The 144179-nt window shown below is 43.6% G+C and overlaps 1 long non-coding RNA gene across 1 annotated transcript; it reads right to left on the bottom strand.

Annotated features, from left to right (window-relative positions):
- Positions 1-26406: 26406 nt before the first annotated feature.
- On the bottom strand, positions 26407-122362 carry LOC133232957 (uncharacterized). The gene is made up of 4 exons (XR_009731538.1): positions 120850-122362; positions 91416-91548; positions 89450-89584; positions 26407-26703 (listed from the first exon to the last, which is right to left on the bottom strand). It is a non-coding gene; the product is annotated as an uncharacterized LOC133232957 (long non-coding RNA).
- Positions 122363-144179: the final 21817 nt, after the last annotated feature.

The following is a 144179-nucleotide window of genomic DNA, read 5'->3' as shown; positions in this document are numbered from 1 at the left end:
CGACTCACCCTTTCTCTTTTCTGTTTTTCTCAACACCTCTACCAAAGAGACCACAGAAATCAAATGGTGCCACCGACCTTCCATTCACAGTAGTAGGAACAAAATTAGTAGGAATTTTGTGTCAAATTAGACGTGCTAAATCCATTATCTGTAATACAGGGAAGTAATACAAGTACAATTAGAAAGTGGATTGGTGGATCAGGATAATGCAAACTAGTAAAAGATGCACTGAATACCCAGAATCAAACAGCATTTTGGGACTCATGATTGACAGCACAGAAGGGATACATTTAAATGACTTAAATGACTAAACATTTTATTCTGGTCTTCTAAGAAATCTGTTACCTGAGGAAATACAGATCTCATGCTGCCTAAACAAAAGTATCTGTGAGATACACACAAGTCACCTTTCACCTCTGCCTTCTGTTTTTTTCCAGAGATTGGCTTACTGAAGAAAAGACTGTCCCATCAAAAGCACTGAAAAAAATCATTTAAGGTGAAAAATAGGAAAACAACATTTTTCCGAGGTTCTTTCTCAGCTCACTGTTTTGAGCAATGATTCTCAAACTTGCCTGCAAATTGAGTCATTAGAAATTAATATATAGATAAATAGATATCTGTGAAATTAATATTTATGTAGATGGATACCCATACCATAACACAAGAAAAACTACAATCTTGGATGGGCCCAGCTATCAGTATAAATATTTCCTGGGTGAAAAAAAAATTACAAAAATCACTGCATTAAATTATGCTATTAATATGAATAGAATCATTATATCTGACTCTACATAACTCCACAATCTGCAGGTAAACCTTGACATAAGCACAGCTGTTCACTGGATTGTCGTGCCATGCTTGCTACTGTGTGCCAATCAATAAGGTAACTCACACAGGTAGATTACCTGCCATTTTGTACACTGTAAGAATTAAAATAATTTCTAGTAATTCAGATTAGCTGAAGAGAAGAATTTGATAAGTCAGTATTCTAAAGCACATTTCAAAGCACATAGGAGGCTCCCAAAGAGTCAACTACAACAGTTCTTATAGACCCATAAGCTTGAAACTAAATTTGAGCCCACATGTCAGTCAGTATTTAGTAACCACCTACTATGTGTCAGGCATATGTGGAATTTGTCAGTCTATATCCTCATGCAACAGAATGTTCTTAGAATTGCTCACTCATTCCAAGACCCATGGTGCCTATAATGCAGATTGCACTTAAAGTTCTGCAAATCTCTATGTTACAGTCCCAAGCACAGTATACGGCAAAACATTCTCAAACACCGTCATCCCTTATTCCTACTTAATCTACCAAACCATAAACATTATGTAATTCTGAATGTCACAGCTGTGCTCAGTGCCAGTTGAACACTACTATTGCGATAACCTGGTGATGGCACACCCCACTCCAGCACTCTTGCCTGGAAAATCCCATGGACGGAGGAGCCTGGTGGGCTGCACTCCATGGGGTCGCAAATAGTCGTACATGACTGAGCGACTTCACTTTCACTTTCACTTTCATGCATTGGAGAAGGAAATGGCAACCCACTCCAGTGTTCTTGCCTGGAGAATCCCAGGGATGGGGGAGCCTGGTGGGCTGCTGTCTATGGGGTTGCACAGAGTCGGACATGACTGAGGCAACTTAGCAGCAGCAGCAGCATTGCGATAACCTAGTTTTCTTTCAATATTTTCTACTTTAACATTCCTGAAGTTGAGATGTAGCAAACTATGCCTCGGGTTTGGGCTCGTTCGCTCTCTTGTGAGTGTCCCCAATCCTACAAAGTGATCATTAGATCAAATTTACATCTTAAAACGGAAGCTTGCAGACTTCCCTCGTGGTCCACTAGTTGAGAATCCACTTGGTGACACAGAGAACATGGGTTCAATCCCTGGGTGGGGAGGATGCCACACGCCACAGGGCAACTAAGCCTGTGTGCCAGAACAGCTGAACCTGTGCTCCAAGAGCCTGTGCTCTGCAACCACAGAGGCCCTGCTCCCCACAACCAGAAAAAGCCGCGTGCAACAACAAAGATCCATCACAACCACAAATAATAATAATAACTCATTTTATTAATAATAGTAATACTAAGAATAATAACACTAAATTAAATTATTTAAAATAATAAACAATAAATTATTTACTACTACTAATAATGGAAGCTTGTTTAGAACAGAGTGAAGCAGAGGTTTTCCTAACTAATGCATCAGATCAGTGCATATACCAGTCACATAGAGCAGAAAAGGAAGGATGAAGGGCAAAGAACATCAATTTAATAATTCAGTGGCTGGACACGGGTCAAGCCTTGTTGCAGGATAGTCCATATTATCAGTTTCCAGCAGGTGGCATCTCACACTTCTAAGTTAGTCCTTGAAGAACTTAGAGGAAAAGAGTACCCCCCAGCCTGGGGAGCACGTGGAACCTGCAACGATGCTCGTGTCTCATGAATGGGCTTTTGCCAGCACAGTCACCAGAATGGGAATTTCTGCAACTGGCCTCAGCATGTGGTCACCGGGACTGCCCACAAGCATTTGGTGTTTTCAGCAGGACCAAAGCACAGCGCGTATTTTAATGACAGTACTGCCTGTCTTAGAACTGTCTGCACGACATAATTGTAGAGTAAGGCGGGGATTAGGAGTCTTCAACAAGCTCTGTAGGTGGGGGTGACATGTGGATTAAAATAACCAAAACCACTGGCTCTGCTTTTCTGCAGATAAGCCTCCCAGCTGTGACTCACAGTACTGAAAAGCTTTCTGGAGAGACTCCTGCAGTACCTACCTGCGCCTTCTGCCGGGGTATTCCTTGTGTTTACCTTGGTGAAAATGTGATAACAACAATGTTTCTACTTGGCACTTTAAGGAATAAAAAGATACACTTTAACATATAATCTTTCTATCCTAGGTGTCTGTTCTTGTCTAACAGCTGCTTGAAGAAGAAAGAGAATAACTTAGCATCTTTTTTTAATGGTATTTTATTAGACTTTGTAGAATCCTCCTCCCCTCCATATTTCTTGAATTATCCAATATGACTTTTTGCTCAGCAATCTATTTGCTCTTAGTATTCAGTTAGTGATGTTAGTGAGCAGGAGGATTACAGAGAGTAAACAAACACCTCATTTGGTTCAACCATCAAGCCTGAAAGTCAGAAACAGAGATCAGCATGCAAGGACTGCATTTTGAGCTACACTGGGTCATCGGTTTGATGGAAGGGGACATAAAACCACGCTTTACGATCATACAATTATGCTTCTTTTTTTTTTAAGTTTAGGAGACATCATGAAAGACAGTGTGTAACAAACTGCCAAGTGACCCCCAAAGTAGAAACAACAATGGGTAATATGAGAAAGTGTTTTTGGCAAAAGAACTAATAAAAGGTAAACATGGCTTTGATGCTATGATGGGGATAGGTAACGAGTCCACCAGCTAATACAGGAGATGCAGGAAGACATGGGTTTGATCCCTGGGTCGGGAAGATCCTCTGAAGTAGGAAATGGCAACCCACTCCAGTATTCTTGCCTGGAGAATCCCATGGACAGAGGAGCCTGGTGGGCTACAGTCCATGGGGTCGCAAAGAGTCAGACACGACTGAGCGACTTCCTTTTTCATAAAAAAATATGCCAACTGAATAAATGTGGGGGTTCAACTGAATGTAGTAGATGCGTCCATGCTGGCAGAATGCTGACTTAAAAAATCCACAATGGAGTACCACTTGTAGAGAATAGATTAAAAATGCTGTTTGAGGGTTTGCTTGAGTTGAAAGGACTTTTGAATAGAAATGTCTAGAGATTATTTGCAAATAGAATTCAAGAGAAATTGAGGCTGGAGCTTGCAGTTTAAGAATCTTCCCTGCAGAGATAATAGCTGAAAACTCAATGATGGGCAAAATCTCTGACATAGAGACTCCAACATGACAAAGGAAGCGCCATGGGGATCTCAGAGCTAAGGAAATTTTGGACAGACTGTTCTTCTATGTGTAAGACTTGAAATTCTATACTGTGAGGTCAATTTTACTACAGTAGTATTTAATAATGCTCTAAGAAGAACGTTTTCCATCACTGTGTCCATGTCATGTGAGTCTATATGACTTAGAACCACACTTACTTCCAGAAGTACTTACTTATGTAAGTACGTAAGTTCACACTTACTTCCATCAGATCAGATCAGATCAATACTGGAGTGGGTTGTCATGCCCTCCTCCAGGGGATCTTCCTGACCCAGGGATAGAACCTGCATCTCCTGTGTCTCCAGCATGGCAGGCGGATCTTTATCCTCCCAGCTGTTGGGGAAGCCATTCCAAAAGCTAATGTGACCAAAACCAAAACAAAACAAAAAAGCTAATGTGACATAGACTATCCTTTCAGTTCGGTTCAGTTCAGTTGCTCAGTCGTGTCCGACTCTGCAACCCCATGAACCGCAGCACGCCAGGCCTCCCTGTCCATCACCAACTCCCGGAGTCCACCCAAACCCATGTCCATTGAGTCGGTGATGCCATCCAGCCATCTCATCCTCTGTCATCCCCTTCTCCTCCAGCCCCCAATCCTTCCCAGCATCAGGGTCTTTTCCAATGAGTCAGCTCAGCTCTTCGCTTCAGGTGGCCAGAGTTTTGGAGTTTCAACTTCAACATCAGTCCTTCCAATGAACAACCAGGACTGATCTCCTTCAGAATGGACTGGTTGGATCTCCTTGCAGTCCAAGGGACTCTCAAGAGTCTTCTCCAACACCACAGTTCAAAAGCATCAATTCTTCGGCTCCTTAAAAAAAAAATCAGAAAGAGAACCTAATTAAAATATATTTATTTGGATCAACTGTTAAACATTTCCCCCCAAATGCATGATTTCTACTCTTCCTTCTCAACCAAAGACCAACTCCTTTAAAAGAGAAAAGAAAGATCATTTAAAGAGGAAAGAAAGGCTACTTTACTTTTTTACATTAAAGGATGGCTTGGGTGATTCTGCCTAATTAAATGGCCACTGTCTCATCATTTCTAGATAGTTTCAGCAAAAACAAAGATTCAGAGTAGTGATCAACTGAGCTTTCCTCATATGTTAACATTAGTCCTGTCTCAGTTGCTAGTTCGGAGAAGGCAATGGCACCCCACTCCAGTACTCTTGCCTGGAGAATCCCATGGACAGAGGAGCCTCATAGGCTGCAGTCCATGGGTCGCTGAGAGTCAGACACGACTGAGCGACTTCACTTTCACTTTTCACTTTCATGCACTGGAGAAGGAAATGGCAACCCACTCCAGTGTGCTTGCCTGGAGAATCCCAGGGACGGGGGAGCCTGGTGGGCTGCCATCTATGGGGTCGCTCAGAGTCAGACACGACTGAAACGACTTAGCAGCAGCAGCAGCAGTTGCTAGTTGGTGAAAAATGTATGCTCTGGATGATTTAAAGGGATTGTGTCTTTTACAGAAATATTTTTTTAGGATCATCTGGGGACAAAAGAAGGACATTACTCTCAGGCAGAAAGAAAAGCCTCAGTTCTTTTTTTTTTTTTTTTAATCCCCAGATGGAGTCCAGAATGACCACTTGAACAAACACAGGATTTGGGTCACTGTTCACCATCCAGGGTTTCCTCATCCTGCCATAGGCTCTCTCCTCGACTCCACACCATCAAAAACCTGCTCCTGTGTGTGAGATTCATGCTGCAGGATAAATGAAACAACCTCACACAGAATTTACCTGGGGGGCTGGAGGGCCTGGGGAGAGGTAGAATTGAATTTTTCCTTGGAGTAACTCAAAAGACCGAACCTTGTAAAACGCTGGTGGGTGAATTTCCAGCAATGACCCAATGTTTGGAAATTGTGGGGTGGAGAACAAGTTCAAGAAAACCTTTCACAGCAATGTCTTAGCGGATGTCTACTACACACACGGCGGTGTGTGCCTGTCAACACCACTCTCTCCATCCACCCCACCCTCTCCCCCGACACTGTGCCCACAAGCCCTCCTCTCCATCTGCGTCTCCACTCCTCCCCTGCAAACCGGTTCATCTGTAGCGCCTTTCCAGATTCCATACATATGTGTTAATATACGATACCTTCTCTTTCTGACTTACTTCACTCTAAGCTGCTCTGTCACACAGGGAGCCCAGTCTGGGGCCCTGTGATGACCTAGAGGGGTGGGATGGAAGGAGGAGAGGGAGGCTCAAGAGGGAGGGGATATGTGTACAATTAGGGCTGATTTGCATTGCTGTAAGGCAGAAATCAACACAACACTCTAAACCATAATTTTCCTCCAATTAAAAAAAAAAAACTAGAAAAAATTAGTTATCTTTAAAATACTAGCAAATTCTCAGATACAATGGTAATATTAATAAAACAATGTTTATGGTAAAAAAAAAAAAAAAGAAAACTTTTTAGAGTTTCACTGACTTAAACTGGGCAAAAGGAGGAAGACGGTGGTGTTGTGGCAGAGAGTTAGGAAGAGGAAGGAACTGGGAGTCTCAGAATTATAATTTCACAAATCGTTTTGGGAAGAGCTCACCCTGAACCAAAGTTAAAGTGACGGGAGTCTGCGCCTCCCATGGCATTTCTTCCCTCATTTTATAATCTGCCCAGATCAGGATTGTGTAAACGGCTGTCCTGCATCAGACACATTTTAAAGGTTTACCCTTTACAGATTGTGGTGCTGTCCTTAATCTACAGTTTCAGTGATTCTATCATAATTTCTGCAAAGCTGACCAAAGCTAAGGAGGTTTTTCAGAAAGCCACTGGAAACCGTGAAGAGCGTAAACTCTCGAGGTGCCAGGGGCGAACTCTATGATCTCACTGCCAGTATGCTACATTGACTCTGTTTGGACGATCTTATGGGAGGAGACACACTTTATTTTTCCATAGAAGAAAGTAAACACGGGCGCTTGGAGAGGCTGCATGCAGGAGCTCAATGCCTGTACTGTACTTCCACCACATATTAACGCGCCATTCCATTCTCTGAGCAGACGGGACTGCCGGCCGAGGTTTCTTCCTCTACGGTCAAGCATCCCCTACCTGGGGCACCAGGATCTTGTTCAGCTCTCGAGTCCAGAAACAGCAAATTCAATCTAGCCGCGGCAGGCCGGGGGCGAACTGGAACAGCAGCTCCAGACTGGGACTCCAAACCACGAGTCCCTGGAAATGAAGCCTGAACTTGGACAAACAACGCTAGTCTCAGGCCAAGAAATCTCACCCAGTTTCTAAAACTCTCCAGTGCACAGAGAATACAGATAGCCATTAACAATCACTACTCTTTTTGTTGAAAGCAGATCAGACTAAGTATTTAATGGTGGTGGTGGTGGTGTTCAGTCGCTCAGCCCTGTCGGACTCTCTGCAACCCCATGAACTGCATGCAGCACACCAGACCTCCCTGTCCTCCACTCGCTCCCGGAATTTGCTCAAGTTCATGTCCATTGGGTGGTCATGCTATCCAACCATCTCATCCCCTGCCACCCCTTTCTCCTTTTGCCTTCAATCTTTTCCCAGCATCAGGGTCTTCTCCAGGGAGGAAGCTCATTTGAATCCTGTGGTCATACTTCAGCCACCTGATGAGAAGACCTGATGACAAGTATTTAATGGCGGGTCCCACAATGAAGAAGGCGGCGTGCTCTTCTCTGGACCCTCAGTCTGTGAGCTGTTGTGATAGTCAACTAGACGGCAAAATGTAGCAGCAGCTTTCTGGGGTCTGGGGTGCTAGCAGTTTGCATCTCCTTGGCCCACGTGTCTTGTCCATTACTAGTGGGCAGGGGAGTGGTTTTTCTCTTTGCCTGGGTGCCATGTGAGCAGCATGCAGACATAGCTTGAGATGTCTTGTTGGGACAAAAGTCCTGTTTAAGCTAGGAGGAATGCATTTGAATAAAGATGGTAGTAAGGATGGTATTGATGGCGAAGATGATGAAACCTATTTGTTGAGTGTTTAAACTGTGCCAAGAACCACGCTGAGCTTTGGGATATATTATTCTAATTAATTGAACATTTTGAAAGTTGATCTTACATGCTTTTTTCTTCCCTCTATTAACGCAACACTCAACTTTCGAAGCCAAAGAGGGTATCATATCAAGTCCTCATCTATTCTCTCACACACGCCTTAAATGAATGATTTGCCTTCACTCAACTGGTGGATGAAAGTTACAACCAGTGCCAGCGCTAATTAATTTGCAGAATCCCCAGGCCAATAAAAGAATTAGCAAAGTTACAATGGTAAATATTTCCCACTCAACAAGCGAGGTCATGAATTACCCACTCATGTCCTTGTTAGCTACTGGGGAAGCTTGCCAGGGAGTGATAAGCTTCATAAATCATCTTTTATTTTGACATTTAATATTCTTGACTGCTTGTTTAAGTGAATAATATTGCCTGAAGTTAAGAGATAGAGTATGCCATCACTGAATAAATTCTTGCTTAATCTTTTAGAGTTGTTGCTATATTTTCAGTTCATGATTATTGTTTATTTCTATTCCATTCACATTCTTGGTTAATAATATTTACATTTATTGAATGCTTAATTTATGCTTGCCACTGGGTGCTTCATACGTGCTGTCTCTTTGGGCCCCACAGAATCCCTGTCCTGTGGGTATTAACACATATTCCTCTCCTCTTGACAGATGACAAAGAAGGAGATTTAATCACTTGCTAGGATTCGTCCAGCAACCAAGAGGGCTGGGATGCGAACTCAGGCTCTGCCTGCCCTGCTGGCCCTGGTCCGGATCTGGAGGCCCCTTGCCTGCCTCACTCAGCTACTCCATCAGCCTAAGGTGTTTCTATGCACATATTAGGTCCACATGTCTGAGATTTCATGTTTCCCTTTTCCTAAGCACAAGAACTCAGAGTTGTGAAAAGGAAGGAAAGGAAGAGCCCAGGCATCACACAGCCAAGGAAGCGCAAGCTTCACGAGTCCATGAACAGTGTCCCTGGCATCAGCTCTGTAGCATCAACATGTAACTGCCATCCTTCCCTCCCTGGTTCCAGCAGTGGATGGGGGGTTCGCCTGCTCCAGGCTGTCCTACACGCCACCCCCTCATTCTTACCTCAGCCTGAGAGACTCACTGTTTATCTTTAAGTATTACAGGTCCAAGCAAGACATCATTTTGTAGGGGATGGGTGGAGGAGAGACAGTGGGGAAATGAGCCCTTTATTTATAAGAAACAAAAGCAGTTTTAAAACTCCTGGTGTTGAGAATGATACAGCAGCTCATCTGAGCACCTCCTCATTCCGAAGAGATGTTCTTGTGGTGGTGGTAAAGCTCTCTCACATTTTCCAATCACCCAAAAGTCTTCACAGAAGGAAGCTCAAGCCAGCCATTCTTCCTAACTGCATTTATTTTGATAAGCTCACCTTGTTCACCTTACAAGGTGAACATTTCTGGAATGCCATAGGGAAGCTACTATAAAATGATCCTCCTTCCTGGATCACAGCCTTGTCATGGCCAAGGGGCTCGCATAACTCAATGAAGCTATAAGCTAAGCTATGCAGAGCCACCCCAGATGGACTGGTCACAGTGGAGAGTTCCAACAAAACGTGATCCCCTGGAGGAGAGGATGGCAATCCACTACAGGATTCTTGCCTCGAGAATCCCATGAACAGTATGAGAATACTACAAAGTGCAATCTGCTCCATAAACACCAGGTCATCTCCCTGCACTGGTGAATCTCTCTGCCGTGTTAACTAAGCGCATATGCTCACCATTCAGGAATATTTTACATCCATGAACCAGTGTAATTACAACTTTATGCCGCAAGTGGAAGACACTGCTTTGGAAGTGCTCTTTCCCAGGCTTACAATGAAATGTTAATGAATTCCGAAATTACACACACCATATATTTAAATTCTGACACCTGTCTGACAACATGCCGTATTTTGTATGTACCAAAGTGATGTTTTGAACTCATCATCATTAGGTTAGATACTTGGAATTATTCTTTTTATTCTGCAGAGTGAGGAATGGTTGGCAGTATTTACCTAAACTTCCTTACTCACTTGTGATGAACAGCAGGCATTAACGAGATGGGCTTTCAAGGTAACGCTCATTTACTGGGTCAATATAATAGATTCAATTAATTGCTTCACGGGAAGGTTGACCCAAGGACTTGTTCCCACTGGTATATGGCTCTAACTCCCTAAGCTAACCTGGGCACTGGGGTATCAGTGGCACTAGAGGTAAAGAACCTGCCTGCCAGTGCTGGAGATGTAAGAGACACAGGTTTGATCCCTGGGTTGGGAAGATCCCCTGAAGAAGAAAATAACAGCCCACTCCAGTATCCTTGCCTGGAGAATCCCACGGACACAGGACACTGGCAGGCTATGGTCCATGGGGTTTCAAAGAGTTGGACACGACTGAAGCGACTTAGCATGCACACTTTTGCTTTTTCTCGTCTGGACTTTTAAAAATGAGTGGTCAACTTATTCTATCACACGCTTTTTTTTATTTATTTATTTTAATTGGAGGCTAATTACTTTACAATATTGTAGTGGTTTTTGCCATACATTGACATGAATCAGCCATGGGTGTACATGTGTTCCCCATCCTGAGCCCGCCTCCCACCTCCCTCCCCATCCCATCCCTCAGGGTCTGTCTCATGCATCGAACCTGGACTGGCAATCTGTTTCACATATGATAATATACATGTTTCAGTGCTATTCTCTCAGATGATCCCACCCTTGCCCTCTCCCACAGAGTCCAAAACACTGTTCTATACATCTGTGTCTCCTTTGCTGTCTCACATACAGGGTTATCGTTACCATCTTTCTAAATTCCATATATATGTGTTAGTATACTGTATTGGTGGTTTTTTTTTTTTTCTGACTTACTTCATTCTTTATAATAGGCTCCAGTTTCATCCACCTTATTAGAACTGATTCAAATGTATTCTTTTTAATGGCTGAGTAATACTCCATTGTGTATCTGTACCACAGCTTTCTTTTCCATTCATCTGCCGATGGACATCTAGGTTGCTTCCATGCCCTGACTATTGTAAACAGTGCTGTGATGAACACTGGGATACACATATCATAGGCTTTAAAATAAGACATTTTGTACCTATGTTCTTAAACACAGACCAGTTTTGCTAAAGGTGGAAACTAATCAGCCATCTATAGCAGAATACCATTCTCTCGGCTACCACAACGGTAGGAAAAAGCTACTTATGGATCACCTATGAGAAACACCCACGACAGTGCTCCAGGAACTCCTTTTCTCTCTGTCTCCTCTCTGTGGGACTGGAAAGTGTCATGCAAGGCCGAGGTCCGTCACAGTTGATCCTCTGTATTGCTGGCCACTCACAATGTTGGCATGGTCCTCAAGATGGGAAGACACCAAAAAAAGGCAAATAGTTTCTCCGAAGGATGCAAACAGCTGTGAGTATTTCTATAGCCACATGCATTAATTCTCATTTATATGTTTCATGAAAAAGGCAGTCCCAGTAAGACAGAGCCTCCCTCCCACTGAACCCATTCGTGGGGTAACTAGATGGGTTTGACTCGAAGTCGCTACCGTTAGTGCACAATGGTGAGGCGGGAGAGGGAGGTGGATGAAATTGGAGATTAGGAAGTAACAAAAGAGGAGGAATGGAAACCAGGCTTCTGTGACTTTTGATCACTCTTAAATGCAGCAGAATCCACAATGGTGAAGGAAGCAAATCCGGTGGAAATGTGAAGGTGACGCGCCTGGACTCCACACTGAGTAATTTCCCGTGGAACAAAAAGAAGGGAAGGTTTATTTTACTGTGAAATAATGTACTCCACTTGGCTGGATTGCCAGCACAGCAATAGAAAAACTGCAGAAATCCCACTTGCTTTGGGAATCAGATACGCGGGGCGTTTCCGAAGCAGCAGAGGCATCTGGGTCTAGTGGCCCTTCAGAAACCACCTCCGAGGGGTACAGAGGGGTCAGACCCAGTGAGCTTAGAGCCAAGTTATTAATAATTTTCCCTCAAAGCCTCCCCCTCGAGTACTTTGCTGAAGCCACATTAAGAAGGCAAACACACTTGTGAGTAGAATCTGCTTCATGAATAGTGGTGAGAGACGAGACGTCAATGCTCCATAGTGAGATTTAAGGGCTCCAAGAAGAAGACTGTGCTTCACCAGGGGCTCAGCTGTAAAGAGCCCACCTGCCAGTGGAGGAGATGTGGGTTCGATCCCTGGGTCAGGGAGATCCCCTGGAGAAGGAAATGGCACCCCACTCCAGTACTCTTGCCTGGGAAATCCCAGGAACAGCGGAGCCTGGCGGGCTACAGTCCACGGGGTCGCAAAGAGTCAGACACAACTGAGCGACCAAGCAGGAGAAAGATTCCCCACCTTCAATGTATTTCCTCTAAGTCAGCAGTTTCAGGGTCTAAATTCCCATCCCCTGGTGACTTGCTGCTCTGAGAGAAATCCTTCATTCTCTCTAGAAGCTTCAGTTTGAACAGCAACACGCAGGAGAGAAGCGCTGTGACTAGGCCTTCAGTTCCATTACTTGACAAGACTGTCTTCCAACATGACAGCTGGCTGAATGCGGCCCCGGGAGAAACTGTGATCGTAGAAGTGCTGCCAAGATGGACAGCAGGATACATCAAAGCAGAAGCGAAGGTTCTAACTGGGGAAGCCCGCCCTGGAGCCCAGGTCCGGAGCTGCTGGAAGAGGGAGCGGATGGAGAAAGGGCCGCCTTTCGGCTCGTGGTGGGACTCCGCGCATCTCGCTCTGCTCCCTTCAGGTCTCACGGCCTCGGCAGTCATCTTTCTATCAGATGCTTGCACGGCTTCCTCTCCTGACCCTTCATCACAGGCTGGCTGTGAATGTGTGATTTGACCACCCCACCCTCTCCCAGTTGCATTTCTTGACCACAGCACAGGACATGCCTGGAAGGACCGGGCATCTGAAAAACGTCTGGAATTCTCTGCGGGCCACAAGCAGTGTGAAGACTCTGTGCCTTTGGAAAAGAGGAGACTTATAGGATGCGAACTAAATATGAGGCTCATAAGAGAGTACGGGGCACGTGGGACCCAGAGACCTATGTGGTGCTTTTTTTTTTCTTGAAGCTTCAGTGCTCAGTCTTAACAGGGCTCAGTCTTGACAGTGAGGACTGCTGGGGCTGGGTCTAAAAACAGTGTGTGTGTGTGTGTGTTTGTATTAGTCACTCAGTCATGTCTGACTCTGCAATCCTATGGACTGTAGCCTGCCAGGCTCCTCTGCCCATGGGATTTTCCAGGCAAGAATACTGGAGTGGGTCACCATTCCCTGCTCCAGGGGATCTTCCTAACCCAGAGATTGAACCCAGATCTCCCTGATTGCAGGAAGATTCTTTACCATCTGAGCCACCAGGAGTAGCCCCGAACAACTCCTGAATAGACTTGTGTTTACAGCTACTTCTTTTCTGAGCAGTGAGGAACAGCCTTCTCCCTATACTAGGGTAAGAGACACAGGAAGATGTACTGAGTGGACGAAGAAAAGGGATCAAGTTTTATTAACCAAAGATGGAAGTTGACTAATTTTCACTGGTTGTTGTAGTGACATTGTTATTTCGGAGACGTGGATTTTACAACAAAGGCTTTGAATTACTTTCTTAGTGGTCAGAGTGGGTTTTCTATGAATCATCCATACTCTGATTATAAAGGGAACTGAGCAAAAGTTTATTCTTTGCAAGTCCATTGTCTGGGGCTGGAAACAAAGAATGAGACTTTGTAAATGCGATGCTAAAGATACCTTTGAGGGGTCAAGCCAGTGACCTTGGCCTCATTAGCACGGTGGTGCTTTAACCAACTGAGTTGACTGGCTTCCTGCAAAGAAGAAGGAAATTAAATTCACGGGTACATTCCTTTCTTCAGCGTTAATAAAAGTCTGTGCACGCTGGAATGAGGGATTCCAGCATTTCCTCTACCGACTGTGTGACACCGGGCCCACGTCCCAACACCTCTGGTTCTGCTTCAGCACCAGCAATACACTGATGGAACTTTTTAGTGTCTCCTGAGATGTAGAGAGGCAGAGAAGAGTGGAGGGAGAAAAAGGAACAGATCTTAAAACAGACACCTTACATTTTTAGAAGAATATATTAGGTAAATTCCATTTCTAACACCATCATTTTAACTGTTATCACCTGCGATTCACCCAACTGGTAAACGTTCTGAAATCTTTCTGTAAAACTGAAAATATCCCCAAATCCCTGAAACTCACAGGAATGAAAACAAATTGGTTAGCAAATTTCCCACTTAAAAATATTGAAGGGAAAATTGCAAAAAAAAGGATGGTTTGAGTTTGTTTTCCTCTTCAGTTGTGTAGCAAATAGTTCCCCCAGTGAAACCCTGGAATTTCCTCCAGTCTGTTCCCCATTACCTCTGTGGGAAAATTGTGAAAAATCAATCTGTTTTCTGCATAACCGTATTACATCCCATTATTTGAGGAATGCCAAATGCAAACCCCAGCGACCGACAATATCAATCTTTTCCCTCTCTTTTCCAACTTTAATTTCGGCAGTAGTTATGAAAAAGAAAGGAAAGACATGCAGAATATCATTACAGCCCAGGCAACTGCAGATTTTAATAAGAGTTTATATAAAGCAGGAGGGTGTGTCCTCTCCCCAGTTTATTATGCCCTTGACCTTGGGAATCATATGAGCTTCCTGCAACCCTGATATGTTTCAGAAGTCAGTGAAGAATGGAGACTGTGGTGAGCAGAATCAAGAGCCTTCCTTCTAATTGACAATACAAATTTAGATGGTGCCAAGCCAAGGCTGGAATTTTTGGAAAGAAAATAAAAAAAGATTCCAGAGAATGTTTTGTGTCCAATTTTGATGATATTTGGCATGATTCCATAAAATAGGGTTAAGAATTAATCATGCCTTATTTTTTTTAACATCTCTGTATGCTTATTTCATATATCAATGCATTTCAAATAGATCACCTTTGAGCAAAACAAAAATCGAGATTTCTTTTTAATTGAAACAGAGGTGATTAAATGCTTTCTAACACAGCCTACCGGCATGGAAAGTGACTTCTCTTTGAAAGAAACTTTTATTGCAACAGTGGAGTTCTTTTTTCTTTTTTTTTTTTTTAAGATAAAGATTTAGAAGAAAATCTAATTTTTACAAATTTTATGTAACTGATTCAATATCGCTTACTTAAACATATTTCATTAGTTGTATCTTACATTTTTCTAAGAAAATAGGAAAGCTGAAAATACAAGCATGTTTAGGAAGCACAGGACAAGAAGAAAAGCAGAAGGATCTCCCTTTCCCTCAATCATACTACATCCATCTCATCCCTTTTCCCCTGAAGTCTTGCCCAGTTATTTTCTCTATCAGCATCCCTCATCCCATTCTTAACTGTTTCTACGAAAAAAGAGCCAAAGCTTGTGGGGACTGCTGTCCTGTTCCACACCAGTCTGGAATCGTTTCATTCGTTCTTCGACAGTGTGCGTGAGGGAAGACGGCTGTAACTTCCAGAAGAGTGACAAGGGCTTGGTGGTTGACTTTCAGAGGCAAGAAGTCTATATTCAGACGCAGTGCTGCTTCCTTCTATACTGAGACAATGACCGTGAGATTCTAGTGAGATGAGGCACATGAAAATCTTCCTCAAAATACAGGTCTTCACACAACTGGCAGGGCTAGTGGTAAAGAGCCTTCTGGGCGATGCGCAAGGTAAAAGAGATGCGGGTTTGACTACCGGGCCGGGATGACCCCCGGGAGGAGGGCATGGCAACTCACTCCAGTATTCATGCCTGGGGAATCCCATGGGCGGAGGAGCCTGGTGGGCTACAGTCCATAGGCTCGCAAAGAGCTGGACACCACTAAAGCAACTGAGCACAGAGCAGACACAACTCCTAGTCATGGGAAACTGTATAGTGCTGAACTAGGTGTCAGAGTGTCTAGGTCTGCATCCGAGATCACTCAGGCTCTTCACACCCTCGGACGAGTCACTGTCACTCTCTGATAACTTTCACCTATTTCTATAAAATCGAGGTGACAATCAGACTTCCCAAAGAGCATCATCATGAGCATCAGAAGGGATCGTGCGTTTGTAAGAACTTAGCGTTTGGCCACATGGTAAGAGTTCAATAAATATTTGATGAAAAATAATTACACGCTTGCACCAAGAGTGGTTTAGGAGAGTTATAAGGCTGAGTCTTGACTTCCTTCCACTAATGCTCTGAATTCCAGTGTCAGGAGAGGAATGCATTAGAGGAAATCATTCAGAATAGAACACAAAATCCACTATTGACCATCAGCCATTTACCAAATTTGGTTGTGATAGTAATCCTGGGAAGAAAGACCTTGACTCAATGACTACGCAAGACCCTGAGATTCTGTGCAAAGTAAGACCGTCTGCACTCTACTGTCATTAGAGAAAAAATGCCTTCCTCAATCCATGGTATTTTTTTTCATTAAAGAGAACTCCTTCAGATAACACCAGAAAGGTCTCCAGCAAGATGGATGTCAATAACTAGATTGGGAAAAAAAATGCCTTTGCTTTGCCCCTTCAGGCCTTCCCACCCCACAAGCTGAAGAAGAACAGAGACCTTTCCAGCTGCGGCGCGGATGGTGGTTTTGGTGGTTGACGGGTGGAATCTAAGACCTGTCGTAAGACTCCCTCGTCAGGCGGCCGTGGGAGGCATCACCCCACTCCCAAGAAGAGCACGGGCTTTCTAAATAATCTTTCCACCAGCCTGAGGCCTGAGCACAAAGGGAGCTTTTCTTCACCTCGTCTAAGGGAGTCACTGTTCTTGGGTTGGAGTGTTGGATCAGATTAACCAGCAGGATCCCCAGGTGCCAAACTATGCAGAGGCATAATGAATGGGCAACAGGAAAAAGCTTGATTCTCTACTTCTATAAACAGCCTTTCTTTCTGGCATCCACGCCTATAAATCACACTGAGTATGAGCCTCTCTGCTGAGACCTAATTGTGGAGTGTGTCCACCGGACGGTCCACGCGTGGCTCGCGAAGTGTCCTCTGCGTCCGTGCTTCACCACGAGGTTAAGCCTTTGACTCCTTCGCTTTCCTCGTGTTTCATTTTTCTTTCCTGTGCAGCGCTGCCCCGTCACGTTTTTCCCTCCCTCTCTCCCTCTCCTTCCCTTTTCTTCCCCCTAGATCATGTAAAACTGTAAAAATAAAACAAAAGAAAAACACGCTTGCCTCTGTTTTCAAGTAGGAAGGAGACTAGCCTCAAGACAGGGAGACTCCCTCACGGCCAGGACGACTGACAAATTCTTGCGGCTTTCTCCAAAAGTCAAACCTAAATCGAACCAGCAGCCAGGCTGAGCCCTGGCAACCCTGCTTTGCCTGGAAATGAGCGCAATCATATCCTAATAGCTATTTGGATAATTGTTCATGTGAGCGATCTGCCAACTAATGCTGGAAACAAGTCCTTATTACAAATATAGCATGGAGTCTAATCTGGAATATATTAAAATGTTATTCCTGTAGCTGCCTACTTCCAAACTGAAATAATAATGAAACCATTTATCACATTTGTTTTTAAGGAGGAGAACTTTTATAGCACAATAGCAATATATAAATATGGGAATATACAGTTACATTTGAAATTACATTTAAAATTAAAAATATTTTGTCTAAACTTGATATTTTACTCAAGAGTCCTGTCTTCTGAATATCAGTCTAAAGGAGAATTCTATTTAATTGTTTTTAATGCATGACTGTAATTTAAATGATTACATATGATCAATGATTCATTCTGACCTCTCGTGCTGGAAATAAAGTAAAGGATTGCGTGGGTTCCAGATACTTGTGGATACAGATGCCTGATCCAGTCAATGAGAAGGAGATAAATAAGCTACTTCTCAAGAATCTAAAACTGGAAGGCAAATGGGAAGTGAAATCCCCCCAAATTAAAACGAGTCCCCCACTGGGAGGCTGCAGGCTGTGAGCTTAGCTGCTGCCGTGGGTCTCTGTAGTTGTTCCCGTAAGTTCGAGTAGAAAGCTTCATGCTTCCATAACAAGACATTTGGCACAGAGAAAGAACAGAGGCTTTGGATCTGAAGGCCTGGGTTTGAATTCTAACTTGCTTCTTAGAAACTGGAGAATCGTGGGTGACGCACACCCTTTTTCTGAGCCTCTATGTCCTCATCACTGAAACAGTCATTGCAAAACCACCTCATGAGACAGTTACGATGATTAAATAAAAAGGCATAGGTACAGTGAGACGGACAACCTGGGCATCTGATGACCGACAGGTTTGCTTCGTAGAGGGGGCACCATAGGTGGTGCTGAGCATGGGCTGTGGGCCCATGATGCCTGGCTTCATTCACCGCAGCCTGAGAACCTCCTAGCGATGTTGTCGTGGACAAGCCACTGACTCCTCTCGCTCAGTTCCTTTACCTGTCGAATGGGGATAGTCATAACACTGACCTCAAAGGCCTGCTGTTAGACCAAGTGAGTGAACCGTGTATGCTCTTGGCACAATACACACTCCATAAAGCTATTACCATTAGCTTTGCCATTACTCCACTTGGGACAGGAGAAGCTAGCTCCTGGATGCCTTCCCCACTTCCCTCTCCAGCCCATCATCTTTTCTTGCTGCTATTTGTCCTTTACTTTCATCTCCCCCTGCCCCATTTCTTACTAGGAATACACAGCATAAACCCATTTGTAGGGGTTAAACAAACTTCCAATTTCTGTGGATCTACCCTGTATGAAGCAGAAAGAAGGAAAACAGGAAGTGCGTGTAAGTAGAGTGGCGGCCAGGAGAAGTTGATTTGTTTCCAGAATATATTTAAACCTGTCTCCATTTGCCAATGTTAGTTCCATAAGCAGATTCATTTTACCCTTAATAACAGCTATCGGGACGATGCCCCTGGTAAGGCACTGCTCTAGGTGCGATAATAATAAAATGGTGACGGCAATCATAAGAAAGATTTCAGAAGCGCAGTTATTACAAGGAGGCGACGCGTAGATGTTAAGAGGAAGAAGTGGTTATTTTCCCTGCTTTTTGGAATAATCAGGGAGATAGGGTACTCCTGATTCCTGTCATTTTAGGAGGACAAATGATAAATAAGCAGCACCTAATAAAATGATGACGAAAGACACAACTTTGGTAAACAGAGCCAGGAAGAAAACAAACCCTGTGGCTCGATGCTAGTGAAGAGATGGCATCTGTTCTACAGCCTGTAAGTACCAGAAATGACTTTTGTGATTTCCCCTGTCTAAGCCACAGCTCCTCTTGACAGGATAAAAGTAAATGGGATCCATCGCCATCTGTGAATGCAGCTACCATTCCAGAATAACGGCAGAACCACAGAGTCAGATGTTCTACAGAGAGCTGTGGGAAAGGACCAACGGTTGGTCCTTGGGGCCCGTGTTGTGAATCTTAGAGAAGGAAAATCTGGAGTCCATGGTTCTTGGTCTCCAGTGACCCCTGCATCCATGAATGACGTCATCAGAACTCTCAACACCCCCAAGACGCTTCAGAGAAGGTGCGAGGCATCTACATCCCTGTCCCCTGCAGTCGGCTGTCCTGCCCTTCCGCCTCCCGGGGTGCACTTCTCAGGTACAGACACAGCCAGCCACAGCCTCATGCTGGCTCTCCCAGTCACACACTCACACGAAAGTGAGGTGAAAGTCGCTCAGTCATGTCCAACTCTTTGTGACCCCATGTATTATACAGTCCATGGGATTCTCCAGGCAGAATACAGGAGTGGGAGCCTTTCCCTCCTCCCAGGGATCTTCCCAATCCAGGGATCAAACCCAGGTCTCCTGCATTGCAGGAGGATTCTTTACCAGCTGAGCCACCAGGGAAGCCCAAGAATACTGGAGTGGGTAGCCTATCCCTTCACCAGCAGATCTTCCCGAACTCAGGAATCGAACCAGGATCTCTAGCATTGCAGGCGGATTCTTTACCAACTGAGCTATCAGGGAAGCCCATAACTCACCCTGGTCCAGCTCATTTATCCCAGACACTAAATAAAATCCTAGCCTGAAGATGTGCTCCAGGTACCTATTCACTTTTCTTAAAACACACACACACACAAAATTGTTAAAAATCCCCTTGAGTGAGTCAGGCTACTCAAGCAGGAATATAAAGCTAAGCATCTGGATCCATAAGGGAGGAGAAAGAAAAAACACTGCCGTTTCTATTCATCCAAATCTACTACAGCAAAAAAGAAAGAAATGTAATTTCATATTTCAAAAGCAAATCTGGTCACACTTTGGAAAATCTACCAAAACGTATCTGACAACCCGCATAAACTTCCGATCCGATCCTAGGGCCTAGTTTCTTTTCTGGAAACTGAGCATAGTTTCTGCCCATTGACCTCAGGAGGGGGAAGCCGTGTCCAGATACCGAACCACTAGGCAGTCACCCCATGCATTGTCCGGGTTCCACTCAAGGACATTTGATGTGTAAAAGTTTACATCAACCCCACAGTACACAGTGGCATAGACCAGTTTAGTAAATATATTTCTCTTAGGGCTTTTCTTTTTAGTATGAAGAGAAATAATAGCTATTTCCAGTCAGTGAGAACAGGAGCCCTTTACTATTACTAGTTTTCTGCTCTCAGAGTTTGCTGCTGCTGTTGTTGCTGTTGACTCGCTAAGTCACGTCCAAGCCTTTGTGACTCCATTCAATTCAAGGCAGCATGCCAGGCTCCTCTGTCCTCCACTGTCTCCCAGAGTCGGCTTAAATCCATGCCCATTAAGTTGGTGATGCCATCCAACCATCTCATCCTCTGTCGTCCCCTTCTCCTCCTGCCTTCAATCTTTCCCAGCATCAGGGTCTTTCCCAATGAGTCAGCTCTTTGCATCCAGTGGCCAAAGTATTGGAGTTTCAGCTTCAGCATAATGAATGAGGTAAAATTTATTCAAATAATATGCATTCATAACTACAGTCTATGAGAACAAACTCAAACACTTGCCCAATTTCTGAGAGTGTTGATTTAACTCAACTGAATGAATGTGTTTTAAACATTTTCTGTGCATAAGTCACTGGGCAAGGATCATGTTCAGTTCAGTTCAGTTCAGTCGCTCAGTCGTGTCTGACTCTTTGCGACCCCATGAGTCGCAGCACGCCAGACCTCTCTGTCCATCACCAACTCCCAGAGCTTACTCAAACTCATGTCCATCGAGTCGGTGATGCCATCCAGCCACCTCATCCTCTGTCGTCCCCTTCTCCTCCTGTCCTTGATCCCTCCCAGCATCAGGGTCTTTTCCAATGAGTCAACTCTTCGCATGAGGTGGCCAAAGTACTGGAGTTTCAGCTTCAGCATCAGTCCTTCCAATGAACACCCAGGACTGATCTCCTTCAGAATGGACTGGCTGGATCTCCTTGCAGTCCAAGGGACTCTCAAGAGTCTTCTCCAACACCACAGTTCAAAAGCATCAATTCTTCAGCGCTCAGCTTTCTTCACAGTCCAACTCTCGCATCCATATATGACCACTGGAAAAACCATAACTATGATGAACCAGGCTTGGTCCCTGTCCTTGGTTCCTTCGTTGTACAGATGGCAGTAGATACAGATTTTGAACTACTACTTAGGCTCAGCCTCATGGCTGGTCAGCCCAGCCTTTCAACTCAGTTGTTTGCAGTTGTTCTGATTCCTACTTCAGGAGGCCTCAACTTCTCCCCCAGGACCTCTCTGTGCACTGATGGACGCCTGTGAACTTTATCTGTCAGTGTAACTCACATGCAAACCAAAGTGTGCAAAGCAAACAGCGACTGTTAACAATGGGAGATAACGACAGTCCATGGGGTCACAAAGAGTCAGACACGACTGAAGCGACTTAGCATCACACACACATGCATAATAAAGATAAGCAAAGAGATATGAATGAAAGGATTATGCTCTAGTTGGAAGGTCTTTCCAGAGGCTCCCTAAGCAGCTCTAAAGACCTGGTGGTCCCCACCTGCAGCGTCAGTGGCCTGTACACTCTCCTGTACTAACCCTGAGCAGTACACCTGCTTCAGTCAGAGAGCATAAGCGACGGTGTAGGCAGCATTCGTCTCGTCTCGTCTCAAGAATTCTAGACGTCACGTTCACGGAAGTTTAGAGCGTTTGATGAGATACTCAGGGACATAATGAGACTTTCTCCCCACTCGCAGATCAATTTGTGTCCCTCCTTTCTTTAAACTCTCCAAGTCCCCAAATTAGCAATAGTCTCAAAAGGAGAGAATGAAAGGAAGAAAGAAAAAGAGGAAGCCATGAATGAACAAAGCAAGGGGAGAGGAAGGAGAAAGAGAGGAAAGAAAAGGAAAAGAAGGGAAAGAACATTGCTTTTATATTTCTTCTTCATGTGCTTAGTCACTCAGCCATGCCCGACTCTTTGCGACCCCATGGACTGAAGCCCAACAGGCTCCTCTGTCCATGGGATTCTCCAGGCAAGAATACTGGAGTGGGTTGCCATTTCCTACTCCATTCTTCTTCATAGATTTTAGTATATTTTTGTGTGAAATCTGAGCCTAGATCTTAACCAGAAGACTAAAGGAAGTTCTTTATTAAATGAGGTGATCATTTAAAATGTAGTTGCTGATTATTCAAATCCTAAATAATTCAAAAAATAACATATCCTATCTATCTTGAATATATATGTATCTTTACCTATAACACCAGGAAGATTTTCCACTTCCCTTCCTTTGAGTTGGTGCAGTCTGCTTGTGTTCATTCTAAGCAGGTGTGTGACAGCCTGTTCGTGCATTAATACAGCAGAAATCAGAACACGAAGCTACAGCCGGGGTTCCAGACTCTGTGAGTCAGGCAGGGTGAGTGTCCTCACTGCCAGCTAATTGGCCTGGTGCCCCTTTTCGGCATCTGGAGTCTCACTCCTGGAGGCTCTACTTCCGACGCCCATTAATTTCACAGCCTAATCACTCCTTTCGGGAGGAATACACACAGCACACGTGTCCCCACCATTGCAAAATATGAACCCACACCTGTTTTCAGAACCCTTCATTGGGAGGCTCCTGGCTTTCATTAGCATCTGCTCACATCCTGATTGTCTTCAGGCACGTGCCATCCTGCCTCTCTCTTTCATGGTAGAATTTATGTCTAAAAGGGATGCTGCCTGCCCCTCACCTCCCTACCCCAACTCCATGATCTGAAATGATGCCTTGCACTTAGCAATAGTAATAGTTACAGAATGGATGAATAAAGCAACCAATGAAGGAATTCCCTGGTGGTCCAGAGGTTGAGAATTTGCCTTCCAATGCAGGGAAAGTGGGTTCAGTCTCTTATTCGGGAACTAAGATGCCTCAGGGCAACTAAGCCTACAGCGGCAACCACTGAGCCGGTGCGCTGGAGCCATTTGCTGCAACTAGAAAAAGCCCGTGCGATGCAGTGAACATCCAGCATGTCCAAGACGAAAGCAGCCACTGAGGAAGCAAGTCAATAATGTCTTGAATAGGAAAACTGGGGCTCAGGAGTTTTCTATGAAAGCCCAGTGTGACTGGGCTATGACCACTTAGCAGCCTCGTCCCCACTGATATCCTTACTGTCCACACACTCCCGGTGAGGTGTGTCTCCCAAAAGCACACTCTGTGTTCCACAGACGTGCAGAGGCGGCCTTATTTCAACTCTCTGCCTTTGCAGCTCCTGCCGGCGTCAACCTCTTCTCCCCATGATTTATGCCTTTTTTTTATTGTTCTGCCTGGAGCCCTGCCAGACCCTCGGTTCAAACTCCCCAATCTCACCAAACCCTTGGGTGACGGGACGGAAATCAGAGTTGGTGGAAAGGCCTGCGCTCATAATGCGGGAAAGGAAATGGCTTACCTGTCTCTATGGAAACGAGCACACTTTCCAGTTGCTGCCACCTAAATGAACGTTGTGTTCTTAATTCAGGGATCTCAAATTCAAGCAAGTCTAGCAGAGTTCTCAGGGGCGGTACATTGAGAGAGAAACTCCTAAAATCATGAGTCTGTGGTGCGTGATTGTCATAGGAGAGAGAATAGGAGGGAGTGGAATTTGATATTTTATTTCTCGTCTATTTCTCCTTCCCACCCTCCAATCACGTCACTCAGCAATAATGCCCTCTGGATGGTATCTGCAAATAACCAGGAAGCACCGTCTTCCTACAAGTATGAAATTATTGATTATGACTGCTTTCAGGTTTAGTTAATCCCTTTACAAATTATTAGAAAACTTCATCAAACACAACATTGAGAACCAAGACATTCAGGGTGTAATATATACTTCACCAAAGATACAGCCAGATACAAAGGATTTTTGTCTCAATGACCATGCTTAAATCCTCATGAAAGGTTCTGGAAGGATGGCTTCTTTAAAATAAATCAATATTTATTCCCTACTGGTGTGTTTTGAAGGAAGTTGACGATGGTGTCATGTAGACTGGTAGCTTCCAGCTCCCCATATTGCTAGGGGAGGCTCATTCTTCCCTTTGGCATTTAAAGGATATATTGTGCAGCCGCCTGTGTGAGCTCTGTTTTCAGACCTTGATGCAACCTTCTTGCAATTCCCATGACCACTGGTGATTCGGAACAAAGCTGATCCTCGCTTTCATCTAGTAAACCTTGGACAGAGCTGGGAGTTAAGTCTGCTCTGAGTTTTCTTCCCCTCAGCTATCAAGGCATTAGTGACAACAGGAAAGTGACATGAAGCCAGTCTGGGGGCGTCTGCCTTCTTTTCAGTGTAGGTGGTGCTAGGGGAGTATTACCCATGGGCCAGAGTGAAACAAAACTCGTGAAGCTGAGGATCTCCCAAACCATTTCCTGAATCACCTTCTCCTTGGGGGTTGGTCTCTTGAAACTCTTTTCTAAACCATGGCTAATAAGACAAAGGGTTTATAGAAGCAACTGCCTTGACTCAAGCACAAGTCAGGCCAGACCCCGGCCACCTCCGCGCCCCCAGCCCGGCTCAGACGTTACGTGGCCGGGTGACCCCAGCCCGGCTGTGTCCTTCACCCTGGCACTGTGGCCAGTCCCACCTGACCAGTCACGGGTTGGTACCAAGAGACGTCAGCCCATTTTAGTATGCGGACAAATGCCCACTGACATTAGCTCAAGACCTTGTAAAGCCATTTTTGCTTAAGACTCAAAGTGTTTTTAACTTGAGTTTTCTGAGATAAACTGTCCTGACTGAAACTCATTTAATGTCCACACTCATCAGCAGCTAGATTTGAACCTAGGAAAAAGTGGTAAATGGTATGGAAAATGGTAAAGCACCGATATTCTGTGGCTCTTAAACCAGGTGGGCCAATTATGCCCTCTCCCCAAATCCAGTATGCCCCCCATTTTTATAAGGCCTGTAATGCTAAGAAAAGCCTCTACATTTTTAAAAGGGTTACATTGTAAATGGTTATAGAAGCACCAACATAACACCCTTGAGTTTTCCTGTTACAGAAAAAGTTGTTGATCCTGGCCTTAAACTATAAAGAGTTTGCTTTTTTGCTGTTCTAAGTCAACTGGTTTGCATTTTGTCCTAGACTTTATTTTTAAGATTAGAATTAGTGGTATTACATGTAATAAATTTTATTCTTCAAAAGTTTCAGGTGACAAAAATTGCAGTTAATTTGAAGGAACTGAATTATACATAATCTAAAAAATCTATACCATGAGAACCATTGACTTATGAAAAAAAACAAACAAAAAGCTCTGAGTATGAACCTTTAAACATACGGGAGAAATAACGTATCTTATATTATTTTTCTGTATAAAGCAATCTGGTTACTAGTACAGCACTGGCTTTTAATGTTAAAGTTTTCTTATTAATTTCTCTGCATTCTCTATATTCTGCGTCCACACGTCTGTTTTGCATTTCAGGATGTAGCATACTTGATGAGTTTTACTCTTTTAGTATTTTTGGCCATGGAAACAATTGCTTTAAAATGGTTTCTACAGAGGTGAATTGTCCCTGGCTTCAGGATATAGGTGTTTGAAAATTTCTAATGCAACAATGAAGCAAGACCAAAGGCCCAATAACAAACAGCTGAGTGGATAAATAACCCCTGTGTTTTCAGTCCATGCTTATTTAAACTGGTGGATGGAAAAAAAAGCCTCTCTATTTATATCTGGAACTTAATGAAGTGAAATTATCACAGCCGACAGGCCCTGGTGTTGTAATTCAGAGACAGGTCTTGGCTTACAGGGATTTGCAAGCTGTTTTTATTCCAATTTTTAATTTTTTTTTTTTAGTGAAACTTAATCCCCTAATCAGTTCCAATTTACATATTTGCTAGTCTTTTTTTTTTTTTTTTCCATCTCAGTTCTTAAAGGAGTGGTGTTGGAGGCATGGAGCAATTATTTGATTAAATAATTATTCATCCCAACATGCCCTGTGCCCTGGTCTATTCTGAGCAAGTAGATCAGGGGCCAAAAAACCAGACAAACTTCTAAGCATAGACCTGGGCACTTCTGTAGCCATTCAAAGCCATTTCCTTTCACGTGTGCATGCGCAGGCGTGTGTACGTATATGGGTGTGTGTGTGCTTTTCACTTGATCGGCCCTGTGAAACTTTGTTCACACTGGCTCTCCTTTCCAAGCTCAGGGGATTAATATTCTTCTAAATGAAGTGTTGCAAAATTTGAATTTTATTTTGGGGCTGAATGGAATACCAAATGTTGATGCTTACAATCATGGTAGAATTGGGTTCCACCATGGAATATCTTCATTCTCTGAATGATTAAGCATATGAGTGAAATTATCTTCCTGGTGAGAAATTACCAAGCCCTTAGTTTATATATATATTTCCTTTTGATTTTCATTTAAAATTGGGAATTTCCAAAAGATCAATATCCTTCTTTTTCAGGGTTCTTTTCTTTTCCTTATTTAGAGGTCACAGCCATTACTGGGAAAATCAGAAGTAGAGGCTGAAAGAAAGTGAAGACAAGTATGCAATAAATAAGTATTAAGCAGTCATTTTCAACAGGTTTTCAGAAGAATTATCAGTTATCTTGAATCCCTGAGGATATTCATGAATCTCAACTAGGTTCATTTAAAACAATAGGGAATGTATAAATAATTTTGATGAAAACATTCTTTTCTAATAGGACCACCGGCTTATATTACTAGCAATCTGAAGAGCTGCAGTTTAGTAATGAGGAAGTAGCAATATTGTAATCACAAAATTCGTCATAGATTTTCGCTCTTGTTCCGGTCAGCTCTTATTGAGTTCTGAGTTGTTCTGGAGAAGGCAATGGCACCCCACTCCAGTAGTCTTGCCTGGAAAATCCCATGGACGGAGGGAGCCTGGTGGGCTGCAGTCCATGGGGTCGCTAAGAGTCGGACACAACTGAGCAGCTTCACTTTCAATTTTCACTTTCATGCACTGGAGAAGGAAATGGCAACCCACTCCAGTGTTCTTGCCTGGAGAATCCCAGGGACGGGGGAGCCTGGTGGGCTGTCATCTATGGGGTCGCACAGAGTTGGACACGACTGAAACGACTTAGCAGCAGCAGTATTTATGAGAATTTACTAACTGCAGGCAGTGTACTAAATTCTCTGGGAAATGAAACATGAAAAGTTATCAGATATGAACACCACCCCCCCAAAAAACATGTCCTATTAGAAGATCCCACATACAGAAATCTAAAGAAATCTGATACCATTATATCTGCTTTTCACTACTTTTCATTGGAAGTCACTGAAGTTTTCTCCCTTTTAACAATAATACATCAAGTTAATAATTATTTTATATATGATAATTCTTTAGATAATATATTGGTATACTTAAAGAAGAGATTGAAGATGGTCAGACCAGTTAGTGGGCTGCTATAATAGTTTAAGCAAGAGAAAGAAATCTGAAAAAAAAAAAGAAGTGGAAACAAGAAGAAAACAAAATAAAAACAGCAAGAGATAAATAAAACATGTCCGGGCTTGATTGATAGAAAATAATCAGTGAGAAATCTCCTGCGGAAGAACTCTAGAGCTCAGGCAGTCTCGGTTTCCCCTACTGGCCTTTGACAAAAGAGCAGACAGGAGTCGGAGGTGACTCTACTTTCCCTTGCTCATCCACGTTTAAGCCTGACCATTCAACCTCAGTTTAAACCCAGCGCAGGGCTTCCCTGGAGCTCAATGGTAAAGAATCTGCCTGCTGAGGCAGGAGACGCGGTCCGATTCCCGGTCCAGGAACATCCCACGTGCTGCAGCGCAACTGAAGCCCATGAGATGCAACTCCCGACACCCGCGAGCCTAGACAGCGTGCCCCACGGCAAGAGCGGAGCCCCACCCGCCCCAGCTAGAGGAAGCCCGCAGCAGCAAAGACCCAGCACAGCCAGAAGAAAATCAGTAAGTCTTAAAAAAAAAAACCTAGACAGTTGTTTCTCGATTATGTTTTATTTTACCTTTCTCATCCTCAATCTTCCTATTTAAAAGAAAAAGGGGGAAATCATTGTATATAGCACATATGTGGATTAAATGAGATGATAAATTTAAAACTGCTTGACATAATGTCCAGAATATAGTTGATACCCAAGACAATGATTGGTTATGATTATCATTTTAGTTGCTTAGACTGAGAGTAATCCAACAATGACCCTTACATACCATATCCCATAAAGATATTCAGAGATATTTTTTTTTTTAGCCTTTTGAGTTGTAAGAAAACTCCAAGTCAGAAGGGTTAACCTTCAAAACAGGTTTCTTACAAATTTCCGTAAGAAAGTTTCAAACATTTGATATGAATTATATACTATTTTCTAAATTGTTTTCCCTGGATGCTAATTCAATTAAAACCAAAAAGTATTTCTTGATCATTTGCTGTATGCCCAGGAGCATGGCAGGCATCATGGGAGATAGAAAAATATTTTTATAAGCTCTCTCTGTGGTTAAGAATATTATAGTTTAGTTAGAAAGATAAAAATTATGCCCATGAAACAAGGAAGAAATGTTAAGAGAGAATATAAGCAAACAGTTGGAATACTGCTTCAAACTAGGGTTTCTAAGAGAATTCAAAACAGAGCTGGAGTAGTTCTGGCTGATCAACAGTCTTTGGTTTGTGAAGGTGAAACTGATTTCTTAAGAAAGGAGGAACTGATTCTTGAATTAAGGATGGATCTGGGCTTCCTGGGGAGAGATAGAAAGCAACTCCTGACCTGGAGAAAACGCGGAGGAAAGGAGTCAGGGCCGTGGGCAGAGAGCATAAACACATATTTGCTTCCCTTGTCGTTGCTGTGGTTTTCCAATCAGGGATCGAAGGATCCGCCAGACTGCCAGGTAATTCCCAGGACGTGCCTGATCACGGAAGAAGAGAGGTGTCCGAACGCAGTAAGAACACACAACGGGTAAGCCAAGCGCAACTGACCAACGTCTTCAGAGGAGGCTGGGATGTCTAGGTTGTATCCGCAGGTTAGGAAGGGCGACAAACTTCAAAGCAGGTAAAAATTCACTTTTTTTTTTTTTTTAAAGTTTCTTAGGGCAGGGAATTCGAAAGTGGACAGAGCAGTAACAGCAATGATGGAGCTAATCATCACAATAGGCAAGTTGGCAGATAGTGAACAGCTGCCAAAATATTACCAGTATTACATACAGATGCAGATGCGGGCCTAGGAGGGTATGGGGAAGCTGTTCATACAAGAAAAAAACCCAAGGGAGACAGCAGGTAGTAGGAACAGGAGAGGAGGAAAGGTGCTTTTCTGTAGAGGCATGTATTTTTCTCCTTCAAATGTAATCTATCTGCATGGCTTTCAGGCGCCTGTATTATCTGGTTCACTCTCTATAATCAGTCGTGTTCATGTTACACCCTCCTTGAAAATCTGACCCATCTCAGATTTCTACAAGCAAACCATGGCTTTTCCTGTTTCTGTATCTTGATGTCCTTATTTCTGTCACTTTTGAACAATTTCTACCTTGACAGTTTGTTGCTGTTGTTCAGTCATGTCCAGCTCTTTGCAACTCCATGTATTGCAGCACGCCAGGCTTCCCTGTCCTTCACTCTCTCCCTGAGTTTGCTCAAACTCATGTCCATTGAGTCGATGATGCCATCCAACAGTATCAGCCTCTGCCACCCCCTTCTCCTCCTGCCCTCAATCTTTCCCAGCATCAGGGACTTTTCTAATGAGCCAGCCCTTCGCATCAGATGGCCAAAGTATTAGAGTGTGAGCTTCAGCATCAGTCCTTCCAGTGAATATTCAGGGTTGATTTTTTTTAGGATGGACTGGTTTGAGCCTCTTGCAGTCCAAGGGACTCTCAAGAGTCTTCTCCAACACCAAGGTTTGAAAGCAATGCTTCAGTGCTCAGTCTTTTTTAAGGGTCCACCGCTCACATCCATACATGACTACTAGAAAAGCCATAACTTTGACTATACGGACCTTTGTTGGCAAAGCGATGTCTCTGCTTTTTTAATACATTGATAGGGATGTCAAGTAAAATACAGGTTGCTCAGTTATGTCTGAGTTTCAGATAGTGTGTTAGTCACTCAGTCGTGTACAACTCTTTGCGACCCCATGGGCTGTAGCCCACCAGGCTCCTCTGTCCATGTAATTCTTCAGGCAAGAATACTGGAGTGAGTTTCCATTCCCTTCTCCAAGGGGTCTTCCTGACTCAGGGCTCAAATCAAAGTCTCCTGTATTGCAGGCAGATTCTTTACCCCTGAGCCAAGAGAGCTTTTCCTGAGTTTCAGATAAACAATGAGTAATTTTAATATAATAAATACTGTCCTAATATTGCATGAGTCATACTAATAAAAGTATTTGCTTTTTATCTGAATTCCAAATGTAACCAGGCATCCTGCATGGCTGAATCTGTCAGCTTTACTGATAGCATCTATCTTACTCTTTAACTCTCAGTTACATATTGTCATTGTTTTATTGTTATTGTTTAGTTGCTCAGTCATGACTAAATGACCCCATGGACTGTAGCCTGACCAGCTCCTCTATCCATGGGATTTTCCAGGCAAGAATACTGGAGTGGGGTGTCATTTCCTTCTCCAGGGGATCTTCTGGACCCAGGGATCGAACCTGCATCTCCTGCATGGCAGGTTGGTTCTTTACCACTGAACCACCTGGGAAGCCCATGTGATTGATTATGGCTACAAAAATCATAGATCTTTCCAGATCATTTAGATTTTTAACTTCCCAAAGGATAAGATCTTGTGCTTATCTTTCCCTTAAAGCAGAAATGCTGAAACCGTGCAGGGCCCAGGGGGGTCTCCCCTCACCAAGGCCTTTCTGTGGCCCCCATTTCTTGCTGGTAGGAACAACGTTTCAGCCCCTGTGCCTTCACTGAGCTCCAGAGGTGCTGAGTTAGTGCTTCGTGGAGTGAGGAAGCGCAGAAGGAAGCAACGCTGCCGAGAGGTGGCCTGGCTCTGGCTCCTCCTTGGGGACGTCGTGAAGATCTGGCCGCCAGCCAGTTGAGGTTGGTGACTCCAGGCTGAGCACAAGCCTGCGGACCCCAGACTGGTTGGAAGCAGAAGGCTGAGATTCCTGGAATACCACCCCGTTACCTCACCACCAACCAATCAGAGGAGGGCCAGGCACACTGCAGCCCACCCCCCATCCCCATTTTTGCCTATAAATGCTTCTTCCCTGAAACCCATCAAGGAGGTCAGGCATTAGCTGTCTTGGTTACTCGGGGGTCACTGTTTATGTCATGGGGACCAGTGCATGGGCAGTAAGGCAGAGGGGACCTTGGGCCCGCAATTGTGGTGGGCACTGAACGTGAGCTTCCCTGGTGGCTCACGGTAAAGAATCCACCTGCACTGAGGGAGCCCTGGGTTCGATCCCTGCGCTGGGAAGATCCCCTGGAGGAGGCCATGGCAACCCACTCTGGCATTCTTGCCTGGAGAATCCCCATGCACAGGTCCATGGGGTCGCAAAGAGTTGGGCACGACTGAGTGACTAAGCACAGCACTCAGCACCTGCTGTGAAGCCATGAATGAAACTCTGGGTTTTTAAGCAGCGCAGCTAAGAATGGTGATGGGGAACTGGGGGAGCAGGACCAGCAGGTGGCAAAGATAAGTCCGTTAGGAAATTTTAGTTTATGTTGAGGAAAGTTTAGAAAAGTCATTGAGATTTTTACTTCGATGGGGCCAGGCTTCTGAAACAAAATGAAACAAGATTCAATGGTTTAGTTGCCTGGACTATGATTCTAAGTGGAACCGGTTACTTCTCCTGATGCTTCATCCCCCTTGGGATCGAAGCTCTGGCCCCCATGCGGTAACATTTCTTTCTTTCTTTTTTTCTTTTTTGGATAACATCACAACCTTGTTAGCTGGCAGCTTTAAGCCTCCCTCTTGATCCTGTGGTAAAGTCACAAGAGTCTCGTTTTCATCTTGGGCAGATCTACTGAATTTTACATGCTGAACCAGGCTCAGAAAATGGGATACAGGAACATGCTGGATAAATGGAGACCCGATCTTAAAGTCTGTGGTTCAGAGTTTGGAACCAAACCCACATATTTTGGTATCAGGGCTTATTCCTTTTCGGCAAACATGGCCTTCTGTTTTAAAGGGGTGGGGGTGGGGAGGCTTTAAAAAGCTTATTAAAAAGTCTCAAAATGCTTCTTCAACATCAAATAGCTCCTAGAAAAATATTTTGATGAGTTAAGTGTAAATGAATCAGAAACATATGGATTACATTTCCTTTAGATTACACATGGGTTTCAGAATTAAGGGAGGAAAGTGCTCAGGGCGAAATGCATTTTGGATTTTATTGAACCCAAAATATTTGAGAAATAACTCAAGATACACGAAGAACCCAAAATCCTGCCATGCTGCCCAATCCCTTGTGTAAAGCAAATTAGATTTTAAAATTCTTTCTGCTTTCATGATCTATGGTGTTACATGAAATGTGGATGAAACACTCCTTTTCTATATATGGTTTTTATCCTGGATATTTTCACTTACAACTTTGGCAAAAATAGAGACTTTGAGAATACTGTATGTTGGCTAAGTTGGCTGGAGGTCTCCGACTCTCTCTCTGCCCAGCCAGGTGACAAGAACACTTGACTTGTCTCAGGTACGATCATGGAGTGAGGGGATTAACCAAAGAGCTTCAGACCATTTTACAGTAAATGCTAACAGATAGTATTCACGATTTGCCATTTGACAATTAGTTTTCCACTTATTTGTTGGCTATTAATAAAACATATGTATTATTTCTCATCCTCATACTTTAAGAGAGCCCGTTTCTAGAGTCTATACAGTAACCCACATCTATTTATTAATTTTGTGCTAAGTGCTAAGTCACTTCAGTCATGTCCAGCTCTTTGCAATCCCATGGACTGCACCTTGCCAGGCTCCTCTGTCCATGGCATTCTCCAGGCAAGAATACAGGAATGGGCTGCCATGTCATCTCCAGGGGATTTTCCCAACTCAGGGATCAAACCCGCATCTCCTTTAATGCCTGTGTTGCAAATGGACTCTTCACCGCTGAAGCACTGAGAAGCCCCATTTATTAACTCACTCTTTCACTTATTCCAATGGCAAGGCCCACGTGCAGATACAGAAGGACCTCAGAGCCCTGCCCCTTCCAATCTCCCAAAGCTACAGTCTACGGAAAACCAGCAAACCTGTTAAGCAAGAGGTTTCAGGACAACTGCCGCCTCCCCACCCCAACCAGCCTTATTTACAGTTGGTTTGCTGTTCCTAAGCCCCTGTTTTTAACAGCCATCACACCAACTCTTTTGTTCTTTCATTGACCAGGTTATTCCTTAGCACCTGCTGTAATGGGTGCATAGCAGTAGGTTTGAGGGATACAAAATCAAATAAGGCATAGACCCGTTTTCAAGGATATTCACACATGCAACCCTATAGGACACGAGAACCATAAGCAGGTCATCTTCAAGAGTACACTGTGGTGAAGGGGATGCCAAAAAGGAAGTAGCTTCTCAAATTATGACTACATAATGCACGTTGCTTAAATCGAATCCATGTGATTCTGTTTAGAGCATTTTATAGCAAAGCAAGCTGCCTCTTCCGGGTGTCTAACATATTCAGCTCCTTCACTCCTCTGGCAGACTCTCACTTGTAACTCAAGACCCAACTCAATGCCATCTTTACTGTGAGGTTTTCCGTTTCCTCCATGGTTGAGTGAAATATTCCTCTGGATTTACATCACACACTGAACATGTATTTAGCAGCATCATTGTTTGCATTGTGTTTTCATTTGCATCTCACAGTCTCTGACTAACCACTGGCTTTTTTGAGGGAAACAACTACATCTGAGTCTCAATTTTATTCCCAGTCCACAGCACAGTGTCTGGGGATACTGAGCGCCTAAGTATCATTGAATGAATGGGCCACTGGGTAAATGATGCTATTAATTAAGAAGGGAAATGGAGAAAGACAAATGTACGTAACAGTCTTATGTCAGTTTACACCACAAGTGGCTTTAAGACTCCCTTGCTAACTGTACTCATTATAGTCTATGTAGAACAAATGACTCTTATCAAATAAATCTGATTACTAGTGACATGGACAGCACAAGTCAGAAGAATAGTCTGATGTTACTAATGTTTGCATTCATTCAGAGAAATGCTTACCTTCACACAGTGAATCGTTCACCCAGCCTTCCCTCCAGGCTGGACCGTAATTTCTTGAAGCTATTCCTCACTATCCATATAGTTCAAGAAGTCTGTGGAGAACACTGTAAGTTCTAACTCTTCTAGAAATGCAAAGTATATCCCAAATGCAAAAGGCTGATTTCATTAGATGAGAAACGTACCCAAGTTTCCTGGTTCAGTGACAATGTCTACCAAGTAAATGCCTTGTGTTGTCAAGTGACTTTTTTCAACAGCTATTCATAACTTTTAAATTCTCTTCAATTTCTGTGTTGCTTCTTGGATGACAGACAATATTATAAATGACATTGGTATCCATAGTTATCTCTAAGTGGACAGGGACATTATACTAGGAGACCTTCTTTGTCAGAGAAGAAATCTTTGAGATGCCTGTGTAACTGGAGGAAAACCAAAGGGGAGCGCAGTGATTTTAAACCCCTGAGATCCCCCTATATAGAGATTTTTAAATTATTTTTAAAATTTGAAACGTATAATTCATATCGCATGGAACCATCGGCCTCTCAAATACACACGTTTAAAAAAAAATGTAACAGGACTCATGGTCTAGTCCCCTTCTCTCTAAGTTTCTCAAACCTTTGGTCTTTCCTGATTTTATTTAAAGCCTCCATTAGTTTATTAGTTTGACAGAAGCCCAGGTAATTATGTCGGCTTCTGAGTCCCTACTGTAAGTCACGTCTGCCTCTCCCTGAGCGCACACAAAACTTACTGCCACTGCAGCACTTCTCAAAACAAATAAAAGATTTGTGAACTAGTCACCAAGCTTCCGACGCAATCAAACTGCATTTGTTTCTTTTCTGGTCTTCTTACACAATCGAGGCCTTGTAAGAGGTGGGCACTCCTCAGATCAGACTGTTTTCTTTAGAGGAAAGGGCGCCAAAATCCCCGTTCCCTACGTAACCGAAGTCTCAGTGAGCAAGAGGCAGACACTTAACAACACACACACACACACACACACACACATTCCTCCTCCTCCACCACCACTATTAATACCATAATATACACATGAAGAAAAAGCTCAAACCCATAACTATAAAAATATCAGTGTGGGGAACAGGGATAAACCTTGCTAGAAATGAAGTTCTGCTGCCCACAGCCTCAATCCATTGTAGCATAACTTAAGATAAAACAAACGCAATTCATTGAAAACCAGAGAAAAGAAAACAGGAACTGTTTTGAAAAAAAAAAATAGATATTTGATTTTTTACTTTTTGAGACAAGTCAAAATAGAGCTTACCTTGAGGAACCCAGTCATGGACAGCTTTTAATTGCCAACTACAAGCTGTCACACTTTGGATTTTGTTTTTTTGTTTTTTTTTTTAAGGCAGAGTCTTTAAAATCCGGCTAATTAGAAGTGACTACCATTAACTCTTTGATTGATTCAGCATCCTGATGTGCTGACTCATGCTCAGAGGTTCCCCACTGGTTTCTCTGAGCTGCTCACCTACAACGGTGTGGGTCCCGAGTATGGACTTAGAGCCACACAACAGTTCTCGTTATAAAGATCATTTCTCAAGGAAGAGTCAAATAAGGTATTCATGCGATCCAAGCAGATCTGGGGTACATGCACGCTCAGTCACTTTAGTCATGTCCAACTCTTTGCCACCGTATGGACTAGCCCACCAGGCTCCTCTGTCCATGGGATTTCTCTAGGCAAAAATACCTGAGTGGGTTGCCAGGCCTTCCTCCAGAGGATCTTCCTGACCCAGGCATTGAATCTGCGTCTCTTATGTCTCCTGCATTAGCAGGTAGATTCTTTACCACTGGCAGCAACTGGGAAGCCCCCACAAGCAGATCTAGGTGGTTGCAGAGATGCATACTGTAACTCTGTGTGGCCCAATCCCCTGACCTTCTCCACGGTTCTGTTTCTTTGTCTGCATTCTACAACGGGGCTCGGGGAGGAAGGTCGATTCCTTGTGCTCGCACATCATCTGCTGAGCATTATAAATAGATGTCACATGTTTCAGTAAACCTTCTCCATACATTGTCATATAATCCTATAAAGTGGGTCATGTCATCTTTAAATTAAGGATGATAAACCTGAAGATTAGCAAGCATTAATTAACTGGCATCGAGTAAGAATCTGAGTTTTAATTTAAGTCCGGTTTTGTCTAATTCCAAAACCCAGCTTTCCCCTTATCCTCGGCTACTTTCGTCTGCCAAGTTCTTTCTGGTCTAATGTGTGAGAGTCACAGCTCTTGCTCCATTATTGTGTAGGAAGGGAAAAAAGGGGGGGAAAGAATCCTTAACTAAATAACTAATGGAAACAATAAAATCTCCCGCCTCTCCCCAACAAGTACTGTCTTTGGAAGTACAGCAACTTTTTCTCTTTATGCTCGTTGGCTAAAATATCTTTAATAGGACTTGAAAGAATGACAGCATTTCTTAGGGTGTTGTGAATACTTATTTGTCTGTTGAAATAATCACTTTGTGGAATGACAAATAAGTTATATAGTTATCAAAAACAATGTTATTGGGACTTCCCCTGTGGTCTAGGAGTTAAGAATCCATCTGCCAATGCAGGGGAGATGGGTTTGATCCCGGGTCCAGGAAGATCCCACATGCCAAGGCACAGCTAAGCCTGTGCATCACAACAGCTGAGCCATGTGCCCTGGAGGCCACACTCCACAGCAGGAGAAGCCCACACTCAACTAGAGAGGAGCATCCTCTTGCTGGAGAAAGCCGATGCATAGCAAATAAACACTTAAAAAAATGATAGCAATGTTATTGGTGCATACTGGGAAGCCGCTGTCATAGTTCTTCCTGTCTGGGAAGCAGGAGCACTGACTGCTCTTGGTTCTGAACCATACTCTCAGGGATGTTTGTACAGAGAACAACCTCGGGACACAAAGATCATGCTGTCCTCTGGACGCTGTGCAGGGTGACAGTCTCCGGTGTGACAAAGATAATGTCTCCCTCTGTAGCCAAAGGCAGGCATGCTTTTGCCCATTATAGAAGATTCAGATTTCTTAAGCTCAGAGCACTTGACCTGTGATATAATCTACTGTGTCCGGGGGGAGTGGTAGGGGGCATTATGTGACCCCCCCCCCTACTTTGTGCAGCCTTGTGGGAACTGGAGCTCAGGGAACCAGTGCAGACAAGAATCCTGCATCTCCCACCAGAAGCCTCCCATCTTCCACCAGCACTCAGGGAACTGGCAAGTTGACTTACCAGTCTGCAAGTCTGGTGAAGTCCCTGATCTCCACAGTTTACCATAATATAAATGATCCCTAGTATCAGTTCATCGGAGAAGGCACCCCACTCCAGTACTCCTGCCTGGAAAATCCCATGGACGGAGGAGCCTGGTGAGCTGCAGTCCATGGGGTCGCTAAGAGTCAGACACGACTGAAGTGACTTAGCAGTAGCAGTATCAGTTCATCAGTGTTTCCCAGGGAGCGCTAGTGGTAAAGAATCCGCCTGCCGATGCAGGAGACAGAAGAGATGTGGGTTTGATCCCTGGGTCGGGAAGATCCCCTGGAGGAGGAAATGGCAACCCACTCCAGTACTCTTGCCTGGAGAATCCCATGGACAGAGGAGCCTGGTGGGCTACAGCCTATGGGGTCACAAAGAGTCAATGACGGAGCATATGAGCACATTCATTAAAATCAGCTTTGCTAGCCTTAAATATTCATGGTAGAGATAAAAGCTTAGTTTTACTCTTAACAGTCTCATCATCTTACATTATTAACGGAATGTTGCTGCTGCTGCTGCTGCTGCTAAGTCAATTCAGTCGTGTCCGACTCTGTGCAACCCCATAGACAGCAGCCCACCAGGCTCCCCCGTCCCTGGGATTCTCCAGGCAAGAACACTGGAACGGAATACTAGAGACTGTAAATAATTAAGTCCCTGGTTAAGTAAGGTCCACTGAAATTTTCACCTTCATGTATCATCCTTCGTATCAAGTATTTTAATATATTTTCTAAAGGAATAATATTCTTAAGGAATCTTGGCAGTAGCTTTTTAAGTAGTTTGTGGCTTCCAAGTAGGATAGTTCTCTTTTCCATTAAAAAATCAGGATAATGAATCATTTAATAATCTAAATATATACTATCCTGAAAGTATTGGTTTCCCATGTGAGCCACATATAAAAGTTAGTTTATATTTGAGTGGAATCCCCAGAAAATTAAATATATTCTCTGTATGGCATTTTCATTCTAAAATTGCTTCATATTATATTTTGCTTTCATGTGCTACCATTAGATGACTATCTTTAAAGATTATATCAGAATCAACATGCGTTTTTGATAAAAAGTAAAAACTGAAGTCCCCTCCCATTCCATATTGATTTAGGATTCCTGGGATAGTTGCCAGGTTAAAAAAAAAAAAAAGAAGTTAAATTAAAACCTCCAAGTGATTCTGATGATTCTGATGCAGTAATTTTGCAAAACGTATATGCCCTCTATCAGCCCCAGTGTGTACTGGACTCTGTCTGTCGTGTGGGGTGTGCTAAAATTACAGTTAGGGTCGAAGTGAGTTTCCCTCTCATCTCCAATACCCAACGGCAAAGGTATCAGCATTCCAAATACATCAGAATCATCCTTGATCTCCATAGGCAGGGCATGTCAACGATAGTGGTCTTACTGTGAAAACTGAGATGAGGCGCTTTAACAAAAGGAGCAGATGTACTATAACAATAGTTTTAAATAAAGACAGTCATAAAAATAACAAGATCCAGTTATTCATTCATCCTATTGAGTGTCTGTTATCTTCACTTACTATGAAAAATACTACAAAAATAATAATTAAACAAAGCAGATGCCATTTCATGGAACCCAAAAGGAAGATGTAGTAATAGAAGTAATTCGAACACAGAGCTGGATTATTTTTATGAACAGAGAATAAACAAGAGAAAATAAACTAAGAAATAATCATAAAAGGTAAGTCCCAGAACAACCTTTTAATTCAACCTAAGAATGCAGGCATATAATTAATGAGGTTATTCTTGATAAATAAAAGCTAATGCACCTTCTCAAATTGAGAGAATTCTGTGCAGAAAGTCCACGAATAGCGCAGATTCCCCAAGAAAATTAAACTTACAAATGTGCTAGGAGTACTCTGTAAAGAAATAACCGTTTAAACATGCAATCCCATAATTAGCTTGGATCTCTCGTTCAAGTACTGCAGGTCAAAACCACCAGCGTTTCCAAGTCAAGGGGGAAAAACCTCCCATTTCTCTCTTGTGTATTTGGATGTGTGTAATTAGACTTCTCCTATGCCAACAAAAACCCATGAAGGCTTTCTCTATACAAGTTTAGATTGTTTCGGCTCCAGAAATGGGATCAGAACGTGCTGGTACACCAGCAACACCGCTGGATGGGAAAAAACACCATGCCATTTCTGCACAGAGGTTACTGCTTTCCGCTAAGATAAACAGCGGGGGTAAAAAAGGAAACTGAACCGATGGAGCAAAGGAGAAGGCTATTAGCCTAATGATGGCAGTAGATTTGATGCTGAATTTTGCCTGCTAACTTACACCAGTTCCCTGGGTAGTAGACGTTTAAGCTGATCTTGTTCACAGATGAGCTACTGGCATGGTAAAACCTGAGGTCGCTGACCACCATCCTATCAGTCAGCATTGGGTTGAATGGCATATTACATAAAATCAAAAGAACAATGTTTTAGACAGGATGAAAGTTTATTTCTCTCTAACATACACCAATAAATAAATAAATAAAAGCCTGTGAGTTGTCAATCGAGGACAGTTACAGTGACCCTACAGGGTTACTGGAGACTGTCATTTTGTCCCGTTCTGGTGGCAGGCTGTAATTTAGAAGGACGATCACATCTTGTGATCTCATTACCACGTGTTGTGATGCAGCATGATCTTACTAATCTCCGATAAAGACATGGGAGAGAAGTCATCTCTCGCCTTGAACCTGAGCTGTACTGTGAGAAGAGGACGGGGCTGAAGGGATGCCACATGAATTCCGCAGATAGGTAAGCAAAGACCACACAGCCTCGCCTGGATTTCTTGGAATGTCTGCCCCCAACCCCAGAATCGAACTCCCAGACTGTGAGAAGTCCAAGCACACTGAGAAGTCGTGTGGGTGTTGCGGTTGACTGCGCCAGCCGAGACTGGCCTTCACATGCCCTGGAGCACTGGACATTTGATGAAAGAATCTTCGAGGTCATCCCAGTGCTCAGCCATTGAAGCATCACAGCTGAGGTCTCAGCCGTCCCGAGGCTCAGAGAGCTGACACAGACTCCTCAACTGTGCTCCATCTAGATTCCTGACTCCCAGAATCGTCAAACATTATAAAATTGCTGGCATTCTGTATCCCCTTTGGAGAGGTTTTTGAAACAGTAATAAGTCACTGGGGGTCTTCCTTGGTGGCTCACTGGTAAAGAACCCGCCTGCCAGTACAGGAGATGCAGGTTCGATCCCTGGGTCAGGAAGATCCCCTGGAGAAGGAAACAGCAACCCACTCCAATATTCTTGCCTGGAGAATTCCACGGACAGAGGAGCCTGGTGAGCTACAGTCCAGGGGTTGCAAAGACTCAGACATGACTCAGTGACTAACACACACACAATGATAAGTAATGTTTACTAGTGATAACAGATATTTTCAGCACAAATTTTCTTTATGTACTTCTGGAGAATTTTGCTAGTATTTCTTCATTTAGTTTCCACCACAATATTATAAAACTGGTTTGATTATTATCCCCATTCAACCAGGGAAGAGAGCTTCCCGGATGGCACAGCGGAAAAAAAAAAAAAAAATCTGCCTGCCAACGCAGGAGACAAGGGTTTGGTCCCTGAGTCAGGAGGATCCCCTGGAGGAAGAAATGGAAACCCACTCCAGTATTCTTGCCTGGAGAAACCCATGGACAGAGGAGGTTGGCGGGCTACAGTCCACGGGGTCGCAAAGAGTCGGACATGACTGAGTGACTGAGCACGCACGAACCAGGGAAGAGGTGGAAAATGAACAGCGCAGCTGGCATCATGCAGGGGGAAGACTGAAACAGAACACCAGGGGCTGAGAAAGCAGAGGAGCATTGTGTGAGCTCTGTCTCTCGGTCCCCGCTTCTGTCTCTTTTGACTGCATGATGTCTGAGGTTTCGCCGTGGACTGAAGCCACTGGCCAAGATGTGAATGTTGGAAACACGGGCGCCCGGAGTGGTTCGAGCTAGGAGGTGAGCGGGACAGGAGGGCGGCCGCGATGCCATCAGGATGTAGGTGACTGTGTCACCGGGAGGGAGCCTCCTTCCTTCCTTCCTCTTTTTTTTTCCCCCTTCTTGCAGGACACAGTCGCCTCACAGAGGAGTGTGGCTTAGAGGCAGCCCCACTTGGGAGAGAGCCTAATACCTCATATTTTTAAATAAGAAAACACACACACACACACGCACACACACACACGTACATCCCAGCCAAAAACATCAAGCCGTCTGTGGCTGTGAAAACGCCAGGAGGGTTGAGTCGCACCCTTCTCTGTTTTTCTTTCAAATGCATTGACCACCCTCTCTTCACAACATCTTATTTATTGAAGGCCAGGCTGTCTACATGGAATAAACCTTTTGCAACTTTGAAATCTGGATACTGCTCGAAGTCCTCTCTCCTTATGACACGGTCCCTCTCTTTCTCAATCTCCGTCTCTCTTGTCTCTCTCTTTTTTCTCTCTCAGTTCTCAGGATCACAGTAGGAATCTCTTGTGGAGATCAGGGGGCAAAGGGGTTAATCTGAGAGGCTCCGAGCCAGGCCTCTCTTAACTGGGGAATTGGCAGCTAGCAGTTTGGAACGCTGCCTTGAATGTCTGACTGAACGTTTTTATTATCCTTTTTGCCCAAAGGTGGCTTTTAGACACCCACAGCCGCACAGGGCCTTCTGATGGGGATTCGACAGCCGGGAGCCAGAAATCTGTCTGCCCCTTCTGTGATGACGGGGGAACCCCATGGAGGAAACTGCCACCCCTCCCCAAACTGAGGCTGGACTTGCCCTTCCTCACCCTTCAATAAACTGCAGACCCACCAGGGGACTCATAAAAACCGGTAGGGAGTTCTGAGGAGGGCGGGGGCCTGAGACACAGAGGGGAGAGAGGCAGGCCCAGAGGCTTACAGCAGGTTGTAAGGAAGCCAGAGCAGAAAGGCGAGCTGAAAACAGGGGTGGCCTGATTCCACGAAGGCAATGAGGTGGAAGGCTAAGAGAGATACACGGAGAGCAAGGAAGGTGGATGGGAAGACGGCAAATAAAAGGAAGAGAAACAAGAAGGGCTGAAAGCATTTTCACTGGTGACCTCTCCGATCTGCCTTTATCGACTGTGAGCCTGCTACGAAGGGTCTGAGTGGCCGCTTTTGTGGAGTTAGTTTCATTACTTCCTCCTGACCTGCTCAACACAATGGACTGATTTTCATCAGAATAAAACCCTGTAACTCCTTGGAAACCTCAGATTGGAAGTGTCCTGGGCGCCACAGCAGTGGTTTGTTGGTTAATCTCGTTTCTCTGTTCCCCAACAGGAAGTAGAATGTGTCCAGGAAGTTAGAGTCAAACAAGAACGTGAGGCTCTTGTTCAAAAACAAGGAAGCTGTGAGCATCCTAAGAGACGGTGTATGTGGAGGAGGCCAGCCTCAGATCCCATGGCAAGAAGATGCTCTTTAGGGGTGCCACTAAGAAGCCCCTGAGAGCCATGTGAGCACAAATCCATCAGCTCACAAATTTTGCTTCGAGGCAAGCTTAAGCCTCATTACTTAGAGGTAGAGACTCATCCTGATTGAATAAAACTGCACTTGGCGGGGGGCTTCCCCAGGGGTCCAGTGGTTAAGAATCTTCCTGCCAATGCAGGGAACATGGGTTTGATTCCTGATCTGGGACAATTCCACATGCCACAGAGCAACCAAGGCCAAACGCCACAACTATTGAGCCAGTGCTGCAGAGCCTGGGAGCCATAGCTACTGAGCCCACGCGCCCTAAAGCCCATGCTCTGCAACAAGAGAAGCCACTGCAGCATGACGTGGACACGCTGCAACGAGAGAGGAGCCCCTGCCGCAGCTGGAGAAAGCCCACTCATAGTGACAGAGACTCAGCAGAGCCAAAGATAAATAAATCAATCAATTATTTTTAAAGTGACCTGGGATAGATAGGGAAGTTCTGCAGTGTTGCGGGTTTATTAAACAAGAAGAGTGATCAAAGTTTCTAGGGTTCTCCTACACACAGCACGTCTGCCTCACACGTTCCCTCTGGGTGCCCAGGACACCAGGGCACAAGCAGAAGGGTGGGGGTTCTTCATGGTCCCCATGAGCAGAGAAGAGATCCAACACAGAGTGGTTCACAGTGTGGTCCACAGACCACATTCTCATCACCCCGCTAAAAATGCAGATTTCCTGACCTCCACGATGCAGACAGACAGAACCGGACTCCCTGACGGAAGCTAGGTTTTAACCCTGCACCTTGAGGACTCCCAGGACACAGAGTTTCAGAAGCATAGGACTAGCAGATTGGAGATGTGTGACCTGGAGATCTCAGGGGACTTTTTCCAACAGGCTACTTATTTCATGTTAACGGAAGATGAAATTGAGGTGCAAAGACTTTAAGGGACTTGTCCAGAGTCACATCAGCATCAACAGCAAGTTGGTAAAGAGATGTAAGAAGAAATAAGTAACAAACTAGAAATCATGTACAATTAAAAATGACTAGAAACGAAGCCTAAATGTTCTGCTTTCTCTTGCTCTCTGTTCTTACAGCTTCCCAGCTGGTGCTAGTGATAAAGAACTTGCCTCCCAATGCACGTGACTTTAAGAGACACAGGTTCGATCCCTGGGTCAGGACAAGCCCCTGGAGGAGGGCGTGGCAACCCACTCCAGTATTCTTGCCTGGAGAATCCCATGGACAGAGGAGCTTGGCAGGCTACAGTCCGTGGGGCCACAAAAGAGTCAGACATCAGAGAAGTGACTCAGCACACTCGCAATGAAACATCAAAATGCTTTGTTTTAGTAAATTAAGGGGTTTCCCTAGTGGCTCAAATGCTTAAGAATCTACCTGCAATGCAGAAGACCCGGGTTCGATCCTTGCTGGGTCAGGAAGATCTCCTGGAGAAGAGAGGCACAACCCACTCCAGTATTTTCGCCTGGAGAATTCAGTTCATTTTTTTTTTTTTTAAGATGGAGATCTATTTTTTAATATGGAATGAATGTTGTTAAACGCTTAAAATATCTGTCTCAAGAAGGTAAAAATTCAAATGTCAGTTAAAAAAAAAATGCAGCTGTTATTCCTGGTAAAGACCAAAACTATTTTCACGTTTTCTCCCGCTAACTGGACTAATTCCATAACTCGCCATCCTCTAATTATCGCTTTCCAAGTCTCTGGAGAAGAGTTCTTTAAAAGCACACATGTACTCACACACCCTTACCAGCATGCAAGCACCCACAAAAGCAAGAAAACAAAAAAATAAACTACAAGCCAAAAAAAAAAGGCAAAAAGCCAAAAGCCAAATAAAAGAACTCTTCTAATACAAATTTTAAAAATCTGCTAATAAAAGTATCTCACATATTACACTAAAGTACAACTACAAAATAAAATATAAACATAAATATCAAATGGCTTCATTTGAGTTGGCTTCAGGAAACTGAGAATATAGTGCTTTGGGGTCCGTTTTGTCTTTTGTTTACTTTTTAGATACAACTGTTGTAAATTAAGATTCAAATTGTACTGTCACAATGGGTCTCTTGCCAGGCCATTTTGAGGGGCTAATTGTTTAAAATTGAGGTTATATGATAGTATCCTTGAAAAGAAAAGACCATTTTAAACATTTAAAGCGTAATACAACATCCAAATTCAAAATTTTCAAACAGGTTTTGTCAAAACACCCTGCGAACCAGACAAGTGCCCCCTTCCCCTTTTTTGATACTGTGCTGGAATCCTACAGGTTGCTTTAACTGAAGATCTTTGATTTATTAGAGGAGGCAAGTTTTCTTAATTCTGGGGGCAATAGTAACTGCATTTTCATGTAAGCAGTCAGATTTATAAAATTAGTAAGGATTCAACAAAAGAAACAACCCAGAGGTTGACAGACTAGCAAGGTCTGGAGTTTTCTTTCCCACATTCAGTGGCATACAAAATTACCTCCTAATGAATCTTTCAGTCTTGAGGGACCTGTCCATTTGCTTTTAAGAAGTTTAATGATTAATCTCCAGTCACTACTTATCAACAACTGTTGAACTTGGTGACATCATGGGACGTGTATCTGTTCTCTCCAGTGATGGATTTTCCTTTGTTGGTTGGCAAAGTTAGGAGTTCCCCTGGTGAAATCTGAAACTAACTGTGTACACAGAAGGCAAGGAGATCAAAGAAAGAGGTAGGTCACTACAGAGAGGCCGGTGGCAGGTTTAAGAAGCAGAGGAGTTTAAGATGAGGCTAGTCTGCAATAAAAGCAAGACAGGAGATCTCCACACCCATCTGCCAAATCTTAAAAGGTTTTATAAAACCCTTATGCTTCCCTGGTAGCTCAGCTGGTAAAGAATCTGCCTGTAATGCAGGAGACCCCGGTTCGATTCCTGGGTCAGGAAGTTCCCCTGGAGAAGGGGTAGGCTACCCATCCCAGTTATTCTTGGTCTTCCCTGGTAGCTCAGATGGTAAAGAATCTGCCTGCAATGTGGGAGACCTGGGTTTGATCCCTGGATTGGGAAGATCCCCTGGAGGAGGGCGTGGCAACCCACTCAGTTATTCTTGCCTGGAGAATCCCCATGGACAGAGGAGCCTGGAAGGATGCAGTCCATAGGATCACACAGAGTCGGATCCAACTGAGTGACCAATACATAAAACCCTTAACTGGGTTCAGTCCTGTGTTCAGTCCACATGGTCTCAACTAAGCATTCTTGTGAGAGACCGGATCTGAGACCACCCTTGGTTCTTTTCCCAAACTCAGAGGTGACCTTAAAGGGCTCCTGTTTCCTCTGACACACTGTTAGGTGTGGTCACGGGAGCGGGCGCACAGAAGATGAGGAAGATAGAGAAGGGATGTGAGGTGTTTATAATCCTGCTTCTCTCCCCGCAGAGGGTCTCTTAGGATGGCTGTGCTCCTGAAGGCTGGAGGACTCATTGTTCCCCACGAAGCATCTTGTCCTGCACAGCTGCCTCTCTTTTGGCCCCAGTAACATCTCCCCTAGTCCCCTTTGGCAGTGGCCTTCCACTGCTGGCCCTGGGGGTTTGTCTTGGGGGCCCCCTCCTTGCAGTCACAGCATCAGACTTAGTTCCTTTCTAAGTAAACCCCATGTGTATGTGCTAAGTTGCTTCAGTCGTGCACGATTCTTTGTAACCCCATGGACTGTAGCCACGAGGCTCCTCTGTCCATGGGATTTTCCAGGAAGGAATACTAGAGTGGGCTGCCATTTCCTCCCCCAGGGGATCTTCCTAAACCAGGGATCGAACCTGAGTCTCTGTGCCTTGTGGTTCCTGCCAGGACCCTTGGTTAATATTCAATATAAGGACAAAAATGCATGAAATATTTTAGGCAGTGATGACTGTTGTGTACTGTAATTAGTTATTGCATTGTCCCAAACTTTACAATAAAACCTTTAATACATTTGCCAGTGAAAAAACCTTATTATCTTGAAAAAAGTAGGGGCACTTTCAGACAGCCAGCAATTTTATTCTCCGACACTCTAATCCCCAGATGAGCCCTCTCTTGGTTTGACCAGCTCTCTGTATGAGGACAGTAATCCCCTAACCCTTCTGTGTCACAATGAACACTGAGGACTGATTTCCTTTAGGATTGATTGGTTGGATCTCCTTGCAGGCCAGGGGACTCTCAAGAGACTTCTCCAACACCACAGTTCAAAAGCATCAATTCTTCAGCACTCAGCTTTCTTTATAGTCCAACTCTCACATCCATACCTGACTACTGGAAAATCATAGCTTTGACTAGATGGACCTTTGCTGGTAAAGTAATGTCTCTGCTTTTTAATATGCTGTCTAGGTTGATCATAGATTTTCTTCCAAGGAGCAAGTGTCTTTTAATTTCGTGGCTGCAGTCACCATCTGCAGTGATTTTGGAGCCCCCCAAAATAAAGTCTCTCACTGCTTCTATTGTTTCCCCATCTATTTGTCATGAAGTGATGGAATCAGATGCCATGATCCTCATTTTAAAATGTTGAGTTTTAAGCCAATTTTTTTGCTCCCCTCTTTCACTTTGATCAAGAGGTTTTTTAGTTTCCCTTTGCTTTCTGCCATAAGGGTGTTGTCATCTGCATATCTGAGGTTATTGATACTTCTCCAGACCACCTGACCTGCCTCCTGAGAAATCTGTGTGCAGGTCAAACAACAACAGTTAGAACTGGTCATGGAACAACAGACTGGTTCCAATTTGGGAAAGGAGTACGCCAAGGCTTTATAGTGTCACCCTGCTTATTTAACTTCTATGCAGAGTACATCATGAGAAATTCTGGGCTGGATGAAGCACAACCTGGAATCAAGACTGCTGGGAAAAATATCAACAACCTCAGATATGCAAATAGCACCACCCTTATGGCAAAAAGCAAAAAGGAACTAAAGAGCTTCTTGATAAAAGTGAAAGAGGAGAGTGAAAAAGTCGGTTTAAAACTCAACATTCAGAAAACTAAGATCATGACATCTGGTCCCATCACTTCATGGTAAATAGATGGGGAAACAATGGAAACAGTGAGAGACTTTATTTTTCTGGGCTCCACAATCACTGTAGATGGTGACTGTAGCCATGAAATTAAGACACTTGCTCCTTAGAAGAAAAGCTATGACCAACCTAGATGGCATATTAAAAAGCAGAGACATTACTTTGCCAACAAAGGTCCATCTAGTCAAAGCTATGGTTTTTTCAGTAGTCATGTATGCATGTGAGAGTTGGACCATAAAGAAAGCTGAGCACTGAAGAATTGATGCTTTTGAACTGTGGTGTTGGAGAAGACTCTTGAGAGTCCCTTGGACTGCAAGGAGATCCAACCAGTCCATCCTAAAGGAAATCAGTCCTGAATATTCATTGGAAGGACTGATGCTGAAGCTGAAACTCCAATACTTCAGCCATCTGATTTGAAGAACCAGTTCATTGGAAGAGACCCTGATGCTGGGAAAGATTGAAGGCAGGAAGAGAAGGGGACGACAGAGGATGAGATAGTTGGATGGCATCACTGATACGATGGACATGAGTTTGTGTAGGCTCAAGGAGTTGGTGATGGACAGGGAAGCCTGGCATGTTGCAGTCCATAAGGTCACAAAGAGTCAGACGTGACTGAGTGACTGAGGTGACAGACTGGTATTTTTCCCAGCAATCTTGATTCCAGCTTGTGATTCTTCCAGCCTGGCATTTCACATAATGTACTCTGCATATAAGTTAAATAGGCAGGGTGATGATATACAGCATTGATGTACTCCTTTCCCAATTTTGAACCTGTCTGTTGCTCCAGATTCAGTTAACTTACCCCCAGTTTTTCTGAAGTTACCAGTTAAAATGGAAGTTTGTGAATATTACTTAATATTTAATACTTAACATCTCATAGAATTACAAGATACTTAAATACTTTGTATAGTACTTTTCATGGTGGTGGTTTAGTTACTAAGTCATGTCCAACTCTTGTGATCCCTTGGACTATAGGCCACCAGGCTCCTATGTCCATGGGATTTCCCAGGGAAGAATACTGGAGTGGGTTGCCATTTTCTTCTCCAGGGGATCTTCCCAACCTAGGGATCAAACCCAGGTCTTCTGGATTGTAGGTGGTCTCTTGCATTGCTGGTGGATTCTTTACTACCAGGGAACTTTTTCATAAGGGGACCTTATAGCAGGAAATCATGATAGGATTAGTGCTTTGGATAAAGTTAGGGGTGAGTGGGGAGCAAGGAATTGAAACTTCAACACTTTCAAATGCTATGCACTGTAATTCATGCTTTACATATATGCCTTATTTAACAATATTTTGAAAGGTAGATATTAGTTCCATTTTATAGATATTTGTCCAGCGCTTATAGCTGGTAAGTCTAATTCAAGTCTTGACACGTTTTAGTATAGCAAACTTCTGTATTAATAGTGCCAGTTTATCTAGTGAACATCTTGTTATTTTTTAAAATTCAAGCGTGGTAACTTTTGTCAAATAAACAAATTTTGTTAATTTATATTGAGGAATGATGATACCAACTCGCAGAATTTTCAGACATGGTGAAAAGAGGCTGATTCGTAAAGAAAGAAGCCCAAAGTATTAGGAAAATAAACTATTGCAGAAAATCAGAGTTCTACAGCTCAAAGAAGGAACTGAGTAGTAAACCTTTCGAGGATGAACTAGCCACGTTTTCAAGATTTCCTATGCTTTCTGGGCTACTCTTCGTAGCCCAGAGCAGAAGCTCTAAATGCCACTGGCACCCAAGCTGACTTGTCACCCTGAAACAGACCCCCAGGTTTAAAAAAGACACACAGAGGCGTGACTCTCTCTGGGCAAGTTCAGGTCTGGGTTCACGACACAGAACTGCATGAACCAGTCACCTTGCTCTCTGGACTCAGTTAGTGTTCAGTGTGTTTAACGGATGTGCCTTTGGCCCTCCTGGGCAAGGCAGAGATGACCTCCCCAGGGCTCTCACTCAGACAGATATTTTTCTGACCCCCTCAAGTGCCTCTGGATTGAGAGGTTGTTCTCTCAGCCCCTTCAAACCATGGATCATCGGCCTGCCCAATTTTGACTCACACTGCTACACACAGGCAGACAGACACAGGAGACAAGAGATTCATTCTGGAGGAGACGGAACTGCTGAGTCTCTAGAAGAGTCTGGAGCCACACAGAAGTCCCCTGCAGATGCTCCCCATGTTCCAGGGGGCCATCCTAACTCTTGTGAACTCCTAGCTGGAGAGTCAGCTCTGTGCATGAAGGAGCATCCAGGCATTGCAGCCCTAACCTTCCAATCCTGCTCTCAGACGCTTCCCAGCTGAAGCCTTAGGTGCCACAGATCTTCAGGGAAAAAAAAAGACACACCATTCCCGCCGTGTCCTGTTCAAATTGCTGACCTGCATAATCATCTAGTTGATAAAATGCCTGTTTTATACCACTAAGCCTGGGGGCTTTTGTTTTAGAGCGACAGTCATTGGAACAGCCAGAGAAGGCAGTAGCACCCCACTCCAGTACTCTTGCCTGGAAAATCCCGTGGATGGAGGAGCCTGGTAGGCTGCAGTCAGTCCATGGGGTCGCAAAGAGTCAGACACGACTGAGCGACTTCACTTTCACTTTTCATTTTCATGCATTGGAGAAGGAAATGGCAACCCACTCCAGTGTTCTTGCCTGGAGAATCCCAGGGACAGGGGAGCCTGGTGGGCTGCCGTCTTTGGGGTCGCACAGAGTCAGACACAACTGAATTGACTTAGCAGCAGCAGCAGCAGCAGCACTGAAACAGCGAGGAGAAGGTTTTAGGGCCCTGCCACTTAAACTGAAGTACCAGGACTGGCTATGCCAGCATCATCCGGAGTTAGTTAATAATGTGGAAACTCCAGCCTATTTCTTGCCACTAAAACAGAACCTGCATTTTAACAAGATTCCCTAAGTAATCTGAATGCACATCAAAGTGTCTTTCTCACCCTGTTTTAATTTCTTGAGCTAAGATGAACACACAGGAAGACGCATACATCTTAAGTGACTATTTACACATGCCCGGATGAATGTCTAGAACATTTCTATCATACCCAGAAATTTTCCACATTTTTCCCTAGTCAAAAACTCTCTCCACCCCCTCCTAGAAATAACAACTTTCCTGACATCTATCATCATATGTTAATTTAGCTTCTTCTTGAATTTCATAAAATTGGAATTATTCAGTATGAATAATTCATGATGACTTGCTAATTTATGTTTGTTTCTGACTTCTTTTGGTCCAATAATATTTCTGAAATTCACTTATATTGTTGTATGTATCAGGTGGCTTATATTTTTTAAAAAACTGCTGTGTAGTGATTCATCTAAATATACTATGGTTTTAATTGCATTCTTCTGTTGATGGATATTTGGTATTTCCTAGTTTGGGGCTTTTATGAATAAAGCGTGCTGTGTGCTTGTGTGTATATATACACATGGACACATGCATTCATTTCTCTGAGAAAGAAGTGCCGAGGAGTGGAACTGCTGGGTCATGGGTAGGTGTATGTTTAACTTTATTAGAAATTGCCAGAGTGTTTTTCAGTGTGGTTGGACTGTTTTACACTCCCACAAGCAATAAGGAGGCTTTCATTCACGCGAACATCCTTGACAATAGTTGGGACTGTCAGCTGCTTAAACACAGCCTTTCAGATGGGTGTGTGCTAGAATCTCTTTGTAATTTTAATTTGAATTTTCAGGTGACTAATAAGGAGGATCCCTTTTTCAAATACGTACCGGCTAGCAGATACCTTCTTTCGAGAAGGGGCTGCCCAAGTCTTCCCATATACCTTTATTATTATTATTGAGTTACAAGAGTTCATTGACACTTTGGATACAACTTCTTTGTTAGGCATGTGCATGATAGGCGACTCTTGAGACAGTCCCTGATAATCCCCACCTCGAGGTTTTCACAATCGCTTGGGTTATCTAATTACTCAGGCTAAGACTTTCCAGGCTGTGTTAAAAGAAGCAGCATGGACTCCCCTGGGGGGTTAAGTGGATAAGAATCTGTTTGCCAATGCAAGGAATACAGGTTAACCCTCGGTCCAGGAAGACTGCACAGGCCACTGTGCAACCAAGCCCATGACCACAGCTACTGAAGGGCACATCCTGGAGTCTGTGCTCTGCAGCAGAAGAGACCATTGCAGTGAGAACCCTGTGCTCCACAGCCAGTGGGAAGTCCCACTCACAGCCAGCGGGGAGCCCCCCTCACACCTAGAGAGGAGCCCACTCACACGTAGAGAGGAGCCCACTCACACCTAGAGAGGAGCCCACTCACACCTAGAGAGGAGCCCCACTCACACCTAGAGAGGAGCCCACTCACACCTAGAGAGGAGCCCACTCACACCTAGAGAGGAGCCCCACCCACACCTAGAGAGGAGCCCACTCACACCTAGAGAGGAGCCCCACCCACACCTAGAGAGGAGCCCACTCACACCTAGAGAGGAGCCCACTCACACCTAGAGAGGAGCCCCACCCACACCTAGAGAGGAGCTCCACCCACACCTAGAGAGGAGCCCCACTCACACCTAGAGAGGAGCCCACTCACACCTAGAGAGGAGCCCCACCCACACCTAGAGAGGAGCCCACTCACACCTAGAGAGGAGCCCACTCACACCTAGAGAGGAGCTCCACTCACACCTAGAGAGGAGCTCCACTCACACCTAGAGAGGAGCCCACTCACACCTAGAGAGGAGCCCACTCACACCTAGAGAGGAGCCCACTCACACCTAGAGAGGAGCCCCACCCACACCTAGAGAGGAGCCCACTCACACCTAGAGAGGAGCCCACTCACACCTAGAGAGGAGCCCACTCACACCTAGAGAGGAGCCCCACCCACACCTAGAGAGGAGCCCACTCACACCTAGAGAGGAGCCCACTCACACCTAGAGAGGAGCGCACTCACACCTAGAGAGGAGCGCACTCACACCTAGAGAGGAGCCCCACCCACACCTAGAGAGGAGCCCACTCACACCTAGAGAGGAGCTCCACTCACACCTAGAGAGGAGCCCACTCACACCTAGAGAGGAGCCCACTCACACCTAGAGAGGAGCCCCACCCACACCTAGAGAGGAGCCCACTCACACCTAGAGAGGAGCTCCACTCACACCTAGAGAGGAGCCCACTCACACCTAGAGAGGAGCCCACTCACACCTAGAGAGGAGCCCACTCACACCTAGAGAGGAGCCCACTCACACCTAGAGAGGAGCCCACTCACCACCACTAGACAAAGTGTTAGCTCAGCAACTGAGACCCAGCACAGCCAAAAATAAATAAATATAAAAAATAAAAAAAGGCAGCAAGAGCAGCTACCTTTATTTTATTCCTGATTTTAGAGGTTTTTCTCATTTTACACAATGATTTTGAGGTTCATCCATGTTGTTGGCATGTATCAATAGCTTGTTCCTTTTTTAAAAAAGTTTTTTTTTTTTAACGGTATTAAAAGTTCCTTCTTATTATTGAGTAGTATCCCACCATATGGCTGTTTCAGCAGCTGATGAACACTTAGACTGTTTCTAGTTTGGGGCTATTTTGAATATTAGCACTGTGAACTTCTGTGTACAAGCCTTTATGTAGACATGTGTTTTCATTTCTCTTTAGTATATACCTAAGTGTGGAACTATTTGATCATACAGTATATTTTTGAATTTCTATTTAACTTTTTAAGAAACTGACAAACTATTTTCCAAATAGGTCATTTTTTAATTAAAAAATTTTTCCAGGAGCCTTCAAATCTTCCAAAACTTTTGACTTTTTCACTATATTTACAAAGCAAAGAAAAATATTTTGATAGACAGTTAAAATTTGTTATTGCTACACTTATATAAGTGTATATCTTTACTATTAACAGCCAAACCAGTATTTTTTCGTTACTTTCCAATAACTGTAGACCAAATCTTTAAGCTGATTTGGAGAAACCCCACATAAATCGAATCTATTTCCATTTAATAATGATAAAGAATTCTAATACCAAAGAACAAATAGCATAGAACAAAAATAGATTGACTTTGAAAGCTAACTGGGAAATTCCAAGAGACTCATGAAGGGAAGTATCGAAATCTCGCTTTATAGTAATTATTGACCTGAGTTCCTAGTGCCCACTTCGAGAATTCTCTCAAAGTGTAAGATGCTTTCTCCTTTAAGATAAAGCAGAACTATCACAGTCAACATTACTTATATTTTTAAATGTCTAAAGTTTTATTTTACGCTTCTTTAAAAAAAAAGAAAAAAATAACAAGATTTTACAGGAATTAAGCAATGTTGTTGGGTCTAGCTGGATGAATATAAAAATTGACATGCAGTCAGATGTGGTCTGGACAAAACATTGTTTGTTTTTTCTAGGAAGTGCCCTATGCATTTCAATTATATCCTGGTGCACACGAGTGTGATGGATGATTTCAAAATATTATGTTGTCAAATCACTAGACATTAACGATACACTAAATATCACGAGAACAAAAGGACTGGGGAAACCCGTTCCAGTAAATTAAGGCCTACCTTAGCTGTTACTCCCATGAGCAACCTTCACTTGAACTTGACTAGAGTGATTATAAGGTTTTGTTCAATTTTACGCTAATAATAGAAAGAGCAACAAATATTCTTTTTAAAAACAGTATATGTTTTTCTGATACCAATATAATTTCTGAAATAAATCAAAGAAAGGATACACAAAATTTAATTCTTGAATTTTACCGAATATGTTGCTTTGGACAATAAATAACTCTATTTAAATCCAACCAAGAAATCACACTGGAATGAAGCGTTTGAGAGGATCATTCAGACTTCAAACCTGAAGCAGAAAAAGACTGCAGTTTTGCTGATGTGTGCTCATTTAATTTTGTAGAGAAAAAAGCTCCCCTTACAGCACTGTTGAACAGTTAACATGGTTCTGAATATTCAGAAAGAGAAACTTAGGTACTGGAAAAATTGGGCTTATTGTTCCTTGAATATTTACCATTTTCTCAGAAATATGTGGCAGCATAATGTTATCATTTTTAAAGTGCTACCAATGGCAATGTGGATATCACTGCCATTTCTGAGATGTTTTGCAAATATTTCTCTCCTTGGCCAAGCCACAGATTCAATTTGTGCTCAGTTAAGCCCTCATAAAATAGTCTCTTTGACAAATGATTGTTTTTTTCCTTCTCAACCCAAAGAAATGCCAGACTGGGCTATTTTCACTTTTGGTGGGAAATGTTCCATTTAGACTGACGCACAATTACATGGCAAACATCCTGATGTTCTTTTCTTGTCATAGGGCTGAACTTCAGGGAGGTGTGAAAGTGACCTGATAATTATGATAAAAATAGCTAACTTAGCATGTTCCATGCATGGCTCCTAAATTATCTCATGGACTTGCTACACCAAGCTGAGTTAACTACTATTATTATTCCCATTTTACATAAGAAGAGACAGAGGCTAATGAAGACTAAATAATTTACCTATAATCAGTAAGTGGCAGTCTAATTTTTACCATCTTTAATCATTCTTCATGAGTATTGAATAATAAGACTTTGGCTCAAAGACTTTGGCTTACCCATTTAAAAAATACTAAATACATAGTTAAATATCTCTTTTGATTATAAGCACAAAACTGAGCACCTCTAGTATCTACACAATTTTCCTATAAAATCATGCAGACTTTGTGGAAAAACACAAATTGTGCAGATGATTAATATAAGAGGTATTGAATACTTAAACTACATTAATAAAGTAAAAGCAGACTGCTAGTAAAAATATTTTTTCCATGGATGCACACACGGCTTCCCTGGTAGCTCAGCTGGTAAAGATCTGGGTTTGATTCCTGGGTCAGGAAGATCCCCCAGAGAAGGGAATGGCAATGCATTCCAGTATTCTTGCCCAGAGAATCCCACGGACAGAGGAGCCTGGCAGAATATAGCCCATGGGATCACAAGAGTCAGACACAACTTAATGATTAAACCACCATAGATACATACATACTCACACATGTGCACTGCCAGAAAGGGCCTAGACTATTGAGTAAAATCTCAGGCAGTCCCTAAGTGGTGAAATTATAAAGACTAAATGCCTGTGAATGCAGCTGAGAATTAGAATGATTTTGAAAAGCAAAGGCCTTGACTTATTTCTATGGTAACGGAGACAAATCCTGATTGCTTGGTGACCAGTCACTGTCCAGGAGCAAAAGAGGAGGAAAAGGGAGTGGACAGAAGCTCTGTGAGCTCACCAGCACTATCTATTTAACACTTTTTCTCTTTTCTCACAATTCATGTGCTGCACACCAACCATCTTAGCCTCTTTGTTGACCCCTATACACAACACAAACGATCTGCAGCACAAGCTTTGGAGTCCCCTGGAGAAAGCACCACCATCTCCAATCGGCCCTTCCCATTTTAGTGAATTTTGAAAGGCTTCCTCACTCCACTGCCTGTGAGCGTCTAAGTTTTTTTTTTTTTTTCTCTCCCATAACCAGGAAACTATGACTCAGTGACCTGAGAACACTGTCTGAGAGACTGCCTGCTCTTGGTTTAGAACAGAGATCAATGATTTTTTTTTTTTTCTTTAAAGGTCCAGGTAAAAAATATTTTTGACCTTAAGGGGCAGGCAATTTCTCTTATAACTACTCAACTTTGCATTGCAGTGCAAAACAGCCTCAGATAACACGTGAATGGATGAGGGTGGTGGTATTCTAATAAAAATTTTACTTATAAAGATGGGCAGTGGGCCAGATTTTGCCCAGAGGCACACCAGTTTGCCATCCCCTGTTTGGACTAATGAGCCACGTCATGTAGTGGTGGGTTCTTTGTGGATCTCTGATTGGCCCTTTACAGTCACGCAAAGATAGGGAGGATGAGATCCCAGGGAGCAGGTCCTCACTGTAGCCCCAGATCTGTGGCTTCTCCTAAGTCCTGTTTAGGTATCGCATCCTTGGATAATTTCACCCAACAATGCCAGGAGAATACACATCAATACTACTGCTAGCACTCTCTCTGGATGTGGTTTTTTTTTTTTTTTTAAACTGTGGGAAAATATCTTCTCTGTGGCTAATAACTGCTGATGTCATGAAAAAGTGACTAATGCAGAATTTTCCAAAGCAGACAGCTCTGGGTCATTTCTCAGAGGGACGTGGTCCTGGTTACACGGAGTGGCTGGGCACGGTGACACGTCACACACAGGTTTCTTTGCATAAGGACAAAGAAGCAGTCTGTGGCTACTTGGTTTACGTGTTTAATAGGTGGGTGGACTCTGCCACACAGTTCGAATTTTTAAAAATTAAAGGCTTGCAGCTGGTAGTTTCAGAGGGTTTGTGTCACGGAAAGAGAGAATGGAGGATTCCAGTAGTGAACATACCCATCCTTTCAGCAGGCCCTTATTGGCAGAGCATTTGATGGCAGGCTTCTTGGAGGGATCTGAGTTTCATGGGCCATCTGAGTTCCAAGTGACCGATGGGAAAAGATGGAAAACAGTGCATCTGAGAGCTCACTCAGCAGTCGTGGTGAGTGTAAGAGCGGCTGGGAGAGGGCTCTTGGCAAAGCTGTGCAACTAAGCTTTGAGTCCAGCTCCCTCTTCTAATCCTAAATCAAACCACTACACTTGGTACCTCCCTTAATAAGCACTAAATCCACATGCTAGGTTTCCAAAGAAAGAAAAAACCTACTTCAACTGTTAAAACTTCCCTGAAACCTACTCATGGGAGCAGGCAACATATGGTGTTGTAATTTTTTTTTTTAAAGCAAGACATCTGTAGGATTCAAGAAATTGCTAAAATCTGTTGGATTCCAGAAACTCTTATAAGCTGAACTCCAACACAGATAAATTATTTTTACTAGGTTCAGCGATGGACAATTCATGAAGGAAAGTCTACTGGAAAATGACTTTTCCAAAGAGGAACTTTAATAAAGTGCAAATCGACATCTTGATTTCAAAGAGAGAGTGCTAAGAAAATTATTTTAATTGTCAACGCACATGTGATTGAGCATGGCTACAAAACTCCTGAGCAGAAATAATGGGAAACAATGGTGGGCAGATGAGTTCTCCTACCACGGCTTCTCTAGGAAGCGTCTCTGAGTGCCTGGTGTTGTCTAGTCATACAGGAAATGTCCCTTACCCTCTATAATATACCAGGCATCTTGCAAGCCATTTAGAATGCAGTGCTATATAAAACAGCAGAAAACCAACCTGCCGAGAATTTAAACCTAAAAGTACATATTAAAAATGGCAGACAATTAATGGACTATCGTGGGGCCTGCGGGAAATTTTTTAAGATGTTGATTTTTACCCAAAGACTGAACACTGAACAAGTGTTAGTCGATACAAGGGCTGGCTGGAGAGGCCTCCAGGCCTTGAGGAGAAGTGTGCTGTGTTTGAGGAAAGCAAAGTACAACAACTTTTCCTGGTGACTCAGTGGTAAAGAACCCACCTGCCAATGAAGGAGACTCGGGTTTGATCCCTGGTCTGGGAAGATTGCCTGCAGAAGGGAATGGCAACCCACTCCAGGATTCTTGCCTGGAGAGTCCCGTGGACAGAGGAGCCTGGCGGGCTACAGTCCATGGGATCACAAAGAGTCAGACACAACTGAGCATGCTCACATGCATTACAGATATTTCAAAGTTTTCATAGCAATGAATTTTTTGTAAACCATAAAATGACTAGAACTGCTTTCTAATGAAAAGAAAGCCAACCGAGTGCAGTAGAACAAGACATTGCATTGAAAAAAAAAAAAAGGACTATAAAAGTTCAACACAACAAGGCTGTCTTGGAAAAACTCCTTCCCACTCTAATACCAAGCTCACTTACTTACTTTTTGCAAACGATTATACACTTTTGTCCATCTTTACAATGACAACTGTGCCTTTATTTTTTTGTTTTCACTTAATGTTACTTTCTACATTTCAAAAGATTCTACATCATCATCTACATCCATCTTCATAATGACTGCCAACACTCCACCTCTAAGGAACTGATTTTGACAATTCTAATTATGTGTCAACGTTGAGTGATTGAGAAACTTATTTAAAAGGGGGGAAAAAATTCTGTACCGGGGCTTAAGGTATTCTCAAACCACTACATTTAAGGAAAAAGAAACGAATCATTCTATTAAAATTGTTGGAATAGGGCATATGGTCCATTCATCTATAAAATTTGGCAGCAGCAACATGAATGGAATTAAATCTCAGAAACCTGAATATCTGCTAAAACCACTTATTATTTAAATATTACTAATTATTTTTATTAGACTATTTTTTTAGAAAAGTTTTAGGCCTACAGCAAAATTGAACTTTCTTATGTAACATCAATCCCTTATGATTATACAGTGGAAGTAAGAAATATATTTAAGGGACTAGATCTGATAGATAGAGTGCCTGATGAACTATGGACAGAGGTTCATGACAGTACAGGAGACAGGGATCAAAACCATCCCCATGGAAAATAAATGCAAAAAAGCAAAATGGCTGTCTGGGGAGGCCTTACAAATAGCTGTGAAAAGAAGAAAAACAAAAAGCAAAGGAGAAAAGGAAATATATTAGCATCTGAATGCAGAGTTCCAAAGAATAGCAAGGAGAGATAAGAAAGCTTTCCTCAGCCATCAATGCAAAGAAATAGAGGAAAACAATGGAATGGGAATAACTAGAGATCACTTCAAGAAAATTAGAGATGCCAAGGGAACATTTCATGTAAAGATGGGCTCGATAAAGGACAGAAATGGTATGGACCTAACAGAAGCAGAAGATATTAAGAAGAGGTGGCAAGAATACAAAGAAGAACTGTACAAAATAGATCTTCACGATCAAGATAATCAAGATGGTATGATCACTCACCTAGAGCCAGACATCCTGGAATGTGAAGTCAAGTGGGCCTTAGAAAGCATCACTACGAACAAAGCTAGTGGAGGTGATGTAATTCCAGTTGAGCTCTTTCAAATCCTGAAAGATGATGCTGTGAAAGTGCTGCACTCAATATGCCAGCAAATTTGGAAAACTCAGCAGTGGCCACAGGACTGGAAAAGGTCAGTTTTCATTCCAATCCCAAAGAAAGGCAATGCCAAAGAATGCTCAAACTACTGCACAACTGCACTCATCTTACACGCTGCTGCTGCTGCTAAATGGCTTCAGTCATATCCAACTCTGTGCGACCCCATGGACTGCAGCCTACCAGGCTTCTCCGTCCATGGGATTCTCCAGGCAAGAGCACTGGAGTGGGTTGCCATTTCCTTCTCCAATGCACGAAAGTGGAAAGTGAAAGTGAAGTCGCTCAGTCGTGTCCGACTCTTAGGGACCCCGTGGACTGCAGCCTACCAGGCTCCTCCGTCCATGGGATTTTCCGGGCAACAGTACTGGAGTGGGGGGCCATTGCCTCCTCCACACGCTAGTAAAGTAATGCTCAAAATTCTCCAAGCCAGGCTTCAGCAGTATGTGAACCGTGAACTTCCAGATGTTCAAGCTGGTTTTAGAAAAGGCAGAGGAATCAGAGATCAAATTGCCAACATCCGCTGGATCGTGGAAAAAGCAAGAGAGTTCCAGAAAAACATCTACTTCTGCTTTATTGACTGTGCCAAAGCCTTTGACTTTGTGGATCACAATCAACTATGGGAAATTTTGAAAGAGATGGGAATACCAGACCACCTGACCTATCTCTTGAGAAACCTATATGAAGGTCAGGAAGCAACAGTTAGAACTGGACATGGAACAACAGACTGGTTCCAAATAGGAAAAGGAGTTCGTCAAGGCTGTATATTGTTACCCTGTTTATTTAACTTATATGCAGAGTACATCATGAGAAACGCTGGGCTGGAGGAAGCACAAGCTGGAATCAAGATTGCCAATAGAAATATCAATCACCTCAGATATGCAGATGACACCACCCTTATGGCAGAAAGTGAAGAGGAACTACAAAGCCTCTTGATGAAAGTGAAAGAGAAGAGTGAAAAGTTGGCTTAAAGCTAAACTTTCAGAAAACTAAGATCATGGCATCTGGTTCCATCACTTCATGGGAAATAGATGGGGAAACAGTGGAAACAGTGTCAGACTATTTTTTTGGGCTCCAAAATCACTGCAGATGGTGACTGCAGCCATGATATTAAAAGACACTTACTCATTGGAAGGAAAGTGATGACCAACCTAGATAGCATATTCAAAAGCAGAGACATTACTTTGCCAACAAAGGTCCGTCTAGTCAAGTCTATGGTTTTTCCAGTGGTCATGTATGGATGTGAGAGTTGGACTGTGAAGAAAGCTGAGCGCCAAAGAATTGATGCTTTTGAACTGTGGTGTTGGAGAAGACTCTTGAGAGTCCCTTGGACTGCAAGGAGATCCAACCAGTCCATCCTAAAGGAGATCAGCCCTGGGTGTTCTTTGAAAGGAATGATGCTGAAGCTGAAGAACTCCAGTACTTTGGCCACCTCATGCAAAGAGTTCACTCATTGGAAAAGACTCTGATGCTGGGAGGGATTGGGGGCAGGAGGAGAAGGGGACGACAGAGGATGAGATGGCTAGATGGCATCACCGACTCGATGGACTTGAGTTTGAGTGAACTCTGGGAGATGGTGATGGACAGGGAGGCCTGGCGTGCTGCGATTCATGGGGTCACAAAGAGTCAGACACGACTGAGCAACTGAACTGAACTGAACTGAACTGATATATTTTATCAAGAGCACAAATGAAAATAGAGGGGAAAAAACCCTGCAATCAACTCAGAGCACACTGTTAGCTCCCCTTCTTCTCCCCGCTCTCTCTCTCCATCTCTTTAGGCCACGCCCACCGTTGTTTTGCCCTTCCCACTCCAATGAAACTACTCTGGTCAAGATCACCAATCAGCTACTTTTTGCCAAGTCTAGTAACTTATCATGTGGCTTCTTCCTCCCAGACTGGCAGCTCCCACCTGCCACACTTTTCTGAAACTCTGTTCATCCCATTGATCACATCTCCTTCTGTGTGCTTCATACTCCAGCTCCGACCAAACTCTAAACTCAAGAACCAAAAGAACTCAGCCAGGCAACATTTACTCTGCACTACAGACACTTTTTCCCCCTTAAATAACTGCAGCCAATCCCATGGATTTAAAATCTTCTATCTGCTGATGAGTTCACAATTTATAGCTTCAGTCCTGAACCCTCCCTGAACTCCAGGCTCATAAATCCAACTCTAAAACTTAAAGTACACAGAACAATTCATTCATAAATTTTCCTTTTCACACCCTCCTATCCACATCAATAGTCTGCGTCCTCATGCTTCCCAGAAAACTGCACCCCTCTCTGTTCACTGGCTTGAACCAAAAGTTCAAAGTCTACCTTAATTTCTCACCACCCGCAACAGCCAAATCAATATTAAGTTCTTGCAGTTTTATCTTCAAAACATCCTAATCCTTCTCCTTATCACCGCCTTCCTTCCAAGGAGCCACTGTGTCTCACCTGGACAGCTCCTGTTGCCCACCTGGACCCACTGCTTCCTCTCCTGTCTTGAAACAGGGCATTCTTCACTCAGTGGCTGGGGTCATGTGACTTGATGTAAGAAACGGACTCTTGCCCCAGTTCTGCTAAAACATTAACACTAGGCGTCAAAGCAGGTGTTGGACAAAGCCTCGTGTGCAAGTTTTTTCAAAAGAAACCCAGGACAACTTGTTCCAAGCACAGTGACTCCCTCCCCTCTATACTGAACAAGAAAGAGTCCGACAGAAAGAGGACTTAGGAAGGTCTGGGTAAAGCCATGCCTTCACCTCCTGCCCAGTAGAGCGGCCAGCAGGACAGGGCTCTTACGACAGAAAGGACCTGGACATGTACTTCTGGGGGCTCAGGAGCCCACCTAGAGTGCTTGGTTGTCGGCAGGGTAAACCTTAACAATGTAACAGCCAACTAATTTACCAGCAAAAGCCAGTTTATTGAGGGATAGCTGGAGGAGCTATAACTTAGGATACCGAAACTACAGCTGCTGCTGCTGTTGCTGCTAAGTCGCGTCAGTCGTGTCCGACTCTGTGCGACCCCATAGACAGCAGCCCACCAGGCTCCCCCGTCCCTGCGATTCTCCAGGCAAGAGTACTGGAGTGGGGTGCCATCGCCTTCTCCGGGACTACAGCTAACCATTGGCGAATCCAGAGAAGAAGGAAGGGGAACTTGCTTATAAGGAAAAGGAAAAAGTTAGGAGTGATTGTTCTAACAAAAGAGTCCATTGGAGGAGGCTTGGGGTCAAAGTATGGAGGCTTCCCATTGGCTGGGCTGCTACAGTCTCTGACTGGCGGGGTTATGGTCCAGGCAGAGGCTAGTTTTCTTCTTCCTGCTAGTGGGCTGCTGTCTATGAGGTTGCACAGAGTCGGACACGACCGCAACTTAGCAGCAGCAGCAGCTGGACTGTAAGGGAGGCAGCACCTTCTCATGGGAGATACAGCCAGGCTTTCCTGGCCTTCACTGTCTCCTGGAGTTTGCTCAGATTTATGTCGGTTGAGTCAGTGATGCTATCTAACCATCCCATCCTATCCTCTGCCGCCCCCTACTCCTCCTGCCCCCAATCCTTCCCAACATCAGGGTCTTTTCCAATGAGCCCTTTCTTTTAGGTCTGCTGAAATGTCACTCCTTTAAAGCAATCTTCCTAGATTATTTTACCACCCTTCCACCAGCCCACTACAAGGCACAACCCTCCATGGCGTCAGGCACTTATCGCTACGTAGAATGGTATTTTTATTCATGATCCGTTTTCGACTGTATGTTCCTGCCTTCCTACGAAGTCACAGATCTTGCCTTGTTCATCACTGTGGTTCCAGCAACTAGATGAACATCTGTGACATCATGAGACACTCAATAACTCTTTTTAAAAAACTAAATGAGGCAATGTACAGAAGTAAATAATTAGATTTATGTCTCAAGCACACGTTATAGTGAAAGTGAAGTCACTCAGTCGTGTCCGACTCTTTGCAACCCTACGGACTGCAGCCCGCCAGGCTCCTTAGGCCATGGGATTTCCCAGGCAGGAATACTGGAGTGGGCTACCGTGTCTGTTTGTTTGTTTCCCCTCTGTTATTGGCTGAACCGTGTCCCATGCCTCAAAATTCATAGCTGAAGCCTTAAACCGCACTACTTAAGTATATGACTATCAGGAGACAGAACCCTTAAAGAGGTGATTCAGTAAAAATGAGGTCATTAAAGTGGGTTCTGATCAGATCTGACTGGTGTCCTTACGAAAAGAGCTTAGGGCACCTGGAAAAGAAGCCAGACTTATGTGCTCACAAGGGTCAAGCATGTGAAGAGGGAGCAAGAGGGGCCATCTGCCACCAAGAGAGAAGCCCAGTACATCACCTTGCCCTGTGGCCCTCGAAGACACTGACTTTGACCTTCTACTGCCAACCTTCAGAACTGAGAGAAAATTAGCTTTTGGTATTCAAACCACCCAGATGTTGGTATTTGGTTATGGAAGTCCTACCCAACTAATACACTGTCCCTCCCCACCCCTGCAACCAACAACAGATTTCTATAGTTCTACAAAAGAGAGATCAAAAGAAATTAATAGTTAACCATTTCTTCATCACAATCATGGTGAAGAGCTAGGATACCTAAGGACCTATCTTTGGTTGGAAGAATAGCTTCATTTTGCTACAAATGAGTCACAAATTAACTATTTAGGAAAAAAAAAAAAACCTGATACACACACACACACATACACACACACACATATATATATATGGGGCTTCACAGGTGACTCTAGTAGTAACCCACCTGTCAATGCAAGAGATATAAGAGACGTAGTTCAATCCCTGGGTCAGAAAGATCCCCTGGAGGAGGGCATAGCAGCCCACTGCAGTATTCTTGCCTGGAGAACCCCATGGACAGAGGAGCCTGGTGGGCTACGGTCCACAGGGTCCCAAGGAGTCAGACACAGCTGAGCACGAGCACAAATTTCACTCAGCAAATTGTCTCAGATCCATCCGCATTGTGCATAGGCCAGAATTTCATCCCCTTTAAGGCTAAATAATACTACACTGTATGCACAGACCACGTTTTATCTGCTCAAATGTTGGTGGACATTTGGGTTGCGTGTTCTTTTTGGTTATTGTAAAACACGCTGCTGCAGACATGGGTGTGCCACTACCTGAGTCTCTGCCAGCAACTAGTTTTGAAATAGTTTTGAAACACATCTGGAAGTGAAATTCCTAGATTATTTGGTAATTCTATAGTTCTGTTTCCTTTCTTTTTTCTTCTGGAGGAATCACCATCCTGTTATCCACAGAGGCGCACTGTGGATTTTTGAACTATACAATGATAATTGTAACATGTGTGTAGTCTATTGTCTCTGTGTCAGGTCCTTTCCTTAAGTGCCTTACCTATAACATTACTTTCAATTCTCATATGAGACAAGGTATTTCACTATCTTCTATTCAGAGATGAGGAGAGTTGCCCAAATAGATACACCAATACATTACAAAGCTTGGAGTTGAGCTCAGGTGAGCCTGACGCTAGAGCCCAGGCTCTAGTCCACTCATGGGCTCTGTTACTGCCTGGACCCACTGCTATGGGTTGTCCAGGAATGAGAAATGTGCCCAAGCTGTCAGTGTTGCAAATAGTAATCTTATAAGCAGATGGCATGATAATACAGCACATTATCATCTCTAGACCCCAAAGAAACTCTTGAATTCAGGAAGGATCAAGTCTAGAGAAACAGAATATATGTAGTCCATTTCTTTCCTGTATGAAAGAAAATGATGCAGTTTTGTTGTTGACGTGGTAGACTATTCTAGGCTCAATTCTGGGAGCACCTAGGCCTTTTCTTGGAAGGAAGCTGTAAACCTAGATATTCTGTGATAGCATATTAAAAAGCAGAGGCATCCCTTTGCTGACAAAGGTCTGTATAGTCAAAGCTATGGTTTTTCCAGTAGTCATGTACAGATGTGAGAGTTGGACCATAAAAATGGCTGAGCACTAAAGAATTATGCTTTAGAGTTGTGATGCTGGAGAAAACCCTTGAGAATCCCTTGGACTGCAAGGAGATCAAATCAGTCCATCCTAAAGGAAATCAACCCTGAATACTCATTGAACAACTGATGCTGAAGCTGAAGCTCCAATACTTTGGCCACCTGTTGTGAAGAGCCGACACACTGGAAAAGACCTGATGCTGGAAAGATTGAAGGCAGGAGGAGAAGGGAGCAATGGGATAAGATGGTTGAATGGCATCATCAACTCAATACACGTGAGTCTGAGCAAACTCCAGGAGATGGCGAAGGACAGGGAAGCTTGGCGTGTTGCAGTCCATGGGGTTGCAAAGAGGTGGGCGTGACTTAGTGACTGAGCAGCAGCAAGGCCTTTCCTAATGGAAGGTGGCTTCTGACACTCCTTCTGATTCAGATGGTCAGTGTATGAGAACATGCAGACAAATAACTACATCTCAGAAGAATCGCCTATGAGACTGTATGTGGACACACGTCATGGACAGGGGAGAAACGGCAAATCAAGTGTGTCTACTGGGTAACACGGATGAGATGGCTTACTCCTACAAATGCAACCAAAGAAAACTCCCCAGCAAGATCAAGACAAACAGAGGTCTCCCGTTAACCTGAGCAAGGCGTTCTCCAGGCAAGGAATATTGTCTCAAATTATACAAAGACTTGGACAATATACCAGTAATAAGTGGCCAAAAGAGGGAATCCTGGCTTTTGTGACCGTTTCCAGCAAACATTAACACAGGCTAGGCAAGACTGCTCTTGGTATCACTTTTCCAGATCACCAGAATTTATATGAAACTTCAGTGTAGCCAAAACAGGGGGAATACACCAGATAAACTGGGTCACTGGTTTCATTACCAACAGCTTCAGTCAACTTATTTAGTATTTCTCTGAAACAGAAGAATAAAAACATATTTTCCAGGCATTGTAGTAGGCTAGGCCTACTCTGAGAAGTGCTGAGTTCAGACAGGATCCAGAAGGCATTTGCTCATTTCAACCAGTTTAAAATCAGCTCAGTTTGTATATCACTAGGGATCTCCCAGAAAGCAAGTTCTGCAAATGCCACGGGGCTTCTTTAGAAGCTTTTCCACAGACTGGCTCATTGCACCAACACACAAGATCATGTTAACAAATCTTCAGCAGTGACAAATGTAACTAATGTACATTTCTCTGCTGAAATGGGCAAATGTACATTTGGGGGGAGGAATTAAAAAATAATAATGACAGCATTATTCAGCAAATTAATGTCCACGTGCAAAATGGTAATCTGACTGACCTAAAATGAAAGTCAGAATAGATGTGCTAAGCTATAAGCAAAGCTTTTCCTAGACCTAAACCTTTATGGCTCTTTACTTTCCATGAAAGCCAAATTCATATTTTATTTTCATACTCTCATATAAAGATATAAGTCGTCTGTTGTTTTTTAGTCACTAAGTCCTGTCTGACTCTGTGTGACCCCATGGACCGTAGCCCGCCAGGCTCCTCTGTTCATGGGATCCTCCAGGCAAGAACACTGGAGTGGGTGCCATTTCCTCCTCCAGGGAAACTTCCTGACCCAGGGATGGAACCTGTGTCTCCTGCGTTGGCAGGCAAATTCTTTGCAGCTGAGCCAGCGAGGTAAGTTGCTCCTTTTCTTCTGATCTCAGTGTAAAATGTGCAGACATTTTCTGAGTCATGGATGACGGGATGTACTGAAGCAGCTCACGGGTAAGGACATGGACAGATTCTCCCCACAGGATACAGATGGCTGCACTTCTCCAGCATTTTCATCTTTATTTTTATTTGTCCAATACTTTTCAGGAATTCCAGCGGGCCATAAATGTATCAAAAAAATTATGCTTGAAGAATCTTGCATTGGCTGTGGTATAAGTAAGCACACATGAACACTCATATTGTCAAAACACAGGGTTTGCGGAGAGCATAAAAAGAATTGTGTAAGGAACACTGGACGGCAGAAAAGAAAGGGGACTTCTTGCTTGGAGCACACACATGAATTAGAAACAATGGAAAGACATCAAGCAAAATGAACTCTCAAACACACAGTACACGAGAGCCAGAGTGATGAGAAAAAAAAATGTATGAGTGCATATAATAGCATAGAGATAACACGTATTACCGTCTGTGTAGGTGTGTGTAGTGATTCCAGGTACAAGCATTCAATACAGATATTCTGGAAGACGTAATTTCTAAAATGAAGTCAACGGCAGTCCAGTGGTTAAGACTTCACCTTCCGAAGCGCAGGGTACAGATTTGATCTCTGGTCGGGACCTAAGACCCCACACGTCTATGTGTCTATGTGCTCAGTCGTGTCCGATTCTTTGTGACCCTGTGGAGTGTAGCCCGCCAGGTTCTCTGTCCATGGGATTTTCCAAGCAAGAATACTGGAGTGTCATTCCCTTCTCCAGGGATCATTCTGACCCAAGGATCGAACCCATGTCTCCTGCATTGCAGGCAGATTATTTTACCAGTGAGCCACCTGGGAAATCCTAAAGGAAATCAGTCCTTAATATTCATTAGAAGGACTGATGCTGAAGCTGAAGCTCCAGTACTTTGGCCACCTGATGCAAAGAACTGACTCATTGGAAAAGACCCTGATGCTGGGCAAGATTGAAGGTGGGAGGAGAAGGGGACAACAGAGGATGAGACGGTTGGATGGCATCACCGACTCAATGGACATGGGTTTGGGTGGACTCCTGGAGTTGGTGATGGACAGGGAAGCCTGGCATGCTGCAGTCCATGGGGTTGCAAAGAGTCAGAGACGACTGAGTGACTGACTGAACGCCTGGGAAGTCCCCAAGATCCCACATGCCTCGTTGCCAAAAAAACTAAACATAAAACAGAAACAGTATTGTAATAAATTCAATAAAGACTTTACAAAAGATCCACATAAAAAAAAAAAAATGAAGTCAACACTGAGGAGAGGAAGGGAGAAGGCAGAGGAAAAAAATGAAAGATTATGGTTAGGTCATAGTTTGACTTTGCTTAGTCGATCATGGATCCCCTTAACCTAGATTCCTCTTCTGAGACTATTGATTTACCTTTGATTCTGAACTCTCTCTTGGATGCCACTTGCTTCAGAAAGGAAAAAAGAAAAAAACACAACACAAAACAGAAAATGGCCATTGATTTTCTCATGGTCAGTCTGTTCCTGGGGCCCTTACGGCTAATCAGTTACCACCTCCTCCTCTTATCTTATCAGGGCTTTCTAATTTCCGCCATTAAGAGATGTCTGACTCTGTAGTTGCTGAAATCGCTCAGTCTGGGTACATACGGAGATTAAACTGAGTCACTGAGTCCCCTTGATCTTCTCCACTTCCCCTTGTTGAAGGCGTGTCTCTGTTTACCACGCGAGATAAAGGGGTGCAGACAAGGCAGAATGGGGCCTTAGAAGATGCAAGGGATTGAGCTATTGGTGTTGTGTATATGGTAGGTGACAAGAAAGTCCCACGCGGGGGGAGACTGTAAAGGGTTCTTCAACTGGAGTTCATTATCCTCAGCTTACGAGAAACCAGAGCCGTGATGATGTCTGGGGGGTGTAACCAGATCCCAGCCCTTTTAAAGAGTAGTGATTAGTTGAAGTGTTTCTGACAGCTAAATAAATATTTTCTAAATAAAAATATACTGTATGCTTTAAATGGAATATCAGAACCATTTTTAGCAAGGAGGATTGCTACTCTGGGATTCCCTAGCTGCCAGGCTCTGTTCTCAGTAAAAACTGCTATTTTTTGACTGTCGCCAGCTGGAAGCGGGGCTGTGGCCAGTGAGATGACATCTGGGTTCAACAATACAAGGTCTGGAGTTGCAAGAGGCAGTGCAGACCTGAACGGGTGAGGCAGACTTCAGAAAAGTCGATTCTAAAAGCTTTGTGAAAAATAGGGGTAGAATCCAGATTTAGAGTCTGAGTCATGAGCAATAACTGAAGCGACGCACAGACAAAAAGAGCCCCAGACAGAGAAAAAACCGCTTATCACACAGTCACCAAGCGTGATAGTGGTGGGCGACATGGGAGCCAAAGGAATCAACGCGGAGCGCTCAGCAGTCTCAGTAACTCGGAGCCCAGACTTACTCTCAGTAACTCTCACAGGTTACAGAGAAAAGAAATCATGAAATCAGCAGGACGAGCAAGATACCATCGAGGACAACTAGAAAACGTTACAGAAATGTGGGAGAACATCATCGGGCTTCGTAAAAGCCAGAAGAACTGGAGAGTATATGTTATAAATATGCTAACGATGATATTAAAATCCTATAAAATTATCTAAAATCTTCCGATATCGTAACAGTTACTCTTTGTCCCCTGCTTCCATTCCAGAAAGCAGTCTCTTGGTTTCGAACGTCGTTTTCCAGAAACGTGTTACCTGTCCACAAGCGTAATGTCCACCGCGCTTCTCAAGTAGAGCAGTTTTGCAGAAAAGTAGAAACGGAGTCATTCTGTGCATAAATGAGCTCTAGCATTTCTGGAACAAGATAAACTACAGCACACAAAGAACTGAACTTGAAGCCACCGTCACAAATCTTTAGAGTCACAAAGAGCAGGAGACATAAGTGAAATGTTAACTTGACTTCAAAGAGAGAGATTGGAATACTTTCTGCTAAATGTATTCTAGAATCAGAGCGTCTCTCTTATGAAAAGTTCTAGAATATATTGTCCAACAAACAGCTCATAGACAGAAAATTTGCAGTCAACACTAAAAAGTCAGATGGGTCCTAAAGATTAAAAAAAAAATCATATGAAGTAACTTTGTTTTACATTTTAATGGAATAAAAATGTAGGTCTGGTGAAATATATAGAGAGAGTGATTTTATTCAACAAATTATTTGGCAATTTTCCATGTTAGAATAGTTATTAAGGTGAAGACAGTTAAATAGGATAATATTTAAGTAAATATTGTCTTGGCTAGAGTCCGGGCCCATAGACCATTAAAACTGTTGCTACCAAGGTTTTATTTTTATTTTTTGGTCATGGAGGATTCCAAACATACTTCACTATTATAGTTCAGTTGTGTATGAAAAATAATTGCAGTAATAATAGAAGTCAGAGTCACCAGGAAGCGCTCTACAGCTTCTAATAACCCCACTGTCCGCCGAGATCTGATGTCATGGTCTAATGAGTGGTTGTTATTTTTCCCCTGAGAAAATGAGTAATGTCTCTTCTGTTAGAAAGTACTTTTCTACAACTACTATTTACAGAAAAGGTAAAAGCATTTATGAATTTTTAATGGATCAAGGGACTTGTAGCAATAAAAAAGAAAGAGAGAGAGAAAGTGAGATAATTAGAAGGTAAAGAGCACCTTCCTTCTGCAGGAACTGGGGACAGACATCCTCTGGATGATCGACCACGTTCCCCTCTTAAAGTGACTTCTCTTTCTCATCAGAACATTCCACGAAACGCTTCATTTTGAGGCCAAGATACAATAAACCTCCACAAATGTCCAGGGCTTTCTTGCTGACGGTGGAACAAACCAATGGATATTACTTTACCATTGACTCCATTGTTCAAATTCAAGGCTGCCCCATTTTCCAGCCCAGGTGATTGGTGAGAAGTGATGAGGGTTTAAAACTTGGTGAAACTGAATTATTTCATAAAATGTTTTATCGGCCAGTTACTGAGTTAGAGCCTTGGGAATTTTAAGGAAAATAACTTTCAAAATATTTTTTAAAATAAGAAAAAACTCAATGAAGAACCACCATCCCTATAGCAGGTGAAAAGCATGAAGCGTTCTTATGCCTTTGTAGCAAAGAAACTCAGGGAAGTTGAAACCAACAATTAGAATTAACAAGAAAAGAGGCTTGTAATTATCACTTAAAATGCAGCTGTCTTGTTTCATAATACAATTAATACCAGAAATTGAGGTATTCCTTGTCCCTCAGGCTTCTTTCAGAAGGTTCAGAAGTTTTAGAATTCAAGGAACATTAAAGACCACTTCCATAATTTTTTATGGAATATAGCAAACCCAAATATCTCTCTCCTCTCCATAACTTTATTTCTTCATTTGAGACTGTCGGCATTAGTACGTTTATTTCTTTAGCATATTTGTTCCTCTGATTTATAAGTCATAAAAATGTTTCCATTTAGAAATGGAAATTAAAATCCAAGACTTCTGTCCAGAGTCTGTTCTTTTCTTCTATTATTTCCTCACAGTCTATTTTTAGTTTCATCTTTGCCAGGCTAACTGCAGATTGACTTACTTCTCTAAAGATCTCTCAAGACCATTTTTCTGTCGGAGATGTGTCTTGAAGGAGGAATGGTGGAGAAAGGAAAGGAAAATTACTTCAGGTGAGAAATTATACTTGCAAGACCTCACACTAACCCTTAATAACCATGATTTTCATGGATGGAAATACTACTCTGATTTTTGCATCAAGTCTGGCTACAAGCTTTGATTGTCTATGAATTCCAAAGACCATGGATCACTAACAGGCAAGTGACCTTAAAGTCAATGATCATAGAAGTTGAACTGTTGATCATGGAATTATTACTCAAACCATGGTCCTCTGGTGACTTGGGATCCTTCTCTGTACCGTATTGGCACAATGCACTTCAGTCTGGGCTTGTTGTTGGTGTTGTTCAGTCGCTCAGTCGTGTCCAACTCTTTGCCTCCCCATGGACTGTAGCCCACCAGGCTCCTCTGTCCGTGGAATTTTCCAGGCACAAATATTGGAGTGGGTTGCCCTTTACTCCCCCAGGGCATCTTCTCAGCCCAGGGATCAAACTGTCATCTCTTGCATCTCCTGCACTGGAAGGCAGGTTCTTTATCACTATGCCACCTGGGATGCCCCAGGCATCTACAGTTTAACATATATGAATCAAATTATTGGTATTTTCCCAATGATTGTATTCTCTCACAGATTTTTTTTCCCTACCAGAAGGGCTTCCCAGGTGGTACTAGTGGTAAAGAACGCACCTGCCAATGCAGGAGACATTGGGTTTGATCCCTGGATCAGGAAGATCCCCTGGAGGAGGATATGGTGACCCACTCCAGTATTATTGCCTGGAGAATCCCATGGACAGAGGAGCCTGTTGGGCTGCAGTCAATACGGTGGCAAAGAGTCAGACACGACTAAAGTGACTTAGCAGGCACCAGAATGAACCACAACACCAATCATTCTATTGCTGAAGCCAAATATCTATAACTCATTGTTGGTTTATCTCTCTTCCTCACTCTCCATCCAATCCATCTCCTGACTTCAGAAGATAGACCAAAGCCTTTACATCTTTCTCTGCATCTTCACTACCACACCCCTGGCCAATGTCTCCATCAGCTTTCACCTGGAAGTCTAAATAGTCTCTGACACAGTTTCCTTCCTGTCTCTCCTGCTTTTCAGCAACTGAACCCTGCCCAAGAAATTGGAGTGGCACTCAGGTCACAAATCAGGTTGGCTAGCTCCTCCTCTTAAAGCTCTGCAGTGCTCCTGCAACAATAAGACTTGGCCAAGGGACTTCTTGGCTTTTGCAGAGCCCTGCTGTGCCGGAGAAGGCAATGGCGCCCCACTCTAGTACTCTTGCCTGGAAAATCCCATGGACGGAGGAGCCTGGCAGGCTGCAGTCCATGGGGTCGCGAAGAGTCGGACACGACTGAGCAATTTCACTTTCACTTTTCACTTTCATGCATTGGAGAAGGAAATGGCAACCCACTCCAGTGTTCTTGCCTGGAGAATCCCAGGGACAGGGGAGCCTGGTTGGCTGCCGTCTATAGGGTCGCACAGAGTCGGACATGACTTAGCATGCTATATATATGGAGAAGGCAATGGCACCCCACTCCAGTACTCTTGCCTGGAAAATCCCATGGATGGAGGAGCCTGGTGGGCTGCCGTCTATGGGGTCACACAGAGTTGGACACGACTGAAGCGACTTAGCAGCAGCAGCAGCAGCAGAGCTGTGCCTGTGTCTCACTCTGCACTGGGCCCTTCTGTTGCCACTAAACTGCTGCATGCCGGCCTTCTAGCTGGGCCTCAAACACGTCATGTGGTTTGGACTGACCCAGCTGTTCTTAGAATCTTTACGTTGACAACATCTTCTTCACGTTCAGCTAAAATGTCATCTTGAAGGACTTCCCCTGAACACCCGAATGTTAAGTACCGACCCAGTCTCTATCTCTAAGAAATCACCAACAGGTCTCTCAGCATGACTTTAGACTTCATTTCTGGCATTTCCCATGGAGAAGAAGAACTTCTCCAGCTACTTAGCTGCCATATTCCCAGCACCTAGGTTAGGGCCTGACACTTAGTAGGTACCCACTTACATAGAGGTGGCACTAGTGGTAAAGAATCCACCTGCCAATAGGAGACACTAGAGATGGAGGTTCAATCCCTGGGTTGGGAAGATGCCCTGAAGAAGGAAATGGCAACCCACTCCAATATTCTTCCTTGGGAAATCCCACAAACAGAGGAGCCTGGTGGGCTACAGTATGTGGGGTTACGAAGAGTCAGATGCAACTGAGCACACAGGCATGCAGTTACATGTGTTTTTCACTAAATGAGATACAATTTTAAATGAGAAGATAAGATGAATGGCAAGTTCCATAGAAATCTGCTTATAGCTGACAGTTACAAGCTTACAGCTAATTAGAACACATTAGAATAGATGGGGAAACAGTGTCAGATTTTATTTTGGGGGGCTCCAGAATCACTGCAGATGGTGACTGCAACCATGAAATTAAAAGACGCTTACTCCTTGGAAGAAAAGTTATGACCAATCTAGATAGCATATTCAAAAGCAGAGACATTACTTTGCCAACAAAGGTCCATCTAGTCAAGGCTATGGTTTTTCCAGTGGTCATGTATGGATGTAAGAGTTGGACTGTGAAGAAAGCTGAACACCAAAGAATTGATGCTTTTGAACTGTGGTGTTGGAGAAGACTCTTGAGAGTCCCTTGGACTGCAAGGAGATCCAACCAGTCCATCCTAAAGGAGACCAGTCCTGGGTGTTCATTGGAAGGACTGATGCTGAGGCTGAAACTCCAATACTTTGGCCACCTCATGCAAAGGGTTGACTCACTGGAAAAGACCCTGATGCTGGGAGGGATTGGGGGCAGGAGGAGAAGGGGACAACAGTGGATGAGATGGCATCACCAACTCAATGGACAGTTGATGACGGGAGTTGGTGATGGACAGGGAGCCCTGGCATGCTGTGATTCATGAAGTTGCGAAGAGTTGGACATGACTGAGTGACTGAACTGAACTGAACTGAACTGAAAGCCCAGACGCAAAGGCTCAGTATTTTACTTAATTCATTTGCATGATTATCTGCTTCAAGCAGGTCTTCATCATGGCTTTCCTTCAAAATTGCAGGAAATGTTTAGAGTAGAGAAAAGAGTTTAAGCTTATATCACTTAGAAAAAAAAGAGAAAAGAAAGATGGGAAGAAATGAAGGAAGGAAGGAAAGTTGAAAAAAGAAAGGAAGGAAGAAAGAAACTAAGAAAGGAAAGAAAATATGAAGAGAGGTATGTATTAATGCTGCATGTGATTGCATCAGAAAACATGGGAAGAGTTGTAGAAACTGACCCTGCCACAAGCCTGGCATTCTGCAGTCCATGGGGTCGCAAAGAGTCAGACACATCTGAGCGACTGAACTCAACTGAATATATTAATACTTATGAGTGAAGGAATGATTTTGTGTATTTTAATTTTGTTTTCTGAACCATGCGATCTATAACTTACACTCTTCCCTTGTTAGCTTATTTCTGCCCTGGAGTGTCTTCTGCATTCTTTTCTGGGAGAAGGGCAAGGCTAGTTCTCAGGCCCCCAAATATTTCAGACGCTACTATACAGGGGAAGCTGTCGAAGGCAGACCAGGACTTTTTGACCCGGTGGACACCCAGAACCTTCAAAGGCTGTCTACTGTACACAGATTTCCTCAAACCTCTCTGTCCCAGGGTCATCAAGTAATTCCTGGAAGCTTTCCAGGTTTCTGAGCTCCACAGTAAAATGCTAAAAACCTCTGTAGTAATACCTCTGGGAGCAAGAATGCTTTAAGCCATTATCACAAACACCTAAAGGGAAGTACTTGAAAAATGAGAGCTAGATTAAAACCTGATGGAGTGAGGACTGAAATGCCCAGGGAGGGAAAGGAAAGGCATTGAAAGAGGGGGTGTGGGGGGTGCCAAGACAAACCCCGCCCTCCCTGCCAAGGGCCTCAGAGGCACTAACTGAAGTGAGAGCTGCTTCTGCTTAGATCAAGCAGCTCTGAAAGCAAGACCTTCCGTGGGAATACAGGAGAGAGGCTATGCTGCTGCAGTTGGCGTATACGGTCAGATACGCGCTCACTGAAATCTAATCAGAGCCTCCCCATCGCAGTTTGGAAATGGCTCTGTTTTCCCCAGTTGCTCTCAGCCACTCCTGCTTCACTGCAGCTTGTTTGTGCTTGCAGACTCCCTGGTGACAGAGCAGAGTCTTCTGAAGTCATGTTGCAGGGTCAGTTTCTAGAACTCTTCCCATATTTTCTGATGCAACCACATGTAACATTGTTGTCTCCTAGTAAACATGGAAATGGGTCAAGGAAAACATTAGCCTATGTCTGAAAAAAAAAAAAAATAGACTGGCTTGGGACTTCGGTTTGAATTCAGAAACCTTCTTGAAGTTTGTGTTTTATACCAAGTCTTATTCTGTTGGCCTATAGATGAAGAAATTAGCAAGAAGAAAGGGAGCCAGTTATGCAAAACCCATTATGTATTCAGTTGATTTCAGAATGGACAGGTGCCAAAACAGGCTGAAAACATCTGATCTTCAGTCATTCTAACCGCCCTGTCTGTGGCGGGAAGGCTGAATTTGATCTCCTGCAAATGTCTTTCCCTTTCATGTGGATCTTTCTGGTTGGGTGGCAGAGAGGAAAGACCCTCTTCTTGTTACTGACTCACTCACCAGGCTCTGACCTTCAGGAAGCCTCTAATAATTCTGGAAGTCTAGTTATTCATGTGTTCAGTTCAGTTCAGTTCAGTCGCTCATTTATGTCTGACTCTTTGCGACCCCATGAATCGCAGCACGCCAGGCCTCCCTGTCCATCACCAACTCCCGGAGTTCACTCAGACTCACGTCCACTGAGTCAGTGATGCCATCCAGCCATCTCATCCTCTGTTGTCCCCTTCTCCTCCTGCCCCCAATCCCTCCCAGAATCAGAGTCTTTTCCAATGAGTCAACTCTTCTCATAAGGTGGCCAAAGTACTGGAGTTTCAGCTTTAGCATCATTCCTTCCAAAGAACACCCAGGGCTGATCTCCTTTAGGATGGACTGGTTGGATCTCCTTGCAGTCCAAGGGACTCGCAAGAGTCTTCAACACCACAGTTCAAAAGCATCAATTCTTCAGTGCTCAGCTTTCTTCACAGTCCAACTCTCACATCCATACATGACCACTGGAAAAACCATAGCCTTGACTAGACGGACCTTTGTTGGCAAAGTAACGTCTCTGCTTTTGAATATGCTATCTAGGTTGGTCATAACTTTCCTTCCAAGGAGTAAGTGTCTTTTAATTTCATGGCTGCATGTGTAAGTTAGATAACTTGTTAGATAATGGCTCAATTCTTATAAAAATGAAACTTTTAAGAAATAAGGACTTTTGAGCCTTATTTGTAATTTTAAAAAAAGTTTTGCACTTATGTACAAAGTTACTTTAACAAAATACTGAGATTTTTCCATTTGAGCACTTGTGCTCAGTCCCTCAGTCCCGTCTCACTCTTCGTGGCCCCATGGATTGTAACCCGCCAGGCTCCTCTGTCCATGGGATTTCCCAGGTGAGAATACTGGAGTGGGTTGCCATTCCCTTCTCCATGGGATCTTCCCAACCCAGGGATCGAACCTGGGTCTCTTATGTCTCCTGTATTGGCAGGAGGGGTCTTTACAACTTGTGTCACCTGGGACTTCTTATAAGTATAATCATGCAGCATTTGCTCCCCCGCCACTGGCTTCCTTCACTGAGCATAAAATCCTCAACTTTCATCTATGTTGTCACTTATTCCAGGATTCCCTTCCTTTTTTAAGCTTAAATAATATTCCACTGTATGCGAACACTGGGTCTCTTTATCCAGTCTTCCGTGGATGGATACATAGATGGCTTCCACATCTAAGCTATTGTGAAAAGCACTTCAATGAACACGGTGGTACTTAAATCTTTTTGATATCCTGATTTCAATTCTTCTGGAGAAACAGATTCAGGAGAAGTATGGGTATTTGCTTAGGGCGTTATACATCAACAATAATTAAATCCTAGGTAGCAGGAGGTGGCTCCAATGGTAAAGAGTCTGCCTGCCAATGCAGGAGACCCAGGTTCGATTGCTGGGTAAGGAAGATCCGCCTGGAGAAGGAAATGGTGACCCACTCCAGTATTCTTGCCTGGAAAATCCCATGGACAAGAAGAGCCTGGCAGGGTCACAAAGAGTGGGACAGGACTGAGTGACTAGCACACATACACAACAAGACTCTTAAGTTTAGCCTTTTGAAAAAATGCAATAAAAGGCAGTGCAGTGGCTCAGGCAAGAGAGAAAGAATGATGTAGAGAATTGTTCTCCTACTGTGTGTCAAACGTTGAGCTAAGTGACTCATATCTACTGTACCCTCTAATCGTTGCTGCAACAAAGGGTCGGAAAGGAGAAACCAAGATTCGGGAGCTGAGGACCTTGTTCCAGGGCTCACAGAGTTTAGGCACCAAAGGCATCCTTCAGGCCCTGGGCAGGCACACACCGAGTGCCACACTTCTCCTCCATCTGTTTTCATTACCAAATATCCATCGTCATGCTGCTGTGCTGTCACTCTCATAGAACACATCGCCAGGATGTGCAAAGCATTTCCACTCTGGTCTACTTTTTTTTTTTTTTTGGCTGTGCTGCTTAGCAGGCAGGATCTTAATCCCCCAACCAGGGATTGAACCCTTGCCCCCTGCATTGGGAGCAGGGAGTCCTAACCATTGGACTGCCACAAAAGTCCCCATTTACATTATTATTTTTAAAACCTCTATGAACAAGTAATCTGCAAAAAGTAAAGACAGACTCTTATGGGACAAAATAATTCACTTTAGTTTTTAAAACATTTTCAGAATTTTCGTATACCCTTTTTGTTAGGTAGGTAGAATAGGAAAAAGGAGTCCAGAATGGTAGTGGCTAAAAGACAAGGAAGGGAAAAGCCCGCGAAAATAGAACAAAGGAAGGTCCGAGGACAGGAGTGAGGACCTCAGGTAGAACAAACAGCAATCCTGGCTGGCCCAGTTTACATGGGGCAGGCCCAAGGGGAGGCCAAAACATAAAAAGAAGAGCCAAAGGGCTGGGGGTCTCTCTCCCCCATGCGCACACACTCTCTCTCTCTTTCTCTCTCTTTCTTCTCTTCATGTCTTTTGGGTGGGCATGCCCTCACACCTCGAAGATGTGTTTTTCCTTTTGTTTTCTAAATAAAACTGAGCTGTAACACAGAGCTGTAACACTGATCTGTCAGAGAGCTATAACACGGCCTGTCCGAGAGCTGTGACATGCTGAGGGGCTTAGTGTCCATCACTTCAAATTTTTGTTGTGACGAGACAGAACCGAGGAAATTACACTCCCTTGACACTTCTGAAATGATATTTAATAATAAAACATCAGATTAAAAGACTTTTGTGGAGTTGAATTACATTTTGTTGACTTAAAAACAGGGCCTAACATGAGAGTTGTGAGTTAAGTTTTATTTGGGGCAAAATCAGACAGCTCTAAAAGACAGCTCCAAAGAGGCAGGGGAAGAACGTCTGCATATATGTGATTTTGGTAAAGGGGAGAGCACATGCAATCAAGCACGTATTTTTTTTCCAAAAGGTATCTATTAGTCTCAAGAAGCTTCTGCTGGTCATAAGAAACAGTTGTCAACATGATAGATTTTAGTGCTTTTCTAGATATGAGGAGATATAAGAATTGGGCTCATAATATCATCTCCTAAGAATATCTAATACCTGAAGACCTGTGCTGCGAGTTTTCTCAGAGCACAGAATACCTCATTTTTGCTCTGTATCTTGAATTCCTTCCAGGGGTGTTGAAGGTAAGTCGCTGCGGGGGCACGTGATTTAATCCTCGTAGAGGTAGATGGCAAGCACTCACCACAACTGCCAATTTGTGGCTGACAATTTCAAAAACACCTCACGCATTGAAACATGCATGTTATCTATTGCTTGTTCAGTACATCTTGGAAGACTTTTGAGTGGAGATGGAAGTAGGCCCTTGAATATCAGAGGTAAGGATCACCACCTGCAAACCTGATTTTCTCAGCCAAATATGTTACTCAGTCTAGACCTGTGCTTAAGGCAGAATTTTTGAACTAAAGCCTTTTCCAAAGAACACGGTGAGACTAAAGTCAATAGATGATGATTAAATGCCTAGGTGTTTTTTAAGTATATCACTAAACAGGGGAGATTAAGAAAACCAAGCATCATAAATCTCCTTGTCCCTGGCCTACATACGGTCTAATAACCGAATAAAGAATCTGAAACATCTTAATCCTTTTGACTGGAGGAAGATGAACTCATGTCATTGGGCCACATTCTTCTTAAGTCAGACTGTATGGTTGCCCACTTTCTCTAACTGAAGTAAAGACATTTTAAGGCAGCTCTAACCTGATCTAGGGTGGCTAAAGCTGAAGCACCAATATTTTGACCACCTAGTGAGAAGAGCTGACTCACTGGAAAAGACCCTGATGCTGAGAAAGATTGAGGGCAGGAGAAGAAGAAGAGGGAGGCAGAGGATGAGATGGTTAGATAGCATTAATGACTCAATGGACATGAATTTGAGCAAACCTCAGGAGATAGTGAAGGACAAGGAAGCCTGGCGTGTGGCAGTCCATGGGGTCACAAAGAGACGGACATGACTTAGCAACTGAACAAGAAGCTGAACTAGATATTTGACAAGGCTTTCTCCTGGGATATCAGGGGATGGAGGGAAAGCTTCCTTTTGTCAAACGTCGCATACTGTTGGTCCTTCTTCAAAGCTATGATGGGCAAAGAAGCCGACAGAGAGGTTGTGGACTTGATTTTGTACAGATGGTAGCTATGTACCACTCAGTATTACATGATTAGCTTCTTAATGTCCACAGTTTGCTCTTTTTATTCCTGTTTGATGAAATGTTCTCAGCAGAACTCGATAGCAACAGACCTGGCATGAAATGATGGGGAAAAAGAAAAGTAATGACTTGTTCTTAAAGAAAATCTCTTTCAAGGGCAACATCATTACATTTTGGAAATTTTCAAGCCTGAAGCAGTAACTTAGACAGAAGGGATTGTCCTTGTTGGGACTAATTCTTTCTTAAAGGGCTCCCTGTGGTCCTCTAGCATTACAGGTGTCTGATTCGTATCTGTACACTTGTCTAAAGCTGAGTGGGTGTGAGGGAGAATGGGATGGCCCTCATGTATAAGAATTCAACCCTCCAGGGCAGCCCACTGTCAAATCGCACCTTGTAGGCTTCCTCCTCATTTTTCAGTTACTACCGTGGTAAGTCACTGTGCCCACTTCAGCACGGGTCATCCTCTTTCCCACTCTCAGCATCAGAAACTGTCTTTACTCCAGAGCACAAAAACCAAGACTTGTGTTCTATGCTCCCTGCTTGCATAATATATTGCTTAAAATCTAGATTTAAAAAAAATTGATAATTGCCAATTATCATTTCCTGTGTTTTGACAAGTCAAGGGTGAAATGCAAAATGTCATTTGCATCAGCAGAATCAAAAAAAAAAAAAACCTGCATGGAAGGAAGAATGGGGGTGAAATACCATAAGGAGAAGTGATGACTATGTTGGTTATAGGTTCAAATTAATTCATTAAAGGTATTTATCAAGTTACAGTTTTAGTTAAATGGATAGCTAGTAACCCACATTCCTTACACTTATCCTTCTATACTTCCCATGAAGAGACTGACGCCAAACCTTTCTGGTCTGGACCGTTTCTTTTAACTATCAAATATAGCCCTAGAGAGTCTGCCTCTGGAAGCAACAAAAATAGCCCTGCCATCCCACCACAAAATAGAGTGTTCCTGCTGCTTGTCTGGTCCTCTTCTGACTGAGCTGATGTGCTGGAGGAGCATTCAAACTGGGACCTAAAAGGTGGAAAGAAGGATGGAAGATGACTTTTCCCCTTCTTATCCCCCCTCCACCAAAAAATATATTTCTTTCCTACTCCTGTGAAATACAGCTGAAGAAACAGTGGGCTGGCCCGGAGGATTGCAAGTTGTCCTAAGTAAATCTGTTTTGACTTTCCAACTGTCATGGGTCCCTTACAATAGCTTGCCTTAGAAACTCCCTAAAGCTCTATTAGAAGACAGGAAGGTACAGATTAAGATGGATAAATAAATAAAAGAAGGAAAGAAAGAAAAGGCAGAGAGACTGCAGCCCCACATTTCCTTATTGGTGATGTATTATGGAATCACTTCTCAGCTCAGTGCCAGGATGGTGCTCGGGGCAAAGGGAAGCTCTGTCAGGACAAGACTCTTCCTCTGACTGAGGCATTCTTTTGTACTGCAGAGGAACCTCCTCTAGTTTTAACGACTTTGACAAGAGGTGGGGAAGAGGTGCTCGTAGTCATTTTTAACAAAGGTCTCATTGACTAAAGTTTATGATTTTTGTTCGAAATCACTTCCTACCAAAGAATAAGACTTTGAAGTTTATTCTTTGTTCAGTCATGCTTGTTCTGATTTCTTTAAGAAGAAATAAAAGGCCCAAAAAGAAAAAAAAAAGAAAGACACCTCTAAAACAAAACCCCTGCTGCCTTTAAGACTAATTTGTCTATACCTGAAAAACTTAAAACTACTTTTGCTTAGAGGCCCACAGGTCAGACATCTAATGTCCCCTCAAGGTTGTTCATGTCACACCTTGGATTGCTAAAACAGAGAGTTGAGTAGCTGATAAATTTCTCCTCTGTATGTGGTTTATTCCATTTCATGTGAGTGTGTGTGCGACGTGTAAGTATGTATGAATTGGGGCCATTCAGTTGTGGAAACGCGAGCACAGTTCTGGAAGTGCAGCCGTTTCATTTTCTAGATTTTTTGTGGTCCTTTTGTGCCAGTTTCCACACACACACACACACACACACACACACACACACTCATGTATATATGCATCACATTTTATACTTCAATAATCTTCCAACTCAAATGTAAGTTACGCTTAATGAAGGCAGCCGTGTCACTGTAAATTACTGATTTCTGGGAAAGTCTATTCTTTCTTTTTTTGGGGGGGCTGTTGTGGGCAGGGTACGTATGGCTGAGCAGTCTTTCTTTTTTGGGTGGGCGTCGTTGTGGGCAGGGTACGTATGGCTGAGGAGTATTCTTTCTTTTTAGGGGGAGGTTGTTGTGGGCAGGGTATGTATGGCTGAGTATTCTTTTTGGGGGGCGCTGCTGCGGGCAGGGTATGTATGCTGAGTATTCTTTCTTTTTTGGGGGCGTTGCTGTGGGCAGGGTACGTATGGCTGAGGAGTAGTCTTTCTTTTTTTGGGGGGTGTCATTGTGGGCAGGGTACGTATGGCTGAGTATTCTTTCTTTTTTGGGTGGGCGTCGTTGTGGGCAGGGTACGTATGGCTGAGGATTCTTTCTTTTTTAGGGGGGCATTGCTGTGGGCAGGGTACGTACGGCTGAGGAGTATTCTTTCTTTTTTAGGGGGGCGTTGCTGTGGGCAGGGTACGTACGGCTGAGGAGTACTCTTTCTTTTTTAGGGGGGTGTCATTGTGGGCAGGGTACGTACGCCTGAGTATTCTTTCTTTTCTGGGGGGGCGTCATGGGCAGGGTACGTACGGCTGAGGAGTACCTGCCCTGGGTTCGGCCTGGTTACTCTTACGGCTGTGTCACTTTCTTTTTGTTGTTAAGTCGTGCTGGCCTAACAATTGTTTGCGTTGTTCCGTTCACCTGGCCCCCAGCTGTCCATCCATCCTATAAAACCATGTTGAAAGCTCACAGTGTAGAATACAAACACCAGTCTAGGAATCAAACCGTGTGGGAAGAAATGCAAACGCACGGGTCCTGTTGGAGGTGGAGGGGGAGGTGGGCCTGCAGGAGACACCTCATGAGCAGTTTTACTCCAGACCACAGACGTTATAAAAGCACTGCAGAAGACTTCCTGTAGCTTGACACGCTGCTCCTTCAGCCAAGTGTACTCAATGTATTTTACTTCTTATTAACTTTCCTTTCATACTGAACTTTATATTGTAAACCACCTCCTTTTATTGTTATCCACTGAGGAGCGGTTTCTTGGCAAAGAGTGAGGGTGAAACGGTGCCAAAAACCTTTTTTGGCACAGGCTATCAATTAAAACTGATATACCAACCTAGTGGAGAGATTAGAGCATTTCCCAGCACCGAGTTCTTGATGATTTCAGAACGGGGCAAGAGAGTTCTCCATGCTGTTTCCTCAGAGGAGATGTCATGTTCAAAACGATTCTTTTGAATGTAGTATGAGCAACTTGTCATCTGAGGAGCCATGTTTAAATTAGTTTGTTTTCTTCACCTCACGCTTTTGTTTCTTTCTTTTCCTTGTAGCTATTTTTAAGATTTGAAATATGGATGAATACCATACTTTTTAAGTGGGTTGCAGTAAGAATACAAGATAAACGATAGAAACAGGACACAGTTAAGGATGCTTTGCATTAATAATAGGTTTGCTGTTGAAAAATGGCCTCAGAATTCAAATACCAAAATAACCCCCTGGGAAAGTGCCAGGAGCAGTGGATACAGGGTTAGAGTGAAGTCTCTACAGAAGTTCAAATATTAGGCTAAATGCATGAAAGCGAAAGTGTCAGTCACTCAGTCGTGTCCGACTCATTGTGATCCTAAGGACTGTAGCCTGCCAGGCTCCTCTGTCCAAGGAATTCTCCAGGCAAGAATACTGGAGTGGGTAGACATTCCCTTCTCCAGGAGAAGAACTTCCTGGCCCAGAGATCAAACCCAGGTCTCCCACATTACGCGCAGATTCTTTACTGTCTGAGCCACCAGGGTAGCCTGCTTAAATGCATAGCATAATATCACCCTCAGTCAAGAGTATTAAGGCTCTGGTGTCTTTCCCAGGACATCTGTTCAGGTTCTAATGCTGTGGAAACCAGGGTGGTACAGTGGCTTGGCCTGGGCTCTGAAGTCAGGATGTCTGAGATTAAAGCCTGGGTTTATGTTTACAATTTTCTAGCTGTGTGATATTTAGCCAGCTATGTAACGTCTCTGTGTCCCCATTTTCTCATCTGAAGTCAGGGAAGGCAACAGCAGTTACTTCATGGGAGTTTTGTTAGGATTAAATGAGAAAATGTACAGAAAGCATTCAGTGTGGACTAGCAATACACTGTGGCAGAGAAATCAGTGACTGTTTCAGACATCAGAATCTGTGATTGCTGTTCATGAAAAAAATCTCCCTTCTATCAAAGGTCATTGATGCTCTAGAAATTCAAATTCATTCCTTCTTCTGTCAAGGTAATGAGGGTTTTCTGAGGGATCCTCACACTGCAAAACAGTGTGGACTGGAACACTGCCCTGGAACCAGTTACAGAAAGGAAGAAAGTGAATCTGGAATTCGTGATGGGCTGTGACTCCAGTTCAGCAAATACTCCTGGACACCAATGAGAGCAAGTCTCCCGTGAAGAAACCCATCCGATTCAGGCCTTCCGGTGCCTCACAGATTCAGATCTACCAATGAGCTCACAGTCTATATTGCCCAGCTCATAAAAAGATAAATCTCTGTGAATGAAATCACAGCCCTAAACAAGAGCAGGAGGATTGGCTGAGTATGTAGGTGCCAGTACCATGGACCACAGCTCTGCTCAGGGGAGGCCCTGAAGGATGTCCTTTAAAGGTGACCCCACGGCAGTGAAGGGAAAGACCTCCCAGTGGGCAGCACTTTGGCCAGTGCCCCTGGTTATCCACTTTTCACGGACAGGAAAAAACAGCATCAGGTCAGAAGACACATAGACTTGTGGGCAATGGGAAATGTCTTGGCTGACTGGAAGGGGCCCTGGAGGACTGGGGACAGCAGTGTTGGGGAAGAGGCATGAATGGGGATGCACACAAAGAGTGAGGACCTTTGTAGCTCATATTCATGATGAGCAAAGAACAATGTCCACTGCAGGGAAGACAGAACCAGGGTAGAGGAATGATCCAGCTGGTGGATGCCAGCCAGCCTCAATGCCATGAGACAACCAGTGCTCCAGCAACAGGCTCGAGTACAGAGTCGCTCTGATTGCAGAGCTGGAGGCCGGGCACAGGCTCAACATCCGGGGGTGCCTCCACCACGGATGCCGCTGGTGGGTGTCTGACCTGCTAGCGACAGAGACCAAGGCTATTGTCCACCCTCCCCGCCTGAGTCAAATTCCTCCTGTGTGTCAGCCAGCCATCTGGCGGCATCTCGGAAAGAGAGCGTGTATTTTGGACACGTCCTGAACCAGCTCAGTGCTGGTGCTGTCCTCATGGGTTTGGGAACCAAAGGCAGAGATAGGGGTGTATCCATTCCCACTCACACCTGGTGACTCGTGCGGATGGTGCATGTCTCCCTCCCCTGCAACTTCAGGCTCTATGATCTAGACATCCTGGTTTTCAGAGCAGCTATTCTCAGCAGGAAACCCAGTAAAAATTCCACTAAAGTTAAGCTAAAGCTGTCACATATAATTTGGGGATCTTCACAGCAGTAAACTGCAGGCACAGAGACTCATTCCCAAGAGGAGACTGAACCATTGCTATGAGACACAGTCTGGGAAGAATATATTTACCACTGGACCTCTCATGGTATTCTCATGTCTAGTTTTAACTGTACATGGTGAAGCGTCTACAAACAAGGGGCTTCCCTGGTAGCACAGTGGTAAAGAATCTGCCTGTCAATGCAGGAGATGTGGGTTCAATCCCTGGGTCAGGAAGATCCCCTGGAGAAGAGGAAATAGCAACCCACTCCAGTATTCGTGACTGGAAAATCCCAAGGACAGTGGAGCCTGGTGAGCTATAGTTCATGGGGTCACAAAGAGTCAGACATGACTGAGAACACACGGACACACTTACAAACTCCAGGCTCAGAGCTTCGAGGATGAGATTCTGGGTCACCCCACAACGCAAGCTGCCCCCCAGACCAGCAGAAATGCAAGAAAAGGGGAAAGACGCCTAGAGGAGGTAATGGAGGAAAGAGACGATGGGTATCGGTTACTGCCGTGGGACCCGCGGCAGCAGCAGGGACTAGTTAATCTCACTAACACTCCTTTTTCCAGGGTTGCTAAAGCTGTAATGGGGCATGGGGATCTGGGGGATGAGATGAATTTAAGCCTGATTCATTCCCTTGCATGTGCCAAGTACTCCATAATCAAGGTAACACACATATTATATGACCCAACTTTTCCAGATATCTCCAGTTTTGAAAGATCACACACCCTTTCAATTTTTTTTTTTTTTTTTCAATCTGGATTTTCTTTTTGCGCAAGCACAGGAATTTGTCTTTTACTGAGTGGCCCTCCCCAAAAGTTCTTGATAATCTCTCTGAGAAATGCTTATGCAGCCCACAAATCTGTCGTCCGGCTCCCTGGAGTCAGGCGGCTGGTGTGCACTTTTTCGGTTGCCTCTTAGAATTTCAAGCATGGCCCTGATCATGGTAATGCCACTCCTGCAATAAAACTGTATCTCTTAAGACTCCTCGTGCTGCAAGTCACAGGAAATTCACCTCAAACACAGCAAAGGGGATTTATTGGCTTCCGTACCAGGAAGTCCATGTCGAGGAGGGTTTCAGGACTGATGAACCAGAATCAAGTTCATATTTCTTCTGTCTTCCTCTGACCTCAGGGCGTCAGATTCCTCCTAAGTCTGACTCTCCTCCCTGCCCACTCCCCTTGACACTGCAGTCATGCAAGTCAGCCAGTAACAATACCACATGTCTCCTCATACTTTTTAAAAAGGAAAAAGAGTGTGTGACCCAGCATTCCAAAGAACAGTGCAAAGATTTGACCTGATGGCTTGGCTTAAGTCACATGCCTGCTACAGAATGAATGCACGTGTCCCCACAGAACTCATATGTGGAAACCTAATCCCCACTGTAACAGTATTTGGAGGTGGTGCCTTTGAGGGTGATGCGGTCATGAGGGTGGGCCCCTCATGAATGGGATTAGTGCCCTTACAGAAGACACCCTGGAGAGCTCCCCTCAACTTCTGCCATGTGAAGACACAGCAAGAAGACTATCAGTGAGCCAGAAAGTGTGCTCTCACCAGATATCAAACATGCTGCTGTCTTGATCTCGGACTTGCTGCCCTCTGGTACTGTGATAAATTAATTTATGTTGTTTTTTAAGCCACCCAGTCTATGGTATTCTGTTATAGAAGCCCAGACTGACTAAGATAATACCCAACTTTAAACCAATAGATATGGTGAAGTAATAATATATCCTGATAGGCTGAGCCAATGAGACCGTGTCCCTAAAGCTGATATAGGCTGTTTCATCCAGAATGCATTAACTATGTTGAGGAGAAGTAAACAAAGATGAGTCTGGGAACTGTTAGAAAGTGAAAATGGATGTTACAACAGAACCAACAATGTTCACTAAAAGCACCTCTTTTTTCAATCATGGACAACCCCCCACCAACCCACTTGTCCAGCCCTTAACTCCCCACTGAGCTGAAGGCATAAGAAGTATCAGAACACAGAAAACATATAAACAAAGTAAAATCAAAAGAAAAAAAAATCTTAACATGATCCTAGCTAAGACAGTTGCTGGACTCCATAGGCCAGTCTCTAGCACACAGAAGATCCTCTGTGCAGGTCTTCTGAAACTCCACTGTGCGTGCTCATCCTTGGACATCTGAAAATGCTGGACGGAGGCCCAAGATCCTGAGATTCTAACAAGTTTCCAGATGATGTAAAGATGTTGCTCTGAGGCCCCCACTTTGACAGCTGCTCTTCTGAACCAGAGCCCTGTCAAAAGGTTCACCTCAAAAGGAGGCACCCTCCACCTTGCCTCTTCTCCGGGAAAGACACAGAAGTTCCTAAAATGACCTGCCCGCAGAGTTTTAAGTTTTCCTCCAAGAAAGATGAAGTTTATAGTATCAGAGAAAGTTTAACTTCGAATTGCTTCCAGTCTCTCCCTCTGAGCATAACTATGGCTTTACCAGGACTTATTCAAAAATGTCTTTATAGCATCTTTTCTGAACACCAAGGCGTATATTTCCTCAATGATGAATTTAAACTTCTACAAATAAAAGAATACCAACAAAAAATGCAAAAAAAAAAAAAAAAAAGAACTATGTAAGGTGATGGACATATTAATTATTTTGATCTTTGTAATCTTTCCACAATGTGCATCAGAGTATCACCCTGTACACTTTAAATATATACAGTGATATTTGTCAATTATTTCTCAATAAAAATTTTTTTTAAAATAAAAAAGAATGCTATCAACTTTAAAAACTGCACAAATAAACGATTTAAAACATAATTTTCCAGACTTGCAGCTTTCAAAATTCTGTACAGGATCTAACGAAAGTAAGGATACATAACTGTGATGCCTACATGTGTGTCTTTGCATGTGACACAGACAGACACGTGTGCGTATGATCACGCCCATGTTTCACAGCGTTTCCTTCTTCTGCTCTTTTCTTTTGTGGCTTTGGGTGGCCCGAGAATCTAAAGAGAATTTATAGCAGCATTTCTATTTGAGTATACATTTAAATTCAAAAACAACTAACTTTTCAACATTTCAAGTGAAATTCACCTGCCCAGAGAAGACAGCATCGAAGAAAACTACAGTCGAGGCAGAAGAGCAGCTCTCCTGACCCGGGGGCTCTCAGGATGGCCACTGAGGCCTGGTAAGCGGGAGCGTGACCAGATTTCCCCAGATGAAGTGAGTCTGTGACAAATATAAGAATGAAGCAATATTAGTTCTTGGTTATTCTACTCATGAGCTCCCCTGGTGGCTCAGTGGTAAAGAATTGGCCTCCCAATGCAGGAGACAAAGGTTTGACCCCTGGGTCGGGAAGATCCCCAGAGAAGGAAATGGCAACCCACTGCAGTATTCTTGCCTGGGAAATCCCATGGACAGAGGAGCCTGGCGGGCCACAGTCCATGGGGTTGCAAAGAGTTGGACATGACTTAGAGACTGCTACTGCTACTGCTAAGTCACTTCAGTTGTGTCCGACTCTGTGCGACCCCATAGACGGCAGCCCACCAGGCTCCCCGTCCCTGGGATTCTCCAGGCAAGAGCACTGGAGTGGGTTGCCATTTCCTTCTCCAATGCAGGAAAGTGAAAAGGGAAAGTGAAGTCGCTCAGTCGTGTCCGACTCTTCACGACCCCATGGACTGCAGCCTAACAGGCTCCTCCGCCCGTGGGATTTTCCAGGCAAGAGTACTGGAGTGGGGTGCCATCGCCTTCTCCGTTAGAGACTGATAATAGCGCGATTCTGCTTATATTGCTTATTTAATGCCACTTTTTTGATATCTGATTCTCTTGAATTCATGATGATCATATTTAGTTGGCAACAGAGAAAAACACTTCTTAAAGAAGCACATGTTGGGGAGGGAATGGAATGGGCTTCAAAGGGGGGAACTTTCCACTGAATCTGGAGCCTGCAGATGCCTTTCCAGGTGTGGATGGCACTTACGCCTCAGTTTCTCCCAGCGGTTCTGCCTTTGTCTGTAATTAAAGGGCCAGAAGCTAGTTTTATATATAACTCAAGGCAACTGTAAAATATAAGTATATTTGCCCTCTGTTTAAATAAATGAAATAATTTGTCCCATAATCACATTGGTCTCTGTGAGCTCTTGAAGTTTTATGAAGGTGTAACTCATGAGTCACACTGTTACTTTGGTTATTAAAGCTTGAGTCTTGTAGTACTTTTTGAAAAATATGAATCTTAACTTTGTGTAACTTTAAAGAATAGAAAGGCCTGAAGACACATCACTATGGGAATGGTAAGACCCTGGCAGCTCCCTGTTGGTCGGAGCATGATCTGTGCAGCATCTATCATGTGTCAGGTGTAGCGTCAAGGGGCCAACAGACAGGGTAGCCCAGCACACGCACTCTAAAGCTGGACTGTCTGGGCATAAATCCCAGTGTGGTCACCTGTTAGCTGGTTATGATGCCTTGGGAAAGATGCCTAGAGTGTCTAACCTGTTTCCTCTGCTGGAAAAAAAGGGAAAATTACAGCATCTTCTTAGGGATGCTGGTAGAATAAATGAGTTCATAATTATACACCCCTTGTGTGTGTGGGTGTGTGTGTGCTCAGTCACAACCTACTCTCTGCGACCCCACAGACTGTAGCCCGCCAGGCTCCCCTCTCCATGGGATTTTCCAGGCAAGAATACTGGAGTGGGTTGTGATTTCTTTGTCCATGGGATCTTCCCAACTCAGGGATTGAACCTGTATCTCTTGTGTCTCCTGCATTGGTAGGTGGATTCTTTACCACTAGCTTCACCTGGGAAGCCCCTGTTAACCCCTTACCTCAGATAACCCCAGTTATCATCTTCACTACATATACTGACTTTTCTTGATCTAAAAGATCATAGAAGATTTTTTGTGTTGTTTATACTTTATAAACTTGGAATTGCAATTCTAAAACATAACCCCTTATTGAAGTAAGCTCTCAATAAGTGTCAGAGATTGTTGTCACCTCAGTTAAGTGGCTCTGAGCTAAGGGAGAGTTTACTCCCCAAGGAACATCTGGTGATACAGGGCGACATACTTGACCGTTAGGCCTGGAGATGTGGCGGCTACTGGCCTCTACTGCATGGATGCCAGAGATGCTTCGGAATATCCCACAATGCACAGCAGCCCCCATCAAGTCGCCAATAAGGAATTACTCAGCACAACAGCGCCTGGTTGAGAAACCATGCCACAGCATAAACTGTATCTTATACATCAAGCATATCACCCAGAAAGAAGTCAAAATAAATGGGTAAAAACCGGAACCACCTAAGTCTTAACCCCCTTCACCCTGTTCTCTATATGGTAGGAGGCATAGCTTGCCTCTCTTTGTACAGCCTAGAGAGCAGCTCATACATCACAGGCGAACAGCTCAGAATTTCCACAAACTAACCTCACCCATGTAACTAACCTCACCCACGTAACTAACAGCTGGATCAAAAGTTAGTGTATTAATAAGACCCCACTTATCATCTTCACTAAATATACTGACTTTTCTTGACCTGAAAGATCATAGAAGATTTTGTGTGTTGTTTATACTTTATAAACATGGAGTTGCAATTCCAAAACATGAAAATAGAAGTATTCAGTAAGTATTTTTCTGACTGGATTTGTTTTGCTCAAACATCACAGTTTTGAGATTCACCTGCATTCTTGCTAATAGTCATCATCTGCTCAGTCTCACTGCTGTGTGATATTTCACTGGACAAATGTCCCTGACATGGTAGGTTTACCCGTTTCACTCTTCAAAAGGATTTTGGTAGCTTTCAACTTGGGACTATTACCAACGGTGTGGCTATGCACATGCCAGCACACACACTTCTGTGCATAAATACGTGGATTTCTGTTGGATATATACAGCATTGGGGGAGGAAAGGGCCACCCACTCCAGTTTTCACACCTGGGAAGTCCCATGGACAGAGGAGTCTGGCGGGCTACAGTCCACGGGGTCGCAGTGAGTCAGACACGACTGAGGACGCCCACATATGCAGCATAATCTTTGAAACTAGCAGAACACCCGGCATGATTTCCCATCACAGCGCAAATCAAATCCAAGGTCCTTTCAGTGGACACGTTTCCCAGGTTGCCTGATTTTTCATCAGCTTCACCTTTGCATTTGATATTTGCCTTCACTCTCTAAAGGGATCCACTTTGGACAGTGAAGATGTTTTTTATCCTAACAACATCTTACCTAACCATCTGCACTTATGTTCGACTCTACCTGAAAACCTCCCAGCACCCACTCTGCCTCAGACACACTTCTCCTCTCATTTCACAAGCATGACCCATTCTTTATGACTCCACACCTGTCGTGAATATCCATTTCTCAGTTCTGGAAACAGCTGAAATCTGTTCGTCTCCACCTCTGAGTCCAGCTCACCACTGGACTTGAGAACTCATTATGACATTCTATGAAACAGCAGTGATAAACTCCAATTAATCCCATTTATTCTGTAGGACCCAATAACAAAGGTCAGGGAGGGGACAGGAGTAGTTATAAAAGCACATCTGACCCCCAGTTTCTCCTTTACTTAAAAGTAAAACTGTTGTTGTCGTTCAGTTGCTAAGTTGTGTCCAACTCTTTGCGACCCCAAGGACTGTAGCATTCCAGGCCTCCCTGTCCTTCACTGTCTCCCAGAGTTTGCTCAAACTCATGGCTGTTGAGTTGGTGATGCCATCTAAGCATCTCATCCTCTGCCGCCCCCTTCTGTTCCTACCCTCAGTCTTTCCCAGCATCAGGGTCTTTTCAAATGAGTCATCTCTTCGAATCAGGTGGCCAAAATGTTGGAGGAAGATTGCCCATTGCCAAAAGGCAGGCAGGGACTTGAATTTTCATGTCATCATAATCATCATAAAGAGGGGAATTCGAATGTAGCAGAGGGCGCAAATGCAGAATCCACAGCATAGGAGACGCTCGCCTTCAGAAAGAGCCTTGAATTTATCTCCATTTTAATGTCTCTCCACATTTTAAAATATTAGTTGAAAACGGGGATTTGAGAGGATGGAGCAGCCAAAGTAAACACTCAACACACTGTTCTACTAGAATTTTATTATCCTCAAGTTCGCAGGCGCCTGAGCTGTTGCTGCTGCTGCCAGTGACTGGTGAATCAGTGGTTGTGTCTGAAAAGGAGACAAATAGGATGGAAAAAATATCCATTTCTCTGTCTGTGTGTGTATTTTAAAAGGCAGTACAGTTGCATCATGCACTTATGATAACAAAGTGGTTTAAAAAAAAAAAAAAGCCTGGTTGAAATATTGAATTAACTTCATTTTTTTTTATGCCACCATGACACATTTTTTTTTCTTTTTTGTACACCAGACATTTATATTTTCATATTGTCATGGAGACTAAATGTGATTCAAATGATTCTGTGCACTGTTATGGAATAATTTGTCTTATGTGAAGTCATTTTTTTTTTAGTGATACACTCTGTGGATAGAACAGATTAAAGAAGCAGCTAAAGAGGGTATATTTATGCAATGTGACAAGTACATACACAAAGCAGGATGACGTCATAATGTAAGTAATTGAGAGGTCCTGGCACATAGACGGGTGGTGAGCTGTGACTGCAGTTGGCTCTGTGGAGTGCAGCTGTCTGTGCCTGGGGAGTTGTCTTGTTTTTTTTTTTTTTTTTTAAAGAAATATTGGGGCTGAGATAGGATTTGTTCTAAAGGGGGCTTCCCAGGTGGCTCCATGGTAAAGAATCCGCTTGCCAGTGCAGGAGACGCTAGAGATGCGAGTTCGAGGCCTGAGTCGAGAAGATCCCCTGGAGAAGAAAATGACAACCCACTCCAGTATTCCTGCCTGGGAAATCCCACAGACAGAGGAGCCTGGTGGGCTATAGTCCATGTGGTCGCAAAAGAGTCAGACACGGACATGACTTAGCGACTAGGCACGCATGGCTAATGATTGCTAATCTTCTGGCATGTAAGAAATGAAGACATGCAAGCAAGTTCTTAATTTCCCCATGGGTAAATTTGGATTTTCTTATACAACGCAAGTTTTCTTCTCTAAAGATGAAAAGGATGAAGCTGGTGAGGCGAGTGGTGCCTCTCTCCACGGCCCCATGAGGGTCTGTCTGCCCTGTGAGAAGCCCCCTCCCACGTTTTGACCCCCCAGTTTACACTGGGGACAAGCAAGACGTTCCAGCTGCTGGTGGCAGCAGCAGGCCGCACGAGCCTAGTGTGCCCCGTCTAGGGGACACACTCCAGTGGGAACGGGGGTGAAAGCGGCAGGAAGCTTGGTTTTCCTGAAGCTGTTTCTTCTAGAAAGTAGTTTGTGTGTGTGTTTTGTTTTTAATTTTGGCATAATTTGGGATTCATAGAAGAGCTGAAAATATAACACAGAGGTATCCTGCCCACTTTTCTGTACAGTCATCATCTTACGTTACTGTGAAATTTGTCAAAACGAAGAAACGAACGCTGGTACGTTACTATTAATTAAACTCAGACTTGACTTGGATTTCACCAGTTTTTCCATTTGTGGGCTCCTTCTGTCCCAGGATCAGATCCAAGATACCTCATTACATGCATTAACTCTTTGAATTCTTTAAATGAGGGGAGGGCATGGGGTAGGGTGCAAAGCCCACTGAACATGACAACTGGAACTAGGAAACTTCTCTGAGGAGCTGGGTCACCTTAAGATATTCAACCCTGCAGAGCTTGCAGACTCCCTACAAGCTCATTCTCTGCAAAATGAGGACCAAGCATGCCGTATTTCGGGCAGGGAAGGACACTGATGGGACATGGCCTGTCCTGGCACAGCTGCTTTCCTTGGCCTGAGAGAGTCTGACCCACAAAGGCAACTCCGAAGAAAAGGCACAGCACACACCTTCCTGACTGGCCCCCAACCTGCGTCTGTCAAACTTGAATGGACTCTGACATTCAGCAAAGAATGAAAGAGGAAACTATCAGTCTATCAAGCTTTAGAAAAAAGGATGCTGATGCATAGGGAAGCAAGGGCAGCTAATTATTCACAGGACTTCCCTGGTGGCTCAGTGGTAAAGAACCTGCCAGCCAATGCAGGAGATGTGGGTTCCATCCCTGGGTTTGGGAAGATCCGCTGGAGGATGAAATGGCAATCCACTCCAGTATTCTTGCTTGGAGAATCCCATGGACAGAGGAGCCTGGCGGTCTAGAGTCCATAGAGTCACAAAGAGTTGGACATGACTTAGCCACTAAACAACAACAATCATTCACGAATCTTCAGCCCTGAAGGCATCTGCCTTTGAGTTGAGATTCTCAAATGACCCAGAGGCAGAGAGAAAGGGAGGGGACTGTGCCTGGAGGAACGCCTGGCACATCAAACCTTTCAGCTACTTGTGTCTCTCCGGGCACCCTTCCCCTCCACCCACCTCCCTGCCCTCTGCTTTTCCCCAGCTACCCGCAGGTCCTGTTGCTGCCTTTTACAGGGTCCCTTCTCTCTCAGCAAGACACCAATCCGGCAAGCTTGCAAAGGCCAAACAAAACTGAGACTCACAAATATGTAACTGTTTTCCTTAGCTCGTGGCATAAATCAAAAAAAAAAAAAAAAGAAAAAGGAGAAAAAAAATTCTGTTAGCACAGGGCTCAGGAGTGTTTATTTTTTTGCCAGCTGCAACATGCTACCCTCACAGGGGATCACCTAAAACCAGTTATGGTTTGGGTTGGAGGGGGACGTCAAACTTAAGCTGCGGGCTTGGCCTCTCTCAATGAATTACGACCTTGTCAAGAACCTATTTTTTTAAAATCAATGCAGGTTTTCTATCAAATCAAATACCTGCACACTAAATTATATTTTTGGTGCCAGGCTGGCTCTCCAATTTTTTTTTTTTTTTCCCATTTGCTAGTTTTTTCCAGCCTCCTCTCCCAACCCTCCCCCCTTCCCCTTCCATGATACAGACAGTTTTTGTCCATAAGAAGAAACTGAAAAGTAAGCCCTACACTGGGGGAGGGGGTGCAGTTTGTTATCTTATACACTGTAATCTATCTCAGTGGCTTCAATGGCAAAAGTGCCCCTGTAAACTAAGAGTCAAAGCTGGGGAGAGGGGGGTTGTCCCTCGGAGTCACCCATCCAGTAGCTTTTGGAAGAAAAATGTTTTTTCTCTTTTCCCTTTACAATTTTTTTGGCAGTGGTAGACATAGGATGGGGGTTGGGGAGGCTCCTAATGCAGGTGTCGGGATGAAGAGTTAAATATTTAGAGTATCTTTTCAATATATTGTTGAGACATCCCTTCCCATCCGATGTGACTTGATAGATACAAGATGATTTTAGAGCATCAGAGAATTTTTCTTCCTTCCATTCTCCTTCCCTCCTTTCCTTCCTCTACCTCCTTCTTCTCTTTCTTCTTTCTGATCTTCAACTAAACTCTGATCTTCCAAAAGAGTCAGATCTCTCATTTTAGAAGTGAGTGTGTCTGCCAACTGGTAGCTTGGTGGAGACAATATTCGGGCTGGAACTCCTCCTCGTGGGGCCAGCAGAGGCCTGTAGTTCTTCCTGAGGAATTGTGGAAGGGGTCATTTTTCAATACTGGGGATCTTTATGTATCGATATCCACTTAGGGCAAAGCCTTGGAGGCAGAACGCTCCATGTGGGCACCACAGGCAGTGTGGGGGGTGGGGGCTCCTTTCACACCCGGAAGTCTTTATTTGGTGGTTTTTCAATTAAATGCCACATATACTTCAGGGCAGATGTAAAGAATCCTCAAATGAATTGCAAATTGTTTTCGGTAGCAACTGGGATGGAGAAAATGCAGACAAGGAAATCCCAACCAGCTGCGTTTGAGTCTTCGGAACTCAAATCAAATATTTTCTGATTGGACTCTGGACATTTTTGATGGGCTGTTAGGCCGCCGACACTGTCTTCACCGCACACGTGAATGGCTGGTTTGGCAGAAATCTCTCATCCACCCCACCCCCCGCAGGCCTTTTTCAGCTGTAAGCCGCTGCTCTTCAGCATAGCCTTTGCTGACGGAGGCATGCTTAAAAGTTTCCAGGTCAGGCAGTCTTGGTTATGAGTTGTTTTCCTCACTTGAGAATTTCGTGGTAGAAAGACACACCAAGAATCATCTCAGATGGGGAAAAGAGAGGAAGATAACCATAAACAAGTCAAAAAGCTAAGACACAGAGGCATGTCGGGTAGAAGTCGAGGCATGCTGGGGCCTATTGGGAGTGGCAGACATTTGTAATACAAGTGGATAAATATTTCAGTAAACTCTTATCCTGCTAAAGTTCCTCGGCTAGTGGTCACATGATGTGAATATCAATAGAAAGAACACAGTTCCTAATCAGAGAAAGCTCACAGTCTACAAGGAGAGGGAGGAACTCAAACCACAGAGAGGACAGGTTACTTCAGAAATTTAGCATCCATTTACTTTGTCCCAATGTAGTTTTTTTTTTTTTTTTTTAAAGAAAATCATCCTCATCACCCCTGGAATCCTCAGTCCATCCTACTCGGATGGAACTGAAAGTGAAAGTTGCTCAGTCGTGTCCGACTCTTTGCGACCCCATGTTCTATAGAGTCCATGGAATTCTCTAGGCCAGAATACTGGAGTGGGTAGCCTTTCTCTTCTCCAGGGGATCTTCCCGACCCAGGGATCGAACTCAGGTCTGCTGCATTGCGGGCGGATTCTTTACCAGCCGAGCCACCAGGGAAGCCCAAGAATACTGGAGTGGGTAGCTTATCCCTTCTCCAGCAGATCTTCCTGACCCAGGAATTGAACCAGGGGTCTCCTGCATTGCAGGCAAATTCTTTACCAACTGAGCTATCAGGGAAGCTCCGGATGAAACTGATCTTGATCTCAATTTCAAGGATGGGCCCTGACTGATCTAAGCTAATGAATGGATTCCATCCTCCTGGTTTCGGTGACTGGATCAGAGATGGGGTTAATGTCTGCTTCTCAGGAATGAGAACAGAGTGCATGCATATGGACTAGAGCGCAGGTCCGAGAGGAAGCGTTCTGGGGTTTGCTTCACATAAAGTCAGGGGCCAAGAATCCAAGAAACTAAAGAGGGTAAATAATGTCTGTGAAGCTCTTAGCTCAGATCTAGGCAGTGGGTAAAGAGATGAATGAATATTAGCCTGGAATACAGATATAATTTTCTCACCATTTGCAGGACTGGGAAATCTCCAAGGGCGAGGTTACATGGAGGAGGACAAAGTGAAAAAAATTAAAAGTAACTCTTAGGGATTTGGGGGGTTGTTGTTTTCGGTGTTGTTTTTGTTTTTATTAGGTTAACTGAATCAGGTTCTACCCAGGCATCTTGTGGTAGATAAAACACAAGTGAACATTCGTCCCATAAATCCAGCAAAGTCTTTAGCTAATAAAAGCAGGCACTGTGACCAGAAGGCTCATGTCATTACTGGTGACACTGGACCCTGAATTCCGCATTTTATGGCTTTTGCCTGGAGTCATCCTCACACCGGGGTTCTAAGCATGAGCACTGCCAAGGAGCACTCCCTGGACTGAGTCTAGTTTCGTCATCTTGTCCGCTCTTTGGATTTCTAAGTCTGGTGCTCCTAGGAAGGAACAATATCTCTTCAGAAACTAACTATGGGAGAAGACTGGCTTGATCTGGTTTGATGAGATCAAACCAGTCAATCCTAAAGGGAATCAACCCTGAATATTCACTGGAAGGACTGATGCTGAAGCTGAAGTGCTAATACTCTGGCCACCTGATGTGAAGAGCTGACTCATTGGAAAAGACTCTGATCCTGGGAAAGGATGAGGGCAGGAGGAGAAGGGGACGACACAGGATGAAATGGTTCGATGGCATCATTGACTCCATGGACATGATTTTGAGTAAACTCTGGGAGACAGTGAAGGCCAGGGAAGCCTGGCGTGCTGCAGTCCATGGGGTCGCAAAGAGTCAGACACGACTGAGTGACTGAACAACAAATGGGAGAAGACAGTGTCCTGGTTAAATCCTCATCCCCTGGGATTTCAAATCCTCGTAAATTACGGGGACACAAATAGATGCCACTGCTTACCGTAACTGAAAGAATAACTCAATTCTGCTCGCAATCATCCACATTTCATTTCCACTTGGGAGTCAGTGCTTTTGAACTACAGTGAATGTAAGCATCACCCAGTCATATGTTATTTCCATTCTGAGGCTTTTATTGAAAAGGAAAAAAAAAAAAATGTATTGCTGACTCTGGCTGCTTGGCACCAAAGAGCAAGGCGGTGAAGATAAACTTAATTGTATTATAATCATTATTAAATAAAGATTCAGGAAAACAGCACGGGTATATTTGTGACAGAAATTATAAGAAATTTATGTAAATAACCATGTAGCTTTTATACAGCCCTTAGGCTCCAACAAGTATCCCGAGTCCCCAGAGCCCCTTTGGAAACATGGTTTCCTTGTGTGTTTTCCCTTTTTTGAGGATTTAGCAGCCCTGTTGCTGTTCAGTTGCTAAGTCAGGTCCGACTCTCTGTGACCCCACAGGCAGCAGCTCACCAGGCTCCTCTGTCCTCCACTGTCCCCTGGAGTTTGCTCTAATTCATGTCCATTGAGCTGGAGACACTATCTAACCACCTCATCTTCAGTCCTGGAGTTCCCATTAAACTGAGCCTGAATTGAAAAAAAGTGTTTTCAAGATGAGAAGCTGGCTTCAATCATCAAAATATTTGTTTACAACAGGATGCTCTTCCTTCCAAGAGCTTAGCTTTGAAATTTCAAGGCTACAGTTTCGTCTTTACCGCAGTGTCTAATCAAGGCACGTTTTCCTTCTTTCTCTGGTAGCTAAAGCGTTTTATTTCCTGTTCACGAAGCAGTATGCCAGCATGAGCAGCACAAGGTCTGAAGTCAGGGGTTCGAGTCCAAGTCCCTCTGCTCTTCTCTGTTTTCAGCGCGAAGCAACTTGCTTTACTTCTCTGGCCCTCAATGTCTCTCTGTAAAGTGTGAATTATTGATATGCATTATCCTAGCCTCAGAAAGGTGTGATAAATACCAGATGAACACATGCACTGGAAGGTGAATCGCAGTTTAGAGTAAGTGCCTGGCACTTGGTTTAAAGGTAGAACCATAAGAAATCAAGACCAAAGAGCAAGCTAGAGGCGGAACTGTTTAAATAGTATAATGCGGTGAGTGCTTGGGTGGAGGAGAGGAGAGAGTTTAGGAAAGGACAAAAATAGGACAAAAAAATCAAGTGCTTCCCTAGTAGCTCAGGGATAAAGAATCCGCCTGTCAATGAAGGAGATGCAGGAGATGTGAGTTCCATCCCTGGGTCGGGAAGATCCCCTGGAGAAGGAAATGGCAACCCACTTCAGTATTTTTGCCTGAGAAATTCCATGGACATAGGAGCCCGGTGGGCTACAGTCCATGGGGTGGCAGAGTGGGACACAACTGAGAAACTCAGCTCACATACACACACACAGGACATCAAAAGCCCAATGGGACATATGGGGAAACAGAGAGGGCCACACGGAGCTGGAGTTGGAAGCTTCCTCCACCACCTCGTCACCTCTTTAGAAATGAGATGCCGGGTAATCAGTACTGGGTGGCTTCACTGCCTGATTTTTCTACCATAAAACCCAACTTGCTTCCTTAATCACTACCAGACACACTGCCTACCCTGGCTAAATCCCCCGGCCTCACCCACCTACCAGTTAGGCACTCAGCACCCAGTTCTGGGCAATGCAGAAGATGCCTGAAGTGCAGGGAAGTTGCCAAGGTACAATTTGAAGTCTGAATCAAAAAGGTCATATTTTTTCTCTCTTTTGTAAAAGCACTTGTGTCCTTGATTCTCTCACCATTTTATATTAGACTGTGGATTCTTAGCATCCAGAAGCTATCTGACTTACAGACATCTGTGACTTCAGGTTACTTTCCACATTCAGACTCTGAAGTTGCTGACTGTTACATACACTCCGCTTGGACTGACCTCCAGAATGAGAGGTGACTCTGGAGAGAACATATTCCTATGAAAATGGCAGCAGGCAACACGCTCATCTGTACAAATGCAGTTGTTGAGACATTTCATATTTAAAATTATTATAAATTATCTGGTTGCCTATTATGTAGTGGGATTTATTTGCAATAAGCTCCAATACGTTGGCCACCTGATGCAAGGAGCCAAGACATTGGAAAAGACCCTGATGCTGGGAAAGATTGAGGACAGGAGGAGAAGGGGGCAGCAGCAGATGAGATGGTTGGATGGCATCACTGACTCAATGGAATGAGTTTGAGCAAACTCGAGCTGGTGAAGGACGGGGAAGCCTGGCGTGCTGCAGTCCACAGGGTCACAAGAAGTTGGACACGACTGAACAACTGAACAACAACAGAATTTGCAAGAATACAGAACCGTCAGATCATTGCTATTCCTCCACTCCATCTGCTCCATGAGTTGCTTTTGTAAACTACACAAAGGGAAAAAGAAAAAAAAAAAAAAATCCTCTCCCCACCCAAGTTGTGAGGGTCATTGGTTTACTTTACCTGTTACTAATAACAACAGAAATTTTTGCCTGCTTTGAAAAAAAAAAGTGGCTTGCATGGATCTATTCAATGTATTAGTTATGGTGTTGTGGCCAGATCACTATTAGATAAAAGTGTAAAAACTTCCTATAAAAATGCCTTATTTTAAATAAAAATGACTCATTTCTCCCCAGTTTAGACCAGCTCTTATCTGCCTGTGTAACTACCAAACTTAGAAAGCATCTTTGGCACTAATCAGTAGAGCAGCCTCCGACATGCATCTTAGTGGGGTGTCTCACATCCACTCTTGCAATTGCAGACAGACTTTTTTTCACTGTCTGGCTAATTAACTGATACGACACTAATCCTCTGCACATCTGGTCCTACATGTTTGCTCATGTGGGCTCCCTAGTGAGGAAGTATGGCCCAACAGCAATGTGGACTGTGCTTGATTTCGCTTTAAAATCTTCACTCTCTGGGATTAAAATCTTGAGATAAAACATCTGGATTTCAATGGCGTCCCCGGGGACTGAGAGTTACAGTTCTATAGAATACATATTGCACATAATATAGGCTTGTTATTTCTACATTAGCACTGCTCCAGCCAGCGCCCGCCGTTAGCCTGTCAGTCTCCTCACACATCATTAATAAACAGGTAATTTCATAACTGATTTCCACCTAGTGTCATGTTGAAAACCACCTGGGTTTTCGTTTTCACTCGCATGAAAGGGACAGGCTGGAGGGACAGGCACTTATTATGAGACTGGGACTAATTTCATTGAATAATGGATCGAATCGGTGAAAACAAATGCATTCATAGGAGGATGAAAGAAATTTCCAGGGCAAAGGACAGGCCTGGATCCACTCCTCCAAACGAGTTTGTTCCCTGCCCTCCTCGCGCCAAATGTACACGTTAGGAATTATTCCAAAACCATGACCACTCCCTCGGGGAAGTTTCCAAAAAAACACCACGGAAGCAACTCTTTGGGGGGAAATCTATACTTTTAAAATTGTGACATGTGAAATTAGGTCTATGACATGCTTATGTATTCACTGAATTTTAAATTAATGCTGCATGTTTTATGCCAGTAAAGATTAAAAACACACTCACCAAGGTAGGCCATTGTCGGAGTTGGCCTCATATCTGCCTAAACGTGCAGGGATGGATAATAACATGGTGAAAGGTAACAGGAACTGCTCGCTGCAGTCCAATCCACACCTTGGCCTGTGCTGAGCACTGCTGTTTGGTTTTGGTTTTGGAATTTTGAGGTCTTCATCCTTCTCAGCATCATTCCTACTGCACTGGGAAGCTGCTGGGAATCACTACGGCCTGCTCTCATATCAGAAAGAGGCCTATCTAGCGGTTTCTGTGGTAACCTTCAGTCTGTGATATGTTTCTACAGGAATTTCTAACTTTCTTTATGAACCAGGGCTAATAATTTAATATCATGATCTCTGACTTCTGCTCACGTGACATTTCAGTCACAACGTGGAACCACAAGAATGTATTATTAAGGAATTTACAAAGTTCAGCCCAGTTGTATTCAGCAGACAGATGGGAGGAAAAAAGAAGCTGTATGCCATCTATTTCTCTCTGACCTTCTCTTCCACTGTCAACCCCATAATGATCTGCTTTCCTTCTTCCCATCAACCATTTTAAAGAACAGATTACAAAATCCGCACTTAGTGGTTCAGGAAGAATCCTGAGTACGAACTGGGAGATGAAGAAATCTGACGCCAGAATTTCCTTAGTTTTTGTGTTTTCACAATCACATTTGCAAGACATGATTCAGTTTACATGTGAGCACTGAATCTCACTGGTCATTCAATACAATATAATGCATGTAGTGAAAAATTTCAACATAGCTATTATTTGTAGTCTAAAGTAGGAAAAAGCGAAACAACCAGAGAAACGATAATTATCTAGAGACAGTAACTGCCTACGTTCTGTGGCAGAAGTTATGGAGGAGTCAAGATTAGAAGCCGATACACCAGCACATAGAACCATCCCTCTGAGCTAAGTCTGAACTACTCCTTCTCTTTATCAACTCACATTTGTAATCTATTAAAATGCTTTCTTGAACCACACAATTCTTTATAGGTATTCTTTATAAATCAAAACAACATAAGCTGAACTAGTGAGAGCAGTCAAGGTTCCAGACACTTACAAGAGTCACTCAAGTATGTACCGAGTGTCATTGATTTTGCACCCTAGACCAGGACACGACTCTCAATGTCTGGACACATTTTTAGTTGCCGTAACCAGGTGGGGACATGGGCGAAGATGCTGCTAGGCGTGGGGACCAGAGATGCTGTAAACATCCTGGGTGCACAGGGCAGCTCCCCACCTCCCCACAACAGGTCATCTAGCTCCGAATATCAGCAATGTCAAGAAAGAGAAATCCTGGTATAGACTGTTTGCTAGAAACACTGATAAAGCTACCAGCTTATGAGAGCCTAACAACCAGAAAGGTTTCTATGGGGCGTGTATATTTCATGCAAGCCCCACGTTGTTCCATTCCTAAAGCAAAATGTTACGCTCTTCAAACTCTCCAGGGAAGCTAGAAGCATAAAGCTTTGGGTGAAATGTAAATTTCTTAAAATATTTATCCATCCATAAGTGGCTACATTTTTGACATTATTATAGGGTTTCTCAGTGTTCCATTTTATTAAAAAATATTTATTTGGTTTCTAAGATTACTGCTTTTCTGACCACAGAAAATTCAATTACTGAAAACTGCAGCTATCAAATTGGTTGAAAATAAATAGCCTTTTATCCAAAGCTGGCAAAGGCTGGTTTGCTTTTAATATGTAGCCATTTAAAAAAAAAATAAAAATAAGAAAACATTTCCATTGCAAGCTGATGGACTGCAGAGTCAGAAGCCAAACAGCCTTTTGCATCATCAGGTTTTATTTAAAATAGGATGAGAGAGGAGCAGTGGTGGTTTAAAAAAAGAAAAAAGAAAAAGTCATCAGAGGAGCAATTTACCATTATTTTTCCTCTTTTGTTTTACAAGACAGAAGAAATGTGAGCCTTTTTGCCAGTGGAAATCACTTTCTCCTGCTTTCTCTCTGTCTCAGTTTGAAATGTTTAGTAATATACAGGAAATGTGGTAAGTGAGAGCTGCAGACGTGGGCTTCCAATATCAAGCCTAATTATGTGTCAGGCAACCAGCATGGCAGCGGCACTGCCCGGGAGCCACAGAGGAGCCTGCGCTGAGGCCTGGATCTTTCTCTCATTTGCTTCTCATTTGCATTGTAATCTCCTCCACATTTTTTTTTTTTTCATTTCTAAAAAAAAAAACACTTGTCCACGTTGCCCCAGTGAAAACCAGTCAACCCACAAGAAGAAGTAACTGAAAACTAGGTAGACCCACGTTGTGAATCAAAGCACAGGGGTGACCCCCCGTGGGTCCTAGAAAACGATGCTTCCATCTTGGAATTCCAGCTCTCTTACCACTGAACACACATCTGGGCTTTGTCTCAACCGAATGGGATTGCTCTGCACATGAGTGGAGCTGTTATATTGTTTGCTGTTGTTGCTCAGCCACTTCAGTCGTGTCCGACTCTGTGGGACCCCACGGACTGTAGCCCACCAAGCTCCTATGTTCATGGGATTTTCCAGGCAAGAATACTGGACTGGCTTGCCATTCCCTTCTCCAGGGGAATTTTCTCCACCCAGGGATGGAACCCGTGTCTCCTGCATTGGCAGGTGGGTTCTTTACCACTGAGCCACCCCCTGGAAAGCAGATAAGTTAAATATCACAGAGAATTTGATGCTACTGGGAAAATCGATACTCTTATGTCAGTGATTCAGGGCATCCCTTGTCCTCTTCAGAACAGTTTTTGGAGGATGCCTGAGGTTACCCGTTAGAAGCAGCTATTGAAAGATGTAGATGAGGAGACCTAGGCTAGTCTGCTGTTCTGCTATTATCAGCTGGGTATTCTTCAACAAGTGGTTTCTTCTCACTGGGTCACAGTTCCTTTATCTGCAAAGTGAAGTGATTGGAAGAAAGTGCCTGAGGCCATTTCTACTTCTACAATCCTTTGTCTGTCTGGATAGGCTTGGGTTGGGTCCACCCAGTACAGTATGAGGTCTGGGCTAAAGACGGTGCCAGTGGAAGGGGGATCCTAGTTCAAACACGAGGGTCTGCCTTTGTGCAAAAGTTACTTCCCATGGGGCGATAATGTGAGAATCTCCCTTGCCCACTGATTTTCACAAGCAGTGATGGGGGATGCTAATCAGACTGGGAGACTGAGTGCCTTTGTGCATGAGAGTCCCGCACGGTGTAAGCTTAAATGGGATCCTGGCCACAGTCTGCTTTATCATCTCTCTCTCTCCACCTCTCTCTGTCTCTTGCTCTCTATCTGTGTCTCTCTCTCCCTGTCTCTTTCTGTGTTTCTCTCTCTCTCTCTCCTTGTCAACCTTTGTTTTGGTCTCTCTCTGCTTCTCCTTGTCTTTCTCCCTCTCCATCTCTTTCTATGTCTGTCTCTCTCCTTGTCTCTGTCTCTCTCTCCCTTTCTCTCTCTCTCTCACACACACACTCACACCCCATCATGAAATGCCTCTTCTCTGAACGTGGGAGGGGATTGGCAAAGACGGTCTAACCACGCTAAATGGATGGTGTCCGTGACAAAGCGCACGGTGCCTAGAAGAGACAGCAGCGCTGCTGTGCAGCGGTCACAAGTGGGGCTGAGCAGGGAAAGGCTGACTTCACGAGGAGGGAGCTCCCTAAAGGAGGAAAAAGAAAACATAACCACTCCCTCTCTGTTTTCTCGTCTCCCATGGTTAGGAGAGAGCCACAGGCTCCTAGCTTTTACTGTCTGGTTTTGTGGTCTTATTGAGGGCTAATGTGACGACAGACAATAATGGTTCTGGGGCCTCCTATTTTGAAAATTCTTTACTGTTTTCCTTAATCCTACTTACTCTGTTATAGTTGTGGATATGTTATAGTCCAGCAGGATAAAAGGGACTCCTTCTCGAAGCTGGTCCACCTGTCTGAACCTCTCCCAGAGTGTTATAGACTGTAGCTGGGACGGCCAGTGGGAAGGCATTTCACGAGTCATAAAGACAACCAGGGAACACAGCCCTTTTTGGGAATTCAGCGTCAGTGGAGAGAATGATGTTTTTATGTTTTTTTTTTTTTTTTTAATAAATAAATTCTGAGTTCAAAGCACCTCTCCACCAAGGCAGGGTGATTCCACCATCAGGGGCTCATCTATTCTAGCCCACTGGTTTGAGATCAGGGGCTGATATTATCCCATCAAAGGGCAAAGGGCATCAAAGGATGGAATTTAAAACACCTTTAAAGAGCGCAGGGTCATGGGATCTTTGTTAACAGCTTCTGTTAGCAGAACTGCCAGTGTGCGCCCTGCGCTTCTGCAGGGGCAGCAGGAGCCGATGATGGACAGCTTGTGATGACAGGGACCCAACAGGGGGATCACCCATCAGGGCAGGACTTCTGAAGGGATGAAAGGAGGCAGGAAGGGGGTGATGCTCCATCTTTAATAGCCTTTCCTTGTTGCTGGTTAGTTACACAGTCACATCCAACTCTTTGCAACTCTATGGACTGTAGCCCACCAGGCTCCTCTGTCCCCGGGATTTCCCAGGCTAGGATACTGAAGTGGGTGGTCATTTCTGTTTCCCAGGGATCTTCCCAACCTGGGGATTGAGCCCACATCTCCTGCATTGCAGGTGAGTTCTTTACCCCTGAGCCACCCTGTGTACCAAGCTAATGAGTAGATGAAGCTCCAACCTGCCGATGATGATTATAATGCTGTAGCCACCAAATTTCAAAGTTAATGTGTGACTGAAACTTTTGCCATGATTTGACATACGAAGCAAAACTCTAAAGCAGTAGATAGATTAGGAAAATGGGGAGGAAGGTTAAGTGCTTGTCAAAGTAGTTAGTAGAAGAAGAGACTTCCAATCTGTCTTTACTCTCTAGAAAGCAAAATTGCTAAAGTAATTGTCAAAAATCTAAGATTGGTGGATGGGATTAACTGATGAAAGGATGAAGTGTGCTCTTAAGTCAGTGTGTCCTAAGTCACTTTGGTCATGTCCGACTCTTTGTAACTCCATGGACTGTAGCCCTCCATGCTCCTCTGTCCATGGGATTCTCCAGGCAGAAATACTGGAGGGGGTTGATTTCCTTTTTCAATGGCTCTGAGGACTCCCATTTTGAAAATTCTTTACTGTTTTCCTTAATCCTACTATGTTATAGTTGTGGGTGTGGGACAAAAGGGACTCCTTTTTGAAGCTGGTCTACGTGTCTAAACCTCTCCCAGGGCCTTTAGACCATAGCTGGGGTAGACACAGGCAAAGCACAGAGAATACTGAGGTCAGTGGAACACTCTGTGATATTATAATGAGGGATATCTGTTACTACACATCTGTGCAAATCCAGGGGGGATACAAGAATGAGAATGAACTCTAGGTAAATACGGGCTTTGACTGTGATGTGTCAATGCAGGCTCATCAGGTATAACAAATGGACCATTGTGGGAAGGATATGGATGAAGGGGGAAGCTGCTCATACGTGAAGCTGAAGGATACATGGGAAAACTCTACACCTGCCTCTCGATTTTGTTTCAAGCCAAAAACTGCTTTAAAAACCAGAAGTTCAAAAAAGCAGATTATCTGACTATACCACCTACACAAAATCCAGATATTTAGAAAGAGGTTCTTGGGCTCCAAAATTCCTTTGGACAGTGACTGCAGCCATGAAATTAAAAGACACTTGCTCCTTGAAAGGAAAGCTATGACAAACCTGGACAGCATATTAAAAAGCAGAGACGTCACTTTGCTGACAAAGGTCTGTAGAGCCAAAGCTATGGTTTTTCCAATAGTCATGTACGGTTCTGAGAGGTGGACCATCAAGAAGGCAGAGCGCCAAACAACTGATGCTTCAGAATTGTGGTGCTGGAGAAGACTCTTGAGATGCCCTTGGACAGTGAGGAGATCAAACCAGTCTAAAGGAAATCAACCCTGAATACTCACTGGAAGGACTGATGCTGAAGCTGAAGCTCCACTACTTCGGCCACCCGATGCAAGTGCAGACTCACTGGAAAATGCCTATGCTGGGAAAGATCGAAGGCAAAGAAGGGGCAGCAGAGGATGAGATTGTTTGATAGCATCACCGACTCAGCGGACATAAGTTTGAGCAGACTACAGAAGCCATTGGAGGGCAGAGGAGCCTGGCGTGCTGCAATCCCTGGGGTCACAAAGAGTCAGACATGACTTAGCAACTGAACAACAACAACACAAGACCCCCTTGTGAAACTCTGTGTGCACCTCGGGTGGACGCTGGAAAATCAAAGTGCAGACTTCAGGCTGAAGAGGGGAAAACATGTGGACAGTATCACATTCATTTAGATCAAGAGAAAAAAGAACTAAATTCTCCATTGTGCTTTTGCCTAAGTGAATGCAGCCTTTTCATCAACAATGGAAAGAAAATATCTTTCCATTTTAAGAAGGACTATACTAGCTTCTGGCAATTAATTACACTTAAAAACATGTAACTCAGTTTGACAAATTCATTGGTCATCTGCTATGTACCAAGCATAAAGTCTGTGGGTACCAGGATTCAAAGATAAATGAGACTTGTCCTCAAAGAAAGTTTCCTCTTATACAAATGCCAACTGTATTGTTCTAATTATTCTTCTGCTTCTTTTCACAAATCGTTACTGAATGGGAAAATTAAACAATGATGCAGGAGACATATTTAACTTTTCTTTTTGGAAATTCAAGATGTAGGGTTACAGAGGGGAAAATATGAAGCCATATTTTCATCTGTTTTATTGCCATTAAAAATGTTTTTGCATCTTTGTTGAAAAAAGGTTTAAGCACCATATACCTGAGACTAGGGAAAACCATATGAGCACGGTCAGCTGTTGAGTACATGCGGCCAGAAGCAGAGAGTGTCAAAGACAGACAAATATATCGCTTGAACATACATGGCAGGGAAAAAGGTTGAAAACTCCCACTCTAATCTACTGTCGATATGATTTCTAAGTTCATCTGGTGGCTGGTTAACGAAATCCAACCGCTGCACGTTTGAGGCATAATTAGGAGGAAGTCGGAAGAAAGGCTGTAATTTATGCCTGTGCCTAGCCCGTGTTGACTTCCAAGAGACCTGACCCTTCCCCCAGCCTCTTTTTTGACCAAGCCAGCTCCGCTCACTCCCCAGTCAGACTGGACGCTACGAGTTCCACTGGAAGCGTGGTTTATGGATAATGTATCTACAATGGACCCTCCACTCAAAACCAATAGAGCAGTAGCACAGCCATCAGCAATCAGTCCATAAAATCTGCAGTTACTTTCTCTTTTTTTTTTTCTTACAGGGGGCAGGAAGCTAATGGATTTGAAATTGCAGAAGGAGACCACAGACCTTTTTAATAAATGAAAATAAAATTGAGTCTCCGGTGTACGTTGATCTGTAGAACTGGGAGTCCCCCAGTTCTCCCACTGTTCCCCTCAGGGCTGATTTCTAGCCTAAACCACCCAACATTTATAGCTGATAAGTGTCTACTGAAGGGTAATAAAATACAGTGTGTGTAGTTGTAGAGAATGTAACTTATCACTTTCATCAAAAGCCCCCTGAAAATGTGTTTATCTAAAAGGCTTGTATGTTTGTGTATATTTCAAATGTCTCTGCCGGTGGACTGAGCTCCTTGGGCATTTAAAAGCCATTCCTTGAAAAGGCCTCTTTGGAAATTGTTTAGCTGTGGGTTCATGGTTACATTTCCCTGGATTGGAGACATCCTCCAGGTTACAGAACTCATACGAATGTATACAAATGAGACATTGACTATGGCCCAATTTTATTTTCTCACTAAATCACGGTCAAGATTTAAAGCCCAATTCATAAAGGAGGGGGAAAAAAAAAAAAACATATGCGGGTGTGAGGTGATTTTTAACTCTGGCACAACTGATTCTGGGATCTCTCCAAGTAGGCAGCTGCCTGGTAGGTAAAAAAAAAAAAAAAAAAATGCCTGAGAGGTTGAGAAAATGTTCAGGACGCTCCGGTACAGCTGTGGGATATGAGCACATGTCACTGTTCAAAGCTAGTTGTGCTTCAGGCAGTTGACAGCTGGGGTACGGATGATCTTCTCTGAAAATGACCGGAGATCACTCGAGAAACAGACATAAAACAGATTTTTTTTTTCCCAATCACTGTTCGAGTTATAAAGGCCCCCATGACACAGTGAGGTTTTCATTAAGGAAGGTGCCCACTACATACAGTGATGAAACAGTTGTTAAGGGAGTTGGAAGGTAATATATTTTCTCTGTACATATGGAGGGATGCGTGGGTTCAGGTATTCTTGCTGTTGCTGTTCAGTTGCTAAGTCGTGTCCTACTCTTTGTGACCCCATGGACTGTAGCCCACCAGGCTCCTCCGTCCATGGGATTTCCTGGGCAAGAATACTGGAGTGGGTTGCCATTTCCTTTTCCAGGGGATCTTCCCGACCTAAGGGTCGAAACTGCATCTCTTGTGTCTGCTTTATTGGTAGGCGGATTCTTTCCCACTGTGCCACCTGAGATGCCCATTTATAGAACAATGCACGCAAAATGTTGCAGTATGTGAGTCTTTTCATGGTTCCAAAGAGAAGCAGTCTAATCTAGATCATCGGGCCATGCACAGAGCATCTGCTATTTCCCCATGACAGCTTTACCAATGGATTTAGACGCGGTACTGGGGAAAAGCCCCGATGGTGAAAGTGTTTTCCCAGATGATCACAGGGCTCGCGGTGCAGCTGTGCTCGTCCTGATCTGACTTGTTAGTCACCGTTTATTCTTCATTTTCTGTTTTGAGAGAGTTTGGAAACTTCATTCCTCCGGCTAACACGGTGGCTGCTTCTTTTGGGCTAAACCAGCCTGGGATTCCGGGACGCAGGTCTGGTGGCCGCACCCGAGGCCTCCGATCTAAAAGGCTTTTCTTTTTCGCCCAGTTTGAGTCAAGATCTTGACGAATGAGTTGCGGCCACTCTAATTTGGTGCCACTATATTCATGAAGAGTCTCCTCTGGACAAGGTGAAGCAACTGCTGTTTTCATCCTCAGATCTGTCTCTCACAGTGTATGAAAGAGCGTGCTGTTTGTATTGAGCACTCAATAAATAACTGCTTATCTTCACTGATAAGTCAACCTCCTCTCAAATTCCATAAGCTAAGGCAAGATGGCTGTTTGAGATGTTAAGTTTTAGTTTTCAAGGTCAGTAATCTATAGTATTCGAATTGGACAGCTGTTTATTGCTTCACTTTTTCCACATAGATCTTAAAATTGAGACACACAAAATTAACATTCCAGCATGTACTTTAGAATCTTTTAGAAAACAGAAGTAGCACTAAGCAGACAGATGTAGAAAATGGACTTGTGGGCACAGCAGGTGAAGGAGAGGGTGGCATGGATGGCAACGGAGGCTCAAGAGGGAGGGGATAAAAACAATTATCCCCCAATTTAAACATTCATATATCAGAAGTAGCACTAAAATATAACTTAAATAAGTTTTTAAATATGAAATAATATTAACAATAATAATCTCTAATAATAGTCACTCAAAGACCTTGCGAAGTTCACAGCTCTAAGTGGTAGAACTGAGTTTGAAGTCCATGCTGTCCTCAGGCTTACACGTGCTCTTAACTACTCTGTTACATTTTAAACTAAACCCCAAATTGGGCCATTCCAGTCCGGGAGCTGCACACAGAGGGGTGCAGAGCTCTAGAGCCAGTACACTAGAGGCCAGAGCAAGCCAGGAGTGCATTTGAGAAGCTGACTCCCATGTGGTGCTCTTCCTGTTTGGAAAGCAGAGGCTGCGTGCTGAGCAGGATTCAGCTTCTGCGGTAGGCGGTAACACGGCAGCGGAGCCACTTGTACGTGCCTCGTAATTCCAACCGGGGTCCCTGGGGTGGGCGAGCAAAACGAAGTACCAGGGGAAGACAAAATGCAATGGGGGCAGCGGTCACTGCATCTTCATCTGAAAATCTAGTGTTTGGAACCTACAAAAATGGCAATAACAACAAATTCCTTAAACAGTAATACAGTAGAGTGGAATATAACTAGAGCCTTCTGTCTGTACCTCATTAAAAACTGTCCTATAAGAGACCCATCCCCCTTTAAAATCCTTTACACCTGTAGCTCGGGTTTGTGTATGTGTATGCGTGCACACATGGGTATCCCAAGATTCTGTCTCAAACTTTTATTTCAATATACATATGAATTTATATACGTGTGTGTGTGCATTTAGTTGCTAAGTCATGTTTGACTCTTGGCAATCCCATGGACTGCAGTACACCAGGCTTCCCTATCCTTCACTATCTCCTGGAGTCTGCTCAAACTCATGTTCACTGAGTTGGTGATGCTATCCAACCATCGCATCCTCTGTCACCCCCTTCTCCTTTTGCCTTCAATCCTCCCCAGCATCAGGATCTTTTCCAATGAGTAGGCTCTTTGCATTGGTGGCCAAAGTACTAGAGCTTCAGCTTTAGCATCAATCCTTTCAATGAAAATTCAGGGTTGATTTCTGTTAGGATTGCCTGGTTTGATCTCCTTCAGTTCAGTCGCTCAGTCCTGTCCAACTCTTTGCAACCCCATGAATTGCAGCACGCCAGGCCTCCGTGACCATCACCAACTCCCAGAGTTTACTCAAACTCATGTCTATAGAGTCGGTGATGCCATCCAGCCATCTCATCCTCTGCTGTCCCCTTCTCCTCCTGCCCCCAATCCCTCCCAGCATCAGAGTCTTTTCCAATGAGTCAGCTCTTCCCATTAGGTGGCCAAAGTATTGGAGTTTCAGCTTTAGCATCATTCCTTCCAAAGAGCACCCAGGGCTGATGTCCTTTAGAATGGACTGGTTGGATCTCCTTGCAGTCCAAGGGACTCTCAAGAGTCTTCTCTAACACCACAGTTCAAAAGCATCAATCTTCAATGCACAGCTTTCTTCACAGTCCAACTCTCACATCCATACATGACCACTGGAAAAACCATAGCCTTGACTAGGCAGACCTTTGTTGGCAAAGTAATGTCTCTGCTTTTCAATATGCTATCTAGGTTGGTCATAATAATTTCATGGCTGCAATCACCATCTGCAGTGATTTTGGAGCCCCAAAAATAAAGTCTGACACTGCTTCCAATGTTTCCCCATCTACTTCCCATAAAGTGATGGGACCAAATGCCATGATCTTAGTTTTCTGAAAGTTGAGATTTAAGCCAACCTTTTCACTCTCTTCTTTCACTTTCATCAAGAGGCTCTTTAGCTCCTCTTTACTTTATGCCATAAGTCATCTGCATATCTAAGGTTATTGATATTTCTCCCGGCAATCTTGATTCCAGCTTGTGCTTCTTCCAGCCCAATGTTTCTCATGATGTACTCTGCATATAAGTTAAATAAGCAGAGTGACAATATTCAGCCTTGATGTACTCCTTTTCCTATTTGGAACCAGTCTGTTGTTCCATGACCAGTTGTAACTGTTGCTTCCTGACCTGCATACAGATTTCCCATCTCTTTCAGAATTTTCCACAGTTTATTGTGATCCACACAGTCAAAGGCTTTGGCATAGTCAATAAAGCAGAAATAGATGTTTTTCTGGAACTCTCTTGCTTTTTTGATGATCCAGCGGATGTTGGCAATTTGGTCTCTGGTTCCTCTGCCTTTTCTAAAACCAGCTTGAACATCTGGGAGTTCATGGTTCACATATTGCTGAAGCCTGGCTTGGAGAATTTTGAGCATTACCAGCGTGTGAGATGAGTGCAATTCTGCGGTAGTTTGAGCATTCTTTGGCATTGCCTTTCTTTGGGATTGGAATGAAAACTGACCTTTTCCAGTCCTGTGGCCACTGATGAGTTTTCCAAATTTGTTGGCATATTGAGTGCAGCACTTTCACAGCATCATCTTTCAGGATTTGAAAGAGCTCAACTGGAATTACATCACCTCCACTAGCTTTGTTCGTAGTGATGCTTTCTAAGGCCCACTTGACTTCACATTCCAGGATGTCTGGCTCTAGGTGAGTGATCACACCCACATGATTATCTGGGTCGTGAAGATCTATTTTGTACAGTTCTTCTGTGTATTCTTGCCACCTCTTCTTAATATCTTCTGCTTCTGTTAGGTCCATATGATTTCTGTCCTTTATCAAGCCCATCTTTGCATGTTCCCTTGGCATCTCTAATTTTCTTGAAGAGATCTCTAGTCTTTGCCATTCTGTTGTTTTCCTCTATTTCTTTGCACTGATTGCTGAGGAAGGCTTTCTTCTCTCTCCTTGCTATTCTTTGGAACTCTGCATTCAGATGCTTATGTCTTTCCTTTTCTCCTTTGCTTTTCACTTTTCTTCTTTTCATAGCTATTTGTAAGGCCTCCTCAGACAGCCATTTTGCTTTTTTGCATTTCTTTTCCATGGGGATGGTCTTGATCCCTGTCTCCTATACAATGTCACGAATCTCTGTCCATAGTTCATCAGGCACTCTATCAGATCTAGGCCCTTAAATCTATTTCTCACTTCCACTGTATAATCATAAGGGATTTGATTTAGGTCATACCTGAGTGGTCTAGTGGTTTTGCCTACTTTCTTCAATTTAAGTCTGAATTTGGCAATAAGGAGTTCATGATCTGAGCCACAGTCAACTCCCGGTCTTGTTTTTTGCTGACTGTATAGAGCTTCTCCATCCTTGGCTGCAAAGAATATAATCAATCTGATTTCAGTGTTGACCATCTGGTGATGTCCATGTGTAGAGTTTTCTCTTGTGTTCTTGGAAGAGGGTGTTTGCTATGACCAGTGCATTCTCTTGGCAAAACTCTATTAGTCTTTTCCCTGCTTCATTCCGTATTCCAAGGCCAAATTTGCCTGTTCCTCCAGGTGTTTCTTGACTTCCTACTTTTGCATTCCAGTCCCCTATAATGAAAAGGACATCTTTTTTGGGTGTTAGTTCTAAAAGGTCTTGTAGGTCTTCATAGAACCGTTCAACTTCAGCTTCTTCAGCGTTACTCATTAGGACATAGGCTTGGATTACTATGATACTGAATGGTTTGCCATGGAAACAAACAGAGATCATTCTGTCGTTTTTGAGATTGCATCCAGGTACTACATTTCAGACTCTTCTGTTGACCATGATGGCTACTCCATTTCTTCTAAGGGATTCCTGCCGACAGTAGTAGATATAATGGTCATCTGAGTTAAATTCACCCATTCTGGTCCATTTTACCCCACGTCCAAGGTAAGAGAAATCCACATAAAATGGGAGGTGTTGCGAGAGGGCATCAGAGGGCAGACACATTGAAACCATAATTGGTCTCCTTACATATGCATAAATTTCAATACTTAATCAATTACTACCATATTAAATCAATACATTAAATGGGATCTTGGAAGTAGCTAAAGAAACTAGCATCATTTAGTGTAAACAGTTAAATTAGTTTTTTTTTTTTTCATTTTCGAGTAGGGGTTGTAATGCTATAGTGGTGGAGGTTTAGTTGCTAAGTTGTCTCCAACTCTTACGACCCCATTGGCTGTAGCCCATCAGGCTCCTCTGTCCATAGAATTCTCCAGGCCAGAATACTGGAGTGGATTGCCATTTCCTTCTCCAGGGAACCCTCCCCACACAAGGATCCAATCTGAGTCTCCTGCATTGTGGGCACTGGTTTCTTGCATTTCAGATTTGTTTACAGACTGTCTCCCACCAGGGAAAGCAATGGGGACATAATCAAATGGGCATCAAACCAGCTATGACCTCAAAACATTTCCTGGAATTCAAAATAGCTTCCATCCAAATCTACGCATCAAACTCTTTCTGCTTGAAGCAATTTCCTAATACACTGAATTTCAAGACATGACACATAAAATGACGAGTGGGTTCATCAACATATTCAGAAAATGAATCTTTCTCAAAAGGTCAAGTAGCAAAACTTGGTTTAAGGAACTTTTGCAACAGAATAATGATAATAATTTTTAATAGTTTAGAAAATCCTGAGGAAAGTACACGCGCTCGTTATTTGACTTTTGACGTCTCTCCTTTCCTTTCTCCTGTTCAAAGTCCTTTCTTTGCTACTTCACATTGTCCTCAGCTTCACGCTGAACTCTGGTGCCCTCGAAAATGCCTGCCTGGGGCAAGGGCATTTCAGAGAAGCATAGGGTCCCGTTTTGATTCTACAGACATTATTACAACTTATTTTTATAGAGTCAAGCCAAGCCAAATGGAACTCATTTCAATAGTTGACAAATTACCAAAATAGCCCATATTATAAATTGTGTCTCCTGTAATATATTGAGCTTCTTCCGCAAGAGGAAATCAGAGATGGATTCCATTTTAGCCAGTTAGGCTATATCCAAATACTTTTAATTTTAGACCCAGGCTGTTAAACAAATTAAAAAGTCTGAAGACCTCTGCAGATTTTGGACACACATATCAACAAGGGTGGAGCAGACAGGAAATGTCAGTCGTTTTGTGTTCTGGGTAAAGCACCTTGCCTGGAGGCAGGGAGGTGGAGAAACTACCCCTATTTCTCTCCTTTAGGGATTCCCTCCACCCTGTAGGGGACGCAGGGTTTCAAGTCTGACTCTCAGACAAGCAGAGGGAGGAACAGTTGAAGTGAGTTCAAAAGAGCTGTCAAGGAGTCTCGTCTCAGGTGAACCCAAGTGCTCTGCTGTTAGCCACAGAAGGAGCCAACTGCAGTGATTTCTCCGCCACATGTGCTGGCAAGAGACTGCAGCCCTGTTCACTTTCCTAATGCTTGACTCCTGTGCTCTCACACACACACTTCAGAGAGGATTGCTTTTCATATGTATTTTTAGTTACATTTTTTAAATGCTCACTTCCTGGAAATCAACTGTTAATGGAACTCCCGACTCTGGTTACATTATTGATTTATAGAGCTCTGACTGGCCAAATGTACAGCTTTCCCCAAGAAAATGATCATGTCTATGCTGATCACTTCCTGAATACACTGATTTTCTGGCCAATCTCTAGAATGACTTCAGAAGTCTCTCTTTTGGCTCCTGAGAGTTTTATTTCATGATTTGCATCTTTTCTCTCTCCTTGACAGTCAAGCCACCTTGATGCATCAATTTTTATTCCAACAGGTGCTTTAAAGACATCTTGAGTGAAGATGTGAAGTGTGTGTGTGTAACTAGTGGATCTTATCTGCAAAATAAATGAATGTTATCCTTCTATGACAATTCCATCAGAAACCTCGTCAAAATAGATGGATTTCCTTGTGACGGTTAATTTTTACTCAGCACTGATTTGTTTAGATCAAAGGTGAAATGACCAATCATCCAATTAAATGCTTTCTGATTTATTTTAAAGCTGGGAATTTCTTTTCCAAAATGGAGGGTTTTTAATATGTTGGTATTTTTCAGAAGCTACAGAAAGATACTCAAGTTGGAACTGAACCAAATGAGTTCTCTTTGCTTTCCTCCAGGTGCTCCTAGGACACTGTTCCCTCAGATTTCAGATCATAAGCCACCAGATTGGAGGCTTATCCATGTGATACAAATACCCACCCACAAAAGTACCTAGCCAGCAAAACTGCTCCAGATAGCTAAGCATACAAGTCCTTCTATATCCTCAGAGGTGAAACCAATATTTAGAAGTTTTATTAAAGCACTCATTAACCGGCCTTCACGCATGCTCAGTTGCTAAGTCATGTCTGACTCTTTGTAACCCCATGGACTGTAGCCTGCCAGGCTCCTCTGTCTGTGCAATTCCCCAAGCAAGAATACTGGAGTGGGGTGCCACTTCCTTCTCCAGGGGATCTTCCCGACCCGGAGATCGAACCTGCCCCTCCAGTGTCTCCTGCATTGGCAGATGGATGCTTTACCACTGAGCCAACAGGGATACCCGTTAACCGCCTACTACATGGAAATTACACCCAAGGCACCATGTTGAATTTTCAGTCCTAAAAAAATATTTTTAAGGTTTCTTTGAAATATTAACGATGAGGCTTTTTAATTCATTAAATCTGGACTTGAATTCTTCCTTTGTTGCTGTGTGATTTTGGACAAACTACTAACCAGTTTTCAATGTTTTTGTCATCAGCTAGAAGTAAACACTTAATGTGCTGTAGAATCAAAATTAATTGTACATATTAATTATTGTCATTTTCCCCTGTTTAAAGGTAACTTCCTCAATTTTAACATTCAAATGATTGTTGCCACTTTTACTGTTACTAATGATGATAAGAGCTTATCTTTATGGCTAACAAACACATGAAAAGATGCTCAACATCACTCATTATCAGAGAAATGCATATCAAAACCACAAAGAGGTACCATCTCACACCGGTCAGAATGGCTACTATCAAAAAGTCTACAAACAATAAATGCTGGAGAGGGTGGGGAGAAAAGGGAACCCTCTTACACTGTTGGTGGGAATGCAAACTAGTACAGCCACTATGGAGAACAGTGTAGAGATTCCTTAAAAAACTGGAAATAGAACTGCCATATGACCCAGCAATCCCACTGCTGGGCATACACACCGAGGAAACCAGAATTGAAAGAGACACGTGTACCCCAAGGTTCATCGCAGCTCTGTTTATAATAGCCAGGGCATGGAAGCAACCTAGCTGTCCATCGGCAGACGAATGGATAAGAAGCTGTGGTACAGATACACAATGGAGTATTACTCAGCCATTAAAAAGAATACATTTGAGTCAGTTCTAATTAGGTAGATGAAACTGAAGCCTAGTATACAGAGTGAAGTAAGTCAGAAAGAAAGACACCAATACAGTATATTAACATGCTGCTACTACTGCTGCTGCTAAGTCGCTTTAGTCGTGTCTGACTCTGTGCGACCCCAGAGACGGCAGCCCACCAGGCTCCTCTGTCCCTGGGATTCTCCAGGCAAGAATACTGGAGTGGGTTGCCATTTCCTTCTCCAATGCATGAAAGTGAAAAGTGAAAGTGAAGTCGATCAGTCGTTTCCGACTTTTAGCGACCCCCATGGACTGCAGGCTCCTCCGTCCATGAGATTTTCCAAGCAAGAGTACTGGAGTGGGGTGCCATTGCCTTCTCCGTATATTAACATATATATATATATATATATATATATATATATATATATATGGAATTTAGGAAGATGGTAATGATGACCCTATATGTAAGACAGCAAAAGAGACACAGATATAAAGAACAGACTGTTGGACTCTGTGGGAAAAGGCGAGGGTGGAATGATTTGAGAGAATAGCATTGAAATATGTATATTACCATATGTGAAAGGGATCACCAGTCCAGATTCGATGCATGAGACAGGGTGCACATGGCCGGTGCACTGGGATGACCCTGAGGGATGGGATGGGGAGGGAGGTGGAAGGGGCATTCAGGATGGGGACACAGGTACACCTGTGGCTGATTCATGTCAATGTATGGCCAAAATCACAATATTGTAAAGTAATTAGCCTGAAATTAAAATAAATAAACTTACCAAAAAATAAAAGATCTTATCTTTAACAGTTCCTGTATATCAATACCCCAGAAACATATGACCTCATTTAATAATTAACACATTAATAAAGTTGCTTAGAAACATCAAAACAAGGATTTGAATCCAAAGTCTATACTGTTCCTTCTAGTGATAAAATGATCGATAAAATGACTTAGAAGCTTAAATCAGACAATTTTATAATTATATAAACTGGTGTCACAAACACATTCTGTGTGTGTGTGTGTGTGTGTGTTTAATACAACCACAGTGCTTAGTTGCTCTGTTGTATCGGACTCTTTGTGACCCCAGGGACAGTAACCTGCCAGGCTCCTCTGTTCAGGGGATTCTCCAGGCAAGAATGCCGGAGTGGGTTGCCTCCTCCAAGGGATCTTCCCGGCCCAGGGATCGAACCTGCGTCTCTTACGTCTCCTGCATTGGTAGGCACATCCTTTTACCATTAGAGCCACCTGGGGAGCCCCTAATACTGCCATACTGGCTCCCAAACTGAGCTTTAAAAAAAACAATATTCCGTTAGACGCTTCCTTCAGCTTCTCCTTCATGGCAGTGTAGCTAATCCCTAACACGTGAGGAAAGGCCTGAATAGAGAGTGCCTTTTTACTGAAGGCCTGACCATTTGAACACGATCTGAAAGCATCCGCTACTGACCTTGAAAGCGACTACCGCTGTCACTCTTTCAACAATTACGCGTTGGCGTTATACTGTTTTCATCGCGTACGTCACAGATGGTGCTGGCCTCTATCGCACAATGATATCCTCCCCACAAACGCGTTCTATTTCCCAGGCAGACAGAACGCTCCTGCGGCAACCGACACACAGCACGTGTGTCGCGCTAGTGCGCTTGCGGCCTGTTCCTGAGGTGGTCTAATCAACCGGAAGAGGTCTAATCAACCGGAAGAGGTCTGATCAACAGGAAGAGGTCTAATCAACCGGAAGAGGTCTTCCGATGACGTGCCGAGTGTTCCGCGTTATCTCCGATCAAGGCCCGGATGTGCTGGGCCTGACGGGGGACGCGATATAAAGACTGCCCCAGCAGGACCTCACCCATCCACTGGCGCCGGTGCCGGAAAAAGAGACGGGGACCAAGGCATCTTCCTACCGATGTGTCCCTCCTCCGTGTCTCTGTCATCTTCTCTGCTTACTCCTCTGACCACAAACCCTCTTTTCGTTGCTGGAGACATGGGGAAGTCAGCCCAGGCTTGGCCACATGACTTCTAGATTATGCTTCGGATGAAACAAGGATTGCAGGTCACAGCTCACCCATGAACCAGTGTTAATAGTTTTGATACAAAACCACGAGACAGATTCAGCATCCGGGATCCAAGAGATGGAAGCCTAATGTGACAGTTCCCAAGGATTTTTTTTCCCCCCAGCTTCTCAACCAATCAGATAGCAGCCATGTAGAGCCAGAATCAGGACCAGACAACTGCATAAGGAATCATGATCATATAACTCTTCTGTAACGCATGCTGTACAGAGAAGCAATAACCTCCCTAATAAATCTACTGCGAGCACTTCCCAGCCTCCATCAGCAACTGTGGGTACTCAAGAATAGAAATAGCTGTTTTAAAACATATATACATATATATATATATTTCTAGTATAGCTGTAAAATGTGCATGAGCGAGATGCCAGCCTTTGACAGAGAAATTTAGCTTTAGGTCTCTCAATTTATGCCTCTGAGGGGCACCAATTCCCCAGAAGATTAAACTTTCATTAAGTTGTTTCTTTTATTTCCTGCCTTTGCACCCATCATATCGTAAGTTCCATAACTGATGTCTTTCTGCAGTCATAAAACGGCTGAGCTTGAACTTCGGGGACCTGTCAAACACCTCCCGCTCCCCCTCTTCCCCCCAATAAAAAACCTTTTAGAGCAGGGTACTTAAGTTGACAGACTCAGCGTTCACCCTGCCCGGCCTACGTCAACGAGAAAGCGCCTGGACGAGATGGAGAAGCTAATGTGCACGTGAGACAATCCCACCGTGGGGCCGATATTCCACACACGCACCCCCGCCCCGACCCCCCTATTGTTATGACTAGACAGGGATCATGCTGAACAGATTAACCGGCGGTTGACAGGGGACACCTACTGCTTGGAATGCCACTGCACTTAGCCTGAAAGGGGGTAAAACCGTCTCCCCTCCGCCCCTACCCCTGACTCCCTGGCAATATTTCTGCCACAGAAATACTCGGCTGTCAGCTCCAGAAAGGCAACCCAGGACAGCCGCGGTAGTCTGTTGTCAGAATGAAAAATGGTCCCGTGCAAAAGGTCTAGAAGCTGCGATGCTCACAGTCAAGGAGCCCTAAGTCAGGCATCTGACAGAGGACTTCGGTCTTGCTGTTAAATACCACTTAATACTGTCCTGCCTGATAATCCCTGCTGTTTAACAACTGTGTGAGCCCCGGCCCAGCCGTGGCAGAATGCCTTTTTGACAAGGGAGGATGGCCAAATGTCATACGTTTGCTTGGAAGGATAAAAGAAAACACATCTTGCATCTAGTGAAAACAATAATGCTTACCAAAAAAAAAGGGAATTGCAAATAGATTTATCCTTGATTCATCAGGAGAATTCCCAGCCAAGAGAGAAATGGAATTCTGAGGTTGGCTAGAGGGGAAAAGCAGAGAAGTTGATAGAGCTATCAGAACTCCAGATAGCACCCCTGCGGCTCCAAAGAGCTGGCTGGTGGTGAAAACCCTCAAACTAGTTATTTGGACCTGGACGTTAAGTTTTTAAACTGATTTTTTCATGCACTGTGTAGACCTGGTCTGAGACCTGTGCACCAGCTCATGTATTTGTTGTCGTTTTTTTGTGAAAGGCATCATTTCTACACTAAGAAGCATCAAGGACTAAACCTAAATGGTGCGAAGATTTCATTGTTTCAGTGCCGATTCTCTCACCTAGACCCACGGGTAATAGCTGATATAGTCTTGCCTGAAGCTTTAAAGGCTAGATAACAGTAGTAGTGGTGGTTTAGTTTCTAAGTCCTGTTCAACTCTTGCGACCCCATGGACTGTAGCCTGCCAGGGTCCTCCATCCATGGGGATTCTCCAGGCAAGAATACTGGAGTGGGTTGCCAGTTCCTTCTCCAGGGGATCTTCCTGACCCAGGAATTGAACCCGGGTCTCCAGCACTGCAGGCAGATTCTTTACCAACTGAGTTACGAGGGAAGCCCCAGATAGTGTTAAAACATGCTTAACTCTAACTGAATTTCCCCACTTTCTTTGGTGGTTTCTTAGAGAATATACTTATAATATGACTATGTATATGCATAGCCTTCAATGCTTCAGAAGGAAGTACTTAAAGGAACAAGCAGGACTTCTTAAAAATATATATGTAAAACAATTCAGCTTAAGGGGAGCAAATTTCATCAACAGAACGGATCCAGTGAGGAAGCAGTGTGTGTGCTCAGTTGCTCAGTCATGGTGGACTCTTGTCACCCCGTGGGCCGCAGCCAGCCAGGCTCCTCTGTCCATGGGATTGTCCAGGCTAGAACACTGGAGTGGTTGCCACTTCCTCCTCCAGGGGATCTTCCCAACTCAGGGACTGAACTTATCATTCAAAAATAATTAAGGCAGATCAGGAGAATCTGACATCTTTGCAGCAATGTAAAACTATCCATTGTAACTTGATTTTGAAGATCTGGGATGGATATATTTATGCTTTTAAGCCTGAATTTAATTCAACAGATATCTCTGATAGAGTCAGGGGGACATGGATAGGTTTTAAGTCACTTCTGCTTATTCTGTCCACTAAACCTCAAACGTCAAACAACTGGAGAAATAGACAAAAGCAAAACAAAAAATAAAACACACAGAAAGAAGCCTATTAAACTCATGGTTTATTTTGAAATCTTAATGAATTCCTAAAATAGTTTACTTATAACTTCTCTTATAGCTTTGTCACTTCCTATCATATAATAGAGCTATTTGTTTTTTAAATATGCCTTATCTTCCCTATCATTCTGTAAGTTCCTTGAAGTTAGCACTCATATCTGATTAATGTCTGTATCCCTTAATACAACCAGCATGGTAGCTTGCTTTCAGCAATATTCAATATTGTGCATCTCCTAAAATATGTTAAAATGTGCTTATGTAGAGAAAGGATTTTTCTGCCTTTATGAAAAAGTAAACTTTAAGGAGACAGATAACTTCTTTTAAGTTATTAATTTAGTAACATATTTATAGCCCCATATTATATTAAATCAGATTAATTTACCAATAATTCATTTTCTACTCATATAAAACTATTTTCTTTCAAATCTTTCAACAACAGGTTTTTTTTTAAGAAAAAAAATACTTTTTGAGCCAAATATTACATTTCTTCTCAAAGCATGTGATTTCTATCACTTTTTAAATATTTGTGGCTCTGGCCTTTATGCATTCATGAATAATGCATATATATAATCCCCTTTTTGGGTTATATAAAGATAATTGTTTTGGTTCTAGCTATAGGAATATATTTGTTATAATCATACCAAATATTTCTGTTAGGTTTTTTTAATTAATTAATTTTTTACTGAAGTATAGTTGACATACAAAGTTTGAGTTGTACAACAAAGTGACTCAGTTTTACATCTGAATCAATAACTTGTAATAAAGTATACTGGAAAAGAATCATTTTTTTTGATTCTACATATGAGTGATATCAATACAATATTTATCTTTGTCTGACTTACTTCACTAAGCAAGACATCTCTATGTTTTTTAAAGTGGCCTATAAAGTCTTAATTTATGAAAACAAGGACATCATTTCTACTGTCTTAAGCAATCCTATATGAATCCAAAACTAACATTGATCAATTTAATTACAAATTAATAGGTCTTTCCAAACTACAAATTGCATCTCAAAATAAATAACAGTGTATCTTACAATAAGGCAGGCTTTGTAAAGACTGAAATTTAAGGTAAGTTTTTTTTGGCTAATAGTTTTGTCAATAAAATCATCCTACATTCAGGCATATTTATGTGATTTCCTCTTTCTTAGAAGAAAGATCCTAGATTCCTGTATCTCTCTCTATATATACAATATGTGCGTGCTCATTCACTTCAGTCATGTCCAACTCTTTGCAACCCCACGGACTGTCACCCACCAGGCTTCTCTGTCCATGGGATTCTCTAGGCAAGAATACTGGAGCTGATTGCCATTTCCTCTTCCAAGGGATCTTCCCAACTCAGGGATCGAACCCACATTTCATGCAGCTCCTGCACTGAAGGCAGATTCTTTAACACTGAGCCACCAGAGAAGCCCTGCTCTCTCTATATATGGATATAAATATTGTAAATATAATATGTATATACTATAAATGCAATATGTATATAATATACATAACACACACACACGCACACACACACACTATATACGGACTCAAATGTGACCATCTCTTCCACCATGTTGTCATACTTTACAGGACTTTAGTGAAAAATAAAAATAATGTGTAAAAAGTGTCTGACACACGTGGAAACAACAGCTGCTGATTTTATAATGAGCCGCAGCTCATTGTTCACTTAATCCGTGACTCCGGCAGCAGTCAGTGAGTGTGCACTGCGTGCCGAATGCTGGCTTCCAGAGAGCTGCTGAACAGTTAGCATCCTTTGGTGAGGAAGATACTTTTCAATCCCACATTTTTAGTTGAGGAACCTGAGATTCACAGATATTAAGTTGTTCTAGTATCTTGAAGGTGGTGCAGCTATTTCATCCCTAGGCTTACCTGGCTCCAAGCCTGCTCTGTTGTTCTAAACCAATGCATTTCAGAAGTATTGTATGTTAATGCCATATTGGAAACAGTCAGGGGATTACTGCTGAATGAAGGAAAGGTACACACTCAAAATAGCCTGGAGTTAAAACTCCCCTCAGCGTCCTCCCCACCATTCTATGCAAAACAAAGAACTCTCTCACCCGAAGGAAAAAAAAAAAAATGGAACTTAAGGTTGATTACGCCCAGCTCCCAGCTGGTCCAGCCTCTGGCCAATCTTCAGAATTCCTTGCCCCAGCCATAAGAGATAACTACTCCGAACAACCTTGGAGAAGAACAGGCCCCCTTAAGATAGTAGATTTCCACATACATGCCTATATATACTCATTCTTTTCTTGGGTTAGTGCAGCAGCTCACTAATCTGACTGCTGCCTCCTTCTCACCTCATTAAAGGTGATCTGTTCCTGTAAAGTGCCGGTCGCGTTCTTCTTCCAAACTTCGCCTTCTCTAACTCCCTTACCCTACACTGAATGTGAAAATTTTGAATCAACAGACCTTACAGAAGGGAAATTCCCTACTTCTATCTCAGCCCCTCAAAATCTTTGGTAAAAATGACAAAGGGGCTCATTTATACCAGTTACATTCAAATCTGTCTAGTCAAAGCTATAGTTTTTCCCGTAGTCATGTATGGATGTGACAGTTGGACTATAAAGAAAGCTGAGCGCCAAAGAATTGATGCTTTTGAACTGTGGTGTTGGAGAAGACTCTTGAGAGTCTCTTGGACTGCAAGGAGATCCAATCAGTCCATCCTAAAGGAGATCAGTCCTGGGTGTTCATTGGAAGGACTGATGCTGAAGCTGAAACTCCAATACTTGGGTCATCTGACGTAAAGCACTGACTCATTTGAAAAGACCCTGATGCTGGGAGGGATTGAAGGCAGGAGGAGAAGGGGATGACAGAGAATGAGATGGTTGGATGGCATCACTGACTCAATGGACATGGGTTTGAGTAAACTCCGGGAGTTGGCAATGGACAGGGAGGCCTGGCGTGCTACAGTCCATGGGGTTGCAAAGAGTTGGACATGACTCAGCTACTGAACTGAACCGATGGCTTCTTTTCTTTCTGGACGGGTCCTCCTGAGCAGTAGGCCTCCAGACTGGAGCAGAGGAGGACTCTGGCCTGTGCTTCCTCTCTCTGCACACCTGACTCACCTGGTTTGAGTCAGCACCCTCGCCCCAGGACTTGCCTGCACCCTCGCTGGGCTCCTCTGCTGCTGTTTTCTTGCTCCTGTTTACCATATAAACAATCGCTATCTGGGAGGATCAGCAGACCAAGGAAACCCTGTGACTTACTAATTAGATTTCCCAAAGATAATGTCAAATTAAAACCTGGCCCTCTGAATTCATGTAAACATCAAGGCATGCAGCAGCCAGAGTCTAGGCTCTGCTTGAGAACTGGCAGATAATATTTTCCTCTGTTATCTGAGCTGAAGAGACCTGGCCCCCAGCAAGCGATTGCCCTGAGCATTTAGACACTTGAGCAAACAGCAGAGGCACTGAGCTCAGGGTGTTTTCCTGGCTGAGTGCTCTATCTTTCTACGTGTTAAGTCCAGTGCTGGGCACACGGGAGGAGCAACGCGTTTGCAGCCCAGCCCAGTCGGCACCCTTGGGTACGGACGGGCTTCCCGGAATCAACTGGAATCTGACTCCCATCTCTGTTCTGTGACCTTGGGCAAGTGACTAGAACCTTCTAGTCTCCAGTCTCATCTTCAGCTTCGTCATTTACATAATGAGGACACCTGCTCTCAAAGAGTTCCTGTGAGCCTGGAAAATGCAAGCAAAGCACACAACACAAGTCTGTTCTTCAGTAAGCTCTGAACAACTTAAACTCTCATTTTCTGGTATAGACGTGGCCCAGCTCACTGAGGGAATAACGGAAGTGTCCTTGAAGCATGTCAAGAATGAGATATGACACGCCATGTGCTCAGTCGTGTCCGACTTTTTGCAACTCCATGGGCTGTAGAGGCTCCTCTGTCCATGAGATTCTCCAGGCAAGCATACTGGAGTGGGTTAACAGTTCCTCCTCCAGGGGGTCTTCCCGACCCAGGGATCAAACCTGCATCTCCTGTGTCTCCTTCACTGCAGGTGGGTGGATCCTCTGACCTCCGGCTGAGTTGAAGTGAGCATGGAAATCAGCCCTGATCCTGAATGCTTTGTCTCAGAAATCCGAGAATGTTCCCTGATCCTGGGCCCAGGAGGTGAGCCAGAAATCCCACAGGGATCCCTCAGCCTCCAGTTTGATGAGACAGGAAGGGACGCGCTGGACGAGCCCAAAGGGCAGAACACGAAGCCTGTGGACTTGACCATCTAACCTCGAACGACTCTACCATTGCTTCTTCTGGTGAGTTCCTTGACTTCCTCAGACCTCATTTTATTCTTAAAAAAAAAAAAAAAAAAAATAGGGCTAATAATACTCCCCTCCCATCTGTGTACATTTAAGCTCAACACAAAAATCAGACATATTACATTACTAAGTCTCAAGTGATCATCTGTGTTTTGAAAGATGAGGAAAATGGCCAGATCACCATAAACCTTCTACAGTTTAAAAAAAAATTTTTTTTTCTACTTAAAAAAGTAGTAATTTTCCATTTAAATTTTTTTTTACTATTGAAATTAAATGAGATAATGTCTCTAAAAGATGTAAACCTTTCTTCCCCAGGACCCAGGAAGCAATACTCCTAATTTTTCCACTCCTACACTTCCCACTTCCTATACTCATCTTCATGATACAGACAACAGTTAAAAGAAGAAGAAGAAAAAATACGTTGCAGGGCTTCCCTGGTAGCTCAGTAGTAAAGAATCCATCTGCCAAGGCAGGGATCATGGGTTCGATCCCTGATCCAGAAAGATCCCACATGCCTTGGAGCAACTAGGCCCGTGTGCCACAGCTTTTGAGCCTGTGCTCCAGAGCCCGGGAACCACGACTACTGAAGCCCGCACGCCCAGAGCCTGTGCTCCGCAAAAAGAGAATCACTGCAATGGAAGAGCAGCCCCTGCTCTCCGCGACGAGAGAAAAGCCTGCACCGTAAGGAAGATCCAGCACAGCCAAAAACAAATAAATAAATAAAATTATTATTTTTTTAAGTTGCAATGAAGCTAAGAAGAAAGGATAAAATGGGAGAAATGGGAGACCAATGGGAGAAAAAAATAAATTCCAGTAGAAATTAAGAGCATGAAGTCAAATTGTTTCTAAGCCTAAAAACAGTACAACACAAAATGTTATACTCAGAGAGCATCTATTAAATTTTGAGCTTCTTATCATGAAATACTGTATTTCCCAACAAAGAATTCCTTGTTGCTACTGCAAGGAGCAGGATGCTTTTCTGAGACCAGATAACAGCTTTTTTGTTCTTCATTATAAGCATCTTTTCAGGCCATGAAGTTCCAAATTTTCAGTCATTTGTTCAGATAATGTTGCACTTCCACAAAAATCATCTGTGATTTAAAAGAGACTGCATTTCAGAGACACACTGAGGAAGTGTCTGGCTGACAACCTCTCAACTCTGATTTGGGGCATGTTGCATTTCTTAAGAGGACGAAAAGGGTTACACAGGGAAAGACTTTGAGGCTGAAACTATTTTCCAAAATAGTGACAGCACCAAGTGCTCAGACCTCGAGTCCCAACAGGGCTCCACTCTAGTTAAACAAGACAGCTGGGCAGACTCGGCCCCACACACCAGGGCTGAACTGCTCCCGCGAGCTGAGGCTCCACCAGGCACCTGTTGGATTGAGAAAGGCCACACGAGGCAGCTCTGATTCACTGCCTGCCCTCCAGGACGCTGTCATCCACCTTCTCCAGGGACAGGACCCGAGTCTCCAGCTACAACCTACACGAGGACTTGGGTCCCACGTTTTACAAATGGTAGAGATGGGTAGGAAAATGAAGAAAAGTCCGCATAATTCTCAAAAGCTGAAGTTTGGGACCTTAGCATGTCTCATGGAAATTGAGATCAAGGGATTGGAGCTTTAGTCAAATGCCCCTTTTCCCACGCATCATCCTATCATATCACCATCGTAGCCATTGAAGGCAACACGCTCCTCACCTTGTACGACAGGAAACAAACTCACCTAACCCAGCCCTAGCTGAGTAGACAGGTTACAGTTTACACCTAAGTTTCAGCAGTCTTTCTATTCTCGATCCTGCCTTTAAACTCTAACTCCTTTCATCTTCTTTCTTCAAATGGTCTTCTTGACAGGCAAGACTTAAGATGTCCTAAATCCACAGTCTGGTGGTGTGTATCACGGGTCTGAAATGTGTGTCTCGGCCACTGCAGGCTCGCCCTAGGGAGAGACTGACCAGGCCTGAGACGAGGGGAGCACAGGGCAGGGGGCTCAGGTTCTGAGCTGTGGAGAGGCAGGGGTTTGTGTTCAGAGAAGCGGGGGAAGGAAGAGAGACCAGACTTTCAGGCTCTGCAGAGGGACTGAGCCCCGTGCGCAGCAGAGCTCGGCGGGCATGGATTCCCCCTCAAGGAGACACTCAACCTCCAGAGACATATTTTCAGATGCTACATGGAGGGGGATATGTTGCTGACATCTACTGAGTAGCAGCCGGGAACATTGCTACATACTCTGCAATGCACAGGACGGCACCCCAGTGCCCCCCAAAAAAGAACAGGTCCAGCTTAAGACACCACTAAGTGTGCAGAAATCCGGCCTGAAAGTATAACTCTCAGAGAAGTGGGCAAGTGAAAGGAAAGTCTGTGAACAAATAAATGAAACCGAGACGTGAACTAATGGTCAGGTTATGAAACTCCAGACTGGTAGCACCGAAGAGACATGGAAAGGTGGTTTTAGGCTGAACTTTGGTAACTGCACCTCTTAATGGACATGCATGATCACATGCATGTAATGATGTATCAATTAACCCAACGATGAAGAGCAATGTACACCGGCCTTCCACTCTGACCTCAGGGTAGCCTGTGCAGACGACACGAAAAATACATAACCATGTAACAATGCACACGTGCATGCTAAGTCACTGCAGTCATGTCTGGTTCTTTGTGACCCCAGAGACTGTAACAATACATTATTTAACATTTCCAACACTTATTTTCTTCTTCCTCTCCTTTAAAAAAAAAAAAAATTCCTTGAAACTAATGCCTTTTAGCATGCACTTTGGCTGCAGCTTTGGTTCCAAGGGGAAAACAGCTATAATACAGGGTCTGTTGTAATTAATACAGCTTTTGCTACTGTACTCTCTCTCTTTCCCTTTCCTTTAATTAAGTTTAGGCCACATCCTCAGCAGACGTTAGTCAACCAAAAAATGCAGAGAGGGAGGGGAGAAACAAAGTAGTTAAACCTATCACTGCATGCTTCATATGTAAAAAGACCAACCTATAACATCACTTCCTGGTGTGATCGGTATTATTATAGTAGAGCTCTTAATGTTGGGTTTCATTACAGTAAACCCATGGTTTCACCAAGACATTTTCCCATGAGAACATTTTAATTAATTTATTAATTGCAAATGAAGCTACAGGTGTCTGAGTGGGTTGGCGGCAGCAGGGTGTGTGTGCGTGTGCTTGTGTGTGTGCACTGGAGCGCATGTGTGTCTGTGTGTGTTTTAATTGCTTCTGTATCCACCTCCGTGGCTCAACCAGTCCAGGCTGGTTAGCAGCTCCAGCCACCGATCCCCAGACAAGCCTGTGCAGGTGACTCGTCACATGACTGCATGATCCCGTCGGGCTTAAACAGCTCCGCAGGGAAATAACATTGTCATGATCAGGCATTGGCTTCCTGGCACCGGGAACCTGGTGCTGGGGAAGATTGGCCGCAACCTCCTTAGAGACCCAGTGTTATTCCTAACTAGGATCAATTGTTTAGATCTTTTCTAAAGCTTCCTCTCCAAGCCAAAGAAGGCTTGGCCCCCTCTGTGGGGATCTTCACATACAGTTCCTAACCTACTGATAGCACCTGAGGGGTGGCCTTTGCCCTCTCAGCCCCAAACCCTTGCAGGTGAGTTCTAGGGTTTTAAAAAAGTGCCATTACACTGGACAGGCACAGATTTGAACATGGCCATTTCATGCGAGGGAACCAGAAGAACAGAAGGAGTCAAGACTTTGAGGTTAGATGAAGCTGATCTTCAATCCAGGTTCTGTACCCAACTAGATATTGAGCAACTTAACCTAACTACCATGCGTTCAGCACAAAATAAAGAAATACCATGGACCCTCACTTTGCCCATTGATAAAACGGCCATAAACACAGCTACTTGTCTGACCACGGTCAAGATTAGCAGAAGCTGGATATGAGCTGTCTGACACGGAGCAGGCACATGGGAAATATCCATCATTTCCTTAGATCATCACTATTATTAGCCTTACAGTTAACAGTTGGGCTGTTTTCACTCTTTGCTCTTCAGTTCCATTGGAAAAAAAAAAAGATTTGATTTTAAACTGAAATACATTTATAAATAATTAACGTAAGGCAACCTGTATTTCCCTGACCCCTCCCTTGCTAATTCGGGAATATGACTTAACTGTGGTTAATTATCTGTTGGTTTGCTGTGTCTTATTTAAATTAAAACGTAAATCCCTCCAGGGCAAGAGCTAGGTATTTTCCGTGTCTTGTACTTCCTCACTCCTTCACTGTGTTGTTACTGAAGTCTTAGTAGAGCTCTCGGAAGGTTTGTCGGCAAATTCTGGAGTCAAAATCAAAGGCTTACAGAGTAACATCACTTGGTTTAACTAAGAATCTTCAAGTCACATTACCAATAGGGCCACAGCCTTTCCAGCCTTTCAAGTGACCTGTATCTATAGTTCAAGCGCAAATTGAAACTGTTATTTGCAAGAAATAAAAATACAAATAAATCATAAAAATAGTGAAAGCCATGGATGACGATGTTAGCGTGTATTTTGCATGAATGGAGTTCAGCATAGAAGATAATATACCTCGGTGTGTTTTTCTGTTCAAAAGCTCATTGCTAATTAAAATAAACATTAGATTCCTGAGGTTTACTGAAACTTTATTGCACTTAGAAAAAGGCGGGGGGGGGGGGCGGGCAAGAGTGTGTGCGAGACAGAAAACGAGCAAGAGAGAGATAAAAGTTAATTAATAGAATTTGGCCTTCCTCCAAAATATACTCTGAGTTTGAGGTATTTGAGATTGGGTAACTCAGGTTGGCTGGTATGTGAAACACCTCTGTCAGGATGGTCTTGCCGAAAAATGCCTCTTCGCTGGGAAGGTACAACATAGCCTTCACCTGCATCGCTATGACTCTGGCCACTCCCTGCCTGACACCACCAAGTGTCTGGGGCCCGACTGGCCAACATTCTGTATTGATTGCAATGCGTTTCTCCTCCTCAGACTGGCTTGGAAAGTCGAATGGTGAGTGAAGTCATTGGTTCCCCTGGGAGTTTGTTTATATCTCCAGTGGGAATTCATTTTTTCCATCACTTTTTATTAAATGAGGTTGGGAAAATTTGATTGGGTTTGGAGGGCCCTATCTGGTACTATTTATGTAATCCATTAGTCCCTGTTTATTACAGGGTCTGGGACTAATTGCATGTAAAAATTCCCAACTAGTTTCTGAATTAAAATAGTGATTTTTATGGCAAGAGCTGGGCTTCCCAAAGGGTGTTCCATGAAACCCAAGTATTCCGAGGTGCTCCTCGGAAAGAGGTTTAGGGTGCAAATAAATGAGAGGGGATACCATCCTGTGATCCTTCCTCTTGTTTATACATATTGCTTGATTTTCAGGGCCCCAAATAGCAAGATTAGTGTAGATATTGTTTATCGTTAAAGCACTTGGCATAGCAAGAGAAAACGGGAGATGTGAAAATATTGTGGATTAAATGAAGAAATTAATAAGGATTTGGAAGGTCTTGTAGTGAAGAAATCCATTTAGCTTTGTTCAATTAAATATTTTTCAAATTTGCAACCATCACATAGCCATTCTCTTTGTACAGAACTATCAACATACATAAAACTCATCTTCTGAAGAGTACACTTTAGAAAACTCCAGTTTATGGTATTAAACACATTCATAAAAGAATTACATATCTAGGAATAAAGTTACATAAAGATACAAAAGAACTGTACACATAAAATTATAAGACACTAATAAAAGAAATCAAAGACAATGTAAACAGATGGAGAGTTATTCCATGTTCCTGGGTAGGAAGAATCAATAATGTGAAAATGACTCTACCACCAAATCCAATGTACAGATTCAATGTGATCCCTATCAAATTACCAATGACATTTTTCACAGAACTAGAACAAAAACTTTCACAATTCATATGGAAACACATTCATAAAAATAATAGGGCTTCCCTGGTGGCTCAGCTGGTAAAGAATCCGCCTACAACACAGGAGACCCCGGTTCAATTCCTAGGTTGGGAAGATCCCCTGGAGAAGGGAATGGCAACCCACTCCAGTATTCTTCCTGGAGAATCCCCATAGACAGTGGAGCCTGGTGGGCTACAGTCCATGGAGTCACAAAGAGTCAGACACAACTGAGTGACTAAGCACACACACATAAAAAATTATATGTGCTATAATTAATTCAACAAACATTTTAGCCCACAACAACAAAAATGCTCAAAAAACAGAAGCTCGTCCACTGTTGAACTTATAACTTACTAGGGGAAATGTGATATATGCATATTTTTTAATATAAGGCAGCATATGGTGTATATGAAAGTACAAATTAGGGGACCATAAAGTGAGAAATTGGGGGGAAAATTACAGCTGAATATTGCTTACTTGGAGGTGTGTGGCCTGGTGGCTCAGCTGGTAAAGAATCAGCCAGCAATGTGGCAGACCATTCCTGGATGCTTTTGAACTGTGAGGCTGGAGAAGACTCTTGAGAGTCCCTTGGACTGCAAGGAGATCAAACCTGTCAATTCTAAAGGAAATCAATCCTGAATAATCATTGGAAGGACTGATGCTGAAGCTGAAGCTCTAATACTTTGGCCATCTGATGTGAAGAACTGACTCATTGGAAAAGACCCTGATACTGGGAAAGATTGAAGGTGGGAGGAGAAGGGGACAACAGAGGATGAGATGGTTGGATGGCATCACTGACTTGATGAACCATGAGTCTGAGCAAGTTCCAGGAGTTGGTGATGGACAAGGAAGCCTGGCATGCTGCAGTCCATGGGGTCTCAAAGAGTTGGACACGACTGAGCAACTGAACTGAACTGATTCCTTATTTGTGTTGTTCATGTATGGTTATTGCTTACACTTAGATTTCAATCTGTAGAATTGATGAAAAAGGCCTACTATTCCTGGAAGGAATAAGCAAGAAAGGAAGGAGGAGTAATGCTGTTTTGATTTCATGAGTTTTTAATGAGCCTCCTCCAATGCCCCCCCCCAAAATATTTTCACCTAGTAATGTAACAGTTAGCTTTATTAAGAGTTATCAACCTAGAGAAGTAAATGGTAACCTACTCCAGTATCATGAGCCTGGAGGGCAACAGTCCACGGGGTTGGAAAGAGTCAGACACAACTCAACAACTGATCATGCACACACAGCAGGAAAGAGGGTTTGTGGCCTGGGGAGGGCAGGCAAGCATGAGGATGTAGATGCCGTAAGGAATGAAAACATGGGAGTCATGCAACTTGCATTTCTGAATCTTGAAAGGAGGCACCCTTCACTCCAGGGTTCTTTCCCATTCATCTCCAAACATGCTGCCAGCCTGACTTTTAACCCTCAGGCAGGAAACTGAGAGGAAGTTCTCCAGGGGATCTGACCAGTACTCTCTCGGGGTCTGGACAACAAGCAATCCCAAACTGATGGCTCACGTGGCTCCTTCGATACTGACACCCACAGTGTCCCATCAGGGTTATTCTGATCAGCGTTTTAGTCACCACAACTTTTCATAGCAGTGACAGGTTTTATTTTCTTGGGCTCCAAAATCACTGCAGACGGTGACTACAGCCATGAAATTGAAAGACGCTTGCTCCTCGGAAGAAAAGCTATGACCAACCTAGACGGTATATTAAAAAGCAGAAATATCACTTTGCCAACAAACATCCATATAGTCAAAGCGATTTTTCCAGTAGTCATGCATGGACCATAAGGCTGAAATTTTAGAACAGAGTGCTGGTTGGGAAAGGGCAAGCCAAGGACGGTGGATTCAGAGGGAGCATGAATTTGTACTTTAACACTAACTCAACAAGACAACATGGCATTAAATTCCGCACAGAAAATGAGAGCCCAAAGAATCCTACATCCAACCAAGATGTTTTCTGAAATGCAGTTTCCAAATGCTACTTGCCATTCATCTTTCCCCAAGAAGATACAAAAGGATGGATTTCACCAAAATGAGACCATAAACAAACAAACAAAAAGAAACATGGGATGTGGGACATAGTGCATCTACTACAAGAGGGAAGGAAAATGAAGCGCGAGATGGGTAAACGCTAGAGCTCTATACGTTTCAGAAGAAGCAGCGGGACCCAGGACCAATGTGCCTGCTGCCTCCGAACCTTCCTTAAATCTGAGGACAGAATGCTCAGAATGCCCGGCACAGACACTACTGGCTCATCGTCATCATGCCCTGATGCAATTCCCACCCTCCCCGCGACTCGCGGCTATCTGGTTCCACCGTGATTCTTCAGTGATCCCTATGTATATATTCTGCTTTGCTTTGGGTTTGAGAACTGGAGCTAAGCCTTCATGAACCTGGTGTCTAGAACGTGCTAGCCTGATGAACAGATTTCTGCCAGACAGTGCCAGGCTCACAATGCAACCACGCCAGGTGCAAAGGCTTGGCACGTCTTGGGTTACTGAAGTCTTGCTCGTGAACTTGCCCATTGATTTGCCCAGAAGGAGATTTTGTAAATTCTCAGGGAACTGAAACCAGAGCTACTGTTCAGTTTATTTTCTCTGTGAATTTCTCAGTTAATGTATAATAATATCACCCTGTCCTTACTCAGCTAGGAGTGTGATTGCTGCTTGGGCTTACAAACTTGATCAGTTCAGTTCGGTTCAGTCACTCAGTCATGTCTAACTCTTTGCGACCCCGTGAACCACAGCACGCCAGGCCTCCCTGTCCATCACCAACTCCTGGAGTTTACCCAAACCCATGTCCATTGAGTCGGTGATGCCATCCAGCCATCTCATCCTCTGCCGTCCCCTTCTCCTCCCGCCTTCAATCTTTCCCAGCATCATCATTTAAAGATAAATGCATGGATGGTACAACTTTAAAATCAAACAAATAAGTGAGTGAGGAAGTGATTATCACAAAACTCAGGACAGTGGTTACTTCCAGGGGAGGTGGGTGTATTAGCTTCTTACAGCGGCTGTAACAAATTACCACAAACCTAATGAATTGCTCCTTGGAAGGAAAGCTACGACTAACCTAGACAGTGTATTAAAAAGCAGGGATATAACTTTTCCAACAAAGTTATGTATAGTCAGAGCTGTTTTTTCCCAGTAGTTATGCATGGACGTGAGATGATAAAGAAGACTGAGCACCAAAGAACTGATGCTTTTGAACTGTGGTGTTGGAGAAGACTCTTGAGAGTCCCTAGGACTGTAAGGAGATTCAACCAGTCCATCCTAAAGGAAATCAACTCTGAATATCCATCAGAAGGACTGATGCTAAGGCTGAAGCTCCAGTACTTTGGACACCTGATGCAAAAAAAGTCTCTGATGCTGTGAAAGACTGAGGGCAGGAATAGAAGGGAGTGGCAGAGGATTGAGATGGTAAGATAGCCTCACCCACTCAATGAAGGTGAATGTTTCCAAACTCTGGGATATAGTGGCTGACCGACGAGCCTGGCCCGCTGCAGTTCTTGGGGTCACAAGGAGTCGGGCACAACTTAGCGACTGAACAACAATGAATGACTTAAAACAAGAAAGCTTTGTTCTCTTACAATTCCTGTAGTCCGAAGTATAAAACCAAGATGAGAACAGGGCTGCACTCCTCCTGGGGTACTCAGTGGTGGGGGAGGGGTCCATGTCCTTTCCTCCTTTAGCTTCTGGAGGCTGCCTGCATTCCTCAGCTCATGGAGCATCATTCTAAACTACTGTCCACCACCCCATCTTTTCTATGATCCTTCATTTCCCTGGATCCCCCTGAAAAGGACCCCAGTGATTACACTGAGCCCACCTGCATAATCCAGGATCATCTCCCCACGTCATGGTCCTTAAGTCAATCACACAGGCTGAGTCCCTTCTGCTCTGTAAGGTAACATATTCCCAGGTTGCAGGGACCAGGACCACAGAAGGAAATACTACCTAGAAAGGTCATACAGGGGCTTTGGTTATGTTCTACTCATTAAGCTACATGATGGCTAGTGGGTACTAATTTTGTTATCTTTCAACTGGACATACGGACTTTCTTTATGTGTTAGTATGTCATGTGCTTCATGAAAGTGGGCTGCTTGTGTTACGTATGTTCAGTTCAGTTTAGTTCAGTCACTCAGTCGTGTCCGACTCCTTACGACCCCGTGAACTGCAGCATGCCAGGCCTCCCTGTCCATCACCAACTCCTGGAGTTTACCCAAACTCATGTCCATTGAGTTGGTGATGACATCCAACCGTCTCATCCTCTGTTGTCCCCTTCTCCTGCCCTCAATCTTTCCCAGCATCAGGGTCTTTTCAAATGAGTTAGCTCTTTGCATCAGGTAGCTAAAGTATTGGAGTTTCAGCTTCAACATCAGTCCTTCCAATGAACACCCAGGACTTATCTTCTGTAAGATGGACTGGTTGGATCTCCTTGCAGTCCAGGGGATTCTCAAGAGTCTTCTCCAACACCACAGTTCAAAAGCATCAATTCTTTGGTGCTCAGCTTTCTTTATGGTCCAACTCTCACATCCATACATGACTACTGGAAAAACCATAGCCTTGAGTATATGGACCTTTGTTGGCAAAGTAATATCTCTGCTTTTTAATATGCTGTTTAGGTTAGTCTTTCCAAGGAGTAAGCATCTTTTAATTTCATGGCTGCAGTCACCATCTGCAGTGATTTTGGAGCCCCCAAAAATAAAGTCTGACACTGTTTCCACTGTTTCCCCATCTATTTCCCATGAAGTGATGAGACCAGATGCCATGATCTTCGTTTTCTGAATGTTGAGCTTTAAGCCAACTTTTTCATTCTCCTCTTTCACTTTCATCAAGAGGCTCTGTAGTTCTTCTTCACTTTCTGCCATAAGGGTGGTGTCATCTGCATATCTGAGGTGATTGATATTTCTCCCGGCAATCTTGATTCCAGCTTGTGTTCTTCCAGCCCTGTGTTTCTCATGATGTACTCTGCATATAAGTTAAATAGCAGGGTGACAATATACAGCCTTGACGTACTCCTTTTTCTATTTGGAACCAGTCTGTTGTTCCACGTCCAGTTCTAACTGTTGCTTCCTGACCTGTCTACAGGTTTCTCAAGAGGCAGGTCAGGTGGTCTGGTATTCCCATCTCTTTCAGATTTTCCACAGTTTATTGTGATCCACACAGTCCAAGGCTTTGGCATAGTCAATAAAGCAGAAATAGATGTTTTTCTGGAACTCTCACTTTTTCCATGATCCAGAAGATGTTGGTAATTTGGTCTCTGGTTCCTCTGTCTTTTCTAAAACCAGCTTGAACATCTGGAAGTTCACGGTTCATGTGTTGCTGAAGCCTGGCTTGGAGAATTTTGAGCATTACTTTATTAGTGTGTGAGATGAGTTATTTTGTAGATCAGGTCATCTTGCGGTATCCAGCTAGCACGTTTAATCTAGAAGGATACATCACACAATAGTGAGGAATATGAGGTTGAGTTTCTTTGGTACGTTCCCCCTCCCAGGGTCCTTGGGTCTTAAAGCTGTAGTAAGAGGAACTGTCTCGTCTGTCTTTTGCACCTCACTTTTAGCAGCACTAACAGCTCCTTCAGATGGTTATTGGGGAAATGGCAATTTGGTTTGATTTTGTTTTGTCTTGAAGGAGATGTTCTAGGCATTCCCTTCAAGAAACCAACATTCCAAATTGGTCTAGACTTTTCTTCCTTTTCCCATATGTTTCCTGATTTTGACTGGCTTTTAAAAACAGCCAAGTGTGGGGGTCGAAGAAATATTTAGTTATAGGGTATGCACCTAATTTCTCATCCTATGTGAGACAATAGCAATTTCTTGGTCACTCTCTCAAATTTTTCAGGTATCAGTTTTTCATTTCCTTCATCCAAGCCAATCAGTTCTCCAGGGATGTGGGAAATCTTCAGTGTTAAAGAATTTAGAGACAGTGGATGGATTTTTTTCTTAACAATCAGCTTAAAAAAATCTAACATCAGAGTCTACTCTGAAAAAGGGGGTAGAGAGTAACCTTGTCAGTGAGAATACTACAAGTATGTTACATTTCTATTCAAGTATAAATTGACAAGCAAGATACATGGTGCATTGTTTCTGGGAGACTTTCTTAGTTTTGCACTTCCTCAAAGGACTGAACACATCATTTCTCTGGAAATTTAGGTCAGAAGTTGGACAAATCCAAAATAAAATTTTCTCGCAGAAAGAATACAATGCTTTCAGTCCTTCCAAGAATAAAAAAAAAAAAATAGTAATAGCTTAAAATTCCAAAACAAGCTGAAAGATTATTGTTGTTAACAGTTACAAATTAGCAACAAATAGCTGGGGAATACTGAGCATCACGTGTTCAAGCCTGAAAGCTTTACTAACACATAAGAAGAACATGTTTCCTAGCTAGTAGCTTAGACCATCTACGTGTATGAGTTCTTCATGTCAAGTTAAAAGCAGTTGTCTTGGACTCCCCTGGTGGCACAGCGGATAGGAATCCACCTGCCATTGCAGGGAAACGGGTTCAACCCCTGGTCGGGGAAGATCCCACACGCCTCAGACAACTAAGCCTGCGTGCCCCAGCTCCTGTTGGCCTGTGCTGCACAGCTGAGGCCGCTCCACGGGAAAGCCCGTGCACCACGATCAGGAAGTAGCTGCTGCTCGCTGTAACTAGAGGAAAGCCTGCGCAGCCAAAAGACCCCGATGGCCACGAATAAGTCAATGAAGTGAAAGTTTTCAAAAGGCTTTTAAAAAGCAGTCGTCTTTATTTAAACTGAAAGAGAGCAAAAGCTAAGAGATGACATTAGTCAACCATCATAGGAGCAGACTATGCAAAATTTATTTTAACTTATAGTGGTATGAACAAGAATCGGCTACAGCTGAGTTGGAATTGACTTCCTTTGGATATTAGCAAGAGATGTGTTCAGTTTGTCCTGAACCTATACCTCAAATTCAGGCTGACTCACTCTGGTACCATTAATACAAGTCTCTAACACACCAGCCCTATTGGAAGACTTATGCTAGCTCTCATAACTGCAGCTTTTTGCTACAGTTATTATGACCATTGTTAATGATAACAGAGAACGATTTCCTTATATGTATCCTATAAGTGCTATACATATATATATATATGTATATCTATCAAGTGATCTATAAATATGCAGTATTATAACATATGGCATATGATAATATAGAGAGTGCATAATAGTATAACATATGACATAATAATATAGTATATAGATTTATATACATGATCAAGGCAAATAACATGTCAAATAAAATCAAAATTTGGAAGAGGAACAGGGATAGAAGTTATTAGATACTATAATATACTGATCTTTTATACTTGGAATTTAAAAGATACAATTCAAAGTATATAACACAAATAATATTGTAAATTTATATTTAGAAGTATAAATGTAAGCACTAAAGAAACTATCAAAATAACTTAATCAATTAAATTCTGGTAATAAGGCAAAGGATGGGAAAGCAGACAAGGCGACAAAAGAGAAAACAATTGTTTATTTGCTCAGTCAACATACTCTCTGGAAGACAGAGTTGAAAGGAATATGCAAGTTTTGACTGCAAAGAAACTACAAGAATAAAAAACATCAAGTGAAACCTTCAAATACCAGAAGGAGCACACACAACAAACGGAGCTTGAAAACAACACAATATGCGAAATGAAGGAAAAGAAACGAAACAACAGCAGTGACTATAGAAACTGTAACATGAATTATGGCCTACGCTTAGACTATCAGGAAATATAGACTGCATAAAAATGTAAAGGCCAAAAAGAAGATAGAAAAGCACCTCCTCCCAGATCAGACCGTAACTCTGTACTGCGGAGCTCTGTGCAGACTGCAACTCCACGCCATGTAAACGCAGCAGCAAAGCACAGAGGGACAGAGCGGGATGGTGAAGGGCAGGCGGGAGGGGGTTGGAAATGAAAACGTGGAGCAAGGAAGAATAAGCAGACCACTGATCAAAAGAAACCGAGATTCTAATCTCCACATAAACAAGGCTGGTTCAGAGGAAAAGAATTACGGAAGGACACAAAGGGGATGTGAAAAATTTCAATCCACAGCAAACATCCGGTAAGTGTGAACAACGGTGTCAGAACGCAGACCGACACATTTCCTAAGAAAAAACAATCAGAAATACAAGATCAGATCAGATCAGATCAGTCGCTCAGCTGTGTCCGAATCTTTGCGACCCCATGAATCACAGCACGCCAGGCCTCCCTGTCCATCACCAACTCCCAGAGTTCACTCAGAAATACAAAGAAGCACACAAAATCCCAACAGTAGTAGATTTTAACGGTTCTCCAGGCCAGGGTGGGTTGCCATGACCTCCTCCAGGGGATCTTCCCGACCCAGGGATCAAACCCAGGTCTCTTATGTCTCCTGTACTGGCAGGAGGACTCTTTACCACTAGCGCCACTTGGGAAGCCGCACACTATGAGGAGTTTGCAAACAAAAGAATTTACAAAGAGTTAAACAAACGTATTAAAGGAGCAGTTTTGGAAGCGTGCGATATTTCCATGTTTATAATGATGTTTATTAGCCTTACAAATTAGTGAGGATGAGCCACTGAATGAAGCTTACTGCGACAATTTACATGTACATATTTTAAAAGTTGAGTCTAAAAACTCAATTGAAACGGTCAAAATATCACATTCACAAAATAGTGTAATATTGTAATATTCACAAACGAGGAAATCTGAATCCCCAATTAGCATATGAGAAATGCTCATACACTCTAATACTTAGAAAAAATGCAAAATAGCAGGATACCATCTTACACTTATCAGATTGGCAAAAAACAAATAAAAGATCTGAAAATACCAGTTCCTGGAGGTGACATGAGGAAATGGCATCACTCACATACTTGCCACTGAGACGGAAAGATCATGCTTTCACTAGAAGACCGATTTAGGTTTCTCCCACCCTGAAGGTTCTGTCCCCTCAACATTCCTTGGATTAACATGTGTCCCGATACTTTCTCAGAAATCATCTTGTAAGACCCTCCCGCTTCTCCCAGATAAAACATTTTCATTTTTAAAAGTCTACCTGGAACTTATTTGCATTTCAAACCTCCATCTCCAGCCAAACCAGGCATAAGAGGATTCAAAAACGATGGTGGAACACTGCACTCCATGAAAGGGTACACGTTTCCCTGTGCTCTTCTACTGTGTGGCCGGGTAGTGATTTTGTGCGGGCCTGTTTCACATGTGAGCACACATCCATAGATGACCACCATCTGGACATACAGACCACCTCTGGACAGAGTGTCGCCTTCTCTCTAGGAAGAGGGCAATGGGCGAGACTCCCCAAGCCCGCAGTCCACAGCAGGTTCCTGGCGGGGCTCTGCACGTCTTTTTTTTTTTAATAAATGACCCACGTGGAAAGAGTTTTTCCACACTGAAATCAAAATGGGTGGGATTGGTTTTGTTTTAACTAGTTTTCCTTCATATGTGAGATTTCTGGCATACAGCCTGAGAAGTCGGCTTGTAATGAAATGCGTTTAGTGTGGAGAGGGGAAATAAAACATTTCGTCTTCTTTTTACATTTTTTTTCCATGCCTGTAAACACCCCATTTCACCTGGCAGAAAAGTTGTTCGTGACCAAAGGCTCGTAGGCAAAACAGGTTTGGACCCAAAGGAAATAAAGACGCTCTTGTCTTTCCTGTTACGCGGTGATTTCACACGCACCCACCCAGCCACTGAGAGAGGGCCCTGTCCCCTCAGCGTTCCCCAGGGTGGCCTGCCCAAGCGCGGTGGCTCTGCCTGCCCGGGTGAACCCCGAGCACCCAGACAGGGCTTCATTCTTGGCCAATGCTGCCCCTGCCATCAGTTTGTCCCCATGAACCCCTGCCAGGGAAGCAGAGTCCTAACAGCCTATGGTTGCCTGTGCTCTGTGCCCCTTCTCCTTGCGACCACGGTCAGGGTGCAGAGCAAGCTGCCTTATCAGGAGACATACCGCGTGGAAATGTGATCGAGTGAAGGAAACAG

Source organism: Bos javanicus, chromosome 19, assembly GCF_032452875.1.
Source record: "Bos javanicus breed banteng chromosome 19, ARS-OSU_banteng_1.0, whole genome shotgun sequence".
Lineage (NCBI taxonomy): Eukaryota > Metazoa > Chordata > Mammalia > Artiodactyla > Bovidae > Bos > Bos javanicus.
This window is presented reverse-complemented; position numbering and strand designations above follow the sequence as displayed.